This window comes from Patiria miniata, unplaced genomic scaffold (genome assembly GCF_015706575.1).
Source record: "Patiria miniata isolate m_02_andy unplaced genomic scaffold, ASM1570657v1 HiC_scaffold_7, whole genome shotgun sequence".
Taxonomy (NCBI): domain Eukaryota; kingdom Metazoa; phylum Echinodermata; class Asteroidea; order Valvatida; family Asterinidae; genus Patiria; species Patiria miniata.
In genome coordinates this window covers 9,408,924-9,534,031 of record NW_024037074.1, presented here as the reverse complement: position 1 = coordinate 9,534,031, position 125,108 = coordinate 9,408,924, and the positions used below count along the sequence as shown (strand labels likewise).

General features: G+C 42.5%; 5 protein-coding genes and 1 pseudogene across 6 annotated transcripts; 1 reads left to right on the top strand and 5 right to left on the bottom strand.

Annotated features, from left to right (window-relative positions):
* Positions 1-21,158: 21,158 nt before the first annotated feature.
* Positions 21,159-60,243, bottom strand: LOC119718769 (DNA polymerase theta-like). The gene is made up of 24 exons (XM_038188179.1): positions 59,576-60,243; positions 57,176-58,527; positions 56,648-56,804; positions 56,373-56,514; positions 54,844-55,220; positions 54,466-54,597; positions 53,094-53,306; positions 45,230-45,369; positions 42,966-43,173; positions 41,023-41,174; positions 39,533-39,851; positions 38,690-38,933; positions 34,555-38,414; positions 33,886-34,023; positions 33,585-33,742; positions 32,513-32,666; positions 31,361-31,521; positions 30,020-30,199; positions 28,358-28,661; positions 25,694-25,945; positions 25,324-25,508; positions 24,291-24,402; positions 22,796-23,065; positions 21,159-22,028 (listed from the first exon to the last, which is right to left on the bottom strand). Exons 1-24 carry the CDS (start codon positions 59,886-59,888, stop codon positions 21,796-21,798), a joined length of 9,756 nt encoding a protein of 3,251 aa, XP_038044107.1. The 5' UTR covers positions 59,889-60,243; the 3' UTR covers positions 21,159-21,795.
* Positions 47,520-50,238, top strand: LOC119718770 (neuromedin-U receptor 2-like). 2 transcript variants are annotated; one of them, XM_038188181.1, is made up of 2 exons: positions 47,520-48,316; positions 48,573-50,238. In XM_038188181.1, exon 2 carries the CDS (start codon positions 48,852-48,854, stop codon positions 49,932-49,934), a length of 1,083 nt encoding a protein of 360 aa, XP_038044109.1. In that variant the 5' UTR covers positions 47,520-48,316; positions 48,573-48,851; the 3' UTR covers positions 49,935-50,238. The 2 variants fall into 2 exon arrangements, with proteins under 2 accessions (XP_038044109.1, XP_038044110.1); XM_038188182.1 differs by having other exon boundaries at positions 47,520-48,477.
* Positions 60,244-62,186: 1,943 nt separating the features above from the next.
* Positions 62,187-66,092, bottom strand: LOC119744482. Its single transcript, XM_038220418.1, has 5 exons — positions 65,467-66,092; positions 64,906-65,012; positions 64,412-64,586; positions 63,561-63,764; positions 62,187-62,939 (listed from the first exon to the last, which is right to left on the bottom strand). Exons 1-5 carry the CDS (start codon positions 65,504-65,506, stop codon positions 62,836-62,838), a joined length of 630 nt encoding a protein of 209 aa, XP_038076346.1. The 5' UTR covers positions 65,507-66,092; the 3' UTR covers positions 62,187-62,835.
* A 1,969-nt stretch (positions 66,093-68,061) lies between these two features.
* On the bottom strand, positions 68,062-74,245 carry LOC119745622 (glycoprotein endo-alpha-1,2-mannosidase-like). Its single transcript, XM_038222118.1, has 4 exons — positions 74,187-74,245; positions 72,594-73,361; positions 71,408-71,517; positions 68,062-69,685 (listed from the first exon to the last, which is right to left on the bottom strand). Exons 2-4 carry the CDS (start codon positions 73,162-73,164, stop codon positions 68,978-68,980), a joined length of 1,389 nt encoding a protein of 462 aa, XP_038078046.1. The 5' UTR covers positions 73,165-73,361; positions 74,187-74,245; the 3' UTR covers positions 68,062-68,977.
* A 628-nt stretch (positions 74,246-74,873) lies between these two features.
* On the bottom strand, positions 74,874-82,207 carry LOC119744945 (annotated as a pseudogene).
* LOC119745950 (probable arginine--tRNA ligase, mitochondrial) lies at positions 81,697-97,663 on the bottom strand. Its single transcript, XM_038222662.1, has 14 exons — positions 97,468-97,663; positions 94,421-94,494; positions 93,320-93,434; positions 92,101-92,285; positions 91,173-91,312; positions 90,381-90,542; positions 89,055-89,128; positions 88,312-88,418; positions 87,258-87,494; positions 86,542-86,666; positions 84,969-85,146; positions 83,998-84,168; positions 82,941-83,004; positions 81,697-82,799 (listed from the first exon to the last, which is right to left on the bottom strand). The coding sequence occupies exons 1-14, from the start codon at positions 97,501-97,503 to the stop codon at positions 82,713-82,715; spliced, it is 1,755 nt and encodes a 584-aa protein (XP_038078590.1). The 5' UTR covers positions 97,504-97,663; the 3' UTR covers positions 81,697-82,712.
* Positions 97,664-125,108: the final 27,445 nt, after the last annotated feature.

The window sequence follows — 125,108 nt, the reverse complement described above, 5'->3', positions numbered from 1 at the left end:
TAACCTAGCACGTATTATAGCACTTTTTGGTATTTTGTTCTTTAGAACGTCCTAAGGGCTGTTTGGGGGTCAATGACCAAATACCACAGAATACTACATGTGTTGTGCACACTTGTATGGAAAGACATGCATACCACAGGTTACAACTCGGTATTTTGTAGCTTTGGGTGAGGTTAGGGCTAGATAGAAAAACAGAATTCAAAGGGTTAGACTTTTCTTTTCGTTTAATGACTCATTCATTATGCAAATAATGAATGTTTATGAGTGCAATGGAAAGAATAATTTAATGAGGTGACAGATGGAATGTTCCATTGCACGAGGCGAAATGGAACATTCCATCTGTTACCGAATGGAGTTATTTCCATTGCACGAACGTGAATCATTCATTACTTGTTTTACACAACACCTGAATATATCCTTGTCGTCTGATTGGTTCTTTTCCACCAATCGTGTGACCATGCAATGGAACCTCGATTCACAATGGAATAGAACTTTTATTTGTGGTGCGGCCGGGCCGGGCGTATGGACGAATAAATTCAGTGACACCTGATCAACGACCCAATAACTTTTGCCTTGCCAGAAAAATGGCGTTTCAAGATGAAACATGTATTACCACATGATGTTTCCGCAAACCTTTCATTCATGAGTAATTCCGCCATGCAAAGCCTCAAATTTCACTGTAAACATCTCTGTTGCGGGGAGTAATTCAAAAGAAGCATGGACATTGCATCTAGATACACTACATTTCTACATGATTAATTTTAGTCACTGGCAGTCAAACATCAATAAGCCTTTTCGGAGTTCCAACTGCGCATTCATAACCTGTGACAACGCGCATTGTTTGTCTCAAATGGCCTTTGACATCATCGCGCCACTGACTTTACAAAAAGGCTGTTTGTGCATTGTGGGTACTGTCAAAGGGCATTTGAGACAAACAATGTGCGTTGTCACAGGTTACGAATGCGCGCAGTTGGAACTCCGAAAAGGCTTGTTGAAAATTTGTGCACTTCTTTGCTCAGTGAAAGTACTGGTTGTGGGTTTGAAACATCAACATTTTAGGGGGGGGAGGACAATAAGGCAAGGGGAGGAAACTAAGGTGAAAAGGGTTATTGGGGAATCTGTTTTACCACTTGGCAAAAGTGGTATTGAAGTAATAAACCTCTATCCACTTTGTAAATACATTCTATGTTTTTTTGTACATATTTGAACTCATGCAAACATATCCGTGGTTCGGTTTGTAGGGTTTTTATTTATTGTGGATAGTCCGTCATTTGTTTTAGTTTATTTTGTACAATTTTTGTTGGTGTCCTATCCTTTCATTAAAGTACTTGGACCGCAGCAGTTTTCATTGTGAATTTTATTCGGCACTTTTTGTTTTGAACTTTAATTACATTCTTTTTTACCTTCAATGAGGCAGTTATTTTTGGCCTAATCTTTGGCCAAAAGCAGAGTTGCGTCAAACTGCCAGGCACCCTTAAAACATTACAACCCAATTTCTGGACAAATGTGTAATGTATCAAAAATTGCTTGAAATTTATCGCACTTGATAATTCCTTTGAACGGTACATCTGGCAAGAGAACTATTGGGAATGCGTTACATTAACCCTCATGCATCTTCCATGCAAATTTCAAGCAGTTTTATTTTTCAGCCATAATCGAAATAAAAAATACCAGAGGTTAACCTTACATTTTGAGTAAATTTTGGTCAAAATGTACCTATCTGGAAACACATTCCAATTTGATTTCTGGTTAAAGGTCATTTTCTTCGGAAAATTTCTGTTGCCAAATGTGCCATTCAAAAGAAATATGGCGTGCAAAAAATGGTAAATTGAATACATTTTTTTCCCTTCATATTTCTCCATAAATCCTTAAAACTTGCCCAAATCCCTTCAATAATCACTTATCGAGTATGAAAGTATGTTTATTATGCCTCCTAAAGTGTTTCTGAGTTGTTTCCTGAAAAGTCGATTTTTCACCCAAATTTGCCAAAAATGTAAGGCTAACCCCTTACATTTTTTTCAATTTTGGCCAAAAAATGATTTTTTTTAAAAACTTGCTAGGAAGATGCCTGAAGGCCCTTAGAACACGTTCCTAAAATTTCCCTGGCCAAATGTGCCGTTCAAAAGAAATATGGCGTGCAAAAATGGTAAATTGAATACATTTTTTCCCCTTCATATTTCTCCATAAATCCTTTATACTTGCCCAAATCCCTTCAATAATCACTTATCGAGTATAAAAGTATGTTTATTATGCCTCCTAAAGTGTTTCTGAGTTGTTTCCTGAAAAGTCGATTTTTCACCCAAATTTGCCAAAAATGTAAGGCTAACCCCTTACATTTTTTTCAATTTTGGCCAAAAAATGATTTTTTTTTAAAACTTGCTAGGAAGATGCCTGAAGGCCCTTAGAACACGTTCCTAAAATTTCCCTGGCCAAATGTGCCGTTCAAAAGAAATATGGCGTGCAAAAAATGGTAAATTGAATACATTTTTTCCCCTTCATATTTCTCCATAAATCCTTTATACTTGCCCAAATCCCTTCAATAATCACTTATCGAGTATGAAAGTATGTTTATTATGCCTCCTAAAGTGTTTCTGAGTTGTTTCCTGAAAAGTCGATTTTTCACCCAAATTTGCAAAAATGTAAGGCTAACCCCTTACATTTTTTTCAATTTTGGGCCAAAACTTAAATTTTTTGAAACATGCTAGGAAGATGCCTGAGGGCCCTTAGAACACGTTCCCAAAATTTCCCTGGCCAAATGTGCCATTCAAAAGAAATATGGCGTGCAAAAATGGTAAATTGAATACATTTTTTCCCCTTCATATTTCTCCATAAATCCTTTATACTTGGCAAATCCCTTCAATAATCACTTATCGAGTATAAAAGTATGTTTATTATGCCTCCTAAAGTGTTTCTGAGTTGTTTCCTGAAAAGTCGATTTTTCACCCAAATTTGCAAAAATGTAAGGCTAACCCCTTACATTTTTTTCAATTTTGGGCCAAAACTTAAATTTTTTGAAACATGCTAGGAAGATGCCTGAGGGCCCTTAGAACATGTTCCCAAAATTTCCCTGGCCAAATGTGCCGTTCAAAAGAAATATGGCGTGCAAAAATGGTAAATTGAATACATTTTTTCCTTTCATATTTCTCCATAAATCCTTTATACTTGCCCAAATCCCTTCAATAATCACTTATCGAGTATAAAAGTATTTTATTATGCCTCCTAAAGTGTTTCTGAGTTGTTTCCTGAAAAGTCGATTTTTCACCCAAATTTGCCAAAAATGTAAGGCTAACCCCTTACATTTTTTTCAATTTTGGCCAAAAAATGATTTTTTTTAAAACTTGCTAGGAAGATGCCTGAAGGCCCTTAGAACACGTTCCTAAAATTTCCCTGGCCAAATGTGCCGTTCAAAAGAAATATGGCGTGCAAAAAATGGTAAATTGAATACATTTTTTCCCCTTCATATTTCTCCATAAATCCTTTATACTTGCCCAAATCCCTTCAATAATCACTTATCGAGTATGAAAGTATGTTTATTATGCCTCCTAAAGTGTTTCTGAGTTGTTTCCTGAAAAGTCGATTTTTCACCCAAATTTGCAAAAATGTAAGGCTAACCCCTTACATTTTTTTCAATTTTGGGCCAAAACTTAAATTTTTTGAAACATGCTAGGAAGATGCCTGAGGGCCCTTAGAACACGTTCCCAAAATTTCCCTGGCCAAATGTGCCATTCAAAAGAAATATGGCGTGCAAAAATGGTAAATTGAATACATTTTTTCCCCTTCATATTTCTCCATAAATCCTTTATACTTGGCAAATCCCTTCAATAATCACTTATCGAGTATGAAAGTATGTTTATTATGCCTCCTAAAGTGTTTCTGAGTTGTTTCCTGAAAAGTCGATTTTTCACCCAAATTTGCCAAAAATGTAAGGCTAACCCCTTACATTTTTTTCAATTTTGGCCAAAAAATGATTTTTTTTTAAAACTTGCTAGGAAGATGCCTGAAGGCCCTTAGAACACGTTCCTAAAATTTCCCTGGCCAAATGTGCCGTTCAAAAGAAATATGGCGTGCAAAAAATGGTAAATTGAATACATTTTTTCCCCTTCATATTTCTCCATAAATCCTTTATACTTGCCCAAATCCCTTCAATAATCACTTATCGAGTATGAAAGTATGTTTATTATGCCTCCTAAAGTGTTTCTGAGTTGTTTCCTGAAAAGTCGATTTTTCACCCAAATTTGCAAAAATGTAAGGCTAACCCCTTACATTTTTTTCAATTTTGGGCCAAAACTTAAATTTTTTGAAACATGCTAGGAAGATGCCTGAGGGCCCTTAGAACACGTTCCCAAAATTTCCCTGGCCAAATGTGCCATTCAAAAGAAATTTGGCGTGCAAAAATGGTAAATTGAATACATTTTTTCCCCTTCATATTTCTCCATAAATCCTTTATACTTGGCAAATCCCTTCAATAATCACTTATCGAGTATGAAAGTATGTTTATTATGCCTCCTAAAGTGTTTCTGAGTTGTTTCCTGAAAAGTCGATTTTTCACCCAAATTTGCAAAAATGTAAGGCTAACCCCTTACATTTTTTTCAATTTTGGCCAAAACTTAAATTTTTTGAAACATGCTAGGAAGATGCCTGAGGGCCCTTAGAACACGTTCCTAAAATTTCCCTGGCCAAATGTGCCGTTCAAAAGAAATATGGCGTGCAAAAATGGTAAATTGAATACATTTTTTCCTTTCATATTTCTCCATAAATCCTTTATACTTGCCCAAATCCCTTCAATAATCACTTATCGAGTATAAAAGTATTTTATTATGCCTCCTAAAGTGTTTCTGAGTTGTTTCCTGAAAAGTCGATTTTTCACCCAAATTTGCCAAAAAAGTAAGGCTAACCCCTTACATTTTTTTCAATTTTAGCCAAAAAATTGAATTTTTTTGAAACTTGCTAGGAAAATGCCTGAGGACCCTTAGAACACGTTCCCAAAATATCCCTGGCCAAATGGGCCGTTCAAAAGAAATATGGCGTGCAAAAAAATGGTAAATTGAATACATATTTTTTCCTTCATATTTCTCCATAAATCCTTTATACTTGCCCAAATCTCTTCAATAATCACTTTTTGAGTGTGAAAGTGTTGATTATGCCTCCTCAAGTGTTTCTAAGTTGTTTTCTGAGAAGTCGATTTTTCACCCAAGTTTGCCAAAAATGTAAAGCTAACCCTTACATTTTTTTCAATTTTGGCCACAATTTGAGGCAAAATAGGTCAAATACATGTATATGAAATTTTACCCAATAATGTCACAATTTTGGCCAAAATTTAGCGAATTTTGCCGGCCTGAATATTAAATCATGCTCCCAAAGCATCCTTAAGCATTGCTGAGTAATTTGGAGAAAATTCATTTTTTGGCCAAAATCGAAAAAAAAAGTAAGGCTAACCCCTTACATTTTTTTCAATTTTGGCCAAAAAATGAAATTTCTTGAAACTTGCTAGGAAGATACCTCAGGGTCCCTAGAACACGTTTCCACTCCTACATCGGACAGATAGGCCTTTAAAAAGGAAATATTACGTCCACAATTTGAGGTAAAATAGGTCAAATACATGTATATGACCTATTTTACCCAATAATGTCACAATTTTGGCCAAAATTTAGCGAATTTTGCCGGTTTGAATATTAAATCATGCTCCCAAAGCATCCTTAAGCATTGCTGAGTAATTTGGAGAAAATTCATTTTTTGGCCAAAATCGAAAAAAAAGTAAGGCTAACCCCTTACATTTTTTTCAAATTTGGCCAAAAAATGAAATTTCTTGAAACTTGCTAGGAAGATACCTCAGGGTCCCTAGAACACGTTTCCACTCCTACATCGGACAGATAGGCCTTTAAAAAGGATATAGTACGTCCACAATTTGAGGTAAAATAGGTCAAATACATGTATATGAAATTTTACCCAATAATGTCACAATTTTGGCCAAAATTTAGCGAATTTTGCCGGTCTGAATATTAAATCATGCTCCCAAAGCATCCTTAAGCATTGCTGAGTAATTTGGAGAAAATTCATATTTTGGCCAAAATCGAAAAAAAAGTAAGGCAAACCCCTTACATTTTTTTCAATTTTGGCCAAAAAATGAAATTTCTTGAAACTTGCTAGGAAGATACCTCAGGGTCCTTAGAACACGTTTCCACTCCTACATCGGACAGATAGGCCTTTAAAAAGGAAATATTACGTCCACAATTTGAGGTAAAATAGGTCAAATACATGTATATGAAATTGTACCAAATAATGTCACAATTTTGGCCAAAATTTAGCGAATTTTGCCGGTCTGAATATTAAATCATGCTCCCAAAGCATCCTTAAGCATTTCTGAGTAATTTGGAGAAAATTCATTTTTTTGGCCAAAATCGAAAAAAAAGTAAGGCTAACCCCTTACATTTTTTTTCAATTTTGGCCAAAAAATGAAATTTCTTGAAACTTGCTAGGAAGATACCTCAGGGTCCCTAGAACACGTTTCCACTCCTACATCGGACAGATAGGCCTTTAAAAATGAAATATTACGTCCACAATTTGAGGTAAAATAGGTCAAATACATGTATATGACCTATTTTACCCAATAATGTCACAATTTTGGCCAACATTTAGCGAATTTTGCCGGTCTGAATATTAAATCGTGCTCCCAAAGCATCCTTAAGCATTTCTGCGTAATTTGGAGAAAATTCATTTTTTTGCCAAAATCGAAAAAAAAGTAAGGCTAACCCCTTACATTTTCTTCAATTTTGGCCAAAAAATGAAATTTCTTGAAACTTGCTAGGAAGATACCTCAGGGTCCCTAGAACACGTTTCCACTCCTACATCGGACAGATAGGCCTTTAAAAAGGAAATATTACGTCCACAATTTGAGGTAAAATAGGTCAAATACATGTATATGACCTATTTTACCCAATAATGTCACAATTTTGGCCAAAATTTAGCGAATTTTGCCGGTTTGAATATTAAATCATGCTCCCAAAGCATCCTTAAGCATTTCTGAGTAATTTGGAGAAAATTCATTTTTTGGCCAAAATCGAAAAAAAAGTAAGGCAAACCCCTTACATTTTTTTCAATTTTGGCCAAAAAATGAAATTTCTTGAAACTTGCTAGGAAGATACCTCAGGGTCCCTAGAACACGTTTCCACTCCTACATCGGACAGATAGGCCTTTAAAAAGGATATAGTACGTCCACAATTTGAGGTAAAATAGGTCAAATACATGTATATGAAATTTTACCCAATAATGTCACAATTTTGGCCAAAATTTAGCGAATTTTGCCGGTCTGAATATTAAATCATGCTCCCAAAGCATCCTTAAGCATTGCTGAGTAATTTGGAGAAAATTCATATTTTGGCCAAAATCGAAAAAAAAGTAAGGCAAACCCCTTACATTTTTTTCAATTTTGGCCAAAAAATGAAATTTCTTGAAACTTGCTAGGAAGATACCTCAGGGTCCTTAGAACACGTTTCCACTCCTACATCGGACAGATAGGCCTTTAAAAAGGAAATATTACGTCCACAATTTGAGGTAAAATAGGTCAAATACATGTATATGAAATTGTACCAAATAATGTCACAATTTTGGCCAAAATTTAGCGAATTTTGCCGGTCTGAATATTAAATCATGCTCCCAAAGCATCCTTAAGCATTGCTGAGTAATTTGGAGAAAATTCATATTTTGGCCAAAATCGAAAAAAAAGTAAGGCAAACCCCTTACATTTTTTTCAATTTTGGCCAAAAAATGAAATTTCTTGAAACTTGCTAGGAAGATACCTCAGGGTCCTTAGAACACGTTTCCACTCCTACATCGGACAGATAGGCCTTTAAAAAGGAAATATTACGTCCACAATTTGAGGTAAAATAGGTCAAATACATGTATATGAAATTGTACCAAATAATGTCACAATTTTGGCCAAAATTTAGCGAATTTTGCCGGTCTGAATATTAAATCATGCTCCCAAAGCATCCTTAAGCATTTCTGAGTAATTTGGAGAAAATTCATTTTTTTGGCCAAAATCGAAAAAAAAGTAAGGCTAACCCCTTACATTTTTTTTCAATTTTGGCCAAAAAATGAAATTTCTTGAAACTTGCTAGGAAGATACCTCAGGGTCCCTAGAACACGTTTCCACTCCTACATCGGACAGATAGGCCTTTAAAAATGAAATATTACGTCCACAATTTGAGGTAAAATAGGTCAAATACATGTATATGACCTATTTTACCCAATAATGTCACAATTTTGGCCAACATTTAGCGAATTTTGCCGGTCTGAATATTAAATCGTGCTCCCAAAGCATCCTTAAGCATTTCTGCGTAATTTGGAGAAAATTCATTTTTTTGCCAAAATCGAAAAAAAAGTAAGGCTAACCCCTTACATTTTCTTCAATTTTGGCCAAAAAATGAAATTTCTTGAAACTTGCTAGGAAGATACCTCAGGGTCCCTAGAACACGTTTCCACTCCTACATCGGACAGATAGGCCTTTAAAAAGGAAATATTACGTCCACAATTTGAGGTAAAATAGGTCAAATACATGTATATGACCTATTTTACCCAATAATGTCACAATTTTGGCCAAAATTTAGCGAATTTTGCCGGTTTGAATATTAAATCATGCTCCCAAAGCATCCTTAAGCATTTCTGAGTAATTTGGAGAAAATTCATTTTTTGGCCAAAATCGAAAAAAAAGTAAGGCAAACCCCTTACATTTTTTTCAATTTTGGCCAAAAAATGAAATTTCTTGAAACTTGCTAGGAAGATACCTCAGGGTCCCTAGAACACGTTTCCACTCCTACATCGGACAGATAGGCCTTTAAAAAGGAAATATTACGTCCACAATTTGAGGTAAAATAGGTCAAATACATGTCTATGAAATTTTACCAAATAATGTCACAATTTTGGCCAAAATGTAGCGAATTTTGCCGGTCTGAATATTAAATCGTGCTCCCAAAGCATCCTTAAGCATTGCTGAGTAATTTGGAGAAAATTCATTTTTTGGCCAAAATCGAAAAAAAAGTAAGGCTAACCCCTTACATTTTTTTCAATTTTGTCCAAAAAATGAAATTTCTTGAAACTTGCTAGGAAGATACCTCAGGGTCCTTAGAACACGTTTCCACTCCTACATCGGACAGATAGGCCTTTAAAAAGGAAATATTACGTCCACAATTTGAGGTAAAATAGGTCAAATACATGTATATGAAATTTTACCCAATAATGTCACAATTTTGGCCAAAATTTAGCGAATTTTGCCGGTTTGAATATTAAATCATGCTCCCAAAGCATCCTTAAGCATTGCTGAGTAATTTGGAGAAAATTCATATTTTGGCCAAAATCGAAAAAAAAGTAAGGCTAACCCCTTATATTTTTTCAATTTTGTCCAAAAAATGAAATTTCTTGAAACTTGCTAGGAAGATACCTCAGGGTCCCTAGAACACGTTTCCACTCCTACATCGGACAGATAGGCCTTTAAAAAGGAAATATTGCGTCCACAATTTGAGGTAAAATAGGTCAAATACATGTATATGAAATTGTACTCAATAATGTCACAATTTTGGCCAAAATTTAGCGAATTTTGCCGGTTTGAATATTAAATCATGCTCCCAAAGCATCCTTAAGCATTTCTGAGTAATTTGGAGAAAATTCATTTTTTGGCCAAAATCGAAAAAAAAGTAAGGCTAACCCCTTACATTTTTTTCAATTTTGGCAAAAAAATGAAATTTCTTGAAACTTGCTAGGAAGATACCTCAGGGTCCCTAGAACACGTTTCCACTCCTACATCGGACAGATAGGCCTTTAAAAAGGAAATATTGCGTCCACAATTTGAGGTAAAATAGGTCAAATACATGTATATGAAATTTTACCAAATAATGTCACAATTTTGGCCAAAATTTAGCGAATTTTGCCGGTTTGAATATTAAATCATGCTCCCAAAGCATCCTTAAGCATTGCTGAGTAATTTGGAGAAAATTCATATTTTGGCCAAAATCGAAAAAAAAGTAAGGCTAACCCCTTACATTTTTTTCAATTTTGGCCAAAAAATGAAATTTCTTGAAACTTGCTAGGAATATACCTCAGGGTCCCTAGAACACGTTTCCACTCCTACATCGGACAGATAGGCCTTTAAAAAGGAAATATTACGTCCACAATTTGAGGTAAAATAGGTCAAATACATGTATATGAAATTTTACCCAATAATGTCACAATTTTGGCCAAAATTTAGCGAATTTTGCCGGTTTGAATATTAAATCATGCTCCCAAAGCATCCTTAAGCATTGCTGAGTAATTTGGAGAAAATTCATATTTTGGCCAAAATCGAAAAAAAAGTAAGGCTAACCCCTTACATTTTTTTCAATTTTGGCCAAAAAATGAAATTTCTTGAAACTTGCTAGGAAGATACCTCAGGGTCCCTAGAACACGTTTCCACTCCTACATCGGACAGATAGGCCTTTAAAAAGGAAATATTACGTCCACAATTTGAGGTAAAATAGGTCAAATACATGTATATGAAATTTTACCCAATAATGTCACAATTTTGGCCAAAATTTAGCGAATTTTGCCGGTCTGAATATTAAATCATGCTCCCAAAGCATCCTTAAGCATTGCTGAGTAATTTGGAGAAAATTCATTTTTTGGCCAAAATCGAAAAAAAAGTAAGGCTAACCCCTTACATTTTTTTCAATTTTGTCCAAAAAATGAAATTTCTTGAAACTTGCTAGGAAGATACCTCAGGGTCCTTAGAACACGTTTCCACTCCTACATCGGACAGATAGGCCTTTAAAAAGGAAATATTACGTCCACAATTTGAGGTAAAATAGGTCAAATACATGTATATGAAATTTTACCCAATAATGTCACAATTTTGGCCAAAATTTAGCGAATTTTGCCGGTTTGAATATTAAATCATGCTCCCAAAGCATCCTTAAGCATTGCTGAGTAATTTGGAGAAAATTCATATTTTGGCCAAAATCGAAAAAAAAGTAAGGCTAACCCCTTATATTTTTTCAATTTTGTCCAAAAAATGAAATTTCTTGAAACTTGCTAGGAAGATACCTCAGGGTCCCTAGAACACGTTTCCACTCCTACATCGGACAGATAGGCCTTTAAAAAGGAAATATTGCGTCCACAATTTGAGGTAAAATAGGTCAAATACATGTATATGAAATTTTACCCAATAATGTCACAATTTTGGCCAAAATTTAGCGAATTTTGCCGGTTTGAATATTAAATCATGCTCCCAAAGCATCCTTAAGCATTTCTGAGTAATTTGGAGAAAATTCATTTTTTGGCCAAAATCGAAAAAAAAGTAAGGCTAACCCCTTACATTTTTTTCAATTTTGGCAAAAAAATGAAATTTCTTGAAACTTGCTAGGAAGATACCTCAGGGTCCCTAGAACACGTTTCCACTCCTACATCGGACAGATAGGCCTTTAAAAAGGAAATATTGCGTCCACAATTTGAGGTAAAATAGGTCAAATACATGTATATGAAATTTTACCAAATAATGTCACAATTTTGGCCAAAATTTAGCGAATTTTGCCGGTTTGAATATTAAATCATGCTCCCAAAGCATCCTTAAGCATTGCTGAGTAATTTGGAGAAAATTCATATTTTGGCCAAAATCGAAAAAAAAGTAAGGCTAACCCCTTACATTTTTTTCAATTTTGGCCAAAAAATGAAATTTCTTGAAACTTGCTAGGAATATACCTCAGGGTCCCTAGAACACGTTTCCACTCCTACATCGGACAGATAGGCCTTTAAAAAGGAAATATTACGTCCACAATTTGAGGTAAAATAGGTCAAATACATGTATATGAAATTTTACCCAATAATGTCACAATTTTGGCCAAAATTTAGCGAATTTTGCCGGTTTGAATATTAAATCATGCTCCCAAAGCATCCTTAAGCATTGCTGAGTAATTTGGAGAAAATTCATATTTTGGCCAAAATCGAAAAAAAAGTAAGGCTAACCCCTTACATTTTTTTCAATTTTGGCCAAAAAATGAAATTTCTTGAAACTTGCTAGGAAGATACCTCAGGGTCCCTAGAACACGTTTCCACTCCTACATCGGACAGATAGGCCTTTAAAAAGGAAATATTACGTCCACAATTTGAGGTAAAATAGGTCAAATACATGTATATGAAATTTTACCCAATAATGTCACAATTTTGGCCAAAATTTAGCGAATTTTGCCGGTTTGAATATTAAATCATGCTCCCAAAGCATCCTTAAGCATTTCTGAGTAATTTGGAGAAAATTCATTTTTTGGCCAAAATCGAAAAAAAAGTAAGGCTAACCCCTTACATTTTTTTCAATTTTGGCAAAAAAATGAAATTTGTTGAAACTTGCTAGGAAGATACCTCAGGGTCCCTAGAACACGTTTCCACTCCTACATCGGACAGATAGGCCTTTAAAAAGGAAATATTACGTCCACAATTTGAGGTAAAATAGGTCAAATACATGTATATGAAATTTTACCAAATAATGTCACAATTTTGGCCAAAATGTAGCGAATTTTGCCGGTCTGAATATTAAATCGTGCTCCCAAAGCATCCTTAAGCATTGCTGAGTAATTTGGAGAAAATTCATTTTTTGGCCAAAATCGAAAAAAAAGTAAGGCTAACCCCTTAAATTTTTTTCAATTTTGTCCAAAAAATGAAATTTCTTGAAACTTGCTAGGAAGATACCTCAGGGTCCTTAGAACACGTTTCCACTCCTACATCGGACAGATAGGCCTTTAAAAAGGAAATATTACGTCCACAATTTGAGGTAAAATAGGTCAAATACATGTATATGAAATTTTACCCAATAATGTCACAATTTTGGCCAAAATTTAGCGAATTTTGCCGGTTTGAATATTAAATCATGCTCCCAAAGCATCCTTAAGCATTGCTGAGTAATTTGGAGAAAATTCATATTTTGGCCAAAATCGAAAAAAAAGTAAGGCTAACCCCTTATATTTTTTCAATTTTGTCCAAAAAATGAAATTTCTTGAAACTTGCTAGGAAGATACCTCAGGGTCCCTAGAACACGTTTCCACTCCTACATCGGACAGATAGGCCTTTAAAAAGGAAATATTGCGTCCACAATTTGAGGTAAAATAGGTCAAATACATGTATATGAAATTTTACCCAATAATGTCACAATTTTGGCCAAAATTTAGCGAATTTTGCCGGTTTGAATATTAAATCATGCTCCCAAAGCATCCTTAAGCATTTCTGAGTAATTTGGAGAAAATTCATTTTTTGGCCAAAATCGAAAAAAAAGTAAGGCTAACCCCTTACATTTTTTTCAATTTTGGCAAAAAAATGAAATTTCTTGAAACTTGCTAGGAAGATACCTCAGGGTCCCTAGAACACGTTTCCACTCCTACATCGGACAGATAGGCCTTTAAAAAGGAAATATTGCGTCCACAATTTGAGGTAAAATAGGTCAAATACATGTATATGAAATTTTACCAAATAATGTCACAATTTTGGCCAAAATTTAGCGAATTTTGCCGGTTTGAATATTAAATCATGCTCCCAAAGCATCCTTAAGCATTGCTGAGTAATTTGGAGAAAATTCATATTTTGGCCAAAATCGAAAAAAAAGTAAGGCTAACCCCTTACATTTTTTTCAATTTTGGCCAAAAAATGAAATTTCTTGAAACTTGCTAGGAATATACCTCAGGGTCCCTAGAACACGTTTCAACTCCTACATCGGACAGATAGGCCTTTAAAAAGGAAATATTACGTCCACAATTTGAGGTAAAATAGGTCAAATACATGTATATTAAATTTTACCCAATAATGTCACAATTTTGGCCAAAATTTAGCGAATTTTGCCGGTTTGAATATTAAATCATGCTCCCAAAGCATCCTTAAGCATTGCTGAGTAATTTGGAGAAAATTCATATTTTGGCCAAAATCGAAAAAAAAGTAAGGCTAACCCCTTACATTTTTTTCAATTTTGGCCAAAAAATGAAATTTCTTGAAACTTGCTAGGAAGATACCTCAGGGTCCCTAGAACACGTTTCCACTCATACATCGGACAGATAGGCCTTTAAAAAGGAAATATTACGTCCACAATTTGAGGTAAAATAGGTCAAATACATGTATATGAAATTTTACCCAATAATGTCACAATTTTGGCCAAAATTTAGCGAATTTTGCCGGTTTGAATATTAAATCATGCTCCCAAAGCATCCTTAAGCATTTCTGAGTAATTTGGAGAAAATTCATTTTTTGGCCAAAATCGAAAAAAAAGTAAGGCTAACCCCTTACATTTTTTTCAATTTTGGCAAAAAAATGAAATTTCTTGAAACTTGCTAGGAAGATACCTCAGGGTCCCTAGAACACGTTTCCACTCCTACATCGGACAGATAGGCCTTTAAAAAGGAAATATTACGTCCACAATTTGAGGTAAAATAGGTCAAATACATGTATATGAAATTTTACCAAATAATGTCACAATTTTGGCCAAAATGTAGCGAATTTTGCCGGTCTGAATATTAAATCGTGCTCCCAAAGCATCCTTAAGCATTGCTGAGTAATTTGGAGAAAATTCATTTTTTGGCCAAAATCGAAAAAAAAGTAAGGCTAACCCCTTACATTTTTTTCAATTTTGTCCAAAAAATGAAATTTCTTGAAACTTGCTAGGAAGATACCTCAGGGTCCTTAGAACACGTTTCCACTCCTACATCGGACAGATAGGCCTTTAAAAAGGAAATATTACGTCCACAATTTGAGGTAAAATAGGTCAAATACATGTATATGAAATTTTACCCAATAATGTCACAATTTTGGCCAAAATTTAGCGAATTTTGCCGGTTTGAATATTAAATCATGCTCCCAAAGCATCCTTAAGCATTGCTGAGTAATTTGGAGAAAATTCATATTTTGGCCAAAATCGAAAAAAAAGTAAGGCTAACCCCTTATATTTTTTCAATTTTGTCCAAAAAATGAAATTTCTTGAAACTTGCTAGGAAGATACCTCAGGGTCCCTAGAACACGTTTCCACTCCTACATCGGACAGATAGGCCTTTAAAAAGGAAATATTGCGTCCACAATTTGAGGTAAAATAGGTCAAATACATGTATATGAAATTTTACCAAATAATGTCACAATTTTGGCCAAAATTTAGCGAATTTTGCCGGTTTGAATATTAAATCATGCTCCCAAAGCATCCTTAAGCATTGCTGAGTAATTTGGAGAAAATTCATATTTTGGCCAAAATCGAAAAAAAAGTAAGGCTAACCCCTTACATTTTTTTCAATTTTGGCCAAAAAATGAAATTTCTTGAAACTTGCTAGGAATATACCTCAGGGTCCCTAGAACACGTTTCCACTCCTACATCGGACAGATAGGCCTTTAAAAAGGAAATATTACGTCCACAATTTGAGGTAAAATAGGTCAAATACATGTATATGAAATTGTACCCAATAATGTCACAATTTTGGCCAAAATTTAGCGAATTTTGCCGGTTTGAATATTAAATCATGCTCCCAAAGCATCCTTAAGCATTGCTGAGTAATTTGGAGAAAATTCATATTTTGGCCAAAATCGAAAAAAAAGTAAGGCTAACCCCTTACATTTTTTTCAATTTTGTCCAAAAAATGAAATTTCTTGAAACTTGCTAGGAAGATACCTCAGGGTCCCTAGAACACGTTTCCACTCCTACATCGGACAGATAGGCCTTTAAAAAGGAAATATTACGTCCACAATTTGAGGTAAAATAGGTCAAATACATGTATATGAAATTTTACCAAATAATGTCACAATTTTGGCCAAAATTTAGCGAATTTTGCCGGTTTGAATATTAAATCATGCTCCCAAAGCATCCTTAAGCATTGCTGAGTAATTTGGAGAAAATTCATATTTTGGCCAAAATCGAAAAAAAAGTAAGGCTAACCCCTTACATTTTTTTCAATTTTGGCCAAAAAATGAAATTTCTTGAAACTTGCTAGGAATATACCTCAGGGTCCCTAGAACACGTTTCCACTCCTACATCGGACAGATAGGCCTTTAAAAAGGAAATATTACGTCCACAATTTGAGGTAAAATAGGTCAAATACATGTATATGAAATTGTACCCAATAATGTCACAATTTTGGCCAAAATGTAGCGAATTTTGCCGGTCTGAATATTAAATCGTGCTCCCAAAGCATCCTTAAGCATTGCTGAGTAATTTGGAGAAAATTCATTTTTTGGCCAAAATCGAAAAAAAAAGTAAGGCTAACCCCTTACATTTTTTTCAATTTTGGCCAAAAAATGAAATTTCTTGAAACTTGCTAGGAAGATACCTCAGGGTCCCTAGAACACGTTTCCACTCCTACATCGGACAGATAGGCCTTTAAAAAGGAAATATTACGTCCACAATTTGAGGTAAAATAGGTCAAATACATGTATATGACCTATTTTACCCAATAATGTCACAATTTTGGCCAAAATTTAGCGAATTTTGCCGGTCTGAATATTAAATCGTGCTCCCAAAGCATCCTTAAGCATTGCTGAGTAATTTGGAGAAAATTAATTTTTTGGCCAAAATCGAAAAAAAAGTAAGGCTAACCCCTTACATTTTTTTCAATTTTGGCCAAAAAATGAAATTTCTTGAAACTTGCTAGGAAGATACCTCAGGGTCCCTAGAACACGTTTCCACTCCTACATCGGACAGACAGGCCTTTAAAAAGGATATAGTACGTCCACAATTTGAGGTAAAATAGGTCAAATACATGTATATGAAATTTTACCAAATAATGTCACAATTTTGGCCAAAATTTAGCGAATTTTGCCGGTCTGAATATTAAATCATGCTCCCAAAGCATCCTTAAGCATTGCTGAGTAATTTGGAGAAAATTCATATTTTGGCCAAAATCGAAAAAAAAGTAAGGCTAACCCCTTACATTTTTTTCAATTTTGGCCAAAAAATGAAATTTCTTGAAACTTGCTAGGAAGATACCTCAGGGTCCCTAGAACACGTTTCCACTCCTACATCGGACAGATAGGCCTTTAAAAAGGAAATATTACGTCCACAATTTGAGGTAAAATAGGTCAAATACATGTATATGAAATTTTACCCAATAATGTCACAATTTTGGCCAAAATTTAGCGAATTTTGCCGGTTTGAATATTAAATCATGCTCCCAAAGCATCCTTAAGCATTGCTGAGTAATTTGGAGAAAATTCATTTTTTGGCCAAAATCGAAAAAAAAGTAAGGCTAACCCCTTACATTTTCTTCAATTTTGGCCAAAAAATGAAATTTCTTGAAACTTGCTAGGAAGATACCTCAGGGTCCCTAGAACACGTTTCCACTCCTACATCGGACAGATAGGCCTTTAAAAAGGAAATATTACGTCCACAATTTGAGGTAAAATAGGTCAAATACATGTATATGACCTATTTTACCCAATAATGTCACAATTTTGGCCAACATTTAGCGAATTTTGCCGGTCTAAATATCAAATCGTGCTCCCAAAGCATCCTTAAGCATTTCTGCGTAATTTGGAGAAAATTCATATTTTGGCCAAAATCGAAAAAAAAGTAAGGCTAACCCCTTACATTTTTTTCAATTTTGTCCAAAAAATGAAATTTCTTGAAACTTGCTAGGAAGATACCTCAGGGTCCCTAGAACACGTTTCCACTCCTACATCGGACAGATAGGCCTTTAAAAAGGAAATATTACGTCCACAATTTGAGGTAAAATAGGTCAAATACATGTATATGAAATTTTACCAAATAATGTCACAATTTTGGCCAAAATTTAGCGAATTTTGCCGGTTTGAATATTAAATCATGCTCCCAAAGCATCCTTAAGCATTGCTGAGTAATTTGGAGAAAATTCATATTTTGGCCAAAATCGAAAAAAAAGTAAGGCTAACCCCTTACATTTTTTTCAATTTTGGCCAAAAAATGAAATTTCTTGAAACTTGCTAGGAATATACCTCAGGGTCCCTAGAACACGTTTCCACTCCTACATCGGACAGATAGGCCTTTAAAAAGGAAATATTACGTCCACAATTTGAGGTAAAATAGGTCAAATACATGTATATGAAATTGTACCCAATAATGTCACAATTTTGGCCAAAATTTAGCGAATTTTGCCGGTTTGAATATTAAATCATACTCCCAAAGCATCCTTAAGCATTTCTGAGTAATTTGGAGAAAATTCATTTTTTTGCCAAAATCGAAAAAAAAGTAAGGCTAACCCCTTACATTTTTTTTCAATTTTGGCCAAAAAATGAAATTTCTTGAAACTTGCTAGGAAGATACCTCAGGGTCCCTAGAACACGTTTCCACTCCTACATCGGACAGATAGGCCTTTAAAAAGGAAATATTACGTCCACAATTTGAGGTAAAATAGGTCAAATATATGTATATGAAATTGTACCCAATAATGTCACAATTTTGGCCAAAATTTTGCGAATTTTGCCGGTCTGAATATTAAATCATGCTCCCAAAGCATCCTTAAGCATTTCTGAGTAATTTGGAGAAAATTCATTTTTTGGCAAAAAATCGAAAAAAAAGTAAGGCTAACCCCTTACATTTTTTTCAATTTTGGCCAAAAAATGAAATTTGTTGAAACTTGCTAGGAAGATACCTCAGGGTCCCTAGAACACGTTTCCATCCCTACATCGGACAGATAGGCCTTTAAAAAGGAAATATTACGTCCACAATTTGAGGTAAAATAGGTCAAATACATGTATATGAAATTGTACCCAATAATGTCACAATTTTGGCCAAAATTTAGCGAATTTTGCCGGTTTGAATATTAAATCATGCTCCCAAAGCATCCTTAAGCATTTCTGAGTAATTTGGAGAAAATTCATTTTTTTGCCAAAATCGAAAAAAAAGTAAGGCTAGGGCCTAACCCCTTACATTTTTTTCAATTTTGGCCAAAAAATGAAATTTCTTGAAACTTGCTAGGAAGATACCTCAGGGTCCCTAGAACACGTTTCCACTCCTACATCGGACAGATAGGCCTTTAAAAAGGATATAGTACGTCCACAATTTGAGGTAAAATAGGTCAAATACATGTATATGAAATTGTACCCAATAATGTCACAATTTTGGCCAAAAGTTAGCGAATTTTGCCGGTCTGAATATTAAATCATGCTCCCAAAGCATCCTTAAGCATTTCTGAGTAATTTGGGGAAAATTCATTTTTTGGCCAAAATCGAAAAAAAAAGTAAGGCTAACCCCTTGCATTTTTTTTCAATTTTGTCCAAAAAATGAAATTGCTTGAAACTTGCTAGGAAGATGCCCGAGGGTCCTTAGAACACGTTCCCAAAATTTCTCTCACCAAATGTGCCATTCAAAGGAAATATGGCGTGCAAAAAATGTAAATTGAAAACATTTTTTTCAAAAATATTTCTCCATTTATCCTTTATACTTGCCCAAATCTCTTCAATAAGCCCCTTTTGTGTAAGAAGGTATGTTCATTTTGCCTCCAAAAGTGTTTCCAAGTTGTTTCCTGAAAAGTCAATTTTTCACCCAAATTTTGCAATGTTTTCAATTTTGTTCAAAAAATGAAATTTCTTGAAACTTGCTAGGAAGATGCCCGAGGGCCCTTAGAACACGTTCCCAAAATTTCTCTAGCCAAATGTGCCTCTCAAAGGAAATATGGCGTGCAAATATTGTAAATTGAATACTCATGCCACCCATGCAATCTGGTCATATGATCGCTCTGTACATAAAGATAATGGTCGCCTGATTTGCCTGAAAATTGCACAGAAAATATTTCAGAGTTCTCCAATCTCTGCTTATCTTTTGCACTTGTACACACGTTACAAAAGGAAGAAAATACTAAAATAGGGATATCAATTTTCTCAGATGTTTCCAAATTTGGTTTTATTACAATAACTTTATACCAGTATACACGAATTCAGTAAATACTTTCGTACAAAAATTCAATTGAAATGCATTGAAAGACGAAACAACAAAGGCCAAATATTAATTTCATATTGAATAAAAGATACAAAGAAATACATTATGGCATCTGGTGCGAGTTGCCTCCAGGCACAATCAATTTTACTAATAAATTGTTAAAAATAAAAGACTACCGTTTCCAACTTTCCATTTCAATCGTTAAAAGTCGACAAAAGTTCATTTCAAATTGGCGCAATACATTTCCATGATAGTTCGACCTACATACCAAGTTATGGTGCATTCTGCATGAAATATTCCAAAGAGCAATGGTTAAATGTTCTTGGTTAGAGGCTAGGTTAAAGAGCACTCCTTACAAGCCACGTTTCAATGGGCATTATTCTGAAAACTGTCAAGGTTGTTTTATCTAAAGAGCCCTTTAACAATTCTTTTATTTAAGGCATGACAGTTGTAAGTAAGTCATCAGAAGTCACTATAATTCATCACATATCATCACAAGACACAAGTAAATCACAAGTCAATCAAACATTAGTCTAAACTCTCTAGCAACAAACAATTTAAATGAACTGTGACACAGATATTCCTATATTAACCAGTTCGCGCCAGATGACGTGTAAACACGCAAAGGTTTTGCGGTATTCGGAATGGATGACAAATAAACACGCAGGGAACGAGACTGAAAATATCTTTCAGTGACCTGCTCGCAGCGAGCGAGGCCACAAATATGAGTGTGCTGCCCGAGGGTGATGGCTTCAACCCGCCTGGCTTGAGGTCGACTGAAAAGTAATCCCGCGCCTCGTTCCATTCTTGTCAAAATATTCCTGGCGTGAACTGGTTAATTTGCATCCTCTCTAACTTTTGACCTGATTTGTCAGGGTTCCTGCACCTTTTCAGACAATAAAATGCCATGACTTTTTCATCACCATATTACAAAAATCAGCGACCCAGTTCATCAAAAGGCATATCAAAACTGTCAAATTGGTTTACAGGGCAACAGCAATTCAAATTATAATGCTCGTATCAGCAAAATTTGTCGGGTATACAAATCAGATTTCTATAGTGCTAAATTATGAAAATTCCGCGTCTTTCTCCAGACTTTTCCAGGCCAGAAAATTGAAAATTAAAATTCCATGACCGTTTCCACGTTTTATTTCCAGGCAGTGGAAACCCTGCTTAGACTTGAGACAGAATTGATTATGACTTTGCAATAGGTCTCGTTCAAATGACGTCATTCCCAACAGGCATTTTGAGCGTCAACTATTTGAGCGTCAACTATTTGGAACACAAGCATGCGTTTTTTTAACATTTTCAATACTGCGTAATGCGTGCATGATTGCGTAAAATACGCAGTTGCAGTTCTCTTACAGAAATGACCGTCATTGAGCGAGCCCTATATGATACAAATCATACTAGACTATGCATCATGATGCATATCAAAGTTTTAGATGGTATCTGACATCACTACATATTGTTACAACCCTAGATGTAACTGTGCCTTTAGGGGACCAATAATATAAAACAAAGTTGGCTGAATATAACTCAATAAAATTACTGCAAACATTTTAAGAATTTCAGAGTTCCAAGACACAGTCAAGTTCCCTATTCTTGGCATACAAAAATTGTTTTCCAATATCAAACTGTCAGATAAACCTTTGAATAAGTCAGTTGGCATAAAATGTTCAGAACAAAGACAGCTATTTTGTATTCTTCTTTACATTTGCACCTCTTTCAGGGTTAAGATTTTTTTCATTTTCTTGCGAGGGACCCACTTTAGCCTTCACTGGTGCCCTATCAGAGATCTAAATCTTCCACACTTCCCACTTGACTGGGACTGACTACTTGACATTCAGAGAGCAAATTCTGGCCAATTTTCTCACGAGGGATCAACTTTAGCATGACTGGTGCCCCGACAATCAAAGATCCAAATCTTCCATACTTCCCCACGTGGGACCAACTTTAACCTTCACTGGTAGCCTGACACTCAGCACCAGTGCTGATTCCATCTCTGCCTTCACCAGCTGTGCCACCTGGATGACATCCTCCCTGTGGACCTCATAGATGAGCTCATCGTGTAGCTGAAGTACCAGGAATGCCCCAGAGGGAGTAGTGGCGACACCTTTACGGCCCTTCTTGCGTTGGGTCAAACCTTGGTCAATACAAAAATTGATACATGTAATTAATGAAGAAAACTACAAACTCTTTTAAATCCCGGAATAAGTTCAATGTAAAAGTGTCTCCGAGATATATTTTTATCCTGTTGTCGGCCCAATCCAATGGGGTGTGCAGTCAGGCCTGGATTTGTGCACAGGGCCTACCAAAAACTTGGGGCTTACAAAAAATTTGGGGCCTACGACAATAGACCACAGCGAATGCCTATTTCGCCGTGTAATAATTTTGCGTGAACAGATTTGTGAATTAATGAGGCAAGACCCCGCCTCTTGATCTCGGGAGATTTTGACCAATCAGCGGGCGCTTCCTATATCGAGTCTTCGGTCATTCACTCGTTGAGCGTCACATAGACAATTGATTAAAAAAAAACGTGTCACGCGATATGGGGCCGGTTGTTGTTGCATTACAAAACACTGCATTCGAATTGACCAATCAAACCATTTAGTCCTGATTTGGGAATGAAATGACGTCACAGTTTTGTAAAGTCGACTAAAGTTGGCTACGTGGATAATGGGTGATACTCAGACTACCTTGAATTGGCACCCCCCTGCTTTTCCCCTCTTTTTTCGTTTTTCCTCTAGGCCTAATTGTCACAGATAGACTCATATTGATCTCAAAAGGTTCAAGAATACTTTTATGCTGCTGCTGCTGCATGACTAACTTATCAAGTTATCAAGTAAAGTTATCGCAACGAATGATATTCAACAAATTCTGTGTTTGGGAACCTTTAATGCTGTGTCTCACCTGATTCAAACTCGACCCTGTGGCGATGAGTCACCTTCGTGTTTGGGAACTCCTCGGCCAGCCTGCGGTCAATCTTGACCATGGCAAGCTTGACCAGGTCAGCTGCCGAGCCCTGGATGGTGGTATTGACCGCCTGTCGCTCGGCCTGGCTGCGGGCGGCTGGATTGGCGTGGGTGATGGCTGGCAGGAATCGCTTACGATGGAGGATGGTCTCCACGAAGCCGGTGGTCCTGCAACGCTCTACAGTGTCCCGAATATAGTTCTTCATTCCTGTAAGTGAGATAAATTCGTGGAATTATTATGGTTGTGTGGGATTCTGGCAAAATGAGTCACAACTAGATAAAGGTCGAAATAAATGTTTGTGGGTATTTAGGAAAGAGAATAAAATTCTCCTTACAATGCTGTTTGTTTAACTTTAGTTGGATATTCCGTTGACAAGTTATGGCAATTTAAAGTTTGCATTTAACGACATGTTTTTATAACTTTTCTAATGAGAGATGCCAAATGTTTTTACTCAAAAACACCTTTATTTCTTTAAAATATGTGTAGAAGACATATCACGGACAACAAATACAGGCATGCAACTGGGAATTTAGAAAAACTTCAAACCAAACAAGACTTTGTACAGCGTTTTTCAATTTGTAATGGCATTCATGAGAAGTAAAAAATGAGGAAATTTGCAGATCCAGGGAAAAGTTACATGCCTGTAAATATCAATAAATCTGAAAATCGAAAAAAAAAAAAAAAATAACCACTCTTGGTTTTATTCATTTTTCTCCACTATGGCCTGTGCCCAGTTATGTCTCATTTAGCTACAATGCCTCACATTTATGTCTTGGGGTAAATTTCATAGAGTTACCTAAGCACATAAATTTGCTGAAGGCAATAAAATAAAAGATCAAATATAATATATAAAACAAATATTGAGTGACTTTAACTTGTGATACGGGAAAATATTATCGCTTGGTAAAATCTGGACTTTTTCAGCTCAGTTGGCTTCGCCTCGTGAAATGGAAGAGTCAAGATTTGACCATGTGATAATTTTCCCCCATTTTACTCCAAGGCCAAAAAAAAAAGTCTCCGGTGTCTGGTATGCGCTCGCGTCGCCGTAGCCATGCGCGTCGGCAAAATGAAAAAGTTTTTTTTTCAATGAAAGATGATGTCTCAAAACCGCCAAACTCACTGGTTTGACTGGAATCCTGCTGCTGCACAATTTAAACGTGTTTTTAGATTGGGTTATGGTCGAGAATAAGCTTTATGTGGCCCCTCTGGACTCCCATATATTTGCACTAAGTTTAGTCGGGCACCATTTGCTTTCATCAGCCGACATTTGAATAAAAAAAATCAGGTAAAAAAAAAAAAAAAGCCGCGTCACCGCACCACTTTTTGAGCAAGCTCCATACCAGAAACCGGAGACTTTTTTTTTTGGCCTAAGCTACTCAATATTTGTATACTGAAGGTTTTGCAACGCATACAGTGAGGGGGAGAGGCATACCTTTGTATTGCATCTTGAAGGAGTCCATGAATGCCGCTGCATCTTCCTCGGACTCTCCTAGCTGCTGACCCAGCGCCTTAGCTCCGATGCCGTACACCATCCCATAGCACATCTAAAAGAGTAAATTTTAAGTGTCACACATTAAAAAATAATAACAAAATAAAAAAAATCCTCATCAAAAAGTAAAAACAAATTGGTACAGGCCAACATAACACCACAACTCTCAACCCTGTGTATTATTTGGAGAGAAAGTCCAAGTTGGACAACTGTTCGTTACTTGTCTTTATCCAACACACCTCATAATCCAAAAACAGGTTACATCATAAATGGTTTCTCTACATAAATACAACATAAAGCTTTTTTATATAACCGACATACAGATCCTTGTCATTTGATTGGTGGAACTCACATCATATGACATTCGTTATTGCGCCCATTCACGCCACGGCTCAAAAAGTACTATCCGCTCATGGGGAATGGAAAAGACTATTCAACAGTTAGGAACATGATGTGGTATTTGTGTGCAATTGCATGCTGGTGTGTGCGTTCAGCGTTGCGCGTAGCGCGCATTGTTCCAAAGAGCCAGCGTTGGGTTCAAACATTTTCATGAAGGGGTGGTTTGGAAGAGAGAAATACATTTTCCTCCAGTTTTGTATTGAAATAAAAGTTCAAATATATCAAATGACAAGGATCTATATGTCAGTTATATAAAATAAATATTGAGTGGCTCAGCGTGGAATGGGAGGAATATTATCGCTTGGCAAAATCTTGACTTTTCCAGCTCACTCGGCTTTGCCTCGTGAACTGGCAAAGTCCAGATTTTACCTTGCGATAATATTCCTCCCATTCCACGCTGAGCCACTCAATATTTGTATACCACAATTCAATAAAAATTATCAGCAGACAACGGCTACGTCTACTGGCAGTGTTTTCCACAAAGACCTGGACACTTTACATAGCTCTAGATGAGAGATTCAGACTAACTGAAACAAGTGAATGGTAAGGTCATGGTCGTGTACCCGAGCTCATATACCTGCTTGGCTTGTTGGCGTAGATTGGGGGTAACCTGACTCTCTGTGGTCTGCTTCCACTGAGCGGCGATGCACTTGAAGACGTCTCCGCCACCGTTCAAGATGCCGGCCAGCTTGCTGTCTCCTGACAGATGGGCTAGGATGCGCAGCTCCAGCTGAGAATAGTCAGCAGCTAGGAGAACACCTCCTGGGGCAAAAAAATACAACAATCGATGGTAAAGCCCATTCAGGTCATGAAAAAATTTGGTGGACTTGACACCATCTGCAACCTGCAAGTTTGCGAAGAGAAAACTTATGACAAGAATAAACCGGCCTTTTAAGAGTAAAGGCTAGTAAAGAGAAACTACACAAAGATCACAGAGAACCACTCACCTTGAAATGGGCAGAATGCATGCCGCACACTGACAGCACATGATGGACCAGGTTTATCCCCTTCCTTGCTCATGCTAGCACCCCTAGTCTGCTGACCTCTCCCCTGGGTCTGTCTCACCCTAGCCCTGGTGGGGTATGACTGAGCAGGGGCCCCCAGGGCTAGGGGTGGGCTCTCACCGATGGCAGACGGCATCTCAATCTCAAAGTCGCGGGGGATGGCCTGGATGTTGGGGTCGGATAGGCAGACACGACCTGAGAGAAAAAAGTATCAAGGAATTCAGCTGTCACTGCTTTGAAATAATGGCTCATCTCAATTCATATATCTGGGACAAGTTTCGGACAAGTTGCGGACACGTTGCGGACACTGTATCGGTTATAGGTTGCAGGATTCTGAACAACTTCTCCTCAATCTTCCCGCAATGAAGTTATCAGTATTTGCGAGTCAAGCTCGTGAAATTTCCCCGGAAAATGTCCGGAACAAATGTAGAGCTTCTTCTGGACAACGTGAATGATTCTACCTGCAACTTGTCCGGAACTTGTCCCGGATATGAATTGAGACAGGCCCTAAGGTAAACATACAGTAAACTCCGGCTAAGACGGCACTCTCGGGACCAGAGAATTTGTGACGGCTTACGCGAATGTCGGCTTCTGCTGCAAGTCGTCATTTTGCCGACTTACACAAATACACAAATTGAATCACGGAGTGAAAAAAAAATTGATTGAAGAAATGGCCTATGCGCATCTGTATCTCGACCATGCAAACAAGATTCATGGCTAAAATTCAAAGGCTTTGATTTACCCTGGTTTATTTCTACATCCATGGTTGATTCCAGCATATATATCCTCATGGTTTATCATCACAAACAGGCTGTAGTATTGATCACAGAAAGTCATGCATGTACATGTACGTACGTACGTACGAAGCAAGGACGGCGCGGCCGGCTAGCGTTAACAGTGGTACGATATACAGATCGCTTGCATACTGTACGTCCATGTACATGCAGTGTACATTGAGCACGTGCGTACGTGTACAGTCACGAATTAAATGTGTGCATGGTACTGGTACAATAAGGGGACCCCCAAAATGAACAGAGCGCATGCATGCAGTCGAGAGGGGGTACTGGTATTGATGTGCTATCGGGAAAACCCGAACGATGCACACATATGTACAGACGTACTGTGCATGAAACAGTGTACACGTATGTGCTGGCCGATGCATCAATCACGGACCGTGCCATTGATAAACAGATGTCAGTTTGCAGTGTGTGGGACTTTTCACTCGACACTTCTTGCAAACCGCAGAGCACGATGCCGGTTTATACAGAGGAATTTGTGTGGTTTTGAGGAAATGGGACTGAAAGTAACACGCCGATATAGGCGAAATGGCGGCTTACAAAGGCCGGCTTAGAAATGAAAATGTCAATGGAAATGCATTAGAGACAATCGGGACTTTCGTCAGACGGCCGATTTAAGCGATATGACGGTTTATACGATGTCGGTTTAGCCAGAGTTTACTTTAGGTGGTTTCAAAACCCTGGTTTACTGCCAGCCTGGACATAAGCTCTGGCTACAGAATCACTGAGAAGCCTTTAATATTCAAGCAAATGAGAATACTCTGAACTTGCCCTCATGTTTTTTTATTTGACGTTCCTGAAGCAGACCAGGGATAAATTTGATGTCAGAGACCCTCAAGTCTGGGGTCTAAACTTCATAAAACCAAAGCAAGAGAAAAAAGTTTCAAAAGCCAATTATATTTCAATAAAATCTGCTAAAATTCAGCATGGTTTAGGGTTCATCAGTGACTCTACTTAACTCTAACTTTCTAGGGGATGCGAAGAATTCTATTAAAATTGGAGGATTCGGGACTGTTAGGGTTTATCTTATTTGCAAACTCAAGTCCGAGGACTTTGCAAACATTTCCATTAAACTTTCAGAACTGTCAGCTGTGTCATTACACTCATATTCCTGCTCATTCAAATGGTGTTTAGGCTTGATTCCTACTTAAATAGCAGTATATTTGGAGACTGAAAAAAGGCTCCAACTACGTTCACTCGTACCCCCCGCCCTGCAAACAGGACGCTTGGATACTCTAATGAATTCACGCTCTGATTGGTTGGATTTTGCTTGACCAGTGACCTGCACGTCATCAAGGTCTCGACTCTGCAAGGTTTGAAACGGCCGTTAAAACTGATTCATTACTCTTTTACTCCAGTTTAGAGATGTTTTTTTCTCGTTGAAAAGCATAATAATGTAGGAAATTCTGTACAACTTATCCGTGTTGTAAATTTACAATTCCCGTCACTCGCTCAGGCTCCGTTTCGAATCACGAACGGTCGGATTGCATTATGCGACGCTCAAAATTTTGCCCACATGGTCCGCAATGAAACAGAAATCACATCCGGTATGGAATGGGCGCAATTCTATGGGAAGTTTTCGGATAGCATTTGCGCACATTGTCTAACTGCGGTCTTGAACAGCTGCAGCCAGATGCTTTATACATAGGTCATAGGCCACTTCCTTCACAAGATTCTGTGAAGCTCATCAGAGTATCCCAGCATTCTGTTTGCAGGGCAGGGGTACGAGCGAACCAACTACGATACTTCATCTTGCTAACGGATGCAATACATTTCGGCTACAATTTGGCTGCACAACCTATTGCTGTACCTGTAGCAGTGTGGGTCTGGCAGGATGCATAAATCCTCTCCCCTCCCAGCTTAGAGTCCGCCTGTCTCTCCTTCAGCAATGGATACACCACCTTGGTCACGGCTGCTGTGATCCGACGCCACTCCAGCACTACGCCGGGCAGAGGGTGGAAAGGCCGAAGCTTCTCCAGGGAGTTCTTGCAGGTGCTGAAGTGTTTCGGCAGGCGGGCCCTGCCGCCCCGGCCACCCAGAGTCTTACGCAGGGGAGCAGTGGTGGTTAGGCTTGGGTCACCATTGGGAGGCAGTCTCAGTTCAACATAGAGGACCTGCATTTAGAGGCATTTGAAGTCAAGGTTTACAGAAAGTAAAAATAAAATCCTGCAACTGTTTCTGATGTATGAAGCCCGGTTCATACTTCATGCGAATGCAAATGTGAAGCGAATTTGACGTCATGAAACATTCGCAATGAATTTGCCCGAGTTGAAATGTGTTCAACTTTTACGAATTCGCACTGCGAATACTTTCTCCATGACGTCACAAATTCGTGTTCGCTTTCGCGCCGATTATGAACCGGGCTTGATGAATAGCATTATTGGAGCATTTTTTTTTTTTACTCAAGTTAGTTCTCTAGACTTGGGACAAAAAATCTTTCCTTGTGTCGTCGTCCACAATAACACTCCTTACTGTGATGTCATCAGAAATATAACATAAATCTTACCAGTATCTGCAGACACAACAAACACAAGTTTTTACATGGCTCTGGACATCAGAGCAAGTAAGCTATGTGTTAATTCGCCGATGAAATCAGAGTGAGAAAGTTAATTTTTTTTAAAGTCTTTAATGGGTACGGGAATAAGGAAAGATTAATTTGTCCGAAATCTTGAAAAAATACGGAAACCAAAAAAAAAATACTCCAATTTAAAAAAAAAAAATGTTTGGGGTATTAAACAATGTTCCAGAACTATTACTAAATTTCTGTAGGTTAAAGCTATAGTCCATCATTTGCAGCTATCCGAAAAGTAACTGGCGTAATTATTGTTGAAAAACATACTTGGTTGAAAGATAGTAAGGGGAATAAACTCCCTGTGAAATTATTCTTTCTGGCAAGCTGTCATTTTGAAGTAATCAACAAAAGAGTGCCTTTCCATAGGAAATTTTAATTGAGTAGTTCGTTTTGTTATTGGAAGCATTGGCAGGACGCACACGCGCGCACGCCCAGTTGCTATAATTCGTTGAATCAGTGCGCGACATTGCGTAGCTGCAATCGGCTCAGTGAGAACGTGTGTCGGATGCTGAATTCAGTCCCAATTCAAAACATGATTCAGCAACTTTTGATCTGAAATTGAGATCCTAGAATGCTGTTTTTCTCGGAATATACAGCATTCACTGAGCTGAAACTTCATCAGGTTAGTTGTTCAGTACCCTTCTTTAGATTTTGAGCACTTTTGTTGCTTCAAACGAACAAAATGCACAACTTACAAATGATGGACTATATCTTTAAATCACAAGCTATTGCAATGAACTGTGACAAAGGAATTACTTCATCATTGTTCATCCCCTGTTTCCTATGAAAGGACTTGTGACCGACTTATTGTATTGGACTACAACGCTAAATCTGAGGGTGGCGAGTACTTCACGGTAGCAAGCATGGCAAGGGCAGCAAATGTATGTCATCTTGTATCACCTGAGCAATATCTTCTGGGGATGTGAGAGAGAACCCGTGTCCAGCCATCTGATAGGCCTGCTCCTCTAGCGCTGCCAGCTTGGTTTGCATGACGGCCTTCTGGGATTCACACTCTGCCTGGCTGAAGCCGAAACCTGTCAGCTCCATGCGGGCCAAGACTCGCATGCAGGGCATTTCAACCTGCGGAGGAAAAGGTGGGGATGATGCATCAAAAAGTTCAAGTACTGTCACAGGATGTGCTCAGAACTACCATCACTTCTTGTTCCCCTGTTGTGTACTTTCAACTGCTCTACACAATTTGCTGCCTGATTTCATTTGTATGCTGAAACTGCCTGGCCTTTTTAATCACTGTACAGGGTGAGTCAAAAAAAGCAAAACCCAAATGTTGGGACTTCTGTTTTAGTGAAGTTCTGCATGTAGCACTTCCAAAATCTAGGATATGAAAACCCAATTCATAAGCTATCTTGTAGTACAAGAATCATTCCAATCACTCGTGTACTTTTTAAGTAACAGAATTTTTAACACAACCACTGTTTTAAAGTTCTGTCCACGGATCACAAAAAATATGTGTGTTCTTTCAGGAAAACGAAACAATTCACACACATCCCTACGTGATTTGTTTTCGTTTTGCTGAAAGAACACTAATAACTTCTGTTGATCTGTGGACAGAACTATAAAACGGTGGTTGTGTTTAAAATTACGTAACTTCAAAAGTACATGAGTGATTTGAATGATTCTTGTGCTAAAAGAAAGCTTATGAATTGGGCTTTCATATCTTAGATTTTGGAAGTGCTACACGCAGAACTTTACTAAAACGATGGCCCCAACATTTGGGTTTCGGTTTTTTTTACTCACCATGCAGTGCCCAAAACTGCCCCAGCATTCTATGTTTTTATTGACTATGCAGTAAATAAACACACGTGTAATACAATGTATTCCGTATTTACTCCATGTCACACAAGGTAATTTAAAAGGAACCTTTTCCAGGCAATCTCAAAGAGGAAAGCACCAAAGCAAATTTAAATTCCCTGAAAAGTGCTCTGAGGAATTGGTGAATACTGTTGATAAAAACTCAAAAACTATCAGCATGGAAAAAAATGGGGGGGGGGGGCGATCATATTGAAGAAAATATCACCAGGGAAAAAAGGGCAGATTCGCTTCATTTCAGTTAATTTTGATCTGTAGTGGACATGTGGATTCAATGGCCAAAAGGCACAGGGTACATAGAATTCGAAAAATTATTTGAAACTTTACATGGTTGGTTATCACTAGCAACCAGGTCTTCTCAACATTTCTACAAGTGTACTCTAGTCTCTGTCAGGAGAAAGATGGTTATTTCACCTCGGTGAATGCTTTGTAGAGTCTCTCCTCCTTCAGTGTAGGTTCCAGATGATCCATGAGAGCCAGGACCAGAACAGACTCTGTCGCGGCCCTGAGACGCCCTGTCCCTGGCTCCTGGGACATCAGACCCAGGCTACCCAAGCCCAAGCCACCACTCAAACCTGATGTAGAATACAAAGGAAATTGATTGTCAGTCACGCCAATGGGTGTTTACAAATGATCAATCGACCTTTCAACCCATAAATGAACTACTGATGACATCACTATTGCTTACTGCAGAGAAAGGTCATAATAATGGGCAACAGACATGTTTTGGCCGACTATAAATTATATGAAGTTAAAAACTAGTTGGTTTAACATTTTTTTTTTTTTAAGTTGCAGGTCTTTCCAGAAAAATCTCGGATCCGATGTCTGACATTTTCCCAGTCCCTGTTACCTCTGATCTTTGTAATTTGCCATATAAGTATCATTAAAAATGACATCAAACTATTCTGTATTTGGTGGATAGGTAGTTCAATCTCTAAGAAAGAAAGCTTGAAGAAGCATCCAGAATAACGATGTCAAAAAATCAAAAATGTGGTTCCTAAATATAGAATAACCCTCATGTATTTCAAATAAACTAACTCTTGTTGGACATTGATTTAAAACTAAAAGTTGTGAAAGAGAAATTATTGTCTTTTTGTTTTAAATTAAAGAAATAGAAGGAGATTTTTGGCTCAAATCATCATGGTAAACAAGTAAGATTTGAGGCTTTGCATGGTGGAGATACTAAATAATGAAAGGTTTGCGGAAACACCATGTGCGAATAATTTCTCAACTAAGAGAATGGTTCTGAAAAGAACCAGAGGTATAAACTTGACGTTCCGGTCAGTATGCTCTGACCGTCTTCTCTCCTGCAGACGGTCAGAGCATACTGACCGGAACGTCGAGTTTATACCTCTGGTTCTTTTCAGAACCATTCTCTTAGTTGAGAAATTATTCGCACATGTTGTTTTCTGCAAACCTTTCATTATTCATCATGGTAACACTTATAATTCTGTGTGTGCGAAAACAAGGAAAAGATGAAAATAGTATCACGATGGAAAAAACATGTTGCAAATTCAACTTGCAACGGGCAGAGTCAGATAAATGCCTTCAATACTGTAGGCCTACCTTCTAGGATTTGACCATCCTGGGGTACGTAGTGGGTGACCAGTCCATGCAGATTTCTCTCCTTAGCTCCAGGATCAATCAGCCAGTGAGCCACCTTAGGGTCTGCTAGTCCACCGCCGAGGCGGATGCCACAACCACGACTCAAAACTTTGTACTATAAATAATGCACAATAATACTTATACATGTACATGTAATGAGTTCATTGCATATGATGCGCCAATATAATTGCCTGCAGAAGTAGTGCATGTGCACTAGTTTTCCCCATATTTCGGGAGGAGATTTCATAAGATTCCCAAGACGTTGTTGCGATTGCGGTTTGTGGGCGATAGCTTTTCGTCATGATAATGTATGATAGTGTATAACACTGTCTTTTCCTAAGACTATCTGTTTACTAGTGCAGATGTCTTGCAACAGAGCTTGCTAAGATTGACGAGAGAGACCCACGTTTAAAGGGACACTGCGTCCTGGAATACGCCCAATTGGGCTACAAAACGCGTTTTGAACGAAATGATGTTAATCGGAAAGAACCTTTAAAAGTAGGATATAAACATCCACACAACTATCCTTTAAAAATTGGCCGCTTCTGTAGTATTCTTGTGTTATTCGTGCGAGAAGGACTTTCGGGGTCCACTTTGCGACCCCAAAAAGTCGGGCTGTTCATGCTAGTTGTGATTCCAGCCGTAAGGGTTCGCCTTTTGCGGATGTGTAAGAAATACACAACATTAGACACACACATGTATCGTACATTGTATGAAAACGACAGGAAACACGTATCATACTCCGATGTAAACAATAGGTTTTTTTTTTGTCTTTTCTCGGGAATTGCAAGACATTAGGTTGGTTTCCTTTCAACCAGATGTTTGAAATAGGAAAAGTAAACAAGCCAAAACATGAAATTTTCTGGGATTTCAGGATGCAGTGCCCCTTTAAGTTCTGTATGAGTTGTTTTACATGTTTATTAAGTTTTTCATAATCTCTTAGAAATCACAGAGCTCAAACATATTTAGTAACCCAGAAATACAAGTAGCCATCGTCAAACAAATGCCAATTGGAAGTCGTCAGGGATCTTACATGTTCTTTGCAGTCAAATGCCATTTTGACAACTTCCTGGGTTCTGTTGCGCACTGATAACTTCTCTAATTCCAGGTTGGTCTTCACTGCTTGCAGGCGTTGAGCGACTGGTAGCCTTGGGTCCAAAGGGGGCTGAGCTAAGCTGTCATCTGGATCAACTGAAGTGATGAAATTACATTGCTTTCACTTTCTCAATTTTGCTCACAGATGAAACTGAACTTTGGATGATCACAAAGGGAAATGCATTTTATAAGGAACATTATTGGTGTTTTTTTAGTTTCTTCGATTACAAGCTACTGACCATTGCTAAGTTCCCTCTGGAAGGATATGAAGTAGGCATCTTTCTCCTCCCAGCAGATTGCTAGACCAATCACAATCAAGCTCTCATCTCCTACTTGGAAACCATCCAGTGCATCAGGCTTCTTGGGTCTTGGGGCAGCTTTAAGAAAATAACAAGACAACTTAATCATTATCTGCTTTATCACTGGTGTTTCTGGTGATGCAACCAAAGATTTCTTGAAGCTCACAAGAATAAAAAAAATGTGGACAGAAGACAATTACAAAAATGATACGTTGGGGAGGTGGGAGGAAACCCCAAGACAATATTCTAGGGAAAACAACAATATAAGGGAGAGACTGACAAATCTTTCTGCGTTTTGGTCTGGTGGGATTCGAACCCGAGACATACAAAGAAATTTGGGAAAGAAAGTAGCATCCAGACGCCACTTCTTTGGTTGTGTACAAAGTCTATGGAGAGATAAGTACAGTTTCAAAGTTTCGTCTAACAAAATTGGAAATGTTTCTCAATTCCAGATCCATGTCTTTTCAACATCTGTGCAATGACTGACCTTCAATATATGATGAAAAAAGTGGCGTCAGGATGCAACATTCTTTCCTTAATTTGATTAAGGGCACTGATGAAATTTGACAATTGCCAGAGGTTAGAGAAGTATTTAATATACAGGCTTACCTTGTCTAATGTTCCCTCCAATTCCTCTACCTTCCACTGGCGGATGGTATCTCTCACAGGCCACAGAGAGGGAGTACCTGGATTTGGTACTCCACTCCTTCAGAAATGTGTGGAACAGCTCCTTACTGGAGCAAACATCGATGATGGTGAAGGTACCCTGCGTGTTGGAGACCTTGGGAGATGAGTGCTGGATTGAGGCAAGATGCTGGGCCTCCCTGGAGGATGCACTTCTTTGAGAACTGCAGGGTCTGCCCTTTGGTGGAGTAGGAGGCTCAACCTCAAAGCTACTCTCGCTGTCCAGGTGAAGATGGAGCTCAGGGAGAATCGCAGCGTTCAAATCATCGTGAGAATTCAGTGGTGATCCAAGTTGTTGTGTGTTGGGAGGTGAAGCCAGACGATTTGGATGAACTGACTGATTTGATCTTGGAGACTTTCTTCTCTTCTGAGATTGGTTATTTTGTTGATTCGCTAAGCTTCTGGCTACCTTAGAAGACTTTGTACCTTGTTTATGGTCAGCTGATAATCGCTCTCTAAGACGCAACGATCGAGGGGTATCTTCCTCTGTAGAGATATCTCTTGAAGATTTGTGCTTGGGAGTTCCTTTGAAAAGCTTTGGGGTGTTTGGTTTTTCTTTCGGCGGTGTTGGAGATATGAGATCACCATCACTCTTTCTCCTGTTGTCTGGTGTCTCACTAGTTGGTTCATCATTGACTGAGGGACTTCTCTCCTTCCGGAAAGGTTTCTTAGTTGGTATGGGTTCTCCAACAAGTTTTGAGACACTTTCTGAGCTTCTTCTTTTGAGCCGTTCAGCTCTGGTGGACTTAGTCTCCTTGTTTGTAGATACAAGACCGGGATCACTACTCAGGTTAGTATTGCGGTGATATGTACACGGAGACTTTCCGCTAACGGTTGCAGAAGTGGGATTAATGACAACTGTTTTTGTTGACTTTCCCATTGACTTGTATTCGTTAGTGCTGCTTGCATGCTGTCCATTGCTTCTTTTCGGAGTCTTAGGTTTCAACTTAGAGGAAGGGCAAGATGTCTTAGAAAATGAATCTCCAGCAAAAAGATCCAACATTTCTATAGTGCCTGGGCTCAACTGCTCATCAAATTTCTTATCAGTACTACTATCTAATAAAGGTGTCTCTCCAAATCTTGCTGCCCTACTTGTACACCTTTTCCTCAATGTTGTGGAAGACTTTCCAACTTTTGCAGTGCTACATAAAGTCTTTGGAGGTGTTTTTACATTACAAATGTCGCCATTCATTCTACCATTCTTGTTTGCATTCTGGCCATTTGAAGACATGACATTTCCCTTCTGTTGAAGCTCTGAGACACATTTGCCACCGGAATCAGATATGCCAACCTGTTTGTTCTGGACAGGATTCGATTTGGGCAGTGACGTAATAGCCTCCCGCTCCCCTTCATCAAAAGAGAAAGAGTCATTCCACTCTGCTGCTAGAGCCAAGTCTGCTTCTAGCTGTGAGTAGACTGGAGGCTCTCCTTTCTCCATATTCCCTGTGGCCATGCCCTCTAGTGTATCCCTGACTGAGCAAGATTTTCTTCTACTGTTCACGTGAGCAAGATGGCTTGCATTTGGCTTGCCTGGCCTATAACTCCTGTTTGGATGTTTTAGAGAAGTGCTCTGAGCAGTGCTTACACCTTCCATGAGAGGCTCAGTTCGATCGATGACAAATGAGCACTCCAAGGTCTCTGCAAGATCAAGTGACATCTCCTCATCTTGGAAGAACTCTGAGTATGGTGATTCTGTCTGGCAGAAAGTCAAGACAAGCTTTTGCTTCTTGTGTGAACTTGATCTTGTCTTTACAGTGCTCTTTCTCTGAATGCTCTTGAGTGAATTTTTTTTCCTGGTGAATTTCGCAGACATCTTTGTTTTGTTGTGAGACTTTAAGGCAGGGGATGCCGATTCTGCAGCTAGGTCATTCTTGGAGGTGTGGAATCCATCGATGAGGTTCAGGGCCTGGGAGTCCAGGGTTTGAAAAGATGTAAACTGAAGGTCTGCAGCTGCTGCTGGTGTGGCGGACTTCTGGTCTTGGGAAAGCCTCAGATCGCTTGTAGTACTGTCATTAAACAGGATAGCCTGGGAGTCCAGAGGGGAGTAGGAGGGTGATGATTGATAGGATTTGGATGATGAGATGGGAGTTTTGTCCCCATCTCGTTTCACCTGTAGATCTTTCTTAGACTCTTCCTCTTGGTAGCAATCCATTAGTCTCAGAACTTCAGGATCAAGAGGTGAAAAGGCTAGAGAAGACTGTGACTCCTGCACCAAAGAAAACTTGGCATTTGTAGACATTGAGGGGTTCTTGGGATTTTGGACGTTGGTCGGTGGTGCTTCTTCAACCACTTGGATGGGGTTCTGATTAATATTTGCTGATGTTTCTAGTAAGTGAGCATTTTCTTGTTGCTCAAGGAACTTAAGCATTTGGGAATCAAGAGGAGAAAAGAAAGGAGAGATTGGCAAAGAGTTCTTTGGGGAGGGTTTATCGTTTTTGGCAGGTGTATTTATCACATTGTTGGGAACGGGAGTTTCTGTTTGCATGACTGGAGGGCTGTTTGGGAGGGAGAACAATTCTGGAGATGTTTCCTGCACAATTTGTTGGTTATGGAGTGTAGCTGCTTTAGGGGTGGTGAGGTCTTTCACATGTTTCTTGATGACAGCGTCTGATGTTGAAGCTGTGCCTTGATTGGCTGCAATCTGGTTGGTACAACGTTCCCGTACAGACACAACCATCTCATTGGACGACTGGGGACTGATATGGATAACAGAATTGCAATCAGACATTGGTTTAATTTTACTCTTGGATTTTGAGGTACTTTCTTTTATTCGTGGGTTGGATTCACAGTGTTTAGCGGGGCTGAAGTTTTGAAAAGAAGTACTTCCCGACAGTGAAGCATCCATGTGAACATCAGCCTTGATTGTCAGAGTTCTACCTTGGCCCATTGTTCTTGTGCAGACACCATTTGCAGGAATCACTTGTGTTGTACTGTTTTGATGCCTTAGTTCCTCTGCTGGAAAGATGGATGCACTGACTGGTGGTTTAGTCTTACTCGACGTATCATTTGTAGTCTTTTGAGCCACCTTCGATGGGGAAAGTTGGCACCCATCACGTTGGATATTCCTCACCAATCCAAGAGTTCCAGCTGCATCATTTGATTGATCTTTGTTGGTGTCAACTTTTACTGAGTGAAAGGATTTTAAATCAAGTACAGTTGTGCTGAGGTTGGTACTTGACGGTTGAATACTTGATGGCATTGTCCGCTCCTTATTCCAACTCTCATCAACAATATTGACAGATCTCAGAGGATGAGGAGGCTCTTTTTGTGGCTTCAATTGTACCCGAGGAGCTGCTTGCTGAACAGCAGATGGGCATTGGTCTTTCACATCACTGTTACTTCTTGGAAGTTGAATTCTCGATAGCATTGTCCTCTCCTTATCTCTACTTTCATCAGCTACATCACCAGATCTTATTAGGGGACTGTGAGGCACCCCTTGTGGCTTTGATTCTACCTGAAGAGCTATTTCCTGGACAGCAGATGATCTTTGTTCTTTTGTATCGCAGTTGATTCTTGGAGGTTGAATTCTTGAAGGTGATACCTTCTTCTCATTCTGAATCTCATCAGCATCATTGTGTGATGTCAAGGAACGAGGAGGCTCTTCTTGTGGCTTCCACTCAACTCCAAGAGCTCCCAAGTCTGCCTTCAAGAGGTCCTTGGCTTCCTGAACTATCAGCAGGGCAGCCTGCTGCTCTGTCAGGCCCTTGCGTCCTGTGACCCAGATGCAGCGTGAGTGCTTTCTCTCTTCAACTTCATATTGTTGTTCATCAATGGCTTTTCGTGAACTGAAAGGCAAACATCAACACAGAGTTTATTCAAAGACATTCTTATTTTAAATTAAGCCGCCTACGACCTGGTGGTTAATATTGTAGCTAATTATAGAAGGATTAGGTATTTGAATTCAGATACTGGCTTCCTCTATCCTTGAGTATAAACGGGACACTTCATGCCAAAACTAGATGCTTTGCAGCTCTTAAAAAATGCAAAACGTGCAAATTAATTTTTATTTTAAATGCAAACATTGCAATACGGAATCATGTTCGACTTATTTTTATCACACCTCTGGAAGGGTACAGCCCTGCGTAAGACACTTTCCACATCTGCTGGCTTGGCCGCAGCCACAGCCGCCACAGAGGCAAAGCCGCTGTTGTACAGCAGCCTGGCGCGGAAGGCGTTGAGAAGAGAGATCCGGACGAGGTCGCAGAGTTCACGCTGGACACCAAAGGTCAGACGGCTCTGGTACTGGGCCAGGAGAAGCTCCATGTTGGTCCAGCCAAGCTTGCTGCAGAAGGCTGTCACCATACCTACAGCCAGACCATAGAAAATATCCTTCACTAGTATCAAATTACTATTTGGTAATTAATGTTTGACAAACAAATATATGTTTGAAATCAGAGGTCATAGCTTATGTGTAGTTAAACTTGGTATGTGGCAGAGTTGTAGTCGAGTACTTTCTGAGTACTTTCCAAGTACTTTATTTATTACCAAGTATTGAGCGGTTTCTTGCGAACAACGCGAGAGAAACATTGACAGTAGACAACAAAATGATGTCAGTGTTAGAGAAAAGATTATTTTGAGACTTTGGTTACATAAAACCCCTTTTTAATTAACCTTTTGAGACAGAAGTACCCTAAAAGTACTTGAAAAGTACTTGGCGAGTACTTTCCAAATACTTTTGTCTTAAAAGGTTAGTTTGTCTAATGTGTTTAAATTCTTTTGGTGGGGATTTACTGTTCAGTGTCTGCTTTATGCAGCTTTCTCCATAACAAGCCATCATAATCTCTGGTAGTTAAGCTGGTACTAGGTACTCGACTACAACTCTGGTTGCAGGCTAGTTACTGCTTAAAGAACAAAATTATTAACCCTTCTAGATCTAACTCTAAAGCCCTTGCAATTACAGTACCTGCAAACGTGGCAGCAGATTGCTGTAGGCTCTGCAGCTGCCCCCTGGCACAGCCATACTTCCTGGCTGCCGCGACCACTGGCATCTCCTTGACCAAGTCATTGAGAATCAGCGTGGTGTAGAAGCGCTTGTGGACGGCCAGCGCGTGCTGCAGCCGGGCGTTGTGGGTCGAGAGGGCGCCCTGAGCAGCGCGGATCAGAAAGCGTTCCTCTACGCCCACCAGCTCGGCCACGCGACGCTGGTCTGAGGGTAGGTTCTCCCAGGTGCACATGAATTGGTACCAGTCGGGCTGGAAGCCTTGGTCATAGATTGGAGTTACCTGTTGATTTCAAGATAGGTACACATAGTTGATGTGAGTTATAGCAAATGAAACTTCTTATGGATAATGAACTTTCCAAAAGAAGACTCCTCCAAAACCATGTACCGCAGTTGATTCCATGGTAAGACATAATTTCTTGCAAAATGGTCCAAATGACTAACTTAAAGCATGCACAGTGCAAAACATTGAGTGTACATGTAATTCAATGCACATTCCATATCTTGCATTTCAAGTATTATTTCCGGGATGCCTATTTTGGAAATACTCTCTCCAAACACAGCAAATATGTAGCAAGTTATTTTGAACCTATCCGTCCAAACAACCAGCGCTAGCAGCAAGGATGGTGAGAATGTAAAATAGATTCTTTGCTAACAGTAGACCGATCCATTAAGCCCATACCTGTGGCTACATCTAAATCATGGCTTCAACATACGACCCTATTCTCTCAGACCGTCGTACTATAATAGCACCATCAACGACCAGAAGTTCATCGATACCTCAGCCATCGGTCTGAGGAAGCTTGCATGATGCTTGCGAAGATGCAATTTACCTTAAAGCTACATGTATTTAGTGATATACCTGTAACTCACTGTATACACTTGTATCTTGCTGTATTGACGCACACCGATGCGGTATTTTTATCATGCAGACCCTTATGAACAATCTGTGCTGCAACTTCCAAGATTTAAAATTTGGCTTTAGGTTTCTTTAACGGTACCCGTGTCTGGTTCCCAATTCCTGTACTTTGTAAAGCACACCCCTAATGTTCCAGCTGTACTCATTGTATGCACATGCTGGCACGTCAGACTTTAGTTCACACCTGTCGGACATCAATGACAGCTGTAATTGGTCAAAGTTGATGGATCATTTCATTGGGTACAAAGAGTCCAGAAACATGTTACGATGTACTATAGACCTTCGAATGCAGCTCAAACCAGAAAGACACATGGACCAGGCATGCAACTGGGAAATCACCAAAAAAAAAAGAGGAAATTCAAATTTTTCCCAGACTTTGTACAGTATTTTTCTATTTTCAATGGCATATATGGGAAGTAAAAAACAAGGAAAATCAGCTGATCTGAGGAAAAGTTGCAGGCCTGATGGACTGAGAGTCTGGCATTTATAAGCCAATACACATTATGAAATGATGAAAGGCGAAATGAGGCTTCACCTGGTAGAGGAGGTGCAGGTCGTTCTCCAGGACAAAGTTCTTGCGAGCTCTCTGCAACTCCGAGAAGACCACCAGGGCTTCGTCTGGGGATAACGCAGAGGCTAGGGTGGCACTGCCTAGCTGGGTGGGTCGCAACACTTCCTCAGACTCATCTGGGTATTGTGGGAATAATAGTATTTGTCACTCAAGTACTGAACTGGAAGCATTGATATAAATTGTCTGCACTCCGTTTCCCCCCGATTTTGATCCCGAAACCAACAATCTTTCAAAGTAATTCAAATGGTAAACAGTACAATCTCAGTAAACAATATTTTGAACGGTTTGTTGTGCACACCATACTTGATATCAGTTCCCAAAAGAGAAGTCCACACGATATATATGGAATTGGAACTGCAGCAATTCCCCATGAAACAGGCCATGCTCCAAGTGTTGATATGCTCTCTTTAATAGCGTCATATCTTTACAGACCACGTCCCAGAGTAATCAAGTTTCAAGACATCTTAAGTTGTCACAGGTCTTTTATTTCTTACTAAGGATTCCTCAAAAGCGCCTAAGGCACTGTAGCAATGAGAAGCAATTACAGTTTTAGAGGTGGGAGGAAAACCACAGAAGAAAATTCTTGGAAAATTAGGTAGGAACTGAAAACCCCAATACACATGTTGGCCCAGGCGGGATTCAAACCTGGGTTACAGCAGTGGAAGGCGAGGAAAGTACCGCTGGGGGGGGGGGGGGGGGGGGGGAGGGCAGTAACAATTCAGTCCAATTTCTTTTATGTAGAGCATGCAAGTCTCGCCAGTACACATTAATATTTGATTTTGGTACCAAACACTGACAAGCCTAGTCACAGACTCTCGTGCTTGCATTTACTCAATTGTTATTCTGCGTGTTTGATTGAATGGAAATTAACAATTTTAATTTGATAACAGTCATACATTTGCAATAGTTTTAATATGTTGCGAATTGAAATGCTATCTTTTCTTTCAAACTACCCATTTATTGCCCTTGAATGGATGGGCCAAGTCAGGACACAAAATAAATGCAAAAAAATAGGATGTTACACTGGTGTAGATCCTAAACGTGGTGGCAGGATGTGTTATATTCTCATAAAATCTTGCACTTGCATTTTATTGGTCAATTTGCACATATGAGGCGCCCTTTATGACTTTATTGCAAAACAATTATAGATAGAACAAAACAAACAAATATAGGACAAAACAAATAAAGGACAAAACAAATAGATATAGGACCAAAAAAAATATAGGGCGAAAATAGCTTCGTTTTTTACATATTGCAACTCTCCGTTGTGTATTAAGCTAGACCTACTTAAGCACCACTTAAGCACATTACATTTTCGTAACGTGAGTAACCGATTTTGTGCATCTTGTTTATCATACATTACACATTTTTCTGGATGTCATCTTTGGTGCTTAGGTAGGTCTAGGTCTACTCTATCTACCATGGGGATAACAGTTTCAGTAAGGTAATTACAGCCCAAGGAAACTCAAAAATACATCAAAAATGTAACGTGAGTAACCGTGGAATTGCCCCTATATTGTTTTGTTTCATCCTGTTTTTGTTTGTTTCGTTGTATATTTATTTGTTTCGTCCCATATTTATTTGTCTCATCCTATATATATTTGTTTCGTCCCATATTTATTTGTTTTGAACCATATGTATTTGTTTCGTCCCATACGTATTTGCTTTGTCCTATATGTATAAATTTGTTTCGTCCTATATTTATTTGCTTTGTCTCATATGTATTTGTTTCGTCCCATATTTATTTTGTTCGTCCTATATTGATTTGTTTCGTCCCATATTTACTTGTTTTGTCCTATTACTGATTTGTTTCGTCCCGTATTTATTTGTTTTGCAATAAAGTCATAAAGGGGACCTCATATGCACGCTCCATTGCATTTGTAATTTATGAAGTCCGGGACACCCACCTCCACGCTGAACCTTCTGGAGAATCACAAATTCCTGATCCTGCAGGAACTTTACACATCTGTGGATGGCCCCCGCTGTGGTTGCCCCATCTTCAGCTGGACCCCTCTCTTGATCTGATGAACCCGGCGTTAGGCCGACTGCTAGTAGAGTACAGCCAGCATAGCAAGACACTTCATCTGGGGTGGAGGCAGCCCCACTTGCAATCACCTTGGGAGCAAAAAAAAAAAAAGGAATCAAAAACTTACGGATGTAATAGGGCCCCTTCATAGGGTCCTATGATTTCTGGCCTGTTAATTGGCCCTGTGTTTTCTTGCCCCTTAATTAGCCCTGTGTTTTCTTGCCCCTTAAAGCCAGAGTCCATCATTTGCAGCTATCCAAAAAGTAACTGGTGTAATTATTGTTGAAAAACATACTTGGTTGAAAGATCGTAAGGGGACTAAAGTTTCTGTGAAATTATTCTTTCTGGCAAGCTGTCATTTTGAAAAAATCAACTAAAGAAGGCGTTTCCAACGGTACGTCTTAAGAAGCACCGTAGGAAATTCAAATTAGTAGTTCCTTTTGTCATTCGGCGAGACGCGCACAAGCGTTGGCACGACGAGCACGCGCGCGTGGTAGCTGCAATTAGCTCAGTGAGAACGTGTCTATGATGCTGGATTCAGGCCCAATTCAAAACATGATTCAGCAACTTTTGATTTGAAATCGAGATCCTAGAACGTTGTTTTTCTCGAAAAACATTACTGGACCAAGCCCAGTCTAATGTGGCTTTCGCGAACCCGTGAATCCCGGGTTCGTATTCATGCCCCCCAATTAAGATAATGGCTATTTAATTAGTTGATGACCATAAAATATGTTCTGGATAAGCACTCAGGCTATCCCCAATGTATATGCGTCTGTTGTTTAGAGCCAGCCTGCCTCCCATCAGAATTTGAGTGATGAGTGATGCGCCAGTTAAGTGCTGGAAAGCTACCAACAGCTAAGAAAGCCACATTAGACTGGGCTTGGTCCAGTAATGAATGTAGCTGAAGCTAAGCTGAAACTTCATCAGGTTAGTTGTTCAGCATCCTTCTTCAGATATTGAGCACTTTTGTTGCTCCAAACAAACAAAATGCACAAATTACAAATGATGGACTATACCTTTAATTGGGCCGTGTGTTTTCTGGACATGAGGGTGCAGTGGTTGGGGTGGATGTGATCCAGCATGCTTTAGTGCTGTATCATCATCAATTCCAACTGCTGCCTACTTATTCCCTCTCCTTTCAGGTAAGAAGCGTTGCTTTATTTTTGGCATAAATTGCAGGGTGAAGTATTCAGATAATATATTGAACTATTTCATTCACTTGGTTTAAAGTTTAGCTCTTTTGAACTTGAGGAAAGTTAGGTTTTTCTGTTTTATTGTCGGAGATTTCACAGCATGGTTTAACTTTTTCAGTGTGTGTAACAATATGGTCAGTCTGGGCCAAAATCGACCATATTCTGGTCTGGAGTGTGGATTTATTTCTTGATTTTTCTGTAAAGCCATATAATATTTTGCTTAGATAACTCTAGTTTCAGAAAGTGTATGATGTATTGAGTACTTTTCTAGTGGTTTTTGTATGATTCTTTTAGCTTGAGTATTTTGAATAGGGAAATTTACTTTTCATTCTGATTTTTCTTTTCTTGAGTTTAAAGCCGCTGATAGGTAAAACACATGGCCCAGCCAGGCCTCAGTCAGTCCCTGGGTGGGGCATGCCAGACTAATTAGCATAGCCTCGGGGTTGACCAGGGGATTCCCCCCCCCCCCCCCCCCCCAAGATCTTGGCCATCGAGTGACGAAAAATGTTGAAACTCGGTACATGCATAGAGCAACTCATCATAAACATACCCAAGAAATTTCATGACTATAGGTCAAAGGGTTGGTTTGCCGATACCATTGGAAAACCTAACTTTTTTTTCACCTACAGCTCCAAATTTACCATTTGTTCAGTCCAAATTTGGTTTGCTATTGGTTACATATTCATGAATAGGTGCAGGCCAGTTAGACTGGTTCCCTTACATTACAATTTTCCGACATCTATAAATTGATCCATTTCATCTTAAGTGGAGTCAGGGAACCAGACTACTTAGACATTTTTGTTTTTCTTGTTTTTTTCCCCAGTATTTTCGACCACAAAACTTCAAACATGTCAGTGTAACAATAGTTGATCTATTATACTAACCCCTCAAATAGTTCATTGCTGAAAATTACAGCAAAAGCCAATGATGTACATTCCCTTTAAAACTGTACCTCAAGGATTGCCCGTTTCATAGAGTTGCTCAAGTCCTGCCCTTGCTTTTTGAGACAGCTCTGGACGGGTGGCAGAGGAGCCTGCAGCAACTTGGCGGCTTTGTCTCGTTCGCTGGGCTTACAGATCAAGATACTTTCACCTGGAAACAAACCCATAATGATATTAATCTCTTAATAACACAAACCCGGTAATCAAAATCAAAGCAATCCAAAACCTGAGAAATAGACGTTTACATGCGTCACACTATCATCAGGTGACAAACGTTACCTCAGATATATTTTTTTCATGGAGTTTTTCGTTGGTGTTAGAGGCACAGAAGCAGCCCAAAGTGAGAAGTGTTTTAAGGTGGAGGTTGCAGATACTGACAAAACCCCACAAAAATCATCTAAATTGAAAATCAAAGAACAAGGTGTGGCACTAAGTAGGATATTTGCTGACGTGAACATTTTTTCTCACATCCCGATCCAATTTAGATTGATACACCACTGCATTTTCAAATAAGGAAATTGGTTGCTTTGAAACTTCAAATGTGCCTGCTTTAACCCTTTAACCAAATGTTGAATCTCCTCAACTTTTTCCGTGACAGCCTTGAAAAAAAAAAATTGTTTGCGACACGAGCTGTTCTGACTTTTTAGCCTCGAGTCTTGCGCATCTTTTGATACTAAAAACATAAAATTCAGACCACGTGCTGCCACGCAGCGAAAACAGAAAAGTGAATTTCCCTATATATGTACACGAAGCAGAATTACCATTCGTGCAAATGAATAATTAATTAGCCATAATTCCGAAACCCTTTGACCTATAGCCATGAAACTTCTTGGGTATGTTCATGATAAGTCGTTCTTTGCATGTACTGAGTTTCATAATTGTTCGTTTTATGCTTTTTCATGTTGGTGGAAGTGCTGTTGAAAACCATGAATTGTTTGACTGTTTTCCTACATCTCTTAAAGGAATCACCCATGTGCTGATGACCTCTACTGCTGTTAGACACAACTACATGTACGTGGGAGGCTTGAGCAAAGCTGTTTACATCTGACCTCAATCTCACTGCTGTCTAAAACAACAAGTGCTCGAACTCTGATACTTCCAGTATCTTCTGCACATCACAGCAGATTTCTGATGACTGCAATATCACTGATTCTCATTTGGTTTCATCCCCCCCCCCAGATTTAAAAGTTTTATTTTTAATTTCGACCCATTTCAAGACACTGATTACAAATATGCTGGTATATCAGTCGTTTGTATTTTTAATTTCTTGCGGTAAATTAAATACCAAATTTTTTTTGCACTAATCATCTGTGGTGAAAAGCTGCTCAAGGTTGTAAGTGCATCACTTGTACCAGCAAAAATGTGAATAGTACAGATAAACAAGGCCATTCCTTAAGTAAATCCTTTGTGATAAAGATTTTATCCTATGATCATAAATATTCCATCGTATTAAAGACGGCAATCGAGTAGGGAAAAATTGTGAAACTCAGTACATGCAAAGAACTACTTAAATCATAAACATACCAAAGAAATTTCATAACTTTCGGTCAAATGTTTTTGGAATTATGGCTAATTAATTATTCATATGCACAAATGGTAATTCTGCTTGGTGTACACAACGTATATGGGAAAATTAAGTTTTCACGGTGCATAGCGGCGCGAAATTTTTCGCTGCGCGGCAATTCATGGTTCAAATTTTATGTTTGTGATATTAAAAGATGCGCAAGACTTGAGGCTATAAAGTCATAACAACTCGGGTAGCAACAGCTATCAAAGTGTAAGAACCAAATGAAAGGTAACTGGGGCACGTTTTGGCACTGTGACCGTAAACATGTTTCTGGTTCGCAGCCGTTTTGGCCCTTCGGTTACACTGAAATGCAACATTGTTTCAACCAAAGTTGAACTGAAGTTTCCGGTCAGTTCACTTATGCTTCAAGATGGCGGAAAGGTAAACAAGCTTAGCAGACGACGTTACTTTTTACCATCAATGGGGTTTAAATAGTGGGTTTTTACCTTCAATTGGTACGAAAGTTGATACAGAATATCAGGCCTACTCTTTTTAGAACTTCAGGGAAACGCTATAAAAAAACTCCCACTTTTGCTTTGAATGTTATTGTTAATCATGTCCGGTCGCGGCGTGATTTTTTTGGGTTGTGTGCAGTCACGTAGGCAGTAACATGACGTCATGAACAATTTTCCGGTCAGTCGTTTTCGCGGTGCACAGGAAACATGTTTCAGGTAACGGCTGTGACGTCAGAAACATGTTCCGGCCAGTTTAAGGGCCGCCAAAACGTTCTCCTGGTTTTGCTGGTATACCTGTACATTAAATATACATATTATGAATCACCTGAACCCTACCAGTTTTATTAACTACTTTTGCATTCATGTGGTAAGTTATCAGGGTAGTCATGCCATTAAGTGTGCCAACAAAAGATGACAACACTTTGCTCACTTTGAAATCTCTCATTCCACATCGGAACAGTCAGCTATGTGTAGCAAGAGAATCAACAACTATCTAAACTGACTGCTGGCTTTTCAAGAAAACAGTGAAATTATGTGAAGAATCTGGAAGTGGAAAAGATGAATGTGGCAAGCCATACATGGATGTACAGGATTTTCTGGAGTCTTGTCTCAGGAATCTAGGAGGATCCTCAACCACAAAAGTCAAGGGGACTGGATAAAGGTCAATTTGGTTTTATGCTTTCTTTGATGGAAGTGCTGTTGAAAACCATGAACTGTTTGACTGTTTTCCTACATCCTTCAAGGAACCACACATGTGCTGATGACCTTTGCTGCTGTTAGCCACAACTACGTGGGAGGCTTGAGCAAAACCGTTTGCGTCTGATCTCAAGCTGCTGTCTAAAACAACAAGTGCTCGAACTCTGATACTTCCAGCATCTTCTGCACATCACAGCAGATTTCTGATGACTGCAATATCGCTTTACAGCACGTTACCCATCAGAACCACATCAAACAATTGAAACTGGGGAAGATTTGCTCAGTTCTGTCTTCATTTCCTTCAGAGAGATATCCGCTTCAGTCTGTGTAATGGAGCCAATGTAACAAAAACACTGCACCACAGGGTCAGTGTTGAAAAGGTACCAGTTACAAACATTACCGTTTTGTGTTGGGGGGATGGGTGGACTGTTCACAGATGAATTTGAATTCCAAACTTTGCAAACACACTGCTGGAAATCTCTATCCTTCGTGGTAAATGATCAGAAGACACTGGAAATGAATTCGTAATTAGCACATGAAGGTAATCATGTCAGCAACTTTGTTAGGAAATGCTTTATTGCAAATTTCCATTTCCTTATTACTTGGTGCTAAACTCTTTCTTGTGTCTTTTTTTAGGGATAAAATTGAAGCAGAACCATCCAACGAAGCTTCTTTTGTCATCAAAGCTCTTCCGACACTCCAAGAACAGCTAAAAGATGCCAGCTGCAGCTGTGGGTCAGATTGTATCACATGTGTTCTTTTTACTGTTGTCAGTTGAACTTGTAGTCATATACCTAGAACGTTTATAGTTATACTTTGTGGTGTTTTTTTTTTCAATTGTGCACTCGTAGTAAGTTTACTTGCAGATTCACGTACCGTTTTTGTTTTGTTTTAATTGTTTCATTTGTAATCAAAATGGGATCTGGGTTAAGCACAGTAGTTGACTGCCCGGAGGAAAGCACTTACAACATCACAGAAGCGGATGTTCCATCACTCATTTTTACACCTGTAGACATTGCCATGGCTGCATATGTCATACCGATAATTCTGTGTCTTGGTGTCATCACCAACTGCACGTTTCTCTTCATGGTGTTCCGCGTTCCAAAAATGAGAACGGATACCAATATATATTTGTCATTTTTGGCACTGGCAGATCTGCTCTACCTTCACTGCACTGCGGTGTTCAAAATCTGGCAGTACTGGGCGACCCCACTTAGAGATCACCAGCCATTTAAGAGTGAGGTCGAATTGGCAGCTCTCTTTATTGTTACTAACGCAGGCTACTATGCATCCACTTTGCTTGTGACTATGGTATCGGTGGAGAGATACCTCGCATTGTGCCATCCCATTAAACATCTGAAAGTCCGTGGTCGGCGACGCACCTATAGATTCACAGCCATATGTTGGCTAGTGGGGATAGTGTTGGCTGGTACTATATTGCCTCGTGTAGTACGCCTCCATGTAAACTGCCTGCTATGGCCAGACAATGAAAAGTACGATGGTTTCCCATCATCCATGGCATACCCTGGACCGGCCAATGATTGGGTATGGTACTTAGTCGTACCCCTCACAAATATCACCTGGCTGATTGTACTGATCGCTAACGTGTATATGGATATTCGAATCATACGCGCGCTGAGCAAACGAAAAACCGACCACAGAGCATCTCGTACTCGCAATCAAGTCGCTAAAATGCTGGTTGTGAACGGCGCTGTGTTTTTTATCTGCCAGTCCACATATCCAATCATTGATCTTATTTACTGGATCTCGGCGGTAGCGAGACTTGAACACAACCTTGATGAAGCTATTTTTCTAGAGTGGGTCTTTATAACTCTGGAGCTGCTTAACACCGTTGTCAATCCACTTATCTATGGTACGATGAATGCACAATACCGCACTGCCTTTGTTCAGGCCTTCAGATGCAAACGCCGAAAGCACAAAGACAGATCTGTCAACTCGCAGTCTTTGGCAACAATTACAGAAACCAGTACAGCATGAAGAACAAGAAATGGCTTGAAGTTGAATTGAGCCCCAAAAGTCAGTTCTATGAAACTGGAGGCTGTAATAGTGGTAGTTATACAATTAGAACTGAATATATAAATGACTATCTAACACAATCATTTTAATTAATCAATCACTGTACAAAATTACAAGATATTCGTCTCCAGAAATGTTATTCTTCTTGTATTAAATAAATGTACCGGTAGAGTAGATCACTTGTCCATGTGTTTCATTTGAAGCAACAAATGTGCTCAAAATCTAAAGACAGGTGCTTAACAACTAACCTGATGGAAGTTTAAGCTCAGTGAATGCTGTATATTCCGAGAATACCATAGTCTAGAGTCTTAATTTCAATTCAAAAGTTGCTTTGTCATATTTTGAATTGCGCCCGAAATCAGCATCCGGAACACATTCTCATTAAACCGATTGCAGACATACATGTACGTAATGTCACGCACTGGAAGGTGAAAAGGTGTCAAATGAGTCATTATTCAAACACAAATACAAAACCCAATTAATTAACAAATATGTGGTAGAATAATCCCATTTTGTAAGACCAAATAACTCTAGTTTTATTTCATATTACTAGCTCTGTACCAATATGTTTTTGTCATTTAACTCCTATCGTTGTACTTGTACTTGTAATTAATTGTAACTGTAATTGTAACTGTAATTGTAATTGTAATTGTAATTGTAATTGTAATTGTAATTGTAATTGTAATTGTAATTGTAATTGTAATTGTAATTGTAATTGTAATTGTAATTGTAATTGTAATTGTAATTGTAATTGTAATTGTAATTGTAATTGTAATTGTAATTGTAATTGTAATTGTTCTTTATTACAGTGGGGGTCTCCACTCGACAAGCTTATGCTTTTTGGAGACCTCCATCCAGCCATACACAATAATTCAAATGTTAAGTAATATTATTATGTACTTGTATGCGTTGGGAAAATTCAAGATTTGATTGATTGATTGATGAATAATAGCAACCGTGCGAGCATGTGTGTCGTGTCAACGCTTGCGCGCACCCAATCATAGATTCGCCCAATTACAAACCAACTACATTGTACTAATGGAAAATTTCCAAAAATGCGTCACTTGACTCATCTTCAGAAATGACCTTCTTTCATTGTTTTCTTCAAAATAACAGCATGCCAGAAAGAATGATTTCACAGGGAGTAATGTAACTATCTTTAAACCAAGTAAGCTTTTCAACAATAATTTGGTCAGTTATTTTTGAATAGCTGCAAATGATCTACTTCACCTTTAAAGAAAGAAAATGACACTGATTCTCATTCAGTCCTCCCTCCCCCCCCCCCCCACGGAAGTTAAAAGAAATTTATAAGTTTGACCCATTTCATGACGCTGAATGCAAATACGCTGGTAAATATACATGTACATTCAGTTGCTTATATTTTTAATTTCCTGTGGTAAATTACTTATGTACATTTTGTAATTTATTGCACTAATCGTGTGGTGAAAAGCTGCTCCAGTGTAACTGCATCATTTGTACCAGCAAAAATTTCAGTAGTACAGATAATCAAGGCCATTCCTTAAAGGTATTGTCCATCATTTGTAATTTGTGCATTTTGTTCGTTTGAAGCAACAAAAGTGCTCAAGATCTAAAAAAGGGTGCTGAACAACTAACTTGATGAAGTTTCAGCTCAGCTTTAGCTGTATATTTCGAGAAAAACAACATTCTAGGATCTCGATTTCAAATCAAAAGTTGCTGAATCATGTTTTGAACTGGGCCTGAACTCAGCATCCGAGAAACCTTCTCACTGAGCCGATTGCAGCTACGCAAAGTCGCGCACTGATCCGACGAATTAAAGCAACCGCGAGTGCGTGTGCGTCATGCCAATGCTTGGGCACGCTTCATCGAATAACAAAATGAACTACTAATTTGAGTTTCCTACGATGCTTCTGAAGAAGCACCGTTGGAAAGGCCTTCTTTTGATGATTTCTTCAAAATGACAGCTTGCCAGAAAGAATAATTTCACAGGGAGTTTAGTCCCCGTACTATCTTTCAACCAAGTATGTTTTTCAATAATAATTACGCCAGTTACTATATGGATAGCTGTAAATGATGGACTCTGGCTTAAGTAAATCCTTTGTAATAAAGATTACATCATATGATAAATAAAGATTCCATTGTATTAAAGATTAAACGTTATAACTGCTTTTCCCCAAGCAAAGATTGTCAGTGTCCTCCTCTCTTCTGTTTGTTTTCCATGTTTTTAATGTCCATCCATCCAGTGATCTGTTCGTCAGTCACTCGTTTCTTCTTGCCACCCCTTCCCTGTTTGTCCATATGCTACTTGTTTTTGTTGTGTGTCTGTCCGTCTATCCCATGATGTTTGATTTTACTGAGCCTATCTGTCAGTTACTTGATTTTTCCATCCGCAAATCTGTCTGTTAGTCTCTCACCTCGTCCTTACCTTCAGACTGTTTGTCTATCTGTTAGTTGTCATCTTCTTTGTGATTTTTGTCATAAACCCCTTCCCCGTTTGTCCATCTTCTGATCATCATGAATCATGTGTTTGTCCATTAGTTGGCTTATTGTTTGTCTGTCTGTCCATATAATGGTCTGTTGGTTTGATCCGTCTTATTCTTCCTCGCCTGATCATTATGCATCATTTCCCTGTTTGTCTATCTGTTAGTTGGCTTACCGTTTGTTGGTCTTTCCATATAATGGTCTGTTGGTTTGATCTTTCTTATTCTTTCTTGCCTGATCATTATGCATCATTTCCTCATTTGTCTATCTGTTAGTTGGCGTATTGTTTGTCTTTCCATATAATGGTCTGTTGGTTTGATCTGTCTTATTCTTCCTCGCCTGATCATTATGTATCATTTCCCTGTTTGTCTATCTGTTAGTTGGCTTACCGTTTGTTGGTCTTTCAATATAATGGTCTGTTGGTTTGATCTGTCTTATTCTTTTTTGCCTGATCATTATGCATCACTTCCCTGTTTGTCTATCTATTAGTTGGCTTACTGTCTGTCTGTCTATCCAAAGACATTTGTCGTTTGTCTTTTCCTCCATACCTTTAGTATCCAACTGTTTTCTTTTTTCCCCTATCTGTCTATAACTTTTTTATGTGCATGCTTGTCAGTCTATGAAATGATCTGTTTGTCAGTCTGTCTTTTCCTGCCTCACCTTCAGTATCCACCCCTTTCCGGCCAGCCCTGCCAGCCATCTGCCTGTAGACCAGGGGGTCCAGCACCCTCCTGTTGAACATGAGGCTGCGGATGATGACCCTCCGGGCGGGTAGGTTCACTCCCGAGGACAGGGTGGAAGTGGCCACCAGGATCTTGATGCTGCTCTGACGGAAGGCCCCCTCGACGATGTCCCGTTCGTCAAAACTCAAACCTGTACACATGAAACAGGTCAAATAGACTTGATAAATGTATTTGTGATTCATAATCCAAATCAAGGCTTGAGTTATGTTGTTTACAAGTTTTCTTTAAAAGCTTCAAAGCAAAACGTTGTCAAATATGCATTGCTTGCATACTCAATCTAATTCAACCAAGAAAGGCAAAAAGATACTCTGATTATATAAAAGTTAAATTGGCCAGATATTTCAGATCTCAAAATTGTCTTTGCGTTTGTGGAAATGTAGTGGGGATCATGAAACAAGATTGAATTTTTGAAGACTCCAGTGATAAATGTTGTGCTTCTTTTTCACGGCTATTTGCATATCTGTGTTTGTATTCTATACAGGGGCACTATCGAAGCCGATGCGCCCAAAACCGTAACGCACGATCAGTGAATGAGCGTTTCATTTTGCTCTGCGCAAACAGCGCAAACGTGTACGCCTTTCCGTTGCAGATGATTTTTGCCTTGACGTCTTTTTTAACCATCATGACACGCTTAAGTTGTTTGCGTGCATTGTACTTGCGCGTTGCATTTAGAATACACTTTCAAAATTCACTCCAACTTATTTCATTATGTTCTTCAACACGCACGTGAATTCAAAATGTCTGCGCCCAGGACGGCTTCAATGTATCTCTGCCCATAAGAATGAGGACTTAGCGCTCTAGTAAGTAATTGAACCCTAACCACCCCAACTCCATCAAAATCCATCCCCCCATTTTGGAGGATTTTGGGGGACTTGGTCCAGAAGGCCTGGCATGACTAAATATTGATGGAGTATGATGAACTTGGGCATAATGGCCTGAAGCAGTGCTAGGGGTATTCGATTGATTTTGCCTAGCTTCCTGTACTGCTATTGTGATAAAAGCCATGTTTAGCAAGTCCATGAATGTCAACCAGTGCCTCAGTGGTGGATTCCATTATGTCATGTACATTTTTGTATATGGACGCACGGTGATTGATGGATTTTGATGGAATTGGTTGAGTTCCTAGTCAAAGACACTAGGGAGTTAGGATTAATAAAGCTCTATCTGTCTATGGCACAGGATGACTTGTGATGGACTGACAAGGACTCTTCTACAAGTCTTCATTTCAGGCCTGTCCTCATTTTGACACCACAGTTTCCTTGCACGGAGTAGAGTGGAAATGGACATACCAGCATGATGATAGGCTACACCGCATGGCACCGTTCTCCTGAGGACAGGGTCCAGACAGACTGGGATCCTCCTCAGTTGCTCCAAGACATCTTGAAGGGACTGCTTGTTGAGATTAATAGACACACCCTCATCTGTTCCGATAACACATGATAATAATGCCGCAATTAGTGACTGACCATCAGAAACATGTACAAGTGTAAGGTCACAATACAGGCAACCAAAAGTGGGACATGAGAGATCTGAAGCAAGATGAACTCTTGGTGGCGCACTATATTGTGAATCGCCCGAATTGGTCATGGCCAACTGGGTCGCCTAAACCCAAAAATGACACATTCAAGAGAAAAAGGACTCCTAATAGAACAAAACAAGGTATATACCTCTGGTATGACCAGGGATCATCCCAGTCAGTCTCGCAATCTCCCGGGCCATGTTCTCGGCCAGTTTCTCGCACCAATTCTTCGTCGGGCAGAAGATGAGAACAGAGCAGCCCATGGCCAACGTCTCCAGGCACAGCGACAGGATCTGGTCCTCATCCCCGGGGATGGAGGCACGGTGGGGGTCTACCTCCCTTAGCCTGGCCAGGGAGGCGTCGTAGATGGTCCTGCCCACCTTGACGGTCTGGGTTAGTGGGACAGGGCGGAAGTCGGTGTGGTACAGCTCGGCATCCAGCCACTTGGCCAGGTGGTCAAGGTTAGGGAGGGTGGCGCTCATGCCCACAATCTGGATGGAGTTGTTGGCTGCGGGAGTCGTTACACTGTAACAAGGCGAATATTTAGTTGACAAATTAACTCAGAAGAGAACTGCTTGTCTTATTTTCTCGCGCTGTAGGATATGTGAGCAGTTACACTGCGCCATTTACGCTTCCAGAACAGAGTCCTATGTTTATTGATTGGGGAGGTGTTATCTGAATTCACTTGTTAGGTGCAGGAGCTTTTACAATGTAACAAAGGTGGAAGCCTCCAGTTGATTTCATATCTCAACAGATAACTCTGTTTCGGATTGATGTCGACTTCTCCTGGACTGGATTATTTGCTTTCTGTGCGGAACACTCCAAGAAAGAACAAAACTACTTCAAATGGTAGGGAAAATTCCTTTGTAAGATTCTGGTCACTAGAATTCTCAGACACAAGTCTTGAGAGGGGTAAATTTCACGTTTCAATTGCAAACTGTGCGTGAACCAACTGGCAGATGATGAGATCTGTTGAATTGAATCCTCAAAGGGTCCATTTTTAAGAACACAATCTGTGCATTTTTTTAACTAACTCTTAGATGTAGGAAAACTATTTGAATTTCCTTTTTGGTAAATTTTATTGAAAAGTGCACTTCTGTAAACATTTAAAATTTCCCATGCTTTATGGAGAACTGAGGACGCTATTGCTGTGATGTCATTTCAGGAAGTCACTGTTCAGTTTAGGGCTTTCTGTTTAAAATGTGAACCCAAAATTTGCTCATTGAAAATGTTTTGTAAGAAAGCTTTGCTCATTGGCTTACTGCCATATGTACACAACAAAGAATCACCAAAGAAAAGAACTTTTACTACCACAAAATACCACAAACTCAAGCAACTTTTTGTACTGAAATAGATGCAACATTGAGGTTTCCGCTGCCCAGAATGACATCACAGCTTTGCTCATGAATATGGAAATTTGCATTAGCCTAAAAACAGAAAAATTACCATAATACCCATGAAAGTGGCAAAACAAAAAATGAAAATAAGGTTTAATGGGGCACAAAGGTGCATTTTCAAGGATAACAGTAAAAAAAAATACATTGCAAGGGCCCTTTAAACATCAAACCCCTTAACAACAAAATAGGATCTAAAAAATAGGATCTGAAGAAGAGTCACCTCATTTGCCACAAAACCAATACGAGAACAGTCAACATTACTGATGAAATGACAACTTACTTGTTCTCCTTGCCTGTCGGCACAGTGTGTGCCACATCTTGCATCTTCCTGGTGATGTAGCGGACCTTGGTGAGAAGCAACTCCAGCAGATAACCTCGGTGGGCGTCTCCTACCATGTGAAGCTCATCAACAACAATGATGCCTGAATGAACAGACAACAAATACAAATGTGGTGGATTTTTGAGGATCTTGGAAGATAGGGGTTACAGCAAAATTCTTATCCCAAACAATAAGAGATGCTTCAAAATGGAAGCAGAATGGGGCAGCCTCCTTACCTAATTGGTCCACTTTGTTCTCTTCTAGAAGTCTGTTGACCAGACTGTTCGCTTTCTCAATGGTGCAGACAGCGACATCGATTGCCTTGAATCCTCCAGTGGGCGACTCGCTACCCATGTAGCCGCCGACACAAACCCCTGCATCCTGAAATATGCCCTGTAAGAACCAAATAAAATAAAAGACCTTGCATTGCAGGTACATGGTTCTCAAAGGGTGTTCTTTTTAATTTAAATCAAACATTTTATGCACAAATGGTTTTTATACTCGTGTCCGTCTCAGAGATACAAAACCATTGCCCTCTGACTCCGCCTTAACGCACACCGTCCATAAAGTGAAAATCAAGGCGTTTCTCCATGCAAGTATGTAATCAATGAACAACATTCAGCGTCTTCCAGTTATCATGTGTCTTATATCATATTTTTGGCTGTTGACTCCATGTTCCAGTACCACCTCTTGAACAGTGAAAGAGTGCTGATACAGAAGGACATCTTACATTTATCGTAATATTTTGACTGCTCACCACTCACCTGTAAGTAGAACATCTTCTCCCTGGCCACCGAGACAAACGGTAGGATCAGCAATGCTTTCTTCTTGGTCTCCAACACCCTCTTCAGGATCAGCAGCTCAGCCACCAGGGTCTTGCCGGCGCTGGTGGGGGCCGAGTAGACCAGGTTCCCCCCGTCCAAGATGCTGCCGAGAGCCAGGCACTGGGCTTGCCAGGGAAACATCTGGGTGATGTGACGGCGGTGGTACTGGGCCAGGACCTGATCAGGCAACCCCCAGGAGGAGAGAAGCAAGGGGTCTGCTGGGGGTTGAGTTCGAGGGTTCATGCCTGACGGTGGGGAAGGAGGGCCACTGCAAGTGGACTCGGCATCCTGCTGTGACGTCCCCTGTACTACCGCTGACTTAGTACATTTTAAACTTTTAACTTCTCGTGAAACTGAATTCAGAGTGATTTCCGGACATCGAGACGGTTCCTTGGCATCTGAAGTCCCATTTTGTTTTCCAGATACACCTTTACCACTCCGAGCCACAGATTTCTCATGTTGTTCATTGTTATTTGGTGACTGGGATTGCGACTGAGAATCAAAGCAGTAAACCTGGCCAGCAGGGGAATTTTCCTTCTCTGTATTCACAAAATAATTCATAGCATTTTTGCTCGGCCCTTTTGGCAAAAGTGGAGTACCCTGCTCCAAGTTATCCACGTTGGAGTTTGTATTCAATTCATTCAATATTGCACTAGGAGTTGCACATTTGTCATTTGATTTCGAGGGGAGTTTTCCCCTTAAATTCATTTTCAATTCATTTGTTTGTTTCTTCTCGTCTGTCGGGATATTACTTATTGAAGAATTATGTAATCGAACATTTGTCAACAGTTCATGTTTTTGCTGTAATTCATTCAATGGGACCTTCCCACCTGTTGAGCTTGATCTCGACCTTTCTCCAATATCAGACGGTTTTATTTCAGTAAACAAATCTTCAGAATTTTGAAACTCCGGATTCAGGGCACCAGTGACTGAGTTGGTTTCCATTCCACTTGGCTTGCTGGGAATCAGTTGACACACTTCTGCACCAGTTTCCGGCAAAACGTCAAGCAGGGTACCAGCATTTGCTCTGGTTTCTACTTGGTCATTTCTAGTGCCGTTAGTCTGAGCCCTGGTACTGCCTCGGTGCGGGGTGCCAGTGATGACACTGGTCCCCGCCTGTTGGTGTTGATGGCAGTAGATGGCCTCAGCCTCCTCCATTGCTTGCAGCACATCATCATCCAGGTCGCCAGTGAAGAATGAGTTGAAGGAACCAGCTTCCTGATGTTCCCCGTCTCGGCTTGTACATGTACGTAGCTGGTTGGAGTCAGATGATTTCACACTGCCGTAAATCTGCGATAGAGGTTGATAAATCAGTTGAAGTAATGCGAAGCGGGTAAGACGGGTGGCGAAGTCACCTCCCCCCCCCCCCCCCCCCCCCCCACATAGCAGGCGAGGCAAAGCATAGTGTACTTTGATAAAACAATGACATTTATCGAGCATGAAAGTTTGTTTCCTGTCCCATTATTATATCAATCAAACAAAAGATACCTTTTTTGAGACTTTGATTACAGAACTCGTATCAGGAGCTTGCGACACCATCACGGTGTCTTTGTCAACTGGTGTAAAGCTATGGCCATTCTCCCATACATCCGAGGTTTGTCTGAACAGCTGGAGTGTGTGTTTCGTGAACACGGTGTCACGGTAGCACACAAACCGTTCAACACTCTTCGCTATCGAAAGATAAGACCCCAGACCTCAAGAAATGTGGCCTCGTATACCAGATGTCGTGTGATGGTTGTGAAGACACATACATCGGGGAAACAGCTCACACTCTGCAGACCCGATACAGAGAACACACCAGTAGGTCAGCCCCCCTGACAGCAGTTGCTGAACATATATCCACCCCAGCAGGACATAGCATCTCCGTGGACAATGTCAAGATCATCGCCAGGGAGGACGACCTCTGGAAACGCAAAATCCGCGAGGCCGTGGAAATCCGCAGACACCACCCCCATATGAACAGAGATGGAGTGTACGAGCTGGCCCACGTGTACGACCGCCTCCTGTCGTGTGACCAAGCTTGGTCACGTGACGGGTCACGTGAGGGCCTCAACAACACCAGTTGACAAAGACACTGTGATGGTGTCGCAAGCTCCTGATAAACAAGTTCTGTAATCAAAGTCTCAAAAAGGTATCTTTTATTTAATTAATGACATTTATATTGCTTGAACTTTGCCACAACACAGGGCCACTTATCAGTTTATTTCATTAGCATGCCCTACGCTAATTACATGTAAACTGTGTATCATGCATAAGTAGCATTAAATAGAAAACAATTGGCATATGTTAGTTATAAATTTTTCAAACTGTTTTGGATTGTTGTAGCTGATCTCACCTTCTCTTTTCTCTTCTGCTCTTTCAGCCTCGGTGATCTCCGAAAAGTCGCCTGCGTCTCCCCATCAAAACAACCGTTAGCCTTGCCCCGCTGGGTCTCCTCCTGATTGGTCGATTGCTTATTGGAATGTCCAATGATCAGTGAGCTGGATGCACTGATGGGAACAGCGTGCTGGCCCAGTCTCTTGGTCTTCGTTTCGTGAAGTCCTGACGACGGAAGTGCCTTGGAGCTGGCTGGCATGGCTGATTTTGATATTTGTGCTTCTTGTCGAGTTCTCACTTGCTTCTGTTGCTTCCATGTCGACGAGAGTTTCTTCATGGTGTAGACGACCTAAACCCTGCCCTTGCATCAATGCTCATTTATCCACAACTGTTCAATGTCAAGTTAATTTAATTATTGATTTTGAAATTTATTAGAGTTCATCTTTACAGAAAGGCCAATCAAATAAAGTATTCCATTTTAAAGTTGATAGCCGGATTTGATGCTTTTAAATTTTAAGCCTACACAGATCTATGTAATTCATGTTATATGTAATCATGTTACATATGTGGGCCTATTCTTGATTTAACAGGATGAGAAATTCATTTTGATTCTTTTATACAAAGCTGATCTGTGAGTGAGTTTCAGCTAACTGAAAACTTTATGTACTTTAAACATGGCATTTTGTGACTGGACATGCTGGACGTGTGACAGAGTCAGAGATGTTTCTCAACTTGAAGGTGCAGGGAAGCTGAGCGGCTGACCTGCTTGGCAAGCGTCTGTGATCATTGTGTCCGAATTTTGCTCCACCTCTGGAAATGTCAGGACAACTGCAGTGGTATGCTCTTCCAACTATATGTACATGCATAGGATAAAAACAATAATCAGTGTCAGATCGGCCATAGATGGGAATGGAATGATTGTGAACCAGCACCAGCACTAGGGCCTATGATGATGACTGTTTGATACTGCTACACCAACAAGGATGACCTTTTAGTTGACATAATTTATACCTTATGTTTAAATAATAACCTACATGTATTTACGATAATATTCAAATGAGATATATTCATGATATTTGTGCTATCCTCACCTGCTCACCATAAAATTAAAAGCGAGAACACCGACGAAATCAAATCGTCCGCCATGTCGATAGCACAGCCACAGGGAAACATCTTATCAAGAGAGGGCGCCCTCCGAAGGTTCACTTGAGCCCACATCCGGAAACAAGAGCTTATCCCTCAAATCGCGGACAACTCTAGTCCACGTTGACTTCGTGAACCATGCGTGAACTAAAAACTCTGCCAAATAATTGCCCCCCCCCCCAAAAAAAAACCCCGTGGACAACCATGACTAACAATAAACTTCCATTTCGTGAACTCCGCCAGCTATAATCTTTCAATTTTCATTGACATTTCACTTCATTAATTTCAACTTTGGAAATAAAAAAAAAACGGCCGTGCGGTGCGTACAGGGATATTTGGGAAAGTGAGGCCTAGTGGCTAGGGTTCGTAGGGTCAGGGGTTCGAATCCAGCTGCTGGTGTCCTTGGGCAAGCCACTTCACCTCAATTGCCTCTCTCCACCCAGGAGTGGGTACCGGCATTAGCTACGATGGACTAGCCCGTCCAGGGGGAATAGAAAGTGTGGGTGAGGTGTTAGTAAAAACTTTCACACGTTTGAGTTGCTGGAATGGACCAATGAAATGCCGCGGTTGCCTGACGAATAATTATGAGGTATAGTTATAAAAAATACAGAAGTGGCCGAAACAAACCTAGTGCTTTGAACGTGAAACACAATCCGAATCTTTCATGGAACAAAAGAAACACACTTCCTCTTACGAAGGAAGAAATGTCTGTTTTATTAAATTGGGAGTTGGCTTTTTGCAGGGGCATTTTCCTCACACTTTTATTAACTAAACGTTTCTGTCGAAAAAGGGCCGCTGTAAAGCACGGAGAGAAAGTCGGTCTACTTCAATTGTATTTCTCAGAGAGGGCGAGCCACGTTAATAGTGGGTACCACCACTGACAAAGCATCAGATCGAAACTAACATTACTTAGAAAAGCAGATTGATCACTCATTTCTTTTCTTTTTTAGGTCATATACAGTACATTCAATTGAATAATTCCATATAATTCGTTCTATTGTACGAAACAAAAACTCCCGTCCAACTGAAACCCTTATACTCAAACAGTCTATATTGAATATTACATGTCGAATGTATAAAAGGGAAAATTAAGTGAACGAGTCAAGGTCTTTTTCGTATTCGAAATAACCATCCAATCTGACTGTGCTTCGTTTATATAAAAAAGTGAACTTTGTCCACTCACAAAAACAAATTAATTTGCCTTCGTTCATGTGGCTCATACTTTTGTCCCACAGACTAGAGCCATTGTTTCGTTAACCAAAGTCGTCCATGATCGTCGCAGGATTTTTTTCTCAATATATCATTAAATTTTCTTTCGAGGGTGGCCGGAGGACAATGGCCCATCCCACCCCATTGACACCCCTGTGGGTGCCCATGTTGTTTTATGTGCATTAAATTAACAGCAAAATGACTTCACATCTCATTTTCTTTTTTTCCTTTTTCTTTCTCTCTCTCCCTTTTTTGGGTTGCCTTTCCGGGGGGGGGGGGGGGGGCTTGCCCCATCCTGGCGAGGCACATGTCATCACATCAACAATTGGGACGATGTTTTAATTTGTCCTTATGGTGAGCGCGCCCAAAATGCTGGATTTAGGCCTACTAAAAAAAAAAAAAGAAGCAATCAATACAATTCAAAACATTTTATCCCAACAACTCACGAGATCATTAAAAAGATGTTTATGGTTAAACATAAAAACTGTCATTTACGAATGCATCACTTTAGGCAAAATTCAATATTTGTAGATGCGAATCTGAATACAATGTTATACTGAATTTGAAGGACTGATCACTAGGAATAAAATATTTTCACAAACTACGGTGACAACAATGTGCACATTCAACACACTTGTTCAAGACATATACAGGAAAGACTACAAGGTATTACATTAACATCATAATTTGTATTTCATTGCAAGCAATATTATCACGGCAAAGCAAAAGTGAAACATGAAATGCCACACAAAACCAGTTCTTGGTCGCTCCTCACCAAGGCACTCAGGACCGCTGCATTGTCTTCATTTCTAAATTTTTTTGAAGTAAACGTCTGTTCGCTCAGAAATGGACGAGAGGTTGTTAGCGCCCTATCATAAAGCGACTGGGATGAGTGAACTGTTCTGCCTTTTTCTGGAAGACTAATTAAAAAGTTAATTCATGAACTTCACTGAAATGGCGCCCACAACAGCGACAAGAAGAACGTATATGATGTCACTTCCGGGACGCGCTGCTCTGCTGCAGTCAGTTGGGCAATCTGAAAAAGACAAAAACAATACAAGTCATACCTGTAGGACCGATACTTTTTGGTAAAACTTACTTGATGTCCATGGTATACTGCAGTTTGGTATGAATTTGTTTAAGCCTACATAAAAAGACTAAGTGACATGCTCCAGGAACAGGTTCAACGATTGCCCTCGGAATTAATTTGTTTGTGTTATGGTATGCTGCCCTGAGAAAAATTCGCACGATTCAGAAATATACATTCTGATGACATTAACACAGGCTGCTTCTTTGAACATCAATTTAAAAAAAAAAGTATGTCACTGTTTTCACTTCATTGCCTTCTTGAACAAAACTTCATGCGCTGTGAAATCTAATAATTTGTGTGAAGGACGGAGATAAATGCATGACGGCCATTTTTCTGTCAGTTTCGTGGTTCGGAACTCTTAATTTGAACCTTAGTTGGCCCATAGGGGATACATGTATTAGAGAATAAAGTTATATCAACCTCGTTATAAAGTTTATATCAATCTCGTTATCGAACCGGTGTTTTCCCTCAACCATTTCCCCAGATTTCTCTGCTAATTGATCCCTTCCCCGATGAAATTGAAAATGCAAACGGTCCGGGGAAATCAATTCTGTTTCAGAAACTAACCACGACTCGAGTAGTCGTTCCCGTAGTCGTTCTTGGCGCAATCTGCGAAGGGCTGGAATGTCACGTTCTTTAGTTCAGCAGAGAAGCCGCCCTGAAACGGGATGGAAAGCGGCTCATCCTGAGAGTAGAAACATCCCAGCGGCACGGCACCCGATAAGAAATTCTTATCGGACAATGATCCCGTCACGTTTTCGAGTCCGGAGCCTAGAGCAGTGGAATGAAAGGGAATTCACTGAGTGAGTGGAATAACCGGACCAATTGGAGGGTGGATTGGGAGTTGGAATCTGGATGGGAAAATGAGAATGCAAATGGCATGGGAGGGGGGAATTTTGGATGGGAATGGGAATGAGAATTTGAATTTGGGATGGGCATGCAAGAGTAGGAATAGGAATGGGGATAAGAATCGGAATGAGAATGTATAATGCATGGGGATGAAAATGGGAATGGGAATCAGAACGGGAAAGCGAAGGTATGGGAATAGGAACGGGAACAGGAATGGGAATGTGGATACGAATTCGAATGCGGGGACTGCAATTTAAATAGATACGAGAATGGAAATGAATGTGAGGAGCATAATGTGGGAATAAAAAAGGGAATCAACTTAAACGGAGACATGAATGAGGAGTACATGAGAAAAAGCGAGAGTGGCTTGTGACAACTGGATAGAAAATGACGATGGAACTAGAAATGAGAATGGAAATAACGTTAATAGAAAGATTATTAGAATAATAAAGGAAATGGAAAAGAGCGATTTGGACATTATTGTCAGCTTTATCCTTGAGTAAGATAAAAATTTGACACACTTGATAAACTCTGATTACAGGGTGGACCTACCATCCCCGGAATACTACCTGGTTTCAGCCACTTCGCGGTGATGTTTGTGAAGACGAAGCTTTGGGACTGTTTTCGAAAAGTCAGTTGAAGACTTGAATTGCCGACACCAATTGTAATGGTTCGTTCGTCCTCCATGCAGTTTGGCTTAGGATCGATCACTACGGCACTTCCAAAGTCAGTATTGTATTCGGGCTGTGGATTAAAAAAAATGAATCGAATCGGTTATTTCGCTAGCAATATATATAATGCATTACTGCAAAAGGCCTTGGTGTACATCCAAATTCGTTAAAGGGTTCATGATGTGGATTTTTCTTAGGAACACATTTTGTGCAACTTTCTACCCCTGTTCAATGTATGAAAAATATTTGACATCACCTTTTGGTTATTGTATCAATTGAAATTGCACTTGTTTAAAGTTCTTTAAACACCCCCTACCCCCCAAAAAAAAATTGAAAGTACCCCTCATGGTCATAAAGGGTGAGGTTAGTTTTAAAAATAGAGTTATAGTTACATTGTCACGAACGTTGATCATTCCATCGAACTTGATTTTCATGCAGACTTTATCCATCTCATCTTTGGCAATCCACTCGCTGACTATCCCGGCGACCACTTGAAATCCTGTCAGAGTAAAACAAAAAAAACATTATTATAACTCATCGAATTATTGACAACTATCATATGGTTTGGTCGCAAGAGGTTACACGGGAAAAAAACATAAGCCACTACATAATTATTATAGCTTAGGAAATCGTTAAAGAGGCAAACAATTTTTCTATCAAAAATAGGTTTGTTACACATTTACTGCATTGTAACAGAGACGAAAGATCATTTTTAAAACCTTGGTTTTCCTTATATTAGAAACTGATGAAAACAGTAGAATCTGTATGCTGTGACACCACCATAAATTAGAGTGATTAAAATGTAGTGAGCTCAGATACACTTGCCAATGCCAACTATGGTGTCTTTGTTATTTTTTGTATTTAAATTAAATGTGTCAGTTTTGTGCCTGTCACTTCGATGATCGTCCCGTTTTGACAAATAAATAATATTGGCAACAACCATTGGTACTCACCGAGAAAGACTGCAAGCGAAAGAAGTAGAGTCCGAGCCATAGTGATGTGTTTTTGTTGTCTCTTGCGGGTTTCTCACAAGTAAACTGAAAATTTGGCCAGCGCAGGTTTTTATATTTCCTGCTTCCTGTGAACATACAGTTCACACACAAAACCTCAGTGCCAACCAGTCCCCAAAATTGCTCGTCCGTAAATAAACCTGTTCCTAAGAGTTTGGTTATTTGTTATTCAAAGTTACCCGATTTATTAACTGAAGGTGATGAATTGCATTGCGACTCGGAACATAACACTGAACATAAAACGGAACTTTCAAGCACTTTTTTCCCCTCGATTGCTTCCTTAAACATACATGTATAGGCCTAATAGTTGATGCCAAGCACAGGGTAAAACCATTGCACATTCGACTCACACAATACCTTTTGAGGCTGTCCCTGGATGCACTTGCGAAAACACCCACACAGACATTTGTTTTCGCTGTTGTCAGTTGAACTTTCTAGGCCTAGTATACACTGAATATAAACCAAATTGAATGCACCATTCATGTCAGTTTTTCATGTCGAATAGTATGGGGAAGGAATAATACCAAAATAGTCAAGCGTCGCTATGAAATGCTATTAAACACCAATTTTCAAACAAACTGAATCATTTTCTTGTATGTGTGCATATTTAGGGGAAAAAGGGTATAGTAATTCCCGAATAGTCAAATTATTTTCTCCCTTTTCAGAGGTGCATGGATATACTCCGACAAAGAAAATATAAATCAGTCAAATTAATTATATTTGGTTTTAGATTTGATAATCATCGGACAGTCAAAGCATTTTATAATGTTGCACATGATGTTTATCATATGATTTTAGCGGCAGATTCCTGATAGAATTGCTTACCGCTTGGACTCTGCTCTGGTGTGGCAAGTCAAGCAAGGAAGTCTCAATTCAAGTGTTTTTTAAGCAATGGTTTCGATCAAATATAGGCTGGAAGAAGTGGGGTTGGAATTAATTTACTTTTAAAACAAAACGCCATTTCAGTTATAACTGAATCAGCATTTCCCCACAAACTGGTGAAGCAGAGAATACACTCGGCGTGTCCTAATAAAGGTGTCGATTGTAACAATTTACGAGCTCAAGCAAAGACACATTTCTTGTGATCATCAAAGTTGAGTGTAGGCCCATGTTAATTAAAATCAACAAAACAACTTAACATACATGACGAACAATTTTGCGTGGTGATTTTGTTTTGGGGGGGGGGATGTTGAAGTGCCGCTTGCCAATTAATACTAGGAGTATTAAATTGTATTTCACAAAGAAATCCCACACTGCATGTAAAGTGAGTTTAAAACAGTTTAGACATACTTAAAGATATAGTCCATCATATGTAATTTGTGCATTTTGTTCGTTTGAAGCAACAAAAGTCTAATGAAGGATACTGAACAACTAACCTGATGAAGTTTCAGCTCAGCTTCAGCTGTATATTCCGAGAAAAACAGCATTCTGGAATCTCAATTTCAAATCAAAAGTTGCTGAATCATGTTTTGAATTGTTCTGAATTGCAGCTTTACGCGATGTCGCGCACTGATCCGACGAATTATAGCAACCGCGCGCGCCTGTGCGTCGTACCAATGCTTGCGCGCGCTGCGCCGAATAACAAAACGAACTACTAATTTAAATTTTCCTACGGTGCGTCTTAAGACACACCGTTGGAAAGGCCTTCTTTCATTGATTACTTCAAAATGATAGCTTGCCAGAAAGATTAATTTCACAGGGAGTTTAGTCCACTTACTATCTTTCAACCAAGTATTTTTTTCAACAATAATACGCCAGTTACTTTTTTCGGATGGCTGCAAATGATGGACTATAGCTTTAAATAAACCGGACTGGTTCAAAGGAACTGCCTCTCACACTGTAATAAATACGGAGGGGCAAATTGTTCAAAGATGAGATTCCACATGCAAAGAGACAAGGCGAGCAACTGCGAAAGCGGAAGTTATAATAAGTGTAGCAAAACTGGTTTAAAGCGGTTCTGGCCCCCACCAATTAGGGAATTCCCACTGCATACATCATGTCAACTTTGACCGATATCTGCCTTTCACCATATTAACAAAGACAAACTGCAAGTGCCCCCTCAATTCAATGGAAGGAGAGAGTTGAAAGGGACCGTATGCCTACCGTACCGTGTCAGGGGCGAGTTTTGTCAATTTTTTACCCCTGATTTCAGGATAATTTTCAGAGTTTTGCTGATTTTAGGCTTTTTAAAGAATTCCCTTTAAATTTGAATTCATGAAATTTTTATTTCAAAAGGTGTTTTTGCAAACAAGAGTTTATACAAAAGAAATGGGAATCTTAAGGGGTACCTCTAGGCAAATACAAACATATTCATAGACTGCCCTTGGTCCATAAGCGATTCCACCATCAAACCCTCTGCCAATTATTTCCTTGGTTTTTCATTTTCCCTCAATCTCATCTTCAGGTTCTTGCCGCGACGACTCATCGCGGCTCCACTGTCTAGATCTCAACAGTGAGATACTGTTTTTCTCTTTCGATTTGTCGTGTTCTTTCTTTGCTTCGGTAAGCTCCACAGAGGTTGTCAGATAACAAAGACAAGAAATCTCATCAATATCCTTTATTCTTTGTCACTCATTGAAGAATCATTAAATTACCTTTTAAAATTGCATTTTCAAGGTACTTATAATTCAGGACTGATTTCCAAATACACAAAATATGTGTACAGGCAATTTTGATACAGTCGAGTCTCGTTATAACACACTCGTTCGGACCTAGCCAAATTGTTTGTTATATCAGAATTTTGTATTAAGAGGACCATCAGTCCCATTCATTGTGCACATAAATGCACAGTCGGGACTGAGGCTTTATGTTTGTTTATAACCAGTATTTTGTATTAACAGAGTTTGTACTAACGAGATTCGACTGCACATAAGATATGTGCACGCCTGCATGGGCAATTTAAATATATTATTTAAATCCAACAAAATGTTCAATGTATACAATTATGCAGTATGTGCTGATTTGAAAAATAATCAAAAAGTTTAAAAAAATTGCATGTTCTTACTTATCTACGGTGCACGTGCTGTAAAGTTACATGGATACTAAGGGAATAAATGTGTGCTTGGGAGGTTTTAAACACTTTGTTTAAGACCGGTTGGAGTCTGGATGCTGATAATTATCTGCATCTAGACTACCCAACCAAGCAAATATTTATTCCAATTCATAAATACCTTTTCGGTAACAAAATCAAACTTTTCGGTCCACAAAAGTCAAAACAAGTCAAAAATTAAAAATTTCCAACGATTTTTTTCAACAATTTCACCTCATGGTTTTTTGCAAAACACCCCTCTAGCTATATAACTGGAGTGTAAAGCTCACGCGTAAGTCGTAAACAACTCCTTTTATGGAGATTGGCGCGCGCGTGTGTCGTGCCAAAGCTTGAGCGCGCTTTGCGGAATAAAAAAACGAACTACTAACGGAAATTTCCAACGATGCGTCTTAAGACGCACTGGTCTCAAGGTGATAACGCTTTCCTGGTCGTAAACTTCTCTATCAATTGTCTAGTAAGAGTCAAGTAGTAGTCTGGATCGTTGGGGAGATAATCAAAGTACCTGTGGCTCCTGCTGGGTTTGGGAATGGCGCTCTCGATCTGCGTTCCCTCATGCCACTCGTTGAAAGATGTTATAGAGATAACAGGTGGAGTCTGATTCATGGCAGCTGCAAAGGAATCTTTGTAGTACTCGCCGTCTCTGCGCAGGTGGGTGTTGAGCCCATTCCAGGGTCTGACCTTGATGTCGTCGTAGCCCGGCCCGACACTAGGGATGAAAATCATCGAGTTCTGCTTGGCAAACTTCGCCAGGAATCTCCAGTTCATCCAGCGGGAGGCGAAAGAGAACTTGTTTGCCGCGAAGTAGGTGTAGAAGCCGTCGAAACCGCCGACGAGTAAGTCATTATTGTGTTTCTGCTCGACGTACAGGCCGATGACGACAGCGTCGTATTTAGTTCCGCGGATGCTGTGGGGGGCATTCTTCTTGAGGATGCGAGCCCAGGCCCTGGAGGTGGTCAGATACGAGTCGTAGAGGTAAACGAGAGGCAGTTCTCTGCCCTTGTGGTGGTATCTGTACAAGGCGGGGTGGTTGCCGTAAGTATCAACGATGTACTTCAGATCGTTGACGAAAGTCATCTCAGACCGGTTTTTGTAAGGCTCACTGTGAAAGGCCAGCTGCATTGAGTCAAGTAAGAAACGAGTAAAGGTTCATCAATTATTGAGTTCATAATCAGGCTAGCAGATCTACATGTACTGATATGGATGTTACTTGTTAGCAAATGGAGGATACTGGATGATCATTCCCTGAGCTCCTGTGTCCAATATAAACAGATGAACCCCCAATTTGCCCCAGACTGATCATCTTGTACACCTATTAACCCTAACTCCCCAGCCTAATTTACTAGGAACCATACCCATTCTGGCAAATTCCAACACCCACATGGGAAATTGTACACACACACTGTTGGACTTAGTTTCTGGAGGTATGCCAACCCCAGTGTAAAAGACCATCAGTTTAGGGGTACTCTAACTATCCCAACAGATTTAAACAAAACCTGCTGTTGAACTTTGATGGGTTGAGTTCGGTTAGGGTTAAAGTATCATCCCATTACCTAAAAATGTTGCTAGTAAGATTCCCCCTAAAATTTCATAATCATTCGGGGTTAATATAACCTTACAAAATTCATAAATTACAGTTTCATGATCGCTCAGTTTTTTTAGAAAGAATTTAAGTTATCAACTTAATTTCCTTTGAGTAACCTTGTACATATTTCAAATGTTTCTGTTACTGTTTTCTGCTGTACTCCCCCCCCCCCAAAAAAAATTTGTATCATTACAGAACTCTCATTTGCTTTAAAAATATAATGGTCTCTTGATTTCTCAGAAGCAACCATATGAGCAGGGGCCAATGTACATTATGTCTTGGAGTAGTCTATGGATTAGCCATTTGCAAAGAAGCGTCTATGATTTTCAATTAAAATGAAAAACAAGACTGCGTCTTGATCTCCAGATTCTGACCATTCAGCGGTTGCCTGCTATTGGGTCTTCAGCAACCTGTTGTTGTAATAAGAAAAACATGGCAGCCAAAAAGAAAATTCAACAGCTGAGTCCCCATTTCTGATTGAAATGACGTCACATTTTTTGAAGTCGACTTTGTTTGGCTGGCGCGCGAGTTCGCATGAAATTTGCATACATCAGACTTTGAGTACAGAATACGCTCCGTTGAACAACGGATGATACTCAGACTAGTCATGGAGCTGCTAAGCACAGAAACTCACCAAGTATAAGCCTCTGTACTGATGACGTCACACTTTGTCTACACGTGTGCTATCTTATGGCAGCCTGGTGGGGACGACGGTTTCTATTAGCCCCATAGAAAAGCGTCATTAGTACAGAGGCTCATTGAAGTTATTGCTCAGCAAAAGCAGGTTATCCAGCCAAAACAAAGAGCCATGTAATGTAGGCCTACATTGTTTGTGACTGGTTTCCTGTGGATTTTTGCTGAGTAAATACATTTGCTTAACACATTTTCTGCATAACAGCTCCATACAATTTTGTACTAGTAGTATCTACATGTACATTAGTTATCACCAAGGCACGTTTGGAATACAGAATAATGTAGAGGTAGAGCGTCTGAGGGACAACAAACGCGAGTGGATTATGAACTTATGTGCACAGAGAAGGTGGAACGCGCACGTATTACGTTTTACACCAACTTTTCAACAGTAATACAGTTTGTGCAGTAGAAATAGCGGGCATCTTATAGTGCGATATGCAGAGTGCAACATGGGCCGCTGTATTTGGTGTTAAATCACACTGCAATTGTTGCCATGGATTGACCAATCAGAACCAAGTATTTAAGTTTGCTGGTAGACAACAACTAGTATACTGACTGACCTTGAGGTTATACTTTTGGCAGGCATCCAGGAGGAGGGGAACCAGATCATCACTAGGGGCACCATTCTCATCAGATCTGTCTGGTGGGTACCATGACAACACTAACACACCTGCAATACATCAGGATTCAATTCGGAAACCAGTTTTTAGGCTAAAGCCGATGCACTTGAACACACAAAGTCATAAGATGTAATCTGCTTTTGAGTGGTTATCATCTGATAGTTGTCTTTTCACAGCATAGAAAGTTCAAATACTTTTAACTCAGAATCTCACTCTAGACCACTTTTAACGAGATGATAAACCCACATGTTTACAAAGCAAAATCTGATTTATAATAAATTACGTCAGAACGTCTGCACTAGTTAGCTGGAGGTCGTGGGTTCGAGTCCCAAGAAGTTTGTGAATTTTTGCTCACAATCACTCAGGAAAACACTGAGTATACACGGTTTATAAAAATACATCGGTGATGAAGGGCAAGACCCAATATTGAATTTATAATAAATTATGTTTAACAGTTGTCATCTGTTTAACCAGTTCACGCAGAAAATATTTTGACCAGTGCAGAAAGGAACGAGGCGCGGGATTACTTTTCACTCGAACTCAATCATGCCAGGCGGGTTGAAGCCATCACCCTCGGGCAGCACACTCATATTTCGGGCCTCGCTCCCTGCATGTTTATCTGTCATCCGCTCCGAATACCGCAAAACCTTTGCGTGTATACACGTCATCCGGCGCGAACTGGTTAACAGCTCTCAAGAGTTGTAATCAAATCAAAATACATGTCAGTCACAAGTCATCCAGTCTCAAGTCTAGTCACAGGCCATCCAAATAAACTGTGACCTTCCTTAGTCACGTTCATCCCCTTTACTCGTAGCTTACATGAACCTTGTGATTTAACTTGTGACTAATTTGCGATCAACTAGATTACACTTCTGAGCTTAACTCTAACTCCCTACTGAGTTTTGAACAGAACCAAGTCCACCAAAATCCATCACTAAAGCTGCTTCACATAATGCCTCAGGACCAAATCCGCCAAAAATCCACCACTGCTTTAGGTGGATTTTGATGGACTTGGTACCCATGGCTTGCCTACCAAAATCCCCCCAAATGGGGGGATGATTTGATGGAGTTGGGAAGGTTAGGGTTAAGAATAAAAAAACGTGGCGCTAAGCCTGAAAGTACTCACCAATGCCAGCCGTTCGCAACTGCTGCATGTGAATCTCAATCGCGCTGGGATCCCTAGAGCTATAACATCCAAGCTCTGGATAGAAGCTCGCTCCTATATCATCTGGAGGGACGTGCTCTTGAGTTGAGAACCTCTTGCCGATCTTCTTGTCCCAGTGAGGCAATCTGGGATGGTTCCAGTGGAGGTACTTCCCATTGAATTGCGGATTGCCGTACCACGGATAGTAGAAGGCGTGGACGTCGTAGCTGGGTTGGGGGAAAGTACTGGCATTATAACGTTCAATTAATGGTCTTTTCTCAGCTTTACCTCTGAGCAGATTCTTCAGTTTAGGGATGGGTTGGTTCGTGGGAACTCTCTTCAAAGTCTGATTGAGTCTGAGTTTTGCCGCTTTCAACTCCGCAAGCTTTTTGAGGCTTTCTTTCTGGAGTGCCTGCAGTCTCTTGAAATCATCATCTTTTCTGGTTTCTTCCTTGGTGAGGCTCCTGAGAGCAAGGTAGCATCCGATGATGAAGGCGATGAAGATACAGGCCGAGATGAGTCTCAGCGAACGCAGGGAACGTCTTGAGATCATCTCTGAGATTGCGGCATACTATTGGTTGGTGAGGAGCTAGAACTACAATGTGGAGGCATGTTGGCATCTTATGAACGGGTCGAGTTTCACCCAGAGATGCTTTCTTTGAATCTTCATGTGTTACACAACGAATTTCATGAGCTTTTCACTGAAGATGCGTCATAATGCCTCCTGGTCCTCTCTGCATGCAGGGTCAACTGTAAAATATAATGGGAAAATCACATCTGATCAAAACCTGCTTTCAGTTTCAGCAAACATGAATTTGGCCCTTTACATGTATTTTCTGTATTTCCTCATCCATGTTGTCGCAGTCTTGGGAAACCAGTCAAGAATAGTTTAAATAGCTTTAATCATAGACCCTAGACATTCGCCTTTACTACAATGACCGTGTAAATTTGGACTTCCTTGGCTAAATTGAAAATATTTAGGAACTGTATATATTGCCAAAATAAATTTCCCCGTCCCCCGGCCAAAGGTCATCAATTGGTCAAAGCAACTAGCCCCATACATGTGTTACACACACAACTCCAGGAAACACAACTTCAGGAAATTTTGCATATACATGTATACATCATCGTATAGAAACATTTAGTCCTATGTACATGTTACTGTTAGAGGGCGCTGTTCATTATAAATTGGGATTACAGTTTTGCTTTTTGGAGGCTAACTGTAGTGTTCTATTTACACGATTTAAATTCCAATATCAACATTTTTGAAATCATGATTGCTCTCTGCCTTTTTATCACTGAAATGAGGTATAAATAGACAACAGATTTGTGACTTTTACTTAGTTTTAAAACTGTGACTACAGAATTATGATGACTTAAATTTATTTTTAGTCATAATCTGCACTCTGATTTGTATGCAAAATAATCACACATTACTCTGCGTTAAGCAGGATATAGTTCACATTTCAATTCAGGAACACAAAATGCCAATTAATTTCCCAGACTTTAAAACCACATCTTCTCATCTCAATACAAGAAAAACACTCAAGTTTCGAAACGAAAACATTTACTCACTTGCGCCCATCAAACCCATTTTCGGATTTTTCGCTTCCCTAGATAGGGCGCCCTCATTTGGTAGTGGACTTTCTGGCTCATGCGTGTTGTATGAAGTGTACATCGTGGTTTCGCTCGTACCCCCGCCCTGCAAACAGGAGGGCGGGGTACGAGCGAACATCGTGGTACGGATATTCTGGACCGTTACACGCATCGCACGCGGTATTTTTCGCACGTAGATTTAGCGTAAATTGTCTACATGATCAAAAGCCAAAATGAAACCCAAATTGATTTTATTTCAATTAGTGCATGCATTTCAAAGAACGGTTTCGACGAGCTGCTGTGGCCTAGTGGAAATGAGCTATGGATCGTAAGATCTGTGGTTACCGGTTCGAACCCATGTCCATTATCATCAAATATTTTTGTTGGTTGTGATACGTTAAACTGAACGGAAAAACGACACGAGAACCAAGTGTCTTTCATCCACACAGCGTGATAAATATTTATGTATACTGAAGAAAAAACCCGCACCGGGCATGATCGACAGATTATCCAGCACATGGGCCGAAAACGGACCATGACACACCCGCCTTTTGTTTTGAACTCTGTTCCACAAATTCTTCAATGGACACTGGAATTACTATTGTCAATTTATTTATTTATTACAAATTGAGTTTCATGACTTCGTTCGTTTATTCAGCTGTTTTTGTCTCCTAAAGTAATAGATCATTTCAGGGACTCATCTGTGATATGAATAGTCTTTACGCCTCATCAGGTAAAAGGCGACCATAAATTTACATTCGTGCAAATGATGTCACGTAGGCTTACGCCACTCGATCAGGGGTACAATGTGCGGAACGGCACGCATCACGCATGTGCAAAGCACCTACGTGAATGCTTTACCGTCCTTATCTATTCGAAACTTTACGTGACATTGGTCACCAATGATTCTTGCTTTGTGCATTCGCCGATATCACTACGAAATCTTTTATTATTTTGTTTTGGCGGACGGCCAATCGATTTGAATACAAAGACACCAATTTGGTGTCTTTGTATTCAAATCGATTGGCCATCGCCAAAACAAAATAATAAAGATTTCGTAATGATATCGTCGAATGCACAAAGCAAGAATCATTTTGAGCAAAACCAAACAAGTTATCAAGTTTAAAAAGTATATTAAAAATGTAGCCATTAACAATTACAGTGAAATCTTCATAAAGTCAAACCTCAACCGGTTCAAAATGCGAATTGACTCAAAAGAGTTTTGAGCTATGGGTTGTATATCCGTATACTACTGACGGCAATGGATTATTTGTGTTGTTTTGAGTTTGACTCTATTTTTGGTAATAGTCTTATAATGTACAGTTATCGGCGTTGTTTTGGACTTTACTTCTCTGAAAAACATGCAAAAAAAAAAAAAAAAATTAGAAAAAAGACATGAATTCGAACTAATGAAATTCTGACTTTTTTACCTCCCTTGTTATTTGTAAAAAAAAAGTCATCCGAAGCCTCAGATTAGAAAAGAAAAAAAAATCGGGTAAAAATGGTGACTCGACCCCACACACCGCGAGGGTACTTCACGGCTCAAACTGCACGATCCTATGCTTGTTAAAATGCCAACTATCATAATATCGTAGGAAGCGCTCAACAACCATGTGATGCGGATCTTGTTTGGAAAAAAAAATAATTCGCAGGCGGGGCTGTGGGTGAGTTTTTCTTATTCCGATATGTAAGAGCGAAGATTGGGTTTCTTCTGGGAGCAGGGAGGTGGTTTGGTTCCTTTGTAGGCGTCACAGATCAACTTCATGAGGGCAGATTCGGCTGCGTTCTGAATGGCCTCCGTGTGCACCTGTAAAGGAGAAACAATTTCACTGCGATTGTAAAACGTACCACTACAATTCCTACTGCAGTAGGCCTACTTGGAATCACTCAATTTGGCTTTATCTAATTACTTCGGCACGTGTCTCTATTTGGGTTTTTGTCTATTTCACCTTCAAGGTATGATACAACCTTGGCACATCAATATTTCAGTTTTTGTTCAATTCTTTTAAAGTCTAACGTGAATGGGAAAACAACGTGGAAAAGGATCCAAGTCTCGAGAGGGTCCATCGGTGAGACTTGGGTTCCGAAAAATTTTCAACTAAACAGTGAATGTTATTCCTTCACGTAACCAAATACACTATAAATAGCCTAGTTATTGGACTTGTTTTCTCTGAAAATGTTAATTGTAACAAAATCGTAAGGTCTCGACTACAACACAGGAGACACATAAATAAGTACAGAGTACCAGAGAACTCACCCCATTCAGCGTGACCCAAGGTACGAACGTATGGCGGGGATTCAGGGCGTTGGTCTTGATGGCCATCTCATGCTCCAAGGCGTTACCCAAAGAGCCGTTGGCGCACCCCACTATTTGGTTGTAGCTCAAACCGTACTTCTTCACGCACTATACAAGAGATAAACAAAGATTATGAAACAAAGCTAACGAGTTCTTCCTTTGGTTTTGTCCATGGTAAGTCATGGCATCTCATTCGGTGCGGAAGATGAAAATAACACCAGATGTTTAGAAATTGTATCAACCTACAGACAAGACCCGGATGTGGCTATATACAATTTGTAGTCGGACAGTCTTTCAGATACCCTGGGGGGGGGGGGGGGGGGGTTGATAATAAGAAATTCATTGTCTGAAACGCATGCCTGTGTTGATAATGCCCTGCATAAACCTTGACTTACTTCTTCAGCGTTAGGTACGGGGTCATGGGTGGCCTCCATGCAGTAGATGGTCTTGAATGCGTTGGGAATGGAGCGAAGTGCAGGATGCAAGATTCCAATACGTTACCGCGCATTCCTGCTCCCCGTGCTGGCACGTGAAGACGTATTCGAGCCTTCCTGCTTTTCCTGTTGAGAGTTATACAGTCGGAGGCAAAACAATTAGGGATAGTTTACATCAGATTACAGCAACTTTATCTCGCGATCTAGTCCAGCATTGCTGTGCAACAAAATCATTTCTGATTGAGTATACATGTACTAACGTATTAAAGTTGAAGCTGAAAATGAAATTGTAGTGATTTTTCCCTCCTTACCAATTCTGGACTTAAACTATTTCGGGTGAAAAAAAAACCCGCTGGCTTTGGCTAGAACAATTGTGAGCGAAATGGAGGTCACTAAACTTGGCACTACCGTATACGTCTTTCTTTTGAAATACGTAATTTGATGCACAATATAATGGCACTATATTTTGGTCTTTAAATACCTTATGTAAATGTTATAGGATGCACAGTAAATGAACTTAAAAGATTAATAAATTAATCCTTGGTCGTATAATCAAGTAATCGATAAGTTATCGACTATAGCCTAATTTTTAACACAAGGGCTTTCGGAAGAGGGTTTAAGTGCAAATAATTCGGAATAAAATTGTTAATGTTCGAGTATCCCGAAAGGAAACTGTCTGACACAACGTACTCTGACGAAGTTAAAATAATCATCTGTTTCCAATATTAATGCATGTATAGGCTTTTAGGGTTGTATATCCGTATACTTACTGACGGCAATGGATTATTTGTGTTGTTTTGAGTTGACTCTATTTTTGGTAATAGTCTTATAATGTACAGTTATCGGCGTTGTTTTGGACTTTACTTCTCTGAAAAACATGCAAAAAAAAAAAAAATTAAAAAAAAGACATGATTCGAACTAATGAAATTCTGCTTTTTTACCTCCCTTGTTATTTGTAAAAAAAAAGTCATCCGAAGCCCAGATTAGAAAAGAAAAAAAATCGGTAAAAATGGTGACTCGACCCCACACACCGCGAGGGTACTTCACGGCTCAAACTGCACGATCCTATGCTTGTTAAAATGCCAACTATCATAATATCGTAGGAAGCGCTCAACAACCATGTGATGCGGATCTTGTTTGGAAAAAAAAAATAATTCGCAGGCGGGGCTGTGGTGAGTTTTTCTTATTCCGATATGTAGAGCGAAGATTGGGTTTCTTCTGGGAGCAGGGAGGTGTTTGGTTCCTTTGTAGGCGTCACAGATCAACTTCATGAGGGCAGATTCGGCTGCGTTCTGAATGGCCTCCGTGTGCACCTGTAAAGGAGAAACAATTTCACTGCGATTGTAAAACGTACCACTACAATTCCTACTGCAGTAGGCCTACTTGGAATCACTCAATTTGGCTTTATCTAATTACTTCGGCACGTGTCTCTATTTGGGTTTTTGTCTATTTCACCTTCAAGGTATGATACAACCTTGGCACATCAATATTTCAGTTTTTGTTCAATTCTTTTAAAGTCTAACGTGAATGGGAAACAACGTGGAAAAGGATCCAAGTCTCGAGAGGGTCCATCGGTGAGACTTGGGTTCCGAAAAACTGTTTCAACTAAACAGTGAATGTTATTCCTTCACGTAACCCAAATACACTATAAATAGCCTAGTTATTGGACTTGTTTTCTCTGAAAATGTTAATTGTAACAAAATCGTAAGGTCTCGACTACAACACAGGAGAACAGATAAATTAAGTACAGAGTACCAGAGAACTCACCCCTTCAGCGTGACCCAAGGTACGAACGTATGCGGGGATTCAGGGCGTTGGTCTTGATGGCCATCTCATGCTCCAAGGCGTTACCCAAAGAGCCGTTGGCGCACCCCACTATTTTGTTGTAGCTCAAACCGTACTTCTTCACGCACTATACAAGAGATAAACAAAGATTATGAAACAAAGCTAACGAGTTCTTCCTTTTGTTTTGTCCATGGTAAGTCATGGCATCTCATTCGGTGCGGAAGATGAAAAAACCAGATGTTTAGAAATTGTATCAACCTACAGACAAGACCCGGATGTGGCTATATACAATTGTAGTCGGACCGTCTTTCAGATACCCTGGGGTGGGGGGGGGGGGGGGTTGATAATAAGAAATTCATTGTCTGTAAAACGCATGCCTGTGTTGATAATGCCCTGCATAATCCTTGACTTACTTCTTCAGCGTTAGGTACGGGGTCATGGGTGGCCTCCATGCAGTAGATGGTCTTGAATGCCGTTGGGAATGGAGCGAAGTGCAGGATGCAAGATTCCAATACGTTACCGCGGCATTCCTGCTCCCCGTGCTGGCACGTGAAGACGTACTTCGAGCCTTCCTGCTTTTCCTGTTGAGAGTTATACAGTCGAGGCAAAACAATTAGGGATAGTTTACATCAGATTACCAGCAACTTTATCTCGCGATCTAGTCCAGCATTGCTGTGCAACAAAATCATTCTGATTGAGTATACAATGTACTAACGTATTAAAGTTGAAGCTGAAAATGAAATTGTAGTGATTTTCCCCTCCTTACCAATTCTGGACTTAAACTATTCTCGGGTGAAAAAAAAACCCGCTGGCTTTGGCTAGAACAATTTGTGAGCGAAATGGAGGTCACTATAAACTTGGCACTACACGTATACGTCTTTCTTTTGAAATACGTAATTTGATGCACAATATAATGGCACTATATTTTGGTCTTTAAATACTTATGTAAATTTATAGGATGCACAGTAAATGAACTTAAAAGATTAATAAATTAACTCCTTGGTCGGTATAATCAAGTAATCGATAAGTTATCGACTATAGCCTAATTTTTAACACAAGGGCTTTCGAAGAGGGTTTAAGTGCAAATAATTCGGAATAAAATTGTTAATGTTCGAGTATCCCGAAAGGAAACTGTCTGACACAACGTACTCTGACGAAGTTAAAATAATCATCTGTTTCCAATATTAATGCATGTATAGGCTTTTACTTATTACGAAAGGAAGGTCTACCTGTGCGTTTCCGTAGGGACCAGTGTCAAGTTCATGATTTTACTAACAGCCGTGTAAGTGTCGTGGAGTTGGCCATTGATGAACATTTGACATCCGGGACAGTAGGATTCGTAGACAGGGGGTGAAATTGACCAACGGCGCATCGCCGATTGGCCGCTGAAACTCTGCACACTGCTTCTCTACCTAAAGTTAAGAAAAGGGAAAAGGCTATAACATCGAAAATTCGCTACTACCTCGAATTTTATTACCTGGTCCTGGTTTTACCGTTTTGAAATCAGCAGAGTGGAGTAAACTGTCTATCCACACAAACTTTTCGAAACCGATTCGCTATGACAAAAGAAATCCAACGAACAAAGGACAAAGGAATCTTTGAAAACTTACATTGCATGCTGGGAAATTTCTGGAGAGCTGCACCACAGTTCTGGCGGGAAACTGCACGACGCTGGAACCGCGTCGACGGTCGACAGCAAAGTTGTGGCAGATGCCACAAGAAACAGAAGCGAAGGAAGCAAACGGCGGTCCATACTTTCCGAAGATGATGGTACAAGTATATTAATACTCAACAATGCATAGACGAAGAATAGATTGTTAGTGGTCACATGATGTTTATCTCCGTGGTTAGTTCACGAGTGACCTTCGGTCTTGTGATTAATACAAACATGCATTGTGAACTGCGGTTGTGAATTTCCGGTCAACTGCTAAAAATAATCGGCCTGATCAGCTGTGCAAATAATTTTATTGTGGCACTAAAGGGGCGTCCCCCGGGCCAGTACGTTATCCCACTGGTCTTGTGACTGTGAACATGGTGCTACAGATCTTTCTATTGTTTGTAAATACTGTCACTGAGCGCCGTTTGTACGGGATGCCGCGATTTTTTCCGTAGGTGGTTGCTCAAAATGTTATGTACAATTCAGTTTCCTTTGAATCGTTGCAAGATACTTATTTCAGTTTTTTCCCCCTTAAAATAAAATGATCTATTATCTCAACGATATACGCAGAGAAGAAAAATAGTCGTTGAAAATGAGCAGCGACGACCTGGATTCGAACCAGGGATCTTTGTATTCATAGCTCAACACGTTATCCACTAAGCTACTGTGGTAGCTCGACGACTCCCGTACCTTAAAACGCTTTAAAGGTAACTGATCGACTAAATAACAATACTCTTCATATTGTTTTGTTTCATGATTAACATATTGGCCCGATCGAAACTATATTGAATCATTCTTCACTTTGGAGCAACCATGGAGCAACCCACCTACGGAAAAGAAATTCGCCTACCACTAGCGCATAAATTGAAGCCGTGGTTGGCAACATATTTTTCCAAAAAAAGTTCTCATTACACCCTCTTTACATAAGAAAAGGGCATGTTTAAGGAATTATTTTGTAGCGTTTGTTGCTAATTTTGTATTTTCAATAATCATATATTTTGTACCCAGTGGCGTAGCCACGGGGGGGGGGGGGGCCCAAGTCGTCGCCCCCCCCCCAACTGAGATTTTGAGTTTCTAAAAAAATTACCATTGATCTACATGACGCCCCCCCCCCCCCCCATGAAATGTTCCAGCCCCCAGCGCTCCCACACTGAAAAATTCCTGGCTACGCCACTGTTTGTACCTATTCTTCATGCTGTTGAACCTTCCATAGTTTGGAAACCTGTGGTCGGCAACATAATGCCAACCACATGTCGGCATATGCATAGACAAAAGTCTATAGTATTTAATGTTATAAAAGCACAGCTGTATTCATCCTTTAGCTTTTTCTGCTTATTTTAATTGCAATTTCGCCTTGCAGATAGGTAATTTACCACATTTACTCAGCAAGTAAACAGAACGATTGTTATGACCAAATAAAATCTGTGAAAACTTTTCTCCACTTTAACAAGAGAAAATTGATGGATATACTAAAAAAACATATATGCAACAAAACATAAAACAAACAACAAAACAAACAGCCCAACAACACAATTAACAACCAATCAAACAAACTTTCTGATAGTGTAATTTCCTTCAGGAAAAGGTGCATTCCATTTCTTTTTGGCTTCTCCCGTGTACGGTCTCTGCTTTTGCCCAAAGTTAGAAATCTTTTGACAATTACCAATTTTTACCAATTATATAGAACATGTTGAATGTAAAGTAACAAGTAAATGTTTAATCTCCCTGGTTCTCATAACCACCTCTTCTTTAAAATAAACACAGTACACCAACAAAGAGGGCGTTTTTTAATTACCATTTTGAGAGCCCCGTGCAGACGGGACACCATTTTGAGAGACCCGTGCAGACGGGACACATCTCACCACGTGTGCATACTGTAATGTACTAGTATATGCACATCATGTTTTATCATGAACGTGCCACAGTTTACTAAGCGTCTTCGCATGAGCGTCATGCGTCGCCAAAGCTTGCACATAATGACAATTCTTTTTAACATATTAAATTATGGCATTTGGTATTTCAGGCATTCTTTAAGCTCAGGCATGAGCTTCTGCATGTCACTTGCTGGTCGGTCTGTCTGTCTGTCCCCGAAAATTGACCAAAAGTATGGTGTTCCATATGTGCCATCAGTGTCGCATTTTCCGGCATCACATTTTTGAGCTCTGCATGGCCGGCATCATTTTGATCGATTTCAGGTCAGACTTTCATGCAAGACTGCTGCAACACGACCACAGCTTATTATGCAATCACACTTGTTTTTAAATCAACTACAAATGGAGATGCTGGGGCGATCTACCTTCACCAGTTTCTTCAATCATCCCAATCTTCAAAAATCACATATGCTTGAGTGGTGTTATACCGAGAATCTTCATTCCATTGGCAAGGGCCTGTCTGGTACTATTAAAAAGTAGAAGCCGTGCCTGCCAAAAAAAAACAATAAAAAATCAAAACTTTACTGGATTTTTACAAAACAGTAAGGACGTTCTTCATGAGATTATTGTAGAAAAGATAAATGGTAATTTTAATAGTCAATAAATTAAAAAATAAAAGACATGACAAACCTCTGCTTGTTGCTTATCTGCGTCTTTCACTCGCAGGACTTTTACTGCGGAAGATGCAAAGTGGCTGAAGACAGTGAAAAAAATCAAAATGTATCACAATTTGTCATTGGATTGATATTACTTAAAGGGAATATACATCATTTGCTTTTGCTGTAATTTTCAGAAATGGATGGAATTGGGGGGTTGGAAATATATAGCAAATATAGTTACACTGACTTTTTTGAGGTTTTGGGTTCGAAAAAGCTATAAAAACCAAGAAAAACGATCATTTTCCTGTAGTCTGGTTCCCTGACTCCATATAAGAAGAAACAGAGCAGTTTACATACATTGGGGAATTGTAAGGTCAGGGAACCAGTCTAGCTGGCTCGTACCCGTTCATAGGTTTGTAATCGATTGCAACAAGTGCGATGGTCAATTGGGGCCAGTATTTGAAAAAAAAGCCAGTTGTTTCCAACGCTGATCGGCCGATCAGCGTTGGAAATTGATACAAAAATACTACTTTTCTTGAAAATGGCAGTATACCAGGTGCCATGATTTTACAGGATGCTTTACACTGTCATTCACTAACAGTCCAGCAAGGTATTTCAAAATGATTTGGTAGTTTTATTTTTTGATGTTTGCAAATGATGTATTTTCCCTTTAACTTTCTTTGCACTAACTGCTTAGTACAGACAAACTTCATTCAAATAAATTACGAACTGAAGTTTCATTTTGATGCTCCCCGTTTCCCAATTAATTTTGCATCGCACTGAAGCACATGTGATGTATGAATCAGCCTGAATGCCATTTCAACAGACAAGATAAACTGTTTTTCGAAACCTTTGCAACCCCAACTTATTTTCCAGAGCAACTTGGGTCTTAAAAATATTTGTATTTTCCTAAAGGCCCCTCTTTAAATCCCAAATTTCTTACGTTTTAATACATAAACGTTTATAGGCAAAGACACCTTCATGGTAAAACCTCAGGAATTCCAGGTTATAAAAAGGGGTCTTTAACAATCCCGAAATCAGAAAAACTGATGACAAATCTCACCCCTGACCTACTCTAAGTGTCTTACCAGAGTTGTAGTAGGTAGACTGTGAGGTGACTGGGCTCCATGGAAGAGTGCGCTTTGGTGACGGCAGTACTGAAGAGACTTAAATGATGGGCAAGTAGAATGGCTTCGGGTTCAGTCAAGGTAGAGGTATCACAGGAGGGATCCAGGGACACACCCGATAATTGCTCAATACTGCAAACAAGAAGTGACAACAAGGTGATTATACTGGGCAAAATTCAAAGGCAAACGTTCGCTATATGATCAAAGACGAGGCATAAAAATCTAACCATAAGGAATGTCCCAGAAAACCTTTTCAGGTCAGACAAATAACTTTGTACAAAACAGACTAAATTATTAAAGCTTGTGGATTAGTTAAGCTCATACCCATGTAGAAAAAGTCAACAAATATTTTTACGCTGATAAATCTGAAGTAGAAAAAATTTAACAATAGGTGGAGCTCTTCATCAACAGATCACTGGTAATGTTTTAGTAAAGTGGATTGCCATATATGCTCAAATATGCTTTTTAGCTGGGGGGGGGGGGGGACTTCAAAGTCGAATTAATACATGCTAGTTTATCAGGAGTGAGATTGACAGAAAATGAAAAATCAACAAAACAATCACAAGTGGGTTTGAGGGTCATCTGATGACCCACAGCAATGAAGGGTCTACCAAAAGGAACCCCAAATGCCAATTTCTTTTGTTCTATCTAAACCTTTATGGGTACCTTAAAAACCTGTGATTTCATCAAAGGGATTTTTTTACAAATCCTGAAATCACAAAAAATCCTGACAAAATCTTATCCCTAGTTTATACTCTGGGCAAATGCGAATGTAAAGACAAATCTGAGCAAATTAGAACCTGTGCGTATTGTTTTCCCTGATGTGATGTTAACTTCATGTCCCATCAGCATTCTCATTAAGTATGAGCCTGTGATGAAACACAGAAGAAAGCCCGTCGTCCAACAACTACAAGTGGAGATTACCGCCATACCTGTAGAGCCTGGCATGTGTGTACTGCAGGAACACACCCGTATCACCCTGGCTTGTCAGGATGCGATTCCAGTCGAAGCGGTAATCATTCATCAGTTTACCCCTGAGATCCTGAACGATCATTGCGGACACCCCTAACTGCTCGGCGACTTCCTCAGGATTATCCAACTGCTTGCTTGCTACAGGTAAAATAAACAAAAACTTGGTTGAAAAATATATAGATGAATGCCACTTTAAAGGGAAGATACAACATCTGCAAACATCACAAAACGAAATGATCAAATTATCATGACATACCTTACTGGATTGCTATAGGAATGACAGTCTAAAGCATTCTGTAAAATCGTGGCTCCTGGTGTGCTGACATTTTCAAGAAAAATGGTATTTTTCCAACGCTGGTCAACTGACCAGCATTGGAAAAAACTGGCTTTTTAAAAAAACTGCTCCTAATTTTTCATAATTAGTTATTTTGCATTTTCTTTGCAATTGATTACACACCTGTGAAGGGGTGCAAGCCTGCTAGACTGATTCTCTGACCTTACAATTCCCCAAAGTCTATAAATTGCTCTGTTTCATCTTAAGTGGGGTCGGGGAACCAGACTATAAGAACATGATTGGTTTTCTTGGTTTTTCCAGCATCTACAAGCCCAAAACGTGAAATAAGTCATTTTAACAATATGTGCTATTTTACTGATCCTCCAAATCATTTATTTCTTAAATTGCAGCAAAAGCAAATGCTGTACATTCCCTTTAATGAACACCACAATACCGAACATTTGACAATGGACTGTGTACACAAGTAACACCTCAATGGTTACAAATGGCAACTTTGGGGAGACCATTTGGGGAGACCACAATTGGAGCGACCGTTGAACGTAGAGCTGACTGTGGCTGGCACTCATGACGTGCAAATTCCACACTCCAAATATTAAAAATGGCGTATAATGCACAACATACGCACACGAACAAGTACAAGCACGTAGTGTGTCTCTCGTACTGGGGCTCTGGAAAGTGGTCACAATAGGCCCTCTACTGTAGGGGTGTGCATTTATGGGTACTATGGGAACCAGGTACCCGATTGACCAAAAAACCACAGGTACCCGGGTACCTGTTAAAGAAACCTAACCCCAAAATTCGAATGTCGGAACTTGATCCTATAATTTGGAACTGGTTCCTGACATCAACAGTCGGTGCTCAGTTCTGATGCACAGCCCTAATCTACTATTCATGCATGGCGGCTGTAAACCCTAAAAGAGCCAAAAGGGGGGGGGGGAACGCATCTTGAAAACTGAAATTTCCCATATACGTCGTGTACATAGAGCAGAATTACCATTCGTACATATGAATAATTAATTAGCTATAATTCCAAAACCCTTTGACCTATAGTCATGAAATTTCTTGGGTATGTTCATGATGAGTTGCTCTCTGCATGTACCGAGTTTCAACATTTTTCGTCGCTCGATGGCCGAGATCTTAGGAGGCCCCCCCCCCCAGCGGCAGCTGAAATAGCACTGTTGAACGCCCACTCTGCCGAACACTCTTTCGACCCGTTTGTCTTGGTGGAGTTTACTTACATGCTGTCTCGTGCATGTTGTGCAGCATACGATTCCTAGCTTCATCAAGGATATCTCTGAGTAACACCACATTGCCCGTCCTTGTCTGCATACCCAGCACTCGGCCAAACTTGATGTGGTGACACCTGTTCTGACGAGATGAATAAGAGGAGTATGCCAAATTGAACAGGTGGTAATGCAAAGTTGGCCTTGAGGTTTTGTGAGGTTTAACGAGGTTTTGTGAGGTTTAACAGGGTTTTACAGGGTACCTCAGGCTCCTTGCTAGAGTTACTGCTTGCTTAATTCTAAATGCTTCCCTAAAGGCAATTGTTAACACAGACGCCTCTAGCATTAAAAGTGATGAGTTTGCCAGTGTTGTAGTCGAGTCCACCACAAGTCCGTCAAGTCTTCAAATTGCAAGTCAAGGCACAGACTTTACAAATGTGACAAAAGCATCCTTCCGTTTGATATTGTTCATCATCTATTACTTGTGACCGGGCTTGTGACGCGACTTGCGATGGTAGACCTGTAGTGGACTCGATTCCAACAACGGCTTTGGCTATGCTGGGCATGAAGAAAGGAAGCTGAAGAAATTAGACCAAAAAGAGGAGTCTAGAACTAGCACGCCTATCAACACAGCTGATCATGCAACTGTCCTCATGAGCAACGAAACAGCACCCATGAGATAATAAAAATTCCTTGCACTTGCGATGATTTCGATTAAATAATTCCCGCACCTGTCAGCCAAGTCGAGGTTCATCTTCTTCAGCACTCCTCTCAGCTGACAGAAATGCCCCTCCTGACTCTTATCCACCACGTAGTACATCCCATCGTAGCGGTGTGTCTCGTAACGGTCGATGGCAGCGGCGATGTCTCTGGTCAGGTACAGAGTAGTTCCGTCGCTTTTTAACAACGTGGCGAACTTAGATTGGGGTAGGCTCAAGTCGTGGAGATCAACGATACCAGTTCCCTCTCTATATTAACAAAATTGAGATGTATGAGTGAAGGACTTGGATATTGAAGTGGTAATCAGTTTTTCGTTCATCGCTTGTAGGATGTACTGTACTGGTTGGTAGGAGGTCCTGGGTTCGAGTCCCACCAGAGCCAAGCTTGTTCGCACATAATCCTTTTTAGATAGTACCTAGTATGCATGTAAAGTACTTATAATAATGTTGGTGAAGGGCAAGGCCTATTATATTACAAATACTGCAAGTAAAACCTGTGCGATCCCCCTGGCATCCTGGCAGTTTGTATATATGTACAGGCAGTATAGGACAATTTACAGTGACGGCCTTGATTGTCCACCCGGCAAGTACCAGTTCTCAATTGAATGGGGAATTTGGGTTAAATGGGTAGTTAAGGTGTGACACCGGACTTTCTGCGGCCTAGTCTTGGTGCGTTGACTGCGTTCCCCTTGCCACTGCAGCATATGTTAGAGTCATTAGTAATACTGAGCTGAGCTCTCCAGAGACCTCGTACTTATCCATATTGGAAAGGATTCTTTTAAAGTTAGTCTTCTCTCCACACCTTTTGGTTGAGATTGATGACTGAACTAACAGTGAAATGGAACACACACACTAACTGAGACAAGGACACACAGAAGGAAAACGCGATAGCAAATTTCCCCTGTCTGGCTTGATAGCCCGGGGGATAAAAATAGCATACGTTTTGATTTGTGACATTTTATTAAGAAGATGTTCTCCAGTCATTCAGCAATATTCTCTAGTCAATCTTAAAACCACAAAATAAATCAACAAACTTGAACACATGAGAAAATGGTAACATACATACTCGGACTGTACAAGCAAGCCTTTATCTTTGAGTATTCTTAGCAGACTGTGTGCCTTCTCTCCATACTGAGACTCCCACGCATACTCATCAAAGGCTATACCTAACCTCTGCAAATAGGGAAAGAACATATCAAATGAGTGTTGAAAGAAGACCAGAAAAAAACACCTGGATTTTGTTTTCAGTAAATTGCTGAGTTCGTGCAAGAGTGCTAGTGCTCTCAGGACAATGTAGGATTGAACCCACACACAAGGCCTGTTCATACTTCACACGAATGTGAATGAGAAGTGAATTTGACGTTAAGAAACATTCACAGCCTATAGGTGTGTTTCCTGGCTTTAGCAAGAATTTGAAGAAAAAAAAGGTGCGTCAATTTGTTTTGTGTTGCAAAACAGGGTGTCCTAGTTGCTAAATGGGTCCCTGCTGTTTACAATTTGTGTAACAAAATGAGTAGGCTAAAATAGATTAAGGCGCATCCAAAAGACACCAAGACATCCCTTGTGCTAACATGTTGGAGTGTTCCTCTACAAAGACACTTTTGGTAAGTGCAAATATTGTTAATGACCAGTAAGTACATGCACTCTGTTGAGGGGACCATACTACTGAATGCGGTTTCACTGAGAGACGTTGTCATAGAGGGAAATATTGATTTGCATAGGAACCACTGTACATGTATCTCATTATGCCATTACAAACCAAACACTCTATTAAATGTGCAAGGTGTACAATCATTTGCCAGACTTTACCTTATAAGTTGCTGAATATTCCAAGGTGCTTAAATCTCTGAATCTCCTCCATAGACCAAGGCAGTTGGAGTCTCCTGAAAATTGAACAGTTATACCCTGGGCATTGTTACATCCATACAGCATCGCATGAATCGCCAATGAAAAAAATTCAGCACGATAACCACATTTGTATTGTAAACATTTAACATGTGCCTGAATCCACATATACAGGTATGCTGTCTGTATTTTAAAGTGGCATTTAGAGAAAGTTTCAAATTCAACAAAAATTAATCGCACAATTAATACAATAGAATAGTCATCATTCCCCCCCCCCCCCCCCCAACTGGAAATTTGTTAGTCCTACATCAGGCATGCAACTGTACATTCACAAAAAAAAGAGGAGATTCCAACATTCAGAAGACTTTGTACAGTGTTTTTCTATTTTGAATGACAGAAATGGGAATAAAAAAAGAGGAAATCAGCTGATCCGAGGAAAAGTTGCATGCCTGCTACGTGATGTATAAGTGACCATGGTTAACAGGTTTAACAGAAATTGCCCCCCCCCCTGTAACGTCCATTCCTCACCCCACTCGCCCCCTATGGTGAAAACCCTGGTTACGCCACTGCATATATCAATCGTCATGTGTAGTTCATGAGCTAATAAACTGGGAAGACAAAATAGAGTGTACAACGTAGAACAATTCTTGTGCATAAACTCAGTTTTCTTTCAAAGTAGTCAGCAGGATAAAAACACCAAATGGAGTTTTTCAGCATAGTAATGCATAATAATAGCCGCTGCATATATCTTTGTGTGTACGTTTTTAGTTCATAAGCAAATAAATCGGGAAGACGAAATATGTGTATAGTGTAGTTACAGTTTTAATGCATAAACTCAGTTTTCTTCCAAAAGTAGTCAGCAGGATAAAACAAACCAAATGGAGTTTTTTTCAGCATAGTAATGGATTTTACAACCATTCATGGAAGTAGCTTTTGACATGACACACCTCAGCATACCAAAATGCCATGAAAAAAAGTAAAGGTAAAGGGGTGAACCTGTGCTCACAGGAATGGAGTGCCCATCTCTTCTTCAAAGCGATTGGGCCACACTCGAGTCCATGAAATGCTGCTGCAAGGGGATCGCCACAGCTCCTCCACAGCGAGTCTGTTGAGCATTGAGTAATGCCGGTACCCATTTAACACCTGGGTTGAGAGGAGTAATTGAGGTCAAGCGCCTTACTCAAGGGCACCACACGCATGGCCACAGCGGGGCTCGAACCCACAATCTCACGATCATGAATCCTGTGCCCTACCCCTAGACCACACTTGCCCCAAAATGCCATATATTACCTTTATCCATAGCTTGGGAGAATTCCTGTACTTCTTGGTGAACCCTTGGGTCAGATTTGGCTTCCTCGTTGACCCGTACGTACACATCAAACAAATGCTGTATGGGATTCTGGGCTAGTTCCTCCTCGCTTCCATATCGCTGGAAACCGACACCCAACAATCCTGACAATGGGATCAAACAAATTGGACAGGAGAAAAGGAAAATAAGGTCTTGCAGTTTGAAGCTCCGTGGGTTTATCCATGTCACAAAAGGGAACGCGAATGCGAGTTTGTAACATCAGGGCAAGAGCTCGACCCGTGAATTGGCAAATGTTGAACTCATTTCAACTCCTGCAAATTTCGCAGAGAATGCTTCCTGACGTCAAATTCGCATTGCATGCGCATGAACTTACTTTTATTCAATGCAAATCTTCAAATGTTAAAATTGAGTGGGCTCCTTCATTTTTTTTCTTATGTTACCTTAACCCTAACCCCCTAGGCCCTTGTTGCTTACAACCATCCTCAATCCTCCAAAATTTTGCAACTCCGCCTAAATTTTTCAAAATTGTCAGACAGTCCTGCCTCAAAATGCATTCATCCTCAATCCTCCAAAATCCTCTTGTGCTTCAATCACCATTCATCCTCAATCCTCCAAAATCCTCATGTGCTTCAATCACCATTCATCCTCAATCCTCCAGAATCCTCATTTGATTCAATCACCATTCATCCTCAATCCTCTAGAATCCTCCAAAACCGCCAGGAGGATTTTGGAGGAGTGAGGTGGGTTAGGGTTAACAAACCTAGTTTGCTTACCAAACTGCACTCCCCAGTCCCCGAGAAAGTTCATCCTTGTTACGTCGTGGCCCATGGCAGCATGCAGATTAGCGACGCAGTTACCAATCAGCGTGGACCTCAGGTGACCTGCGTGGAATGGCTTGGCAATATTGGGAGAACTGGAAATACAAACACAAAAACACACCAAAATAAAAACAGTTTCATAACAATTGCCTCTAACTTCTCAATGGACCCTGGAAAAATTGATGTGCAGCGCAAACAAGCAGGATTCATGAAGCAAAGCAAATGAGCAAATTGAGCTGATGTTATACAAATAATGAATGTTTGTGAGTGCAATGGTAAGAAAAATTTCATGAGGTGACAGATGGAATGGAACATTTCATCTGTCACTGAATGAAATTATTCTTTCCATTGCACGAACGTGAACCATTCATTATTTGTTTTATATAACACCTGAATAAATCCTTGTCATCTGATTGGTTGACTTTTATTTGCCAATTTATTCAGGTCAAAAACTGTTTGAAAGTTTGACAAGGAAGTTCATCATATTTAACTTATGCAAACTGTTCAACAGGTTGAGAACCATCATATTCAAGTACACCGCCAGCAGCGATGACACCGTGCAATGGAAGTTCTATTCACTGTTCAATGGAACTTCCATTGCACTGTGCGCTGCGCGCTGCGCACGCGCCGTGCATTGGGACGAATAATTCAATAACATGTGATCAATGATCCACTAATCAGATGACGGGGATTTATTCAGGTGTTGTATAAAGCCAAATGTTTATTATAACGGTGTTTGTTATGGCGGCGTTTCACTGTACATCCATAAATTGTGTCATGAAAGTGGGGATAAATAACGGCAGTCCTGGGCACTACAGTGGCAGGGCAGTGCAGTGAGGCAATGGAAACACTGATATTTCAGGATGACATTTTTACAGTTTACCTAAATTCCACAATCATCCTCTGTCTCTGCATGTCTGTCCATGGCTCTGGCGTCACCCCGTACCGGTCAGCTTCAAGCTGGACTTGCTCCAGGACTTTTTGGGCCATCATGGACGGACTCACATGAAATTTGACCAATCCGTTGCTCGCAACTTTGACGTGATGGACATGAGCAGGGCAGGTCATCTGTTGGAAAATTAAGCACACTTTATTTCTGCCGGTGTTCGAGAGGGCCAGACTACAGACCTTATTGTCTCTCGTGTCACTTGTGGGCCGAGCAGTGCAATCATATAGAAGTACCCAATAACACCAATTAACCTGCCTACCGTTTGATCAGTCGCAGACAGAAATCAACTCCCCCCTCCTTATGGGCTCTGTGCGCCAACAAAGGAGGGCGCCTTTTTATCACTTTTGAGAGCCCCTTGAACAGGACACCACATGTGCGTACAGGACTGGTTTGCGCGCAAAGTACGCACGACTTATTTACCCTGAATGTGCACAAAGCTAAGCCATAGCGTCTTCGCGCGTGAGATCAGGCGTCGTCAGCGCGCGAATACGTACGTATGCAAAGTACGCACGACTAGGCTTACCTTGTCTTATTCATTAGAAATACACAGTTATACTCCTACATGTGTAACTTTGGCAACTTGTCCTATTCATTAGAAATAATACTCCTACATGTATAACTTTGGCAACTTCACAGTAAACTTACAGATATACCCTTCTGACTAAGGTCTATATTTACTGTAAGAACAACTTTCTATCTAATCGCCTTTTGTGTTGGAGGCATCGAAGTGAAATACTATGGCTCTGTGCACATGTACCCAATCTAAGCCAGAAAAGGATAGTTGGAGGTGACCTAGACTGGTTCCCGATCCATCCAGTGCATATTTGGAATGTATCCAAAGTTATTGGAGGCGGGGATTAGTCTCGGAGACCATTGGAAGTTGAATTTGGACGTATTTGTGCGCCGACGACGCCTGACGCTCACACAAAGTCGCGGTGGCTAATGGCTTTGGCACATTCAGGAAGTCGCGTGTACTTCGCGAGCGAACCAGTAAAGTACAGTACGCGCACGCTGTGTGTCCCGTCCACGGAGCTCTCAAAAGAGGTAGAAACGTGCCCTCTTTTGTTGGTGCAGGGAGCCCTATAGCTACCTTAGTTTTTTCCAACAGAGATCATGTTTGAAAGGGATCACTTTGTGTACATTTGAACTTTACCTTGGAAGCAATTTTCTCTGCAAACTCTTGCAAGCCTTTCCCCGACGGTGTACTGCCTGGTGACACATGCTTCTGAAACAGGGGTTTCACACTCAAACCATACTCCAGAACAATCCTGTGTATAAAACATAAAAAAAAAAAACACCAGCATGTCATTAAAAAAAATGTTTTTTTCACGGTGAGTGTGTAGATTAGGCCCCCCCCCCAACTTTTGCTTCCGATTACATTTAAAAATAGGGTAGGTTGGATAGGGAAATTTTTTTTTTGCCAATTTTTTTGTGCACGATCGTATGGAGGCGTCTCTGTGTTGTCAAGGGTAAAAGGTAGAAATTGATGGTTATCGGTTTTCCCCATTTTGCCCATAAAAAAATTAGGGTAGGCGCTAAGTAAAACTTTTTTTTGGCCTTTGGGCCTATATTTCAAAACAAGACATGGCTGATAAAAAAAGTCACAGACAACTCAACTGTCGAAAACTCGACACTTCTGACATTATGCTCAGCCAGTCATAAGGATCGAGACAGACCACATTGTCTGACATGAGTTTTCACCTCTTCTTCCTTGAACAGAAATTCACAAGTGAGATTTACTCTAGGATGGTAACTGCAAACTGACAGTTGCGACTACAAAACCTTCACATCCGATTCGGCTATACTAAACATCGTGTTTAGCTTCTGATTTTTGTGCTCAAAACGTACCAAACATTGTCGTTACAAAATGCTAACAGAAGAGCTATTATTTCCCCAAGGAATAGAAGGGGATATCTATTGCTGTAGGTAGTAAACTAAAAAACTGTGCAATCACATGATTTAACAGTCGGCAACTCTTCAAAGTCATCTGTCACTAACTAACAGGGCATGCAGGGTGAAGTTCTGAAGGGCGCTATTTATTGAACAGTGAGTACCAGAGCACCAGCAGCATAACATGGCTATAGCAAAGAATCGCTATTACGAACGTCTTCTGTAGATCCCGCGATGTTCGTTATAGCGGTGTTCCACTGTACTTTCCCACAAATTATGCATTTGAGATCAGGTAATAAACACATTTGAATGAGTATAGAGTGTGAGTATTATATGACATTGTATACAAGTGAAAATACTGTACCTTTTCTTGGTAACAGGAAGTGGGGATATCAATGGCAGAATGCTCTCTTCAGTCAAACCAGTCGCCTTGGAAACCTGTATAAATTTCAACATGACGACAGTTTGTAAGAAACAGCTTTTGAACTTTACAGAAATTTTGCAGAAACTAGGGCTGTAGTTAAAAACATAAAGAGGGTCAGTAGGCCTATAATTAAGAAAACGTTTACTGAGGCTGCAGAGCTGGAGTTTCGGGGAGCCACAAAAACTGTTTTCAAAAATAACAAGAAATCAGGGTGTCCTCCACTACACTAAGTTTCAGTATGTACTATGAATGATGTACTACGCTAGTCTATACGCGTAAGAGTTGGCCGCGTACGAGGTGATATCGCGTACGACTCCGAGGTCCAAATCCGAGTTGGCTCGCGTATGATTTGTCCTGTGTAGTGCGTATGGGGCAGGGCCAACTTTCAGTTGCAATTGTTTATGTGTTTATAGTGTATTAAATAGGAGTAGCTCCTCTTAGAAAAAGGAAATTTTTATTTTAGCTTAGATGTCCCTCCCCCCTTTGTCATAGTTAGTGTTCCCCCCTGTTTGTTTATTTTAGGTCCCCCTAGAAATCCTGCCACATGGTCAAGCCACTTTTAGTTCAACCAGCAGACCAACAGAGACAACTTCATAGTAGGCCTACATGTATACCCGTATCTTATGTTCCTCCAAACTGGAGTGGTCTGTCCTGTTTGAACTCTCTGCTCGTCATTTGGTTTTTCTGCCCGAGTGTATTTTCTACACTGTAAGGTCCATAAATTCACACTGTGTTGGTTTTTGGGTTTAGTCTTTTTTAAGCTTAGTCTTGATTTTCGTGGTTTTGGTTTTATAATTGGCAGTGGATATTTTGCCGGAGATGGCAAACCTTTAGTAAACGTTAGCTTGCCGGATATGCTCTGAACATAGGCCTAATTATGCACAGTTACTGTTGTACTTAGACATTTTCCAGTGACAAATTTTAGTCTGGCTCCATGCCAATATTATCGTTGTAACTTCGTATTCACAAGATGGGAATCAGACCATTTTATAATTTCGGACTTTATTTCTTTGCTTGCCGGCATTACCTCCGGCAAAATATCCACTATCTTTATAATTATCCAGTCATTTTGGAAGTTCTTGTATCGTCAGTCCACCTAAAACGACGACGATCTACATGTATTTTGAACTTAAGCACTCATTCAATTTGCGTTGGACAACGCACGCGCACTGCAAGCGTAATACCTGCGCTGATTATGATGACTCAAGGATAAATTAATTTTTGTCTTTTTTTGTTCGAAATCTAGAATTTGTGTCTGTGTCTCTATTTATTCAATTTCCTCGCAACTTTTCCTTTCAACTTCGATTCTGAAAGATAGTGGTTGAATTTTCACGGATAAATTTGCAACTCAAAAAAATAATTGTGAGTATTATTGATGCCCCAATACTTGTCTTAGTCTTTGACATGTGGACAAGCCAGTAGGTGCTTTCAACATGTTGATGATGTTCAATCAAGGCAGTGGATATTTTGCCGGAGACAGCAAACCTTCAGTGAACGTTAGTTTGCCGGATATGCACTGAACATGCGCAGTTACTGTTTTTTTTTTTACTTAAACATTTTCCGGTGACAAATTTTAGTCTTGCTCCATGCCAATATTATCGTTGTATTTCTGTATGTACAAGATGGGAATCATACCATTTATAATTTCGGACTTTATTTCCCTTTAAAAAAAATCCTCCAGAGCCACAAATCTGAAAAAGAAAAAGTAATACTCTGCAATAAAATGTTTGAGACATTAAAATAAATAAAAAGAAGAATATTCTTATTTATTTGGGGATGGAAAAAAAAAACTTAAAATTGTGGCGGGGACCAGGATTCGAACTCGTGACATCCCACTCACCAGAGTCACTGCTTAACCACTGCACCGACTGTGCTACACAACTTAGATGGGAATTATAATTCAGCCCTATCTTAAAGAGTACAGCGCCCTCTGTTGATATGGATTACCGCCGGCAAACCTAGTAAACGTTAGTTTGCCGGCGTTACCGCTGGCAAAATATCCACTATCTTCAATCAAAGGTATTTTGGTCAAGTTTTTTGCGTGATTTTTGGCAACTTTTGTGGTGAACTATGGAAATTGCAACATTGAGAATTTTTCCATAATGATTCCGAGTTCCACTTGGCCATGTGAACCGGCATCTAGCCCCATAAATGTGGCCTATTTACTGGACTGCCTCCGTAAACATAGGCCACACATCCACATGTACAAAAACGTGTCGACTTTGCCAAATTTTGATTTTCACATTTAGACTTACTTTGTAGGTTTTTTTTGCTTTAGAAGCATTCTCACCCTCTATATAGGCTAATCAGAAAGTGCTGCCTTTTTCAGATGTCCATTTTTCGTGAAATTTCCAGATACATTTGCACACGTTTGCGTATCAAAATTCAACATGAAATTTCACAAAAATTAGACATCTGAAAAAGGCAGCACTTTCTGAAAAGCCTATATAGAGGGTGAGAATGTTAAGTTCTAAAGCAAAAAAACCCTACAAAGTAAGCCTACATGTGAAAATCAAAATTTGGCAAAGTCGACACGTTTTTGTACATGTGGATGTGTGGCCTATATTTACGGAGGCAGTCCAGTAAATAGGCCACATTTATGGGGCTAACCGGCATCATGACCATGCTAACTGGGGCGCTATCCGAGAAGTAGGCCTAGAACTCCTTTTTTGACATTTGGGATGTTGGTCTGTCACACTAGCATGACTAGCATCCCACTATCATGACTATGGTATTGACAGACCAACATCCCAAATGTCAAAAAAGGAGTTCTACTTTTCGCATGTCCATGATGTCTAGCGCCCCAGTTAGCATGGTCATGATGGTTCGCATGGCCAAGTGGAACTCGGAAGCCTGCTGATATTCAACTTTCAAGAAGGTGTACAATCAATAGGATTAGGAAGATGATCATGATATCGTCTTTTAACCTTACATAGGAAAGGGGTCCTAAAAGTAAGGATTATACATCGTAGCATAAAATAGCCTACCTGAACAGCAATAAGTCTTTTTAAAACGACCGCCATTTCAAAAGAAGCAATTGCAAGGCGTTAATACACCCATGGAGGTAGTAATTCTATGATACACCTGACATGACCTACATGTATCATCAAACGACGGCGCGGTCAGCGCTGAGCGCCCAGCTCTCACGGCAAGGTCGCCCAATGCGATGCACATGTGTCACTCTAACACCGGTCAAATGAGGGCGCCATTCTATTAAAGGTTGCAACCATTGATCTCCATATGGAGATCAATGGTTGCAACCTATGGTTGCAACCATTGATCTCCATATACACAGTCTGTGTACATTGTATATGGAGATCAATGGTTGCAACCCTTCAAGTAAATTCCCATAGACACTAGTGCTAAATGCCCATACTTCAAATTTCTTTTAAAAAATACTCGGATCTCACACAGGTGTTCAAGCTGTACAGAAAAATGATGATCAACATGTCATCTTTCGTTTTCCTTTCATTTTTCGGTGGGTTGACCGTTAACATTTCCCTACAAACTAAGCCTAAATGTGAAAATCAAAATTTGGCAAAGTGCGAAACGTTTTTGTGCATGTGGATGTGTAGCGCGCGCCGGTGTGACAGGTAATTCTGTCCCCCTGGTAAATGTGTCCCCCGGACACATTTACCGGCTCGTGACCCGGTAAATGTGTCCGGGGGGACACTTTTACCGAGGTAAATGTGTCCCCCTCCAGGTAAAAATGTCCCCCTGTCCAACGGTGATCAAAGTGTCCCCCTGGTATTGTGTCCCCATGCAGTATGTACTGAGAGCAGCAGCGTGTCGCACGCGCCAGTACATGCTGCAAGATTTGAGGTAGTGATTATAACCTGTGTACATATGCGTCTCCCTCTACAATGGAAATTCGTCCAATAGGAAATTTCGTTACGCGGCTATGATGGGAACACAGACCAATCCAAGGACACGTTGTATCATACTATCAATGAGACAAGGGCCATCGCCATGCATCGCCGCTGTGTTGACCCATGGAGGAAGGAATAGACATGGTTGACCTATCGCGGTAGAATCGCGATAGACTTCACCGTCGAAACATTGTGTTCACGTATCATGTAATAGACTAGTTTAATTATTTTTTATATTCATGAAGGGCAGACTAAAACTTAGTCCAAAATGTGTACCTTGTAGAGTGAATTCATCAAATCAATAACCTTCCGGGTTTCAAAAGAGGGGGACAAAAAAACCTGGGGGACAGAAATACATGGATGGGACAGAATTACCTGGAGGGGGACAGAATTAACGGGCCAGGGAGGACACTTTTTACCTAGGTAATTCTGTCCCCCCCCCGGACACTTTTACCGGGGGACAGAATTACCTTCCACACCGGCCGTGCACATGCTGTAGGTGCACCGTGCGCGTACCGCCCCGGCTCTTGTTGTGGGGTCGTATCATAAGTCCGACGCCGCCATAGAGTAAGGTTGCAGACCAGTAAATCGGTCCGAAATTGCCTACGCCGGCCAAATCACGATTTGCACGCCCTCAAAATCTTCAGTATTTGAGCATTCTGTGGGCCATGAACTTGAGGGTTTTTAGAAAATATGGGTGGAAGCCGTGCAAAGGACTGTGAGCTTGTAGTTCCGTTCAATTTTAAAGAAATTGGGGTCCTTTAAAGCGCTCTATTTTACCATAACGTGTAGGCATCGTTTTTCAAAATGGCGATGGGCTTCTGGACAATTTTCAGGGGTAATCATCTTCGGATGGAAATTTCTCCTGAAAGTCATCAGATGACCCCCCCCCCCCAAAAAAAAAGTCAATAGAAAATTAAAGATGACGAAATAAGCTTTAATTTGATGTGTGTCTCGAACACCTTGGAGAGTTGTGACTATTTTCCCCAAATTTTCAAAGTGGGAGCATTTACCATTGTGGTCTAGGGAAGTTTATTTACTGGTCTGCAACCATATAAGTCCGACACCTCATCAGTCAGATGTCGGAAAATTGCGAAATTGTGTAAAAATAGCAAAAACACCAACTCCCTGATTTTTGGGCTTCCATCTGAGCGCAGGCTTGATAAAATTACGGTTGAAAAATTGGTCCTATTTGACTGAGAAAAATGGATGGATGCAACTTGTAAAATGGATACATGCAGGCTTGGGAACGATGTACCTACGTCTGGGGCTCACTCCAAAAGTTTCAAATCTGAAGCCTTGCCGATTTGTCACATAACAAGCTATAGTTTGTCAAAATCCATCCAAGTTAAGGTACCTTTAGACCGCGAGACATGAGAGCCATGTCGGCTGGCGCTGACAGCCCTTGCTAGGGGGCTTACTGCACAAAAACGAAACTGGGGGCATCATGTACCTACGTCTGGTGCTCACTCCAAAAGTTTCAAGTCTGAAGTCTTGCCGATTTGTCAGCTTGTTGGCCTATTCATCTGCTACATAACAAGCTATAGTTTGTCAAAATCCATCCATGTTAAGGTACCTTTAGACCGCGAGACATGAGAGCCATGTCGGCTGGCGCTGACAGCCCTTGCCATGGGACTTACTGCACAAAAACGAAACTGGGGCATCATGTACCTACGTCTAAAGCTCACTCCAAAAGTTTCAAATCTGAAGCCTTGCCGATTTGTCACATAACAAGCTATAGTTTGTCAAAATCCATCCAAGTTAAGGTACCTTTAGACCGCGAGACATGAGAGCCATGTCGGCTGGCGCTGAGAGCCCTTGCTATGGGACTTACTGCACAAAAACGAAACTGGGGGCATCATGTACCTACGTCTGGGGCTCACTCCAAAAGTTTCAAGTCTGAAGCCTTGCAGATTTGTCAGCTTGTTGACCTATTCATCCGCTACATAACAAGTTATAGTTTGTCAAAATCCATCTATGTTAAGGTACCTTTAGACCGCGAGACATGAGAGCCATGTCGGCTGGCGCTGACAGCCCTTGTCATGGGACTTACTGCACAAAAACGAAACTGGGGGCATCATGTACCTACGTCTGAAGCTCACTCCAAAAGTTTCAAGTATGAAGCCTTGCCGATTTGTCAGCTTGTTGGCCTATTCATCCGCTACATAACAAGTATAGTTTGTCAAAATCCATCCATGTTAAGGTACCTTTAGACCGCGAGACATGAGAGCCATGTCGGCTGGCGCTGACAGCCCTTGCCATGGGACTTACTGCACAAAAACGAAACTTGGGGCATCATGTACCTACGTCTGAAGCTCACTCCAAAAGTTTCAAGTCTGAAGCCTTGCCGATTTGTCAGCTTGTTGGCCTATTCATTCGCTACATAACAAGTTATAGTTTGTCAAAATCCATCCATGTTAAGGTACCTTTAGACCGCGAGACATGAGAGCCATGTCGGCTGGCGCTGACAGCCCTTGCTATGGGACTTAGTGCACAAAAACGAAACTGGGGGCATCATGTACCTACGTCTGGGGCTCACTCCAAAAGTTTCAAGTCTGAAGCCTTGCCGATTTGTCAGCTTGTTGGCCTATTCATCCGCTACATAACAAGCTATAGTTTGTCAAAATCCATCTATGTTAAGGTACCTTTAGACCGCGAGACATGAGAGCCATGTCGGCTGGCGCTGACAGCCTTTGCTATGGGACTTACTGCACAAAAACGAAACTGGGGCATCATGTACCTACGTCTGGGCTCACTCCAAAAGTTTCAAGTCTGAAGCCTTGCCGATTTGTCAGCTTGTTGGCCTATTCATCCGCTACTGACATAACAAGCTATAGTTTGTCAAAATCCATCCATGTTAAGGTACCTTTAGACCGCGGGACATTTGACCCATGTCGGCTGGCGCTGACAGCCCTTGCCATGGGACTTACTGCACGAAAACGAAACTGGGGGCATCATGTACCTACGTCTGGGGCTCACTCCACAAGTTTCAAGTCTGAAGCCTTGCCGATTTGTCAGCTTGTTGGCCTATTCATCCGCAACATAACAAGCTATAGTTTGTCCAGATCCATCCAGGTTAAGGTACCTTCAGGCTGCGAGACATGGGAGCCAGGCGGGTTGGCGCTGACAGGCCTCCCTATGGGACTTACTGCACAAAAGCGAAAGAAGGGGCATCCGCTACTACGTCTGGGCTTTTCTCCAAAAGTTTCGGGTCTATCGACCTGCCGATTTGCATGCGTGTTGGCCCATTCATCCGCTTCAAAATGGTACCAAGTTTGTCCAGATCCATCCAGGTTAAGGTACCTTCAGGTTGCGAGACTTACTGCACAAAAGCGAAAGAAGGGGCATCCGCTACTACGTCTGGGCTTTTCTCCAAAAGTTTCGGATCTATCGACCTGCCGATTTCCATGGGGGTTAGCCCATTCATCTGCTTCAAAATGGTACCAGGTTAGTCCAGATCCATCCAGTTAAGGTACCTTCAGGCTGCCAGACATGGGAGCCAGGCGGGTTTGCTCTGACAGGCCTCCCGATGGGAATTACTGCACAAAAGCGAAAGAAGGGGCATCCGCTACTACGTCTGGGCTTTTCTCCAAAAGTTTCGGGTCTATAAACCTGCCGATTTGCATGCGGGTTGGCCCATTCATTCGCTTTACAATGGTACCGAGTTTGTCCAGATCCATCCAGGTTAAGGTACCTTCAGGCTGCGAGACATGAGAGCCATGTCGGCTGGCGCTGACAGCCCTTGCTATGGGACTTACTGCACAAAAACGAAACTGGGGCACTATGTACGTACGTCTGAAGCTCACTCCAAAAGTTTCAAGTCTGAAGCCTTGCCGTTTTGTCAGCTTGTTGACCTATTCATCCGCTACATAACAAGTTATATTTTGTCAAAATCCATCCATGTTAAGGTACCTTTAGACCGCGAGACATGGAGCCATGTCGGCTGGTGCTGACAGCCCTTGCTATGGGACTTAGTGCACAAAAACGAAACTGGGGGCATCATGTACCTACGTCTGGAGCTCACTCCAAAAGTTTCAAGTCTGAAGCCTTGCCGATTTGTCAGCTTGTTGGCCTATTCATCCGCTACATAACAAGCTATAGTTTGTCAAAATCCATCCATGTTAAGGAACCTTTAGACCGCGAGACATGAGAGCCATGTCGGCTGGCGCTGACAGCCCTTGCCATGGGACTAACTGCACAAAAATGAGACAGGGGGCATCATGTACCTACGTCTGGGGCTCACTCCAAAAGTTTCAAGTCTGAAGCCTTGCCGATTTGTCATTTGTCATCCGTATTCATCCGCTACATAACAAGCTATAGTTTGTCAAGATCCATCCATGTTAAGGTACCTTTAGACCGCGAGACATGAGAGCCATGTCGGCTGGCGCTGACAGCCCTTGCCATGGGACTTACTGCACAAAACGAAACTGGGGGCATCATGTACCTACGTCTGAAGCTCACTCCAAAAGTTTCAAGTCTGAAGCCTTGCCGATTTGTCAGCTTGTTGGCCTATTCATCCGCTACATAACAAGCTATAGTTTGTCAAAATCCATCTATGTTAAGGTACCTTTAGACCGCGAGACATGAGAGCCATGTCGGCTGGCGCTGACAGCCCTTGCTATGGGACTTACTGCACAAAAACGAAAGGGGGCATCATGTACCTACGTCTGGAGCTCACTCCAAAAGTTTCAAGTCTGAAGCATTGCCGATTTGTAAGCTTGTTGGCCTATTCATCCGCTACATAACAAGCTATAGTTTGTCAAAATCCATCCATGTTAAGGTACCTTTAGACCGCGAGACATGAGAGCTATGTTGGCTGGCGCTGACAGCAATTGCCATGGGACTTACTGCACAAAACGAAACTGGGGGCATCATGTACCTACGTCTGAAGCTCACTCCAAAAGTTTCAAGTCTGAAGCCTTGCCGATTTGTCAGCTTGTTGGCCTATTCATCCGCTACACAACAAGTTATAGTTTGTCAAAATCCATCCATGTTAAGGTACCTTAGACCGCGAGACATGAGAGCCATGTCGGCTGGCGCTGACAGCCCTTGCTATGGGACTTACTGCACAAAAACGAAACTGGGGGCATCATGTACCTACGTCTGGGGCTCACTCCAAAAGTTTCAAGTCTGAAGCCTGCCGATTTGTCAGCTTGTTGGCCTATTCATCCGCTACATAACAAGCTATAGTTTGTCAAAATCCATCTATGTTAAGGTACCTTTAGACCGCGAGACATGAGAGCCATGTCGGCTGTCCCTGACAGCCCTTGCTATGGGACTAACTGCACAAAAACGAAACTGGGGGCATCATGTACCTACGTCTGGGGCTCACTCCAAAAGTTTCAAGTCTGAAGCCTTGCCGATTTGTCAGCTTGTTGGCCTATTCATCCGCTACTGACATAACAAGCTATAGTTTGTCAAATCCATCCATGGTAAGGTACCTTCAGGCTGCGAGACATGGGAGCCAGGCGGGTTGGCGCTGACAGGCCTCCCTAGGGGACTTGCTTCAAAATGGTACCGAGTTTGTGCAGATCCATCCAGGTTAAGGTACCTTCAGGCTGCGAGACATGGGAGCCAGGCGGGTTGGCGCTGACAGGCCTCCCTATGGGACATACTGCACAAAAGCGAAAGAAGGGGCATCCGCTGCTACTTCTGGAATTTTCTCCAAAAGTTTCGGGTCTATCGACCTTCCGATTTGCATGCGGGTTGGCCCATTCATCCGCTTCAAAATGGTACCGAGTTTGTCCAGATCCATCCAGGTTAAGGTACCTTCAGGCTGCGATACATGGGAGCCAGGCGGGTTGGCGCTGACAGGCCTCCCTAGGGGACTTACTGCACAAAAGCGAAAGAAGGGGCATCCGCTACTACTCTGGGCTTTTCTCCAAAAATTTCGGGTCTATCGACCGGCCGATTTGCATGCGGGTTGCCCATTCATCCGCTTCAAAATGGTACCGAGTTTGTCCAGATCCATCCAGGTTAAGGTACCTTCAGGCTGCGATACATGGGAGCCAGGCGGGTTGGCGCTGACAGGCCTCCCTATGGGACTTACTGCACAAAAGCGAAAGAAGGGGCATCCGCTGCTACTTCTGGAATTTTCTCCAAAAGTTTTGGGTCTATCGATCTGCCGATTTGCATGCGGGTTTGCCCATTCATCCGCTTCAAAATGGTACCGAGTTTGTCCAGATCCATCCAGGTTAAGGTACCTTCAGGCTGCGATACATGGGAGCAGGGCAGGTTGGCGCTGACAGGCCTCCCTATGGGATTTACTGCACAAAAGCGAAAGAAGGGGCATCCGCTACTACTTCTGGGATTTTCTCCAAAAGTTTCGGGTCTATCGACCTGCCGATTTGCATGCGGGTTGGCCCATTCATCCGCTTCAAAATGGTATCGAGTTTGTCCAGATCCATCCAGGTTAAGGTACCTTCAGGCTGCGATACATGGGAGCCAGGCGGGTTGGCGCTGACAGGCCTCCCTATGGGACTTACTGCACAAAAGCGAAAGAAGGGGCATCCGCTGCTACTTCTGGGATTTTCTCCAACAGTTTCGGGTCTATCGACCTGCCGATTTGCATGCCGGTTGGCCCATTCATCCGCTTCAAAATGGTACCGAGTTTGTCCAGATCCATCCAGGTTAAGGTACCTTCAGGCTGCGATACATGGGAGCCAGGCGGGTTGGCGCTGACAGGCCTCCCTATGGGACTTACTGCACAAAAGCGAAAGAAGGGGCATCCGCTGCTACTTCTGGGATTTTCTCCAACAGTTTAGGGTCTATCGACCTGCCGATTTGCATGCCGGTTGGCCCATTCATCCGCTTCAAAATGGTACCGAGTTTGTCCAGATCCATCCAGGTTAAGGTACCTTCAGGCTGCGATACATGGGAGCCAGGCGGGTTGGCGCTGACAGGCCTCCCTATGGGACTTACTGCACAAAAGCGAAAGAAGGGGCATCCGCTACTACTTCTGGGATTTTCTCCAAAAGTTTCGGGTCTATCGACCTGCCGATTTGCATGCGGGTTGGCCCATTCATCCGCTTCAAAATGGTACCGAGTTTGTCCAGATCCATCCAGGTTAAGGTACCTTCAGGCTGCGATACATGGGAGCCAGGCGGGTTGGCGCTGACAGGCCTCCCTATGGGACTTACTGCACAAAAGCGAAAGAAGGGGCATCCGCTGCTACTTCTGGGATTTTCTCCAAAAGTTTCGGGTCTATCGACCTGCCGATTTTGCATGCGGGTTGGCCCATTCATCCGCTTCAAAATGGTACCGAGTTTGTCCAGATCCATCCAGGTTAAGGTACCTTCAGGCTGCGATACATGGGAGCCAGGCGGGTTGGCGCTGACAGGCCTCCCTATGGGACTTACTGCACAAAAGCGAAAGAAGGGGCATCCGCTACTACGTCTGGGCTTTTCTCCGAAAGTTTTAATTCTATCGACCTGCCGATTTGCATGCGTGTTGGCCTATTCATCCGCTTCAAAATGGTACCGAGTTTGTCCAGATCCATCCAGGTTAAGGTACCATCAGGCTGCGAGACATGGGAGCCAAACGGATTGGCGCTGACAGGCCTCCCTAGGGGACTTACTTCACAAAAGCGAAAGAAGGGGCATCCGCTACTACTTCTGGGATTTTCTCCAAAAATTTCGGGTCTATCGACCGCCGATTTGCATGCGGGTTGGCCCATTCATCCGCTTCAAAATGGTACCGAGTTTGTCCAGATCCATCCAGGTTAAGGACCTTCAGGCTGCAAGACATGGGAGCCAGGCGGTTAGACGCTGACAGGCCTCACTATGGGACTTACTGCACAAAAGCGAAAGAAGGGGCATCCGCTACTACTTCTGGGCTTTTCTCCAAAAGTTTCGGGTCTATCGACATGCCGATTTGCATGCGGGTTGGCCCATTCATCCGCTTCAAAATGGTACCAAGTTTGTGCAGATCCATCCAGGTTAAGGTACCTTCAGGCTGCGAGACATGGGAGCCAGGCGGGTTGGCGCTGACAGGCCTCCCTATGGGACTTACTGCAAAAAGCGAAAGAAGGGGCATCCGCTACTACTTCTGGGATTTTCTCCGAAAGTTTTGATTTGATCACCTGCCGATTTGCATGCGGTTGGCCCATTCCTCCGCTTCAAAATGGTACCGAGTTTGTCCAGATCCATCCAGGTTAAGGTACCTTCAGGCTGCGATACATGGGAGCCAGGCGGGTTGGCGCTGACAGGCCCCCCTATGGGACTTACTGCACAAAAGCGAAAGAAGGGGCATCCGCTGCTACTTCTGGATTTTCTCCAAAAGTTTCGGGTCTATCGACCTGCCGATTTGCATGCGGGTTGGCCCATTCATCCGCTTCAAAATGGTACCGAGTTTGTCTAGATCCATCCAGGTTAAGGTACCTTCAGGCTGCGATACATTGGAGCCAGGCGGGTTGGCGCTGACAGGCCTCCCTATGGGACTTACTGCACAAAAGCGAAAGAAGGGGCATCCGCTGCTACTTCTGGGATTTTCTCCATAAGTTTCGGGTCTATCGACCTGCCGATTTGCATGCCGGTTGGCCCATTCATCCGCTTCAAAATGGTACCGAGTTTGTCCAGATCCATCCAGGTTAAGGTACCTTCAGGCTGCGATACATGGGAGCCAGGCGGGTTGGCGCTGACAGGCCTCCCTATGGGACTTACTGCACAAAAGCGAAAGAAGGGGCATCCGCTGCTACTTCTGGAATTTTCTCCAAAAGTTTTGGGTCTATCGACCTGCCGATTTGCATGCGGGTTGCCCATTCATCCGCTTCAAAATGGTACCGAGTTTGTCCAGATCCATCCAGGTTAAGGTACCTTCAGGCTGCGATACATGGGAGCAGGCGGGTTGGCGCTGACAGGCCTCCCTATGGGACTTACTGCACAAAAGCGAAAGAAGGGGCATCCGCTACTACTTCTGGGATTTTCTCCAAAAGTTTCGGGTCTATCGACCTGCCGATTTGCATGCGGGTTGGCCCATTCATCCGCTTCAAAATGGTACCGAGTTTGTCCAGATCCATCCAGGTTAAGGTACCTTCAGGCTGCGATACATGGGAGCCAGGCGGGTTGGCGCTGACAGGCCTCCCTATGGGACTTACTGCACAAAAGCGAAAGAAGGGGCATCCGCTGCTACTTCTGGATTTTCTCCAAAGTTTCGGGTCTATCGACCTGCCGATTTGCATGCCGGTTGGCCCATTCATCCGCTTCAAAATGGTACCGAGTTTGTCCAGATCCATCAGGTTAAGGTACCTTCAGGCTGCGATACATGGGAGCCAGGCGGGTTGGCGCTGACAGGCCTCCCTATGGGACTTACTGCACAAAAGCGAAAGAAGGGGCATCCGCTGCTACTTCTGGGATTTTCTCCAAAGTTTCGGGTCTATCGACCTGCCGATTTGCATGCCGGTTGGCCCATTCATCCGCTTCAAAATGGTACCGAGTTTGTCCAGATCCATCCAGGTTAAGGTACCTTCAGGCTGCGATACATGGGAGCCAGGCGGGTTGGCGCTGACAGGCCTCCCTATGGGACTTACTGCACAAAAGCGAAAGAAGGGGCATCCGCTACTACTTCTGGGATTTTCTCCAAAAGTTTCGGGTCTATCGACCTGCCGATTTGCATGCGGGTTGGCCCATTCATCCGCTTCAAAATGGTACCGAGTTTGTCCAGATCCATCCAGGTTAAGGTACCTTCAGGCTGCGATACATGGGAGCCAGGCGGGTTGGCGCTGACAGGCCTCCCTATGGGACTTACTGCACAAAAGCGAAAGAAGGGGCATCCGCTGCTACTTCTGGGATTTTCTCCAAAAGTTTCGGGTCTATCGACCTGCCGATTTGCATGCGGGTTGGCCCATTCATCCGCTTCAAAATGGTACCGAGTTTGTCCAGATCCATCCAGGTTAAGGTACCTTCAGGCTGCGATACATGGGAGCCAGGCGGGTTGGCGCTGACAGGCCTCCCTATGGGACTTACTGCACAAAAGCGAAAGAAGGGGCATCCGCTGCTACTTCTGGGATTTTCGCCAAAAGTTTCGGGTCTATCGACCTGCCGATTTGCATGCGGGTTGGCCCATTCATCCGCTTCAAAATGGTACCGAGTTTGTCCAGATCCATCCAGGTTAAGGTACCTTCAGGCTGCGATACATGGGAGCCAGGCGGGTTGGCGCTGACAGGCCTCCCTATGGGACTTACTGCACAAAAGCGAAAGAAGGGGCATCCGCTGCTACTTCTGGAATTTTCTCCAAAAGTTTCGGGTCTATCGACCTGCCGATTTGCATGCGGGTTGGCCCATTCATCCGCTTCAAAATGGTACCGAGTTTGTCCAGATCCATCCAGGTTAAGGTACCTTCAGGCTGCGATACATGGGAGCCAGGCGGGTTGGCGCTGACAGGCCTCCCTATGGGACTTACTGCACAAAAGCGAAAGAAGGGGCATCCGCTACTACTTCTGGGATTTTCTCCAAAAGTTTCGGGTCTATCGACCTGCCGATTTGCATGCGGGTTGGCCCATTCATCCGCTTCAAAATGGTACCGAGTTTGTCCAGATCCATCCAGGTTAAGGTACCTTCAGGCTGCGATACATGGGAGCCAGGCGGGTTGGCGCTGACAGGCCTCCCTATGGGACTTACTGCACAAAAGCGAAAGAAGGGGCATCCGCTGCTACTTCTGGGATTTTCTCCAAAAGTTTCGGGTCTATCGACCTGCCGATTTGCATGCCGGTTGGCCCATTCATCCGCTTCAAAATGGTACCGAGTTTGTCCAGATCCATCCAGGTTAAGGTACCTTCAGGCTGCGATACATGGGAGCAGGCGGGTTGGCGCTGACAGGCCTCCCTATGGGACTTACTGCACAAAAGCGAAAGAAGGGGCATCCGCTGCTACTTCTGGGATTTTCTCCAAAGTTTCGGGTCTATCGACCTGCCGATTTGCATGCCGGTTGGCCCATTCATCCGCTTCAAAATGGTACCGAGTTTGTCCAGATCCATCCAGGTTAAGGTACCTTCAGGCTGCGATACATGGGAGCCAGGCGGGTTGGCGCTGACAGGCCTCCCTATGGGACTTACTGCACAAAAGCGAAAGAAGGGGCATCCGCTGCTACTTCTGGGATTTTCTCCAAAAGTTTCGGGTCTATCGACCTGCCGATTTGCATGCGGGTTGGCCCATTCATCCGCTTCAAAATGGTACCGAGTTTGTCCAGATCCATCCAGGTTAAGGTACCTTCAGGCTGCGATACATGGGAGCAGGGCGGGTTGGCGCTGACAGGCCTCCCTATGGGACTTACTGCACAAAAGCGAAAGAAGGGGCATCCGCTGCTACTTCTGGGATTTTCTCCAAAAGTTTCGGGTCTATCGACCTGCCGATTTGCATGCGGGTTGGCCCATTCATCCGCTTCAAAATGGTACCGAGTTTGTCCAGATCCATCCAGGTTAAGGTACCTTCAGGCTGCGATACATGGGAGCCAGGCGGGTTGGCGCTGACAGGCCTCCCTATGGGACTTACTGCACAAAAGCGAAAGAAGGGGCATCCGCTGCTACTTCTGGGATTTTCTCCAAAGTTTCGGGTCTATCGACCTGCCGATTTGCATGCGGGTTGGCCCATTCATCCGCTTCAAAATGGTACCGAGTTTGTCCAGATCCATCCAGGTTAAGGTACCTTCAGGCTGCGATACATGGGAGCCAGGCGGGTTGGCGCTGACAGGCCTCCCTATGGGACTTACTGCACAAAAGCGAAAGAAGGGGCATCCGCTGCTACTTCTGGGATTTTCTCCAAAGTTTCGGGTCTATCGACCTGCCGATTTGCATGCGGGTTGGCCCATTCATCCGCTTCAAAATGGTACCGAGTTTGTCCAGATCCATCCAGGTTAAGGTACCTTCAGGCTGCGATACATGGGAGCCATGCGGGTTGGCGCTGACAGGCCCCCTATGGGACTTACTGCACAAAAGCGAAAGAAGGGGCATCCGCTGCTACTTCTGGGATTTTCTCCAAAAGTTTCGGGTCTATCGACCTGCCGATTTGCATGCGGGTTGGCCCATTCATCCGCTTCAAAATGGTACCGAGTTTGTCCAGATCCATCCAGGTTAAGGTACCTTCAGGCTGCGATACATGGGAGCCAGGCGGGTTGGCGCTGACAGGCCTCCCTATGGGACTTACTGCACAAAAGCGAAAGAAGGGGCATCCGCTGCTACTTCTGGGATTTTCTCAAAAGTTTCGGGTCTATCGACCTGCCGATTTGCATGCGGGTTGGCCCATTCATCCGCTTCAAAATGGTACCGAGTTTGTCCAGATCCATCCAGGTTAAGGTACCTTCAGGCTGCGATACATGGGAGCCAGGCGGGTTGGCGCTGACAGGCCTCCCTATGGGACTTACTGCACAAAAGCGAAAGAAGGGGCATCCGCTGCTACTTCTGGATTTTCTCCAAAAGTTTCGGGTCTATCGACCTGCCGATTTGCATGCGGGTTGGCCCATTCATCCGCTTCAAAATGGTACCGAGTTTGTCCAGATCCATCCAGGTGAAGGTACCTTCAGGCTGCGATACATGGGAGCCAGGCGGGTTGGCGCTGACAGGCCTCCCTATGGGACTTACTGCACAAAAGCGAAAGAAGGGGCATCCGCTGCTACTTCTGGGATTTTCTCCAAAGTTTCGGGTCTATCGACCTGCCGATTTGCATGCGGGTTGGCCCATTCATCCGCTTCAAAATGGTACCGAGTTTGTCCAGATCCATCCAGGTTAAGGTACCTTCAGGCTGCGATACATGGGAGCCAGGCGGGTTGGCGCTGACAGGCCTCCCTATGGGACTTACTGCACAAAAGCGAAAGAAGGGGCATCCGCTGCTACTTCTGGGATTTTCTCCAAAAGTTTCGGGTCTATCGACCTGCCGATTTGCATGCGGGTTGGCCCATTCATCCGCTTCAAAATGGTACCGAGTTTGTCCAGATCCATCCAGGTTAAGGTACCTTCAGGCTGCGATACATGGGAGCCATGCGGGTTGGCGCTGACAGGCCCCCTATGGGACTTACTGCACAAAAGCGAAAGAAGGGGCATCCGCTGCTACTTCTGGTTTTTCTCCAAAAGTTTCGGGTCTATCGACCTGCCGATTTGCATGCGGGTTGGCCCATTCATCCGCTTCAAAATGGTACCGAGTTTGTCCAGATCCATCCAGGTTAAGGTACCTTCAGGCTGCGATACATGGGAGCCAGGCGGGTTGGCGCTGACAGGCCTCCCTATGGGACTTACTGCACAAAAGCGAAAGAAGGGGCATCCGCTGCTACTTCTGGGATTTTCTCCAAAAGTTTCGGGTCTATCGACCTGCCGATTTGCATGCCGGTTGGCCCATTCATCCGCTTCAAAATGGTACCGAGTTTGTCCAGATCCATCCAGGTTAAGGTACCTTCAGGCTGCGATACATGGGAGCAGGCGGGTTGGCGCTGACAGGCCTCCCTATGGGACTTACTGCACAAAAGCGAAAGAAGGGGCATCCGCTGCTACTTCTGGGATTTTCTCCAAAGTTTCGGGTCTATCGACCTGCCGATTTGCATGCCGGTTGGCCCATTCATCCGCTTCAAAATGGTACCGAGTTTGTCCAGATCCATCCAGGTTAAGGTACCTTCAGGCTGCGATACATGGGAGCCAGGCGGGTTGGCGCTGACAGGCCTCCCTATGGGACTTACTGCACAAAAGCGAAAGAAGGGGCATCCGCTACTACTTCTGGGATTTTCTCCAAAAGTTTCGGGTCTATCGACCTGCCGATTTGCATGCGGGTTGGCCCATTCATCCGCTTCAAAATGGTACCGAGTTTGTCCAGATCCATCCAGGTTAAGGTACCTTCAGGCTGCGATACATGGGAGCCAGGCGGGTTGGCGCTGACAGGCCTCCCTATGGGACTTACTGCACAAAAGCGAAAGAAGGGGCATCCGCTGCTACTTCTGGAATTTTCTCCAAAAGTTTCGGGTCTATCGACCTGCCGATTTGCATGCGGGTTGGCCCATTCATCCGCTTCAAAATGGTACCGAGTTTGTCCAGATCCATCCAGGTTAAAGTACCTTCAGGCTGCGATACATGGGAGCCAGGCGGGTTGGCGCTGACAGGCCTCCCTATGGGACTTACTGCACAAAAGCGAAAGAAGGGGCATCCGCTGCTACTTCTGGGATTTTCTCCAAATGTTTCGGGTCTATCGACCTGCCGATTTGCATGCGGGTTGGCCCATTCATCCGCTTCAAAATGGTACCGAGTTTGTCCAGATCCATCCAGGTTAAGGTACCTTCAGGCTGCGATACATGGGAGCCAGGCGGGTTGGCGCTGACAGGCCTCCCTATGGGACTTACTGCACAAAAGCGAAAGAAGGGGCATCCGCTGCTACTTCTGGAATTTTCTCCAAAAGTTTCGGGTCTATCGACCTGCCGATTTGCATGCGGGTTGGCCCATTCATCCGCTTCAAAATGGTACCGAGTTTGTCCAGATCCATCCAGGTTAAGGTACCTTCAGGCTGCGATACATGGGAGCCATGCGGGTTGGCGCTGACAGGCCTCCCTATGGGACTTACTGCACAAAAGCGAAAGAAGGGGCATCCGCTGCTACTTCTGGGATTTTCTCCAAAAGTTTCGGGTCTATCGACCTGCCGATTTGCATGCGGGTTGGCCAATTCATCCGCTTCAAAATGGTACCGAGTTTGTCCAGATCCATCCAGGTTAAGGTACCTTCAGGCTGCGATACATGGGAGCCAGGCGGGTTGGCGCTGACAGGCCTCCCTATGGGACTTACTGCACAAAAGCGAAAGAAGGGGCATCCGCTGCTACTTCTGGGATTTTCTCCAAAAGTTTCGCGTCTATCGACCTGCCGATTTGCATGCGGGTTGGCCCATTCATCCGCTTCAAAATGGTACCGAGTTTGTCCAGATCCATCCAGGTTAAGGTACCTTCAGGCTGCGATACATGGGAGCCAGGCGGGTTGGCGCTGACAGGCCTCCCTATGGGACTTACTGCACAAAAGCGAAAGAAGGGGCATCCGCTGCTACTTCTGGGATTTTCTCCAAAAGTTTCGGGTCTATCGACCTGCCGATTTGCATGCCGGTTGGCCCATTCATCCGCTTCAAAATGGTACCGAGTTTGTCCAGATCCATCCAGGTTAAGGTACCTTCAGGCTGCGATACATGGGAGCCAGGCGGGTTGGCGCTGACAGGCCTCCCTATGGGACTTACTGCACAAAAGCGAAAGAAGGGGCATCCGCTACTACTTCTGGGATTTTCTCCAAAAGTTTCGGGTCTATCGACCTGCCGATTTGCATGCGGGTTGGCCCATTCATCCGCTTCAAAATGGTACCGAGTTTGTCCAGATCCATCCAGGTTAAGGTACCTTCAGGCTGCGATACATGGGAGCCAGGCGGGTTGGCGCTGACAGGCCTCCCTATGGGACTTACTGCACAAAAGCGAAAGAAGGGGCATCCGCTGCTACTTCTGGGATTTTCTCCAAAAGTTTCGGGTCTATCGACCTGCCGATTTGCATGCCGGTTGGCCCATTCATCCGCTTCAAAATGGTACCGAGTTTGTCCAGATCCATCCAGGTTAAGGTACCTTCAGGCTGCGATACATGGGAGCAGCGGGTTGGCGCTGACAGGCCTCCCTATGGGACTTACTGCACAAAAGCGAAAGAAGGGGCATCCGCTGCTACTTCTGGGATTTTCTCCAAAAGTTTGGGTCTATCGACCTGCCGATTTGCATGCCGGTTGGCCCATTCATCCGCTTCAAAATGGTACCGAGTTTGTCCAGATCCATCCAGGTTAAGGTACCTTCAGGCTGCGATACATGGGAGCCAGGCGGGTTGGCGCTGACAGGCCTCCCTATGGGACTTACTGCACAAAAGCGAAAGAAGGGGCATCCGCTGCTACTTCTGGGATTTTCTCCAAAAGTTTCGGGTCTATCGACCTGCCGATTTGCATGCGGGTTGGCCCATTCATCCGCTTCAAAATGGTACCGAGTTTGTCCAGATCCATCCAGGTTAAGGTACCTTCAGGCTGCGATACATTGGAGCCAGGCGGGTTGGCGCTGACAGGCCTCCCTATGGGACTTACTGCACAAAAGCGAAAGAAGGGGCATCCGCTGCTACTTCTGGGATTTTCTCCAAAAGTTTCGGGTCTATCGACCTGCCGATTTGCATGCCGGTTGGCCCATTCATCCGCTTCAAAATGGTACCGAGTTTGTCCAGATCCATCCAGGTTAAGGTACCTTCAGGCTGCGATACATGGGAGCCAGGCGGGTTGGCGCTGACAGGCCTCCCTATGGGACTTACTGCACAAAAGCGAAAGAAGGGGCATCCGCTGCTACTTCTGGAATTTTCTCCAAAAGTTTCGGGTCTATCGACCTGCCGATTTGCATGCGGGTTGGCCCATTCATCCGCTTCAAAATGGTACCGAGTTTGTCCAGATCCATCCAGGTTAAGGTACCTTCAGGCTGCGATACATGGGAGCCAGGCGGGTTGGCGCTGACAGGCCTCCCTATGGGACTTACTGCACAAAAGCGAAAGAAGGGGCATCCGCTGCTACTTCTGGGATTTTCTCCAAAAGTTTCGGGTCTATCGACCTGCCGATTTGCATGCGGGTTGGCCCATTCATCCGCTTCAAAATGGTACCGAGTTTGTCCAGATCCATCCAGGTTAAGGTACTTTCAGGCTGCGATACATGGGAGCCATGCGGGTTGGCGCTGACAGGCCTCCCTATGGGACTTACTGCACAAAAGCGAAAGAAGGGGCATCCGCTGCTACTTCTGGGATTTTCTCCAAAAGTTTCGGGTCTATCGACCTGCCGATTTGCATGCCGGTTGGCCCATTCATCCGCTTCAAAATGGTACCGAGTTTGTCCAGATCCATCCAGGTTAAGGTACCTTCAGGCTGCGATACATGGGAGCCAGGGCGGGTTGGCGCTGACAGGCCTCCCTATGGGACTTACTGCACAAAAGCGAAAGAAGGGGCATCCGCTGCTACTTCTGGGATTTTCTCCAAAAGTTTCGGGTCTATCGACCTGCCGATTTGCATGCGGGTTGGCCCATTCATCCGCTTCAAAATGGTACCGAGTTTGTCCAGATCCATCCAGGTTAAGGTACCTTCAGGCTGCGATACATGGGAGCCAGGCGGGTTGGCGCTGACAGGCCTCCCTATGGGACTTACTGCACAAAAGCGAAAGAAGGGGCATCCGCTGCTACTTCTGGGATTTTCTCCAAAAGTTTCGGGTCTATCGACCTGCCGATTTGCATGCGGGTTGGCCCATTCATCCGCTTCAAAATGGTACCGAGTTTGTCCAGATCCATCCAGGTTAAGGTACCTTCAGGCTGCGATACATGGGAGCCAGGCGGGTTGGCGCTGACAGGCCTCCCTATGGGACTTACTGCACAAAAGCGAAAGAAGGGGCATCCGCTGCTACTTCTGGATTTTCTCCAAAGTTTCGGGTCTATCGACCTGCCGATTTGCATGCGGGTTGGCCCATTCATCCGCTTCAAAATGGTACCGAGTTTGTCCAGATCCATCCAGGTTAAGGTACCTTCAGGCTGCGATACATGGGAGCCATGCGGGTTGGCGCTGACAGGCCCCCCTATGGGACTTACTGCACAAAAGCGAAAGAAGGGCATCCGCTGCTACTTCTGGTTTTTTCTCCAAAAGTTTCGGGTCTATCGACCTGCCGATTTGCATGCGGGTTGGCCCATTCATCCGCTTCAAAATGGTACCGAGTTTGTCCAGATCCATCCAGGTTAAGGTACCTTCAGGCTGCGATACATGGGAGCCAGGCGGGTTGGCGCTGACAGGCCTCCCTATGGGACTTACTGCACAAAAGCGAAAGAAGGGGCATCCGCTGCTACTTCTGGGATTTTCTCCAAAAGTTTCGGGTCTATCGACCTGCCGATTTGCATGCGGGTTGGCCCATTCATCCGCTTCAAAATGGTACCGAGTTTGTCCAGATCCATCCAGGTTAAGGTACCTTCAGGCTGCGATACATGGGAGCCAGGCGGGTTGGCGCTGACAGGCCCCCCTATGGGACTTACTGCACAAAAGCGAAAGAAGGGGCATCCGCTGCTACTTCTGGATTTTTCTCCAAAAGTTTCGGGTCTATCGACCTGCCGATTTGCATGCGGGTTGGCCCATTCATCCGCTTCAAAATGGTACCGAGTTTGTCCAGATCCATCCAGGTTAAGGTACCTTCAGGCTGCGATACATGGGAGCCAGGCGGGTTGGCGCTGACAGGCCTCCCTATGGGACTTACTGCACAAAAGCGAAAGAAGGGGCATCCGCTGCTACTTCTGGGATTTTCTCCAAAAGTTTCGGGTCTATCGACCTGCCGATTTGCATGCGGGTTGGCCCATTCATCCGCTTCAAAATGGTACCGAGTTTGTCCAGATCCATCCAGGTTAAGGTACCTTCAGGCTGCGATACATGGGAGCCAGGCGGGTTGGCGCTGACAGGCCTCCCTATGGGACTTACTGCACAAAAGCGAAAGAAGGGGCATCCGCTGCTACTTCTGGGATTTTCTCCAAAAGTTTCGGGTCTATCGACCTGCCGATTTGCATGCGGGTTGGCCCATTCATCCGCTTCAAAATGGTACCGAGTTTGTCCAGATCCATCCAGGTTAAGGTACCTTCAGGCTGCGATACATGGGAGCCAGGCGGGTTGGCGCTGACAGGCCTCCCTATGGGACTTACTGCACAAAAGCGAAAGAAGGGGCATCCGCTGCTACTTCTGGGATTTTCTCCAAAAGTTTCGGGTCTATCGACCTGCCGATTTGCATGCGGGTTGGCCCATTCATCCGCTTCAAAATGGTACCGAGTTTGTCCAGATCCATCCAGGTTAAGGTACCTTCAGGCTGCGATACATGGGAGCCAGGCGGGTTGGCGCTGACAGGCCTCCCTATGGGACTTACTGCACAAAGCGAAAGAAGGGGCATCCGCTGCTACTTCTGGGATTTTCTCCAAAGTTTCGGGTCTATCGACCTGCCGATTTGCATGCGGGTTGGCCCATTCATCCGCTTCAAAATGGTACCGAGTTTGTCCAGATCCATCCAGGTTAAGGTACCTTCAGGCTGCGATACATGGGAGCCAGGCGGGTTGGCGCTGACAGGCCTCCCTATGGGACTTACTGCACAAAAGCGAAAGAAGGGGCATCCGCTGCTACTTCTGGGATTTTCTCAAAAAGTTTCGGGTCTATCGACCTGCCGATTTGCATGCGGGTTGGCCCATTCATCCGCTTCAAAATGGTACCGAGTTTGTCCAGATCCATCCAGGTTAAGGTACCTTCAGGCTGCGATACATGGGAGCCAGGCGGGTTGGCGCTGACAGGCCTCCCTATGGGACTTACTGCACAAAAGCGAAAGAAGGGGCATCCGCTGCTACTTCTGGGATTTTCTCCAAAAGTTTCGGGTCTATCGACCTGCCGATTTGCATGCGGGTTGGCCCATTCATCCGCTTCAAAATGGTACCGAGTTTGTCCAGATCCATCCAGGTTAAGGTACCTTCAGGCTGCGATACATGGGAGCCAGGCGGGTTGGCGCTGACAGGCCTCCCTATGGGACTTACTGCACAAAAGCGAAAGAAGGGGCATCCGCTGCTACTTCTGGAATTTTCTCCAAAAGTTTCGGGTCTATCGACCTGCCGATTTGCATGCGGGTTGGCCCATTCATCCGCTTCAAAATGGTACCGAGTTTGTCCAGATCCATCCAGGTTAAGGTACCTTCAGGCTGCGATACATGGGAGCCAGGCGGGTTGGCGCTGACAGGCCTCCCTATGGGACTTACTGCACAAAAGCGAAAGAAGGGGCATCCGCTGCTACTTCTGGGATTTTCTCCAAAAGTTTCGGGTCTATCGACCTGCCGATTTGCATGCGGGTTGGCCCATTCATCCGCTTCAAAATGGTACCGAGTTTGTCCAGATCCATCCAGGTTAAGGTACCTTCAGGCTGCGATACATGGGAGCCAGGCGGGTTGGCGCTGACAGGCCTCCCTATGGGACTTACTGCACAAAAGCGAAAGAAGGGGCATCCGCTGCTACTTCTGGATTTTCTCCAAAAGTTTCGGGTCTATCGACCTGCCGATTTGCATGCGGGTTGGCCCATTCATCCGCTTCAAAATGGTACCGAGTTTGTCCAGATCCATCCAGGTTAAGGTACCTTCAGGCTGCGATACATGGGAGCCAGGCGGGTTGGCGCTGACAGGCCTCCCTATGGGACTTACTGCACAAAAGCGAAAGAAGGGGCATCCGCTGCTACTTCTGGGATTTTCTCCAAAGTTTCGGGTCTATCGACCTGCCGATTTGCATGCGGGTTGGCCCATTCATCCGCTTCAAAATGGTACCGAGTTTGTCCAGATCCATCCAGGTTAAGGTACCTTCAGGCTGCGATACATGGGAGCCAGGCGGGTTGGCGCTGACAGGCCTCCCTATGGGACTTACTGCACAAAAGCGAAAGAAGGGGCATCCGCTGCTACTTCTGGGATTTTCTCCAAAAGTTTCGGGTCTATCGACCTGCCGATTTGCATGCGGGTTGGCCCATTCATCCGCTTCAAAATGGTACCGAGTTTGTCCAGATCCATCCAGGTTAAGGTACCTTCAGGCTGCGATACATGGGAGCCAGCGGGTTGGCGCTGACAGGCCTCCTATGGGACTTACTGCACAAAAGCGAAAGAAGGGGCATCCGCTGCTACTTCTGGATTTTCTCCAAAGTTTCGGTCTATCGACCTGCCGATTTGCATGCGGTTTGGCCCATTCATCCGCTTCAAAATGGTACCGAGTTTGTCCAGATCCATCCAGGTTAAGGTACCTTCAGGCTGCGATACATGGGAGCCAGGGGTTTGGCGCTGACAGGCCTCCCTATGGGACTTACTGCACAAAAGCGAAAGAAGGGGCATCCGCTGCTACTTCTGGGATTTTCTCCAAAAGTTTCGGGTCTATCGACCTGCCGATTTGCATGCGGGTTGGCCCATTCATCCGCTTCAAAATGGTACCGAGTTTGTCCAGATCCATCCAGGTTAAGGTACCTTCAGGCTGCGATACATGGGAGCCATGCGGGTTGGCGCTGACAGGCCTCCCTATGGGACTTACTGCACAAAAGCGAAAGAAGGGGCATCCGCTGCTACTTCTGGGATTTTCTCCAAAGTTTCGGGTCTATCGACCTGCCGATTTGCATGCGGGTTGGCCCATTCATCCGCTTCAAAATGGTACCGAGTTTGTCCAGATCCATCCAGGTAAGGTACCTTCAGGCTGCGATACATGGGAGCCAGGCGGGTTGGCGCTGACAGGCCTCCCTATGGGACTTACTGCACAAAAGCGAAAGAAGGGGCATCCGCTGCTACTTCTGGGATTTTCTCCAAAAGTTTCGGGTCTATCGACCTGCCGATTTGCATGCGGGTTGGCCCATTCATCCGCTTCAAAATGGTACCGAGTTTGTCCAGATCCATCCAGGTTAAGGTACCTTCAGGCTGCGATACATGGGAGCCAGGCGGGTTGGCGCTGACAGGCCTCCCTATGGGACTTACTGCACAAAAGCGAAAGAAGGGGCATCCGCTGCTACTTCTGGGATTTTCTCCAAAAGTTTCGGGTCTATCGACCTGCCGATTTGCATGCGGGTTGCCCATTCATCCGCTTCAAAATGGTACCGAGTTTGTCCAGATCCATCCAGGTTAAGGTACCTTCAGGCTGCGATACATGGGAGCCAGGCGGGTTGGCGCTGACAGGCCTCCCTATGGGACTTACTGCACAAAAGCGAAAGAAGGGCATCCGCTGCTACTTCTGGGATTTTCTCCAAAGTTTCGGGTCTATCGACCTGCCGATTTGCATGCGGGTTGGCCCATTCATCCGCTTCAAAATGGTACCGAGTTTGTCCAGATCCATCCAGGTTAAGGTACCTTCAGGCTGCGATACATGGGAGCCAGGCGGGTTGGCGCTGACAGGCCTCCCTATGGGACTTACTGCACAAAAGCGAAAGAAGGGGCATCCGCTGCTACTTCTGGGATTTTCTCCAAAAGTTTCGGGTCTATCGACCTGCCGATTTGCATGCGGGTTGGCCCATTCATCCGCTTCAAAATGGTACCGAGTTTGTCCAGATCCATCCAGGTTAAGGTACCTTCAGGCTGCGATACATGGGAGCCAGGCGGGTTGGCGCTGACAGGCCTCCCTATGGGACTTACTGCACAAAAGCGAAAGAAGGGGCATCCGCTGCTACTTCTGGGATTTTCTCCAAAAGTTTCGGGTCTATCGACCTGCCGATTTGCATGCGGGTTGGCCCATTCATCCGCTTCAAAATGGTACCGAGTTTGTCCAGATCCATCCAGGTTAAGGTACCTTCAGGCTGCGATACATGGGAGCCAGGCGGGTTGGCGCTGACAGGCCTCCCTATGGGACTTACTGCACAAAAGCGAAAGAAGGGGCATCCGCTGCTACTTCTGGGATTTTCTCCAAAAGTTTCGGGTCTATCGACCTGCCGATTTGCATGCGGGTTGGCCCATTCATCCGCTTCAAAATGGTACCGAGTTTGTCCAGATCCATCCAGGTTAAGGTACCTTCAGGCTGCGATACATGGGAGCCAGGCGGGTTGGCGCTGACAGGCCTCCCTATGGGACTTACTGCACAAAAGCGAAAGAAGGGGCATCCGCTGCTACTTCTGGGATTTTCTCCAAAGTTTCGGGTCTATCGACCTGCCGATTTGCATGCGGGTTGGCCCATTCATCCGCTTCAAAATGGTACCGAGTTTGTCCAGATCCATCCAGGTTAAGGTACCTTCAGGCTGCGATACATGGGAGCCAGGCGGGTTGGCGCTGACAGGCCTCCCTATGGGACTTACTGCACAAAAGCGAAAGAAGGGGCATCCGCTGCTACTTCTGGGATTTTCTCCAAAAGTTTCGGGTCTATCGACCTGCCGATTTGCATGCGGGTTGGCCCATTCATCCGCTTCAAAATGGTACCGAGTTTGTCCAGATCCATCCAGGTTAAGGTACCTTCAGGCTGCGATACATGGGAGCCAGGCGGGTTGGCGCTGACAGGCCTCCCTATGGGACTTACTGCACAAAAGCGAAAGAAGGGGCATCCGCTGCTACTTCTGGATTTTCTCCAAAAGTTTCGGGTCTATCGACCTGCCGATTTGCATGCGGGTTGGCCCATTCATCCGCTTCAAAATGGTACCGAGTTTGTCCAGATCCATCCAGGTTAAGGTACCTTCAGGCTGCGATACATGGGAGCCAGGCGGGTTGGCGCTGACAGGCCCCTATGGGACTTACTGCACAAAAGCGAAAGAAGGGGCATCCGCTGCTACTTCTGGGATTTTCTCCAAAAGTTTCGGGTCTATCGACCTGCCGATTTGCATGCGGGTTGGCCCATTCATCCGCTTCAAAATGGTACCGAGTTTGTCCAGATCCATCCAGGTTAAGGTACCTTCAGGCTGCGATACATGGGAGCCAGGCGGGTTGGCGCTGACAGGCCTCCCTATGGGACTTACTGCACAAAAGCGAAAGAAGGGGCATCCGCTGCTACTTCTGGGATTTTCTCCAAAAGTTTCGGGTCTATCGACCTGCCGATTTGCATGGGGTTTGGCCCATTCATCCGCTTCAAAATGGTACCGAGTTTCCAGATCCATCCAGGTTAAGGTACCTTCAGGCTGCGATACATGGGAGCCAGGCGGGTTGGCGCTGACAGGCCTCCCTATGGGACTTACTGCACAAAAGCGAAAGAAGGGGCATCCGCTGCTACTTCTGGGATTTTCTCCAAAAGTTTCGGGTCTATCGACCTGCCGATTTGCATGCGGGTTGGCCCATCATCCGCTTCAAAATGGTACCGAGTTTGTCCAGATCCATCCAGGTTAAGGTACCTTCAGGCTGCGATACATGGGAGCCAGGCGGTTGGCGCTGACAGCCCTCCCTATGGGACTTACTGCACAAAAGCGAGAAGGGGGCATCCGCTGCTACTTCTGGTTTTCTCCAAAGTTTCGGGTCTATCGACCTGCCGATTTGCATGCGGGTTGGCCCATTCATCCGCTTCAAAATGGTACCGAGTTTGTCCAGATCCATCCAGGTTAAGGTACCTTCAGGCTGCGATACATGGGAGCCAGGCGGGTTGGCGCTGACAGCCTCCCTATGGGACTTACTGCACAAAAGCGAAAGAAGGGGCATCCGCTGCTACTTCTGGATTTTCTCCAAAAGTTTCGGGTCTATCGACCTGCCGATTTGCATGCGGGTTGGCCCATTCATCCGCTTCAAAATGGTACCGAGTTTGTCCAGATCCATCCAGGTTAAGGTACCTTCAGGCTGCGATACATGGGAGCCAGGCGGGTTGGCGCTGACAGGCCTCCCTATGGGACTTACTGCACAAAAGCGAAAGAAGGGGCATCCGCTGCTACTTCTGGGATTTTCTCCAAAGTTTCGGGTCTATCGACCTGCCGATTTGCATGCGGGTTGGCCCATTCATCCGCTTCAAAATGGTACCGAGTTTGTCCAGATCCATCCAGGTTAAGGTACCTTCAGGCTGCGATACATGGGAGCCAGGCGGGTTGCGCTGACAGGCCTCCCTATGGGACTTACTGCACAAAAGCGAAAGAAGGGCATCCGCTGCTACTTCTTGGATTTTCTCCAAAAGTTTCGGGTCTATCGACCTGCCGATTTGCATGCGGTTGGCCCATTCATCCGCTTCAAAATGGTACCGAGTTTGTCCAGATCCATCCAGGTTAAGGTACCTTCAGGCTGCGATACATGGGAGCCAGCGGGTTGCGCTGACAGGCCTCCCTATGGACTTACTGCACAAAAGCGAAAGAAGGGGCATCCGCTGCTACTTCTGGGATTTTCTCCAAAGTTTCGGGTCTATCGACCTGCCGATTTGCATGCGGGTTGGCCCATTCATCCGCTTCAAAATGGTACCGAGTTTGTCCAGATCCATCCAGGTTAAGGTACCTTCAGGCTGCGATACATGGAGCCAGCGGGTTGGCGCTGACAGGCCTCCCTATGGGACTTACTGCACAAAAGCGAAAGAAGGGGCATCCGCTGCTACTTCTGGGATTTTCTCCAAAGTTTCGGGGTCTATCGACCTGCCGATTTGCATGCGGGTTGGCCCATTCATCCGCTTCAAAATGGTACCGAGTTTGTCCAGATCCATCCAGGTTAAGGTACCTTCAGGCTGCGATACATGGGAGCCAGGCGGGTTGGCGCTGACAGGCCTCCCTATGGGACTTACTGCACAAAAGCGAAAGAAGGGGCATCCGCTGCTACTTCTATTTTTCTCCAAAGTTTCGGGTCTATCGACCTGCCGATTTGCATGCGGTTGGCCCATTCATCCGCTTCAAAATGGTACCGAGTTTGTCCAGATCCATCCAGGTTAAGGTACCTTCAGGCTGCGATACATGGGAGCCAGGCGGGTTGGCGCTGACAGGCCTCCCTATGGGACTTACTGCACAAAAGCGAAAGAAGGGGCATCCGCTGCTACTTCTGGATTTTCTCTCCAAAGTTTCGGGTCTATCGACCTGCCGATTTGCATGCGGGTGGCCCATTCATTCGCTTCAAAATGGTACCGAGTTTGTCCAGATCCATCCAGGTTAAGGTACCTTCAGGCTGCGATACATGGGAGCCAGGCGGGTTGGCGCTGACAGGCCTCCCTATGGGACTTACTGCACAAAAGCGAAAGAAGGGCATCCGCTGCTACTTCTGGGATTTTCTCCAAAAGTTTCGGGTCTATCGACCTGCCGATTTGCATGCGGGTTGGCCCATTCATCCGCTTCAAAATGGTACCGAGTTTGTCCAGATCCATCCAGGTTAAGGTACCTTCAGGCTGCGATACATGGGAGCCAGCGGGTTGGCGCTGACAGGCCTCCCTATGGGACTTACTGCACAAAAGCGAAAGAAGGGGCATCCGCTGCTACTTCTGGATTTTTTCTCCAAAAGTTTCGGGTCTATCGACCTGCCGATTTGCATGCGGGTTGGCCCATTCATCCGCTTCAAAATGGTACCGAGTTTGTCCAGATCCATCCAGGTTAAGGTACCTTCAGGCTGCGATACATGGGAGCCAGGCGGGTTGGCGCTGACAGCCCTCCCTATGGGACTTACTGCACAAAAGCGAAAGAAGGGGCATCCGCTGCTACTTCTGGATTTTTCTCCAAAGTTTCGGGTCTATCGACCTGCCGATTTGCATGCGGGTTGGCCCATTCATCCGCTTCAAAATGGTAAAGCGTAGTTGGTCCAGATCCATCCAGGTTAAGGTACCTTCAGGCTGCGATACATGGAGCCAGCGGGTTGGCGCTGACAGGCCTCCCTATGGGACTTACTGCACAAAGCGAAAGAAGGGGCATCCGCTGCTACTTCTGGGATTTTCTCCAAAAGTTTCGGGTCTATCGACCTGCCGATTTGCATGCGGGTTGGCCCATTCACCGCTTCAAAATGGTACCGAGTTTGTCCAGATCCATCCAGGTTAAGGTACCTTCAGGCTGCGATACATGGGAGCCATGCGGGTTGGCGCTGACAGGCCTCCCTATGGGACTTACTGCACAAAAGCGAAAGAAGGGGCATCCGCTGCTACTTCTGGATTTTCTCCAAAGTTTCGGGTCTATCGACCTGCCGATTTGCATGCGGGTTGGCCCATTCATCCGCTTCAAAATGGTACCGAGTTTGTCCAGATCCATCCAGGTTAAGGTACCTTCAGGCTGCGATACATGGGAGCCATGCGGGTTGGCGCTGACAGGCCTCCCTAATGGGACTTACTGCACAAAAGCGAAAGAAGGGGCATCCGCTGCTACTTCTGGACTTTTCTTCCAAAAGTTTCGGGTTCTATCGACCT

Coding starts and splice junctions, on each gene's coding strand:
- LOC119718770 (XM_038188181.1), top strand. CDS start 48,852: ATGGGATCTGGGTTAAGCACAGTAGTTGACTGCCCGGAGGAAAGCACT.
- LOC119718769 (XM_038188179.1), bottom strand. CDS start 59,888: ATGAAGAAACTCTCGTCGACATGGAAGCAACAGAAGCAAGTGAGAACT. Junction 45,370..53,093: donor GAAAGGGGTGGATACTGAAG/GTGAGGCAGGAA, acceptor GTTTGTTTCCAG/GTGAAAGTATCTTGATCTGT. Junction 28,662..30,019: donor CCCCAGAAGATATTGCTCAG/GTGATACAAGAT, acceptor CTCTAAATGCAG/GTCCTCTATGTTGAACTGAG.
- LOC119744482 (XM_038220418.1), bottom strand. CDS start 65,506: ATGGCTCGGACTCTACTTCTTTCGCTTGCAGTCTTTCTCG. Junction 64,587..64,905: donor TGATCAACGTTCGTGACAAT/GTAACTATAACT, acceptor TTTAATCCACAG/CCCGAATACAATACTGACTT. Junction 63,765..64,411: donor CGCGAAGTGGCTGAAACCAG/GTAGTATTCCGG, acceptor CCACTGCTCTAG/GCTCCGGACTCGAAAACGTG.
- LOC119745622 (XM_038222118.1), bottom strand. CDS start 73,164: ATGATCTCAAGACGTTCCCTGCGTTCGCTGAGACTCATCTCGGCCTGT. Junction 71,518..72,593: donor GTTGCGAACGGCTGGCATTG/GTGAGTACTTTC, acceptor GATGTATTGCAG/GTGTGTTAGTGTTGTCATGG. Junction 69,686..71,407: donor GCCAAAAGTATAACCTCAAG/GTCAGTCAGTAT, acceptor GACTCAATGCAG/CTGGCCTTTCACAGTGAGCC.
- LOC119745950 (XM_038222662.1), bottom strand. CDS start 97,503: ATGGCGGTCGTTTTAAAAAGACTTATTGCTGTTCAG. Junction 85,147..86,541: donor CAACATGCACGAGACAGCAT/GTAAGTAAACTC, acceptor TTTTACCTGTAG/CAAGCAAGCAGTTGGATAAT. Junction 83,005..83,997: donor GTCTACCTACTACAACTCTG/GTAAGACACTTA, acceptor CACTGTCTTCAG/CCACTTTGCATCTTCCGCAG.